The 144,179-nt window shown below is 43.2% G+C and overlaps 3 protein-coding genes across 21 annotated transcripts in view; 1 reads left to right on the top strand and 2 right to left on the bottom strand.

The window, feature by feature from the left end:
- Positions 1–23,676, top strand: part of LOC110537471 (autism susceptibility gene 2 protein) — a 488,828-nt gene extending 465,152 nt beyond the window's left edge. For 5 of the 18 annotated variants that reach the window (XM_021623532.3, XM_090192286.1, XM_090192289.1 and 2 more), the window contains 13 exons: positions 10,356–10,923; positions 12,433–12,731; positions 15,367–15,599; positions 16,961–17,005; positions 18,031–18,126; positions 18,322–18,393; positions 18,570–18,599; positions 18,719–18,790; positions 19,216–19,357; positions 19,823–19,903; positions 20,205–20,288; positions 20,488–20,728; positions 20,849–23,676. In XM_021623532.3, the coding sequence (XP_021479207.2) occupies positions 10,356–10,923; positions 12,433–12,731; positions 15,367–15,599; positions 16,961–17,005; positions 18,031–18,126; positions 18,322–18,393; positions 18,570–18,599; positions 18,719–18,790; positions 19,216–19,357; positions 19,823–19,903; positions 20,205–20,288; positions 20,488–20,728; positions 20,849–22,169 (3,284 nt within the window). In that variant the 3' untranslated portion in view covers positions 22,170–23,676. The remainder of the gene's footprint in view (positions 1–10,355; positions 10,924–12,432; positions 12,732–15,366; positions 15,600–16,960; positions 17,006–18,030; positions 18,127–18,321; positions 18,394–18,569; positions 18,600–18,718; positions 18,791–19,215; positions 19,358–19,822; positions 19,904–20,204; positions 20,289–20,487; positions 20,729–20,848) is intronic. The other 13 variants (XM_090192285.1, XM_090192288.1, XM_090192295.1 and 10 more) reach the window with 7 other exon arrangements.
- Positions 23,677–63,083: 39,407 nt separating this feature from the next.
- Positions 63,084–124,355, bottom strand: cxadr (CXADR Ig-like cell adhesion molecule). The gene is made up of 7 exons (XM_036937414.2): positions 124,175–124,355; positions 84,415–84,584; positions 76,320–76,524; positions 69,609–69,764; positions 68,878–69,000; positions 68,566–68,704; positions 63,084–66,927 (listed from the first exon to the last, which is right to left on the bottom strand). The coding sequence occupies exons 1-7, from the start codon at positions 124,224–124,226 to the stop codon at positions 66,642–66,644; spliced, it is 1,131 nt and encodes a 376-aa protein (XP_036793309.1). The 5' UTR covers positions 124,227–124,355; the 3' UTR covers positions 63,084–66,641.
- A 397-nt stretch (positions 124,356–124,752) lies between these two features.
- Positions 124,753–132,751, bottom strand: btg3 (B-cell translocation gene 3). Of its 2 annotated transcripts, none has more exons than XM_021622431.3 (5): positions 132,200–132,321; positions 131,855–132,064; positions 131,528–131,665; positions 125,583–125,766; positions 124,753–125,451 (listed from the first exon to the last, which is right to left on the bottom strand). In XM_021622431.3, exons 2-5 carry the CDS (start codon positions 132,028–132,030, stop codon positions 125,236–125,238), a joined length of 714 nt encoding a protein of 237 aa, XP_021478106.1. In that variant the 5' UTR covers positions 132,031–132,064; positions 132,200–132,321; the 3' UTR covers positions 124,753–125,235.
- Between the last annotated feature and the right edge of the window lie 11,428 nt (positions 132,752–144,179).

The following is a 144,179-nucleotide window of genomic DNA, read 5'->3' as shown; positions in this document are numbered from 1 at the left end:
ACACTCTACTCAGCAAATTGGATGCAGTTTATCACAGTGTCATCCGTTTTGTCACCAAAGCCCCTTATACCACCCACCACTGCGACCTGTATGCTCTAGTCGGCTGGCTCTCACTACATATTTGTCGCCCGACCCACTGGGTCCAGGTCATCTATAAGTCTATGCTAGGTAAAGCTCTGCCTTATCTCAGCGCACTGGTCACGATAACAACACCCACCCACAGCATGCGCTCCATGGTCATCCCCAAAGCCAACACCACCTTTGGCCGCCTTTGCTTCCAGTTCTCTGTTGCCAATATCTGGAACGATTTGCAAAAATCAATTCAAGTTTTCTGTCAATGACGTTTGGCTTCTGATGTGATGTGATTGGTATGAAGCCAAATCTAAACTGGCTTTTTTTTTGGGTGCGCCAGGACCATTCACAACTGAGCTCACTCAGTTTAGCTTAATGCTGATTGGCTATTATTTTGTTCTTTTTTTATCAAGGGAGGCCAAATGCTCACTGGCTTCCCTTGCATTCAACGCTGTGGGTGGCAACAATGTCATACTCTTTTTGACCAGACAGCATCAGATAGATGGGCTACACATACTGAGACGGGCGCTGTTTCGTCCGTTCAGATTCTTTCTCCAGGTGAGATACAGTCAGCCTATTGCAAATTTTAGGACATTTCTGAAATACAGAGAGATAAAAAATATATAATTTAAAAAATAGTATTATTATTATTTTTTGGGGGGGGAAGCCTGGCTTCCTTTGGCAACCATGAATACATGTCACTGATACCAACTACTGAGAAGTGCGTAGGAAAGGCATTTCATAAGTCTTATAGAATAGTGTTTCTGAAGTAGAATAAATGATTCAGAGTGCAAATGAAAACACAGCGTAGTTTGAGTTCTCCCCAGACCCCTCGGCATGGGGTCTCTGATTATAATTCATGTTTACACAGAAGACAAATGCAAAATGTAATTTTCTCTTCGAGGAGGGCCGGGCTGTAGTCAGTGGTATTCAGCTCTGTATGTACTTTAATTGATTTGAAACAGCTTTCCTGGATTTATTTGTCTGTTTTTGGAGGGAGGAAGCAGGGATCGGCGGGGCAGAGGAGTGGTTGGAAATGGAAGGTGTCGGGGGGGGGGGGGGAGCGGCAGTCTCTCGAAACAACACAACCATTGTTTAAGTGCATAATTATTGGACCGGCTGGAAGGCGAGAAATGGAGAGAGAAAACGCCCACGATCTTGTCTAGACCACATTAATCTGTTTCTTATGATTGTGACTGATCCCTGAAGTGCATTGCAGTCCTTGCGGAACACTTTAGTTGGTTGGCTGCAACTCTAAGCAGGATGCAGAGTGATGTGTTAACCCTGAAGCAATGTTACTGACTGACTGAGTGAGTGGGGCAGAATCTGCTAATGATGCCAAGAGAAAGAAAAAGGAAAAGACATACGGAGAGAAAGGGACAGAGAGAGGAGATAGATATAGGGAATCGACAGAGAGACAGAGAGAGGAGATAGATATAGGGGATCGACAGAGAGAGGAGATAGATATAGGGAATCGACAGAGAGAGGAGATAGATATAGGGAATCGACAGAGAGAGGAGATAGATATAGGGGATCGACAGAGAGAGGAGATAGATATAGGGGATCGACAGAGAGAGGAGATAGATATAGGGAATCGACAGAGAGAGGAGATAGATATAGGGGATCGACAGAGAGAGGAGATAGATATAGGGGATCGACAGAGAGAGGAGATAGATATAGGGAATCGACAGAGAGAGGAGATAGATATAGGGAATCGACAGAGAGAGGAGATAGATATAGGGGATCGACAGAGAGAGGAGATAGATATAGGGAATCGACAGAGAGAGGAGATAGATATAGGGAATCGACAGAGAGAGGAGATAGATATAGGGAATCGACAGAGAGAGGAGATAGATATAGGGAATCGACAGAGAGAGGAGATAGATATAGGGAATCGACAGAGAGAGGAGATAGATATAGGGGATCGACAGAGAGAGGAGATAGATATAGGGAATCGACAGAGAGAGGAGATAGATATAGGGAATCGACAGAGAGAGGAGATAGATATAGGGAATCGACAGAGAGAGGAGATAGATATAGGGATTTGACAGAGAGAGGAGATAGATATAGGGAATCGACAGAGAGAGGAGATAGATATAAAAATATTAATTTTTGTTGTTTTTCACTTTATATATTCACTTTGTATGTCGTCTACCTCACTTGCTTTGGCAATGTTAACACATGTTTCCCATGCCAATAAAGCCCTTGAATTGAAATTGAATTTAATTATAGGGGATCGATAGAGAGAGGAGATAGATATAGGGGATCGACAGAGAGAGGAGATAGATATAGGGAATCGACAGAGAGACAGAGAGAGGAGATAGATATAGGGAATCGAAAGAGAGACAGGGAGAGGAGATAGATATAGGGAATCGACAGAGAGACAGAGAGAGGAGATAGATATAGGGAATCGACAGAGAGACAGAGAGAGGACATAGATATAGGGAATCGAAAGAGAGAAGAGATAGATATAGGGAATCGAATGAGAGACAGAGAGAGGAGATAGATATAGGGAATCAAATGAGACAGAGAGAGGAGATAGATATAGGGAATCGAATGAGAGACAGAGAGAGGAGATAGATATAGGGGATCAAATGAGAGACAGAGAGAGGAGATAGATATAGGGAATCGAATGAGAGACAGAGAGAGGAGATAGATATAGGGAATCGAATGAGAGACAGAGAGAGGAGATAGATATAGGGGATCGACAGAGAGAGGAGATAGATATAGGGGATCGACAGAGAGAGGAGATAGATATAGGGGATCGACAGAGAGAGGAGATAGATATAGGGAATCGACAGAGAGAGGAGATAAATATAGGGAATCGACAGAGAGAGGAGATAGATATAGGGGATCGACAGAGAGAGGAGATAGATATAGGGAATCGACAGAGAGAGGAGATAGATATAGGGAATCGACAGAGAGAGGAGATAGATATAGGGAATCGACAGAGAGAGGAGATAGATATAGGGAATCGACAGAGAGAGGAGATAGATATAGGGAATCGACAGAGAGAGGAGATAGATATAGGGGATCGACAGAGAGAGGAGATAGATATAGGGAATCGACAGAGAGAGGAGATAGATATAGGGAATCGACAGAGAGAGGAGATAGATATAGGGAATCGACAGAGAGAGGAGATAGATATAGGGAATCGACAGAGAGAGGAGATAGATATAAAAATATTAATTTTTGTTGTTTTTCACTTTATATATTCACTTTGTATGTCGTCTACCTCACTTGCTTTGGCAATGTTAACACATGTTTCCCATGCCAATAAAGCCCTTGAATTGAAATTGAATTGAATTATAGGGGATCGACAGAGAGAGGAGATAGATATAGGGGATCGACAGAGAGAGGAGATAGATATAGGGAATCGACAGAGAGAGGAGATAGATATAGGGAATCGACAGAGAGACAGAGAGAGGAGATAGATATAGGGAATCGACAGAGAGACAGGGAGAGGAGATAGATATAGGGAATCGACAGAGTGACAGAGAGAGGAGATAGATATAGGGAATCGACAGAGAGAGGAGATAGATATAGGGAATCGACAGAGAGAGGAGATAGATATAGGGAATCGACAGAGAGACAGAGAGAGGAGATAGATATAGGGAATCGAAAGAGAGAAGAGATAGATATAGGGAATCGAATGAGAGACAGAGAGAGGAGATAGATATAGGGAATCAAATGAGACAGAGAGAGGAGATAGATATAGGGAATCGAATGAGAGACAGAGAGAGGAGATAGATATAGGGGATCAAATGAGAGACAGAGAGAGGAGATAGATATAGGGAATCGAATGAGAGACAGAGAGAGGAGATAGATATAGGGAATCGAATGAGAGACAGAGAGAGGAGATAGATATAGGGGATCGAATGAGACACAGAGAGAGGAGATAGATATAGGGGATCGAATGAGAGACAGAGAGAGGAGATAGATATAGGGAATCGAAAGAGAGACAGAGAGGAGATAGATATAGGGAATCGAATGAGAGACAGAGAGAGGAGATAGATATAGGGCATCGAATGAGAGACATAGAGAGGAGATAGATATAGGGGTTCGAATGAGAGACAGAGAGAGAAGATAGATATAGGGAATCGAATGAGAGACAGAGAGAGGAGATAGATATAGGGAATTGAAAGAGAGACAGAGAGAGGAGATAGATATAGGGGTTCGAAAGAGAGAGAGAGAGGAGATAGATATATGGAATCGAAAGAGAGACAGAGAGGGAGGGGGGGAGAAATGAAGAAAGAGAGAAGGGGGGAGGGAGTGGGGGGTGAGTCCAGGCCTTTGAAGGTCTCTGTCTGCTGTGACAGACAGCTGGGATGATGGTTGTCAGCGGTTCTCCCAAGGTGGGCTGTTTTTACCATCCCCCTGAAACATGGCCACAGTCTTTTAGGTTCCTCTTCCCCCAACAGACAGAGAGGGAAGAAGGAGCAGGTGTGTTGCAATATGGTGCAGCAGGTTACCTGCTGTTGCATCGCCTTCTGCACTCTCTCTCCTCTTTGTCTCTCTCTCGCTCTCTCTCTCTCTCTCTCTCTCTCTCTCTCAATTCAATTCAATTCAAGGGCTTTATTGGCATGGGAAACATGTGTTAACATTGCCAAAGCAAGTGAGGTAGATAATATATAAAGTGAATATATAAAGTGAAATAAACAATAAAAATTAACAGTAAACATTACACATACAGAAGTTTCCAAACAATAAAGACAATCCAAATGTCATATTATATATATACAGTGTTTTAACAATGTACAAATGGTTAAAGGACACAAGATAAAATAAATAAGCATAAATATGGGTTGTTTTTACAATGGTGTTTGTTCTTCACTGGTTGCCCTTTTCTCGTGGCAACAGGTCACAAATCTTGCTGCTGTGATGGCACACTGTGGAATTTCACCCAGTAGATATGGGTGTTTATCAAAATTGGATTTATTTTCAAATTCTTTGTGGATCTGTGTAATCTGAGGGAAATATGTCTCTCTAATATGGTCGGTCGGTCATACATTGGGCAGGAGGTTAGGAAGTGCAGCTGTTTCCACCTCATTTTGTGGGCAGTGAGCACACACGTCTTCTCTTGAGAGCCATGTCTGCCTACGGCGGCCTTTCTCAATAGCAAGGCTATGCTCACTGAGTCTGTACATAGTCAAAGCTTTCCTTAATTTTGGGTCAGTCACAGTGGTCAGGTATTCTGCCGCTGTGTACTCTCTGTTTAGGGCCAAATAGCATTCTAGTTTGCTCAGTTTTTTTGTTAATTCTTTCCAATGTGTCAAGTAATTATCTTTTTGTTTTCTCATGATTTGGTTGGGTCTAATTGTGCTGCTGTCCTGGGGCTCTGTAGGGTGTGTTTGTGTTTGTGAACAGAGCCCCAGGACCACCTTGCTTAGGGGACTCTTCTCCAGGTTCATCTCTCTGTAGGTGATGGCTTTGTTATGGAAGGTTTGGGAATCGCTTCCTTTTAGGTGGTTATAGAATTTAACGGCTCTTTTCTGGATTTTGATAATTAGTGGGTATCGGCCTAATTCTGCTCTGCATGCATTATTTGGTGTTCTACGTTGTACACAGAGGATATTTTTGCAGAATTCTGCGTGCAGAGTCTCAATTTGGTGTTTGTCCCATTTCGTGAAGTCTTGGTTGGTGAGCGGACCCCAGACCTCACAACCATAAAGGGCAATGGGCTCTATGACTGATTCAAGTATTTTTAGCCAAATCCTAATTGGTATGTTGAAATGTATGTTCCTTTTGATGGCATAGAGACCTTGCCTTGTCTTGTCTCTCAGATCGTTTACAGCTTTGTGGGAGTTACCTGTGGCGCTGATGTTTAGGCCAAGGTATGTATAGTTTTTTGTGTGCTCTAGGGCAACAGTGTCTAGATGGAATTTGTATTTGTGGTCCTGGTGACTGGACCTTTTTTGGAACACCATTATTTTGGTCTTACTGAGATTTACTGTCAGGGCCCAGGTCTGACAGAATCTGTGCATACGATCTAGGTGCTGCTGTAGGCCCTCCTTGGTTGGTGACAGAAGCACCAGATCATCAGCAAACAGCAGACATTTGACTTCGGATTCTAGTAGGGTGAGGTCGGGTGCTGCAGACTTTTCTAGTGCCCTCGCCAATTTGTTGATATATATGTTGAAGAGGGTGGGGCTTAAGCTGCATCCCTGTCTCACCCCACGACCCTGTGTGAAGAAATGTGTGTGTTTTTTGCCAATTTTACGCGCACACTTGTTGTTTGTGTACATGGATTTTATACTGTCGTATGTTTTACCCCCAACACCACTTTCCATCAGTTTGTATAGCCGACCCTCATGCCAAATTGAGTTGAAGGCTTTTTTTTAAAAATCAACAAAGCATGAGAAGGCTTTGCCTTTGTTTTGGTTTGTTTGGTTGTCAATTAGGGTGTGCAGGGTGAATACATGGTCTGTTGTACGGTAATTTGGTAAAAAGCCAATTTGACATTTGCTCAGTACATTGTTTTCATTGAGGAAATATACGAGTCTGCTGTTAATGATAATGCCGAGGATTTTCCCAAGGTTACTGTTGACGCATATTCCACGGTAGTTATTGGGGTCAAATTTGTCTCCACTTTTGTGGATATCAGTCCTTGGTTCCAAATATTGGGGAAGATGCCAGAGCTCTCTCTCTCTCTCTCTCTCCAACTCTCTCTCTCCAACTCTCTCTCTCTCTCTCTCTCTACTCCACCCCCAACTCTCTCTCTCTCACTCACTCACTCACTCACTCACACACTCACACACTCACACACACACACACACACACACACACACACACACACACACACACACACACACACACACACACACACACACACACACACACACACACACACACACACACACAGACAAAGCAGGGTTAACCAGAGTTGGCTCAGTTTTCCCCCACATTTCCTGGCAGCGTGTTTCCTTTCAGTAGCACCTGTTTCCTTCCACATCTCAACAGGTGCACAGATGTCAGCACAGCACTCTCTAGTTACTCTATCCAAACGAGCTCTTGGCTTGATGGATGGTTAAATGAACGGTTAAATGAAAATTAGCACCTTCCCTCTAGCTTGCTATCTCTGGTCTTTGAACCCTAAGTGTTGTAGAGTTATGTTTGTTCAATGAGAATGTTTTGTGTCCTCTGAACCACGAGGGTCATACTCAGTAGGCCTCAGCATCACTGGAGCAGACCGGCTGCTGGATGCTGGGAGTTCGACACTGAGCAGGCTGGACAGTTTGGTGTCCTCTGAGGCGCCTGTCTCTTGCATCATGGAGTTTGGATAAGGATATATAGCCTCTTAGCTCTCATCATTGTCTTCCCTCACTGTGTGTCTCAGACCACAATCTATCCCTAGGCTAGCTGACGACCGATCTGTTTGTACTGTCTTGTCAACTCCTATGATCATTGTCGCACATTAGGAGTTGGAGTTGGTAAGGCCGCACAAACAGATCTGGGACTAGGCTATCCCCGGGCCAACAGAGAGACAGACTTAGTGAAGATGTCCATCCGGACATTTGGAGCTGATAGCTCATAGCTAGGCTGTTTGCTGCAATGGTTTTGTGTGATTGAAGCGATGTAACCTCTGACTCCATTGGATCCTGTGGGTGAAGGGATGGCGTGTGGGTTAAGAATGTGTGATGGGGCTATTTAGGGGAGGAATGGGACAGAGAGACAGGGAGAAGGGGACAGGGACTGAGTGTTGGGATGCCCCAGAGGTCTGTACCCCCAGAGGTCTGTACCCCTATAAATCTGTCAGGACAGTCTCCAGCTACACAACAGAGAGGGAGGGTGCGTTTTGTCGCAATCAGAGCTAAAATAAATGCTGAAATGCTAGTCCCCTCACTCACCCCTTTTCCTAGTATTGCATTCTCTATTTTGTTTATTGAACATCCATACCCCCCTCGTCTAATGTAGTCCCAGTGGCAGCAGTGGGGGTGTAGTTAATGTTCTGTAAGTGGTTAGAGGGGGTTACAGGGGGCTCACCCCTGGATAATGAGCGGCGCTCTTAAACCCCTCGCCTCTGTCCCCAGACACCCATCTTAATGAATGGCTGTTCTGCTTTTCTCTGCTCGCCCACCACCCCACTCTAAGCCCCTCAGTTCCTCTGAGCCTTAAATCCAGCCCTTGGCATCACCACCACCTCAAACCGTAAGAAATGAACAAATAACCTCCAACAGGCCTCATTCATTTCTTCCCCATTCTAATGTGATATAAACCAGCACATTCATGGGCCCACTTCCCCACTACTACTTAAAAACACAACATGTTGGGATAGGAAAACAGCAGGGCTGGTTCTTGTAAGGAACCAACAGGGGGGGGGGGGGGGTGTATTTGTTTCCAGGGATCAAGGAGACTGACAAATCACCTCTCATGGGAAGAGCTGTACACATCTCCTCTGCTCCTATCCTCCTCCTGGCCCAGGAGTCTTCATTACGAGGAGAAGAGACACCTTCTTTTCAACGTTTCCTATTAGCACATTCTCGAAACAAGCCCAGCGACCTCAGGGGGAAAGAAAGGGGGGATGGAGAATTAGGAGGCTCGCCCTCCATCTGTCCATCTGTTACTCCAGGCATGTTTTCTACCTAGAAGGAGCCTCTGTAGAAGTTGGTGGCGTGGGCGAGCGGGGCAGATTGGTGTGGCCTATGGCATGGATCTGGTCTGAATATAGGCAGACACTGACTGGTGTTAGTGTGCGTTAGAGCCAGCCTGAGTGGTGCGAGTCAGTACCATATTAGACTACAGAAAACAGACATTGTGCACATTTTATTGTGGCCTGGTTGACGTTTTACAATCAAACATTTTGCAGAGGATTTTTCTGCTGATGGACCTTATCGTTGTATTTAATAGGTTTTATAAAGCACAGGATCATCAACTAGATTCACCCGCTGGGCGTTTTGTTTCTTGAGCGGATGGTCTGGGGACCAGAACATAATTACAAATCATTACTAGACTGGAACGCCAAACAGATCATATATTTGACTAAAGCACAATATTTTCAAACCTTGCTTACATTTGTATACGATCTCATACAGTGTGATACATCTCATCACTCTAATATGCGTGGGAATACTTCTGAACAGATTTCCAAAATGAAAATCACTTGAAGCGGATTCCCTGGTGTTTTTACAGTCTTTTATGTAAAAACAAAACAGAAAAATGAACTTGTTTATGTTGTTGCTCAGAACACTTGGGGGACCGAATAAAATCTGCCAATTGGTGAACCCTGATATAGGCTATGTTGAAATGTCATAATGATCTGACAAAGTGTGCCAGTTCAGAAGGATACACTTTATCTGCAGAGTGTGTGTGTGTTTTGTGTTCTCCCGCTGACAGATGTCTTGCACTGTCTCATCTCTCCGGGGAGAAGTGGTGGTCAATAGCTGTTACAGCAGATAATAGATATTGATCCCTTGGTCTATCTGCTGCTGGCCAGGCATTTTCTGGCCTGACCCCTAATGATGGTGTCACATGTGCCTTGGTGCTTTAATCCTTGTTTAACATTCTACTGGTAATGGTTGGCTTTGTATGGAGCCCGGGAGAGAGAGAGAGAGAGAGAGAGAGAGAGAGAGAGAGAGAGAGAGAGAGAGAGAGAGAGAGAGAGAGAGAGAGAGAGAGAGGGGCAGGCGGAGAGACAGGTGACCAGGCGTGGTCTGCTCTCTGTCTGTAAGCTGTCTCTCTGTCATATTACTGATAGGCCGGTCCCTGGGTCCCTTGGGTCTTCCTCTATGAGGCCAGGGGCCCCTGGGACCAGCCTAACAACAATACTACAGAGAGAGCCACCTCAGAGGCTTTCTGCTATAGTGGAGCACCAGAGGGCTGCCTGCCTCACTGCCACGGCCCTGCGGTACTGGCCCAATCATCAGCTCTGCAGAGATTTAGCCAGTGTGTGCGTGCATGCGTGCCCCCAGAAGCCCAGAGAGAAACATTAATTACTGGTTGTGTATGCACTGTCATCCTCCATTAGTCTTCCTGCTCCAGCTCATACACCATGCAGGGAGCTGACTGTTGATGCTTCAGCACAGTGTCTGTCTGAGTAGGACCTACCTGCCATGTACAAGCACTGTAGAGGGGCTCTGTTGAGGTCTTGCATCCTGTATATCATACTATTAATGGACTTTATCAATGGGCTGTTTAGAAATGAGCAGAGTTTGTCTAGTGTTTGGAAGCTCTTGTGGAGTTCTTATTTGTTGGAGTGAGCAGTCTGTGTGATTCAAAATGAACCGTGTCTGTGACTGAAGTACTGACCAGTCTCTCTTTTTGTGTTTCCCTCTCTCTGTCCACAGTTCCAGATTTCAGCATCAATGCAGTCTCCACCAATGACAGCCAGGAGCGTGGCGGCCTGGGCCTCCCCAAGGTGTCAGGCCTAGAGCGCAGCCAGGAGAAGAGCCTGGAAAGCTGCAGGGACGCCCTCGTGCCTCCCCCCGCACCCAGTGCTCCCAAGCAGCCCCTACCCCCTCAGCCCTGTGCGGCTGCCCGCCCCCTGCCTCTGTCCCTACCCTCCTCCCAGGCCCAGCCCTTTCCCCCCAGCTCCCGTCTGGCCCAGGTACCTGTCCACCAGCCCCCACGCTCAGAGGCTTCCCTCAGGCCTCAGATCCCTGAAGTCCTGCCTCTTGCTCAGGGCCAAGAGCCCTCGCAGCCCCCCCAACCCAGGCCCCAGCACCAGCCTCAGACCCTGCCCCACCCGCGGCCTCCGCCCACCGCCAGCCTGCACACACACCTTCCGTCTACCGCCCTACCGGCCCACCCCCCCAGCCAGAGCCCGGCCGGGCTTCATCGCCCTCCCTCACGCTGTGGGCCACACCCTCGCCCCCTGTCTGCCTACAGCAATAGCCTTAGCTTCAACGGCCTCAGGTTAGTCCCAAACTCTTATCTTATGTCAGCATGTAAATGATTGGCAAGATCAAACCTTGAGTTAGTAATGTGCTGAAACCCTCCAGCCAAATAACATCGCTGACTCTCACCAGGGTAGTTAAACCACCGCCTCTCCAGCTGAGCGATAAGTGCTTGGATTTAGTTACCACCCACATTGTCATCCGCTGATAGTAGCCTTCAGCTCTCTACCTACCAGTCACAGCTCTTTACCGATCTCTATGGATCAGCTAGCTGTTCCACCACCCATTATCAAGCAGCATACTGTGCTTTAATTCAGCGCTCCAGGATAGAGCCCCACTCAGCCCCAGTCCCAGCGAAAGCTCTCCGTCTCAGGGAGGAGCTGGCTCTGTGACTGGAACCCTCTGCCAGTGTGCCAACGGGTCTGGCAGCCTCTGTGAATAATCACATGGTGGTTATGGAGACAGGCGGCAGCTGCTAATAAGCTTTTGGGCTTAGCTTGTTAAGATACTGCTACATGAGTCTCAGAGGGAGAAACCCACACACACAACAACAGGCTCTCTGCCTGGTCTCTTCCTCTCTCTTGCTCTCTCCTTTTTTATGCATGTACCTCTGGAGCTGCTTAAAGGGATCATTTGGGATTTTGGCACTGATGTTCTTTATCTACTTCCCCAGAGTCAGATTAACTTGTGGATACCATGTTTATGTCTCTGTGTCCAGTATGACGGAAGTTAGTGGTAGTTTGATAATGATAATCAGTGTTAGCTCAATGACTGGAAGGCTATGGGTATCTACTAGCATGCGAGCAGATACCCATAGACTCCCAGTCTTCATTGCACTAAAGCTAGTAGGACTGGCTCATGAAACGACCGCTAACTTCCTTCATACTGGACACAGAGACATACAAATGGTATCCACAAGTTCATCTGACTCAGGGGAAGTTGATAAAGAAAATCAGTGCCAAAATCCCGAAGTGTCCCTTCAACTAGAGAAACGTTCAAACACAGATGCTGTTCTATAATGTTTGCCAGTGGTGGTTATTTTAGCAATAAGGCCCGAGGGGGTGTGGTATATGGCCAATATACCACAGCTAAGGGCTGATCTTAGGCACGACGCAACGCGGAGGTTTGAAAATTGGCCATATACCACAAACCCCAGAGGTGCCTTGTTGCTATTACAAACTGGTTACCAATGTAATTAGAGCAGTAAAAATAAATGTTTTGTCATTCCCGTGATATACGGTCTCATATACCACAGCTGTCAGGCAATCAGCATTCAGGGCTCAAACCACCCAGTTTATAATTGCACTTATAAACTGGGTGGTTTGAGCCCTGAATGCTGATTGGCTGACAGTCGTAGGTATATCAGACCATATACCACGGGTATGACAAAACATTTAATGGGATGTGAAACCTTTCTGTCTATTAGAGCTTCATATCTACTATAAATAGGGGGAAGAGTTGACATGTGGAAGTGGTATCATTTTTATTTTTCTCTCTCCCCTTCTCTGTCCTTCTCTCTCTCTAACAGCAGTCGGAGCAGTACCCCGGGCGGTACCAAGCCCCACGGCCCCGCTGGCCCGTCCCCACACCTACCCCACCTCCCGCCATCCGGCTCAGTCGCTGCAGCAGCAGCCACCGCCTTCCCCCTGTCCATCCCAGCCAATCAGATTGCTCCCCACGGCTTCCCCCCCGCCCTGCAGTCCTCGCCACACCCCCATCACCCCAATATGTTTGCGCCTCCAGCAGTCTTGCCCCCACCTCCGCCACTGACGTCTAGCACCCTGCCGGTCCCCGGAGGACACCCCGCCGCTGGGACACCCTACTCAGGTAGGCACATGTACCAGGCTGCCCCCCACGTGGTCTGGCAGGAGAACTGCACCACAACAACAAAGTGCAAATCTGTAAATTCTCATGGCTGTTGTGGCAGAAACCAGGTCATTTGTAGCATGATAGGTGCGTGTGGAGCACAAGACATGTCAAACTGTGACAGGGAGCGAGAGAGACGGACATAAGGTTACCTAGGTGCTAATTTATAGGAGACAGAGACTGACGACTCAGGATTGTGTTAGCTGCACTCTGCCGTCTGTGTTTGTCTATAGTAGTGCAGTAGGTGCTGACAGGCATCCTGTCCTTTCCTCTGTCTATATTCTGTTGGGTTTGATTAATTGATTGATTGACACACACTATCTTTCCAATCAGGCCATGTGATGAAAGTGCTTATGCCCTCTCCTGTCGTGCCAAACTGTGATCAAATGTGATCATGATTTAGCAACGGTATCGCTCTGAGCAATTCTCACTTTCACAAGGAAATGTGTTCATCTCACCGAAAATCAAAACAGTCAATACAGAATCATTTTTTCTGAAAAGCATGTCAAATGCATTTGTCTATTTCTCCTCGACCTGTTGTGAGCCGGTCAGTTAATGAACAGCTCTGGTCTAAAATGGGGTTAGAGGTTTTCATATACAGTGCCTTGCGAAAGTATTCGGCCCCCTTAAACTTTGCAAACTTTTGCCACATTTCAGGCTTCAAACATAAAGATATAAAACTGTATTTTTTTGTGAAGAATCAACAACAAGTGGGACACAATCATGAAGTGGAACGACATTTATTGGATATTTCAAACTTTTTTAACAAATCAAAAACTGAAAAATTGGGCGTGCAAAATTATTCAGCCCCTTTACTTTCAGTGCAGCAAACTCTCTCCAGAAGTTCAGTGAGGATCTCTGAATGATCCAATGTTGACCTAAATGACTAATGATGATAAATACAATCCACCTGTGTGTAATCAAGTCTCCGTATAAATGCACCTGCACTGTGATAGTCTCAGAGGTCCGTTAAAAGCGCAGAGAGCATCATGAAGAACAAGGAACACACCAGGCAGGTCCGAGATACTGTTGTGAATAAGTTTTGGATACAAAAATATTTCCCAAGCTTTAAACATCCCAAGGAGCACCGTGCAAGCGATAATATTGAAATGGAAGGAGTATCAGACCACTGCAAATCTACCAAGACCTGGTCGTCCCTCTAAACTTTCAGCTCATACAAGGAGAAGACTGATCAGAGATGCAGCCAAGAGGCCCATGATCACTCTGGATGAACTGCAGAGGTCTACAGCTGAGGTGGGAGACTCTGTCCATAGGACAACAATCAGTCGTATATTGCACAAATCTGGCCTTTATGGAAGAGTGGCAAGAAGAAAGCCATTTCTTAAAGATATCCATAAAAAGTGTTGTTTAAAGTTTGCCACAAGCCACCTGGGAGACACACCAAACATGTGGAAGAAGGTGCTCTGGTCAGATGAAACCAAAATTGAACTTTTTGGCAACAATGCAAAACGTTATGTTTGGCGTAAAAGCAACACAGCTCATCACCCTGAACACACCATCCCCACTGTCAAACATGGTGGTGGCAGCATCATGGTTTGGGCCTGCTTTTCTTCAGCAGGGACAGGGAAGATGGTTAAAATTGATGGGAAGATGGATGGAGCCAAATACAGGACCATTCTGGAAGAAAACCTGATGGAGTCTGCAAAAGACCTGAGACTGGGACGGAGATTTGTCTTCCAACAAGACAATGATCCAAAACATAAAGCAAAATCTACAATGGAATGGTTCAAAAATAAACATATCCAGGTGTTAGAATGGCCAAGTCAAAGTCCAGACCTGAATCCAATCGAGAATCTGTGGAAAGAACTGAAAACTGCTGTTCACAAATGCTCTCCATCCAACCTCACTGAGCTCGAGCTGTTTTGCAAGGAGGAATGGGAAAAAATTTCAGTCTCTCGATGTGCAAAACTGATAGAGACATACCCCAAGCGACCTACAGCTGTAATCGCAGCAAAAGGTGGCGCTACAAAGTATTAACTTAAGGGGGCTGAATAATTTTGCACGCCCAATTTTTCAGTTTTTGATTTGTTAAAAAAGTTTGAAATATCCAATAAATGTCGTTCCACTTCATGATTGTGTTCCACTTGTTGTTGATTCTTCACAAAAAAATACAGTTTTATATCTTTATGTTTGAAGCCTGAAATGTGGCAAAAGGTCGCAAAGTTCAAGGGGGCCGAATACTTTCGCAAGGCACTGTAATTGCAGTAACGTTGCTGACTCTTCAAGCAGCATGCTCCGTTCAGGAATGTCCTGTGTGACTCCCATAGTGAAGATGATACAAGGACGTTGTCATCCGGATCATCCTGATTCTCTATCTTGGTTTTAATGTGACATGTGACTAACACCATAGATCCTCTGTAATGGTTGTAATGCACCATCATGGATATTGTTACTCTCACTTAAAACAGATCTGAAACAGACACTTTCGCTATCATGGGTATTCTTCCTCGTCTTCTCCGTAGCTGTTATAGAACCGATCTGGCAGAGACAAACACACACAGGCCCTGACCATGAGTCTTCTTCTTTCCTCCTCCTCTTCCTCCTCTTCTCCCCCTCTCCTTTCTCTCTCCTCCAGAACAAGACCTGCTGCGCCAGGAGCTCAACAACCGTTTCCTCGCCTCGCAGAGCGCCGACCGCGGGGCCTCCCTGGGCCCTCCCCCCTACCTGCGCACCGAGCTCCACCAGCACCAGCACCAGCACCAACACCAACACACGCACCAGCACACCCACCAGCACACCTTCACTCCCTTCTCCCACGCCATCATGCCAACCCCTGCACCCCCCATGGTGCGTACCCCAGCCAGAAATGTGAGGATAAGTAGAACACCACTCCGGGGAGGGCTGAGAGGGTTGTGGGTTTTGGGGAGGAGGGGCGGTGGACTGGGGGGTGAGGTGGGGGTGTAATGATAGCAATGTTTGATGATGTCTTATTTTATTAAGCTTTTACAGCAAAAACCTCAAAGTGCTTGGTGTATATGCATTAACAATGGGGTGGAAAGGGTAGTGTTTTTGAACACGGCTGTTTTAATACAGTATTGGTACTATAAGGTAGTCCTAGTCTCGCTGGAGGAAAACAGTTTTTTTGTGGCGTGCCTTCTAATAGTAACCATGTGTTCCTCCATTCTTTACCACAATGATGCCTTTCTTCTCCCATAAACTCTTTCTAGTGTTTTCTCTGGAATATTTTGGGCACCCCAAACTTGAATCCAGCTTTTGCTAAATTGGCAATAACTGCCCCCGAGGCGGAGTTGTTTAATTCTGTGCCAGCTTTGAGAACATAATACCAGTCTAATCATTCTGTCTTAAATGACATCATGTACTGTAGTTAGTTGAGTTTTCATTATAGGAGAATGCTTTGGGTTTGGAGCCCCGCTGTTTATCTGGGGCCACAGGCACTGTGTGGCTGTCCTGCTGATTACAGGCCTTCTCACCAGCCCTCTCTCTAACACACACACACACACACACACCCCATGGTCCCAGACAACGGACACACACACACTTGTTTTTCTATCCTTGTGAGGACCTGAAATGTATTTCCATTCAAAATCCTATTTTCCCTAAACCTTACCCTAACCTTAACCCCTAAGCCTAAAATAGCCGTTGTCCTCGTGGGAACGTAGGAAATGTCCCCACGAGGATAGAAGAATAAGACCACACACACACACACACACACACACACACACACACACACACACACACACACACACACACACACACACACACACACACACACACACACACACACACACACACACACACACACACACACACACACACAGAGTATCTTACATTGCTCTGAAGATATTCCTCAAAGGCAGATTGGCTAGCACTCTGGCAGCTAATGAGGACATGAAAGTGTTTTAAGGCCGCAGTGTTTATACTTGACTGGGGAAAATGTATTCCCTAGGTCCACATTAAACCACTAAAACCTCCCCAAATGAGACACAGGGATACACAGAGCTGCATAGTTTATGAGCTCTTCAGACGCTCACGAAATGGGAGCGCGAGAGGCAGGGAATGGGCTGAGGATAACGATGTGGTCAAATGGCTCCTCTCTGTTCTTGATTCACTAAACAGCCCAGGCTGACATGTAGATCATTAAGCTTCTCTTTAGCTGCTGGAATATTCTTTCCCTGTTCTTAGTTCTGTTTATTTCCTTCCTTCTACAGTTTGAAAAATTCCCAACAAAAGTTGACCCCTTCTACAGACACAGCGTGAGTTTCTCTGTGTTTGTGGGGTAGTTTGTACACTCAGTACATGCCTCTCCACCCATCTATCCATGCTAGTTCATGTTGTAGTTCTGTGTGTATTTACACAGTAGCTCCCATGCCTCCACCTCTGCTTCTGCTCTGAGAGATTACAGCATCCTGTCTGTCTGCTAACACGACTGCCTGCTTGCTCATTCATTCACTACTGTACCATTCACACGCTGGAACCTGGCTGAATCATTGCAACCCCCTTCCTACTCAAGTGAATAGGACAAATTCTCAATTTAGTTCAATGGCTGTACCAAGTGTGTGCATGTGTGCGTGTGTGTGTGTGTGCGCGCGCCGCTAAATGCTTTTGTCTCCACCACACTTGACCTCTGCCTTCAATTACTGCTCTGCTATTCAGAGGCATTCAACTGTTGTGCATGTTGTGAATCAGAGTAGCAATTACATGTTAGTCAGAGTTTGGTCTTAATTCATCTCACTACTATCACCACCATTAGGCTGGATAACCCCTCTTTAAAATGTGTTCATTAATGTGGAAGTATATTATGTAAGCCTCAACAGACACCCGTTGTGATTGTATAGGAGGATTCTTTCTGGTGAGAGAGTTCAGTTTTACTCTCAACACTAGCTAAGACTAGCCAATAACTGTAGATTTGTTTTAGTGGCTAATAAGTAACTCATAGGTTATTACTGTGTCATTTCCATGTTAGTGCTGAGTAAATACCTGGTGATTTCAGTACCATTATAAAAGTGTAACTGTTTTAGTTTTGTGAAACACTTTGAGCCACTAAGGACAGTGACAGTTGTAGCTACCTGACTGGCGGCGGTCTGGATGTTGATCCCTAGTTGTGGTGGGTTTGTTGTGACATCATCATGTCTGCCATGTTATTACCCTCCCCCCCAGCCCCCCTGTACCCTGTCATGTCATCATGGCCCCTCCCTCCTTCATCTCAGTGTTCATCCAGCTCCTTCTCCTGTGTCGGAACAACACCACACCCATCCTCACTCCTCTCTTCTGTTCTCAGCTGTTCCACTCCTACCCCCCGGGCGTGTCCGGCATTCCTCCAGTGATCCCTCCGAACGGGCCATTCGGCTCGCTGCAGGGGGCCTTCCAGCCCAAGGTAGGGGCCACACACACAAGGAGTGAACATGACAAACACATCTTCATTGTAGAGGGTGCTCTGACGGCCAACACACAGCTTAACATACGTTATCAGAATAGGGAGTGGACTTGGGAAACGTGCATGTACACACTAACGACAGAGACGGTGCTCCCCATACCTCCTCTCACAATGAGCTCTCTCTGTGTTCTGTAGACTTCTAACCCACTGGATGTGGCCTCAAGACCTGGAGCAGTCCAACACACACTCTTACACAAGGACCCCAGGGTAAGCACCCTGTCTGGACACACTCACGCATTCAATAGTGAAGCCACGCATAGTTGCTAAATAAAAAACACCTGAGAGACATGAAAGTAACTGAGCCCCCCCTCTCTTCACCTCCATCCCCCACCCCCCCACATCTCTCTATCCCCTCTCTAACTCTCCCTCTTTCTCTCCTCTAGCTAACGGATCCATTTCGGCCCATTCTCAGGGTAGGAATGCTTTAGTTCTCTCTCCCCTAAAAGAAAACTAAAAATAAACGTCCCATAATGTGTCCTTGAGAATCCTGCCTTTGAGGTTAACCATATCTTCTTGTTTTGCGTTTGTCCAGAAACCAGGGAAGTGGTGTGCCATGCATGTCCATATGGCCTGGCAGATCTACCACCACCAACAGAAAGTCAAGGTGAGACCTCCCCTTTGCATTTCCTTCCACTCACAGACTGTAGAGAAACACTGTCTGTTGTGCTTCACTATAGTGTGGTTCTCTAAACCCCAATGTTTTATCATCTAAGCCCCAAGCCAGTTACATTGGTAGTATAATCCAGCTCCCCTCCTGGAGAGAGACAGTATTGAGAGAGAGTCTTATAAGAGGACTGCCATCTTGTGGTATCTTCAGTGGTGTACTGGAGGGAAAATGCAGTTTACACACATGTTTTATTTGCACAAGCGTTAACCCATCTTTTGCAGATATACAATGAAAGTATAGGAAATGTTACTTTACTCACATACGGCGATCAGCTTCATGCCTTAGCTCTCAGATAACCCTTCTGCTGCTGTGTAGGCGAAGGGTTTTTCATGTGCTGTTTCTCCCTGTCTGGCGTCTTCCAGCAGCAGATGCAGGTCGACCCACACAAGCTGGACTTTGGGCTCAAGCCGGAGTTCCTGAGTCGACCCCCCGGCCCCAGCCTCTTTGGCGCGATGCACCACCCCCACGACTTAGCGCGTCCCGCCACGCTCTTCTCAGCAGCAGGTGAGTGCGAGTTGGTTAGTGTCCTGGGTAAAGGTAGAATGACACCATAGAAATTGGATTACCAGAAGGGACAAAGCCCTTCAGACCAGAACAATTTGACTGGAACACTCATGGTTCATTGTATTTCTATGATTGACACAATATCTCCAGGACCTCCTCTCCCCACAGAGCTAGATCAATCCCACTGGCCACATGGTCTATTTTTAGCATGGCGTGTCAAGGCAAAGCACCGGTCTCCACATAGGTTACAGATTACATGTTGAGATCAATGCTCTTGCCTCTAAAAAGGGACGCATCCTGCTTATCTTTCCTACATTGCATCTCAGTTCAAAATCATTAGGGAAGCTATGATGCTACAATCAAATATTTGAGCTACATTACACATGACTAAGCTAAGGGAGATGAACATCTACTTTTTCTATCATGAAGATGTCTTACATCAACTCTTTCTCTTTCCCATGTCAGGTTCTACACACCCGTCAGCCGGCCCGTTCGGCCACCCGTCCCACCACCCTGGCAACTTCCTCACCCCTGCACCTCACTTAGGTAAGGCGCAGCCCACACAGTACACCTAGTTAAGTCAAACTTGATTTAAAGAGATAAAAACGTAGCATTTCAATTGATTTTGAGGGTGTATGGAGCATTGAGAAGTACAGTGTCTGTGTCAGAAGCTGGTTGACACTGTAAAGGAGCAATATAGAGAGGGTGCTGACTGTGTTTGCTCTCTCCTCCCTCCCGTGCTCATTCTCTTGCTCTTTCCCTCCCACTATCTCTCTTTCTGTCTGCCTGCCTCTCTCTCCCTCCCACTCTCTCTCTCTGTCTGCCTGTTTCTCTCTCCCTCCCTCAGAGCCATTCAGTAGGCCTCACTCATTTGGAGGACTCGCCTCTCTCAGCACAGCAGCCTTTGGTGGGCTTGGAAACCCAGCACTAAGTGAGTTTCATCTCCATGACAACAATGTATACGTGTATTTGACAACCAATCATTTGGATTTCCTGTCAGATTCTGAAAATGAAAAACAAACGTTGCTTGGGGTATTCATGGAATTCTAACGTTAGAGTTGACCGACCATCACACCAGGGAGATATGCCTTTTAACTTGTGTTTTGGTCTTTTCTTCTTTCCGTGTGTTGAATCCCTAACAGCGCCTAACTCTGTGTTTGGCCATAAAGACAGCCCCAATGCACAGCAGCACTTCAGCAACAATCACGAGCCGTGGAACCGGCTGCACCGCACACCGCCCTCCTTCCCCACCCCTCCACCCTGGCTCAAACCTGGCGACTCGGAGAGGAGCGCTTCAGTCAGCTCCCACGAGAGAGACCGAGACTCAGACAAGCGAGACACTTCCTCCGTCAACAAGGATGACAAGGAGAGGTGGGTGTTATGAAGAGACAACTCTGAATGTACATGAAAGCTATACCACTGACAAACAATGAACTAGTGATACAAATTGAAATATGACTTTAAAGCCCATTGTTGTGTGTGTCCATCCAGGGAAGCCATGGAGAAGCGTCACCAGACCCATCCGTCCCCAGTCCCCATCAACCCCATCAGCCTGTTGGGTCACAGCCGTCCCCCGGAGCCCCCAAGGAACCACCTGCCCCCCAGCGAACCCCCCAGGGATAAGGACAAGCCCAAAGACCGAGACAGGGACAGGGAGCACCCCGACTCCTGGAAGGACAACGGCACAGACGAGCACAAGCTCAAAGAAAATCACCACAGCGACAAGGACACAACGCCAATCATTCACGATGTGCGGGTGTCTGAGGACAAGGCCAATGGCAGAGGGACGACCTCACCCTACATCCGCCAGACCAGCCTGGACCGGCCCAACGGGGGCCTGGGGAGGGGGGAGAGGGAGGCCCTGATGGAGAAGAAGGGAGAGCTGCCCTCTCCATACGAGCACCACAAGAAGAACAACAACGAGGTGAAGGTAAAGGAGGAGAGGAAAGAGGAGCAGGAGAGCCCTACGGACAGGGACAGGCCCCCCTCTCACCCACACCCTCACATCCACCCACACCCGCCCCAGGTGCCCCCCACGCCCAGCTTCCACACCCACCCCGCCTCCTCCATGGCGATGCCCATGGGCATGGCGGGCGTCCACCCAATGAACAGCATCAGCGGCCTGGAGAGGACTCGAATGGTGGCCCCCTTCATGGGCATTAGCCCCATCCCAGGGGCAGAGAGGTTCCCCTACCCAGCCTTCCACTGGGACCCCATGAGGGACCCGTACAGGGGCCTGGACATCCACAGACGGGACCCTCTGACCAGGGAACTGCTGCTGAGAAATGACCCCCTGCACCGGCTGGCCGGGCAGCGCCTCTACGAGGCAGAACGCTCCTACAGGGACCGAGAAGCTCATGACTTTAACCGCGACCACCACCACCCTCTAGCCCTAGAGCAGCGCCGGGAGCAGGAGGCCCGGGCCCACCTGGAGGAGCGCGAGCGCCTGCACATGCTCAGAGAGGACTACGAGCACGGCCGCCTGCACGTCGCCATGCACCACCCGGCCCTGGAAGGCCACCTGCCACACCCCCACCCCGGCCTCATGGCCCCCGGATTACCCAGCATGCACTACTCCAGGGTAAGCCCCTCGGCCGCCGCTGCAGCGTATGCCGCCCACGCTGCCGCAGCCGCAGCCCACCAGAATGGTATCCTGAACAAAACCCCGCCCACAGCCTCCCTGAGCGCCCCGCCCCCCCTCATCCCCACGCTGGGTGCCAGGCCAGGATCCCCCAGACGGACTATGCCCCTCACCACAGACATCAGAGACAGACCGTCAGCCCACAACCACAAAGACATAGAGGCACGGTGAACGGAGCGGGGTGCAAACCCAGCTTCACCCTGGACTACAGGCAGATTCTGCCCCATACCCTGTGTCTGACAGAATTACTAACACTGAACTCACACCAAGCACTTAGCTTTGGGAAAACTAGACTGTACCATAGCTGTGAATAATATGTGGTTGAAAAACACCCACAGATGATGTTTTTGTTTTAAAAAAAAAAAGGGAAAAAAAGGGGGATGAAATTATGTAAACAAAAAATGAGATTTTACTAAACTCTTTTTTCCAGTTTGCTCCTGCTTTTTGTGTGTATTGTTCTCTTGTATAGAAAGCGGCCTGGAATACCCTGAAGGTGTGTAGGCTCATAGAAACGGCACCCTCACAAAGACATTTTGGAATGTACAGGTACTTCAATGCATTGACAGACAGCAAAGTGTGTAGATATGTGTACAGTCGACATGCTCACTCCTTAAGGAACAAATCAAGGTACAAATATGCAAAAGGGTGTTTTGAAAGCTTTACTTTGAACAAATGTAAATAGAGGACTATTATTAAGAAAGAGGAAGGGTAGAATGTGCTTTTTGCTGATTGGTTTTTGCTTGACACGGCAGAAAAAGCATTGTACCTGAGACCACCATACCCCCCATTCAACTATGCAACAAATGTCTGGGCTTACACTCTGAAAGCCAGCCTGGTCCCCACCCCAACTAACTCTGACAACACTGTATTCTCTCCACAACCAAGATCTCACAAAACCATAATAATGTATATATCACTGAAATGAAATAGTGCTCGTAGAAAAACACTATACCGTACAACGGTTGTGCAAACGTAAAATAATTTCTTAAAAATTATACAAAGTTGTGGTGACAATCCTTAAAATGTCTATTATAGAGCTATTTTTATTTTCAGAGGAATTCCAATGCCTGAAGTCGCCGAACAGACAGTTTAAAGTGAGAGAGATCCCTTACTTATCAGTTACCCCAACAACTCAACTCACACTACTCCCACTACTAGTCTTGTTTTGGAGAGAATACAGCACATTTACAAAAATACACCACATTATCCCTTCTAAAGGAGTGTACAGTATGTGTTTGGAAATAAGTTATGTTTATCTAACAGTGTATTAAAGTCCTAAGTTGTTGTATCTACAAACATTTTAAAAAAGACAAAAAAGACGGTCTAAACTATGGATAGTTTGTTTCTAATGAGCAGAGATCTATTTTAGTAGTCCACTGAAGGTTTAGTTGTGCGCTTCAAAACTCTGTGAGAGCCAGATGTTGTGCAGTGTTTTTTTAAAACCCCACATTAAAAATGTCCACTGGAGCTGTAGTGGTTAGTCAATGCGTATTGCAGAGAGATTGTTAACAAGAAAAACCTTTTTTGCTGTTAATCATGTACGTTAAAAAAAGTATTTCTAGAATCAAAAAAAAATTAAGACCAAAAAAAAAAGAAGCGACTGAATCTTCAGCATGCTCCTCATTTAAACTTGTGTTATGTAAATTGTGCCATGTTATTAAAAAATGTGAACTAAAAATGTCTACTGGCTTTTTTATGATCATGAGAGGTAAATAATTGCGGGTTGGCACTAGAAATGTAAACATAATGTCCGACCCGACATCAGTGGTGTAAAATAACTACACCGAACAAAAATATGAACGCAACATGTAAAGTGTTGGTCCCATGTTTCATGAGCTGAAATAAAAGATCCAACAAATGTTCCATACGCACAAAAAGCATTATTTTTTGCACAAATTTGTTTACAACCCTGTTAGTGACAAATATAATCCATCCACCTTACAGGTGTGGCATGTTAAGAAGCTGATTAAACAGTGTGATCATTACACACGCGCACTCTGTGCTGGGGACAATAAAAGGCTACCCTAAAAGTTTTGGGGAGCGTGCATTGGCATACTGACTGCAGGAATGTCCACCAGAGCTGTTGCCAGAGAATTGAATGTTAATTTCTCTACCATAAGCCGCCTCTGATGTCGTTTTAGAGAACGTTGGCATGTGGGCGAGCTGTTTGCTGATGACAATGTTGTGAACAGAGTGCCCCGTGGTGGCGGTGGGCATAAGCTATGGACAACGAACAAACACAATTGCATTTTATCAATGGTAATTTGAATGCAAGATACCTTGATAAGATCCTGAAACCCATTGTTGTGCCATTCACCCGCCACCATCACCTCATGTTGCAGCATGATAATGCACGTCCCCATGTCGCAAGGATCTGTACACAATTCCTGGAAGCTGAAAATGTCCCAGTTCTTCCATGGCCTGCATACTCTCCAGACATGTCACGATTGAGCATGTTTGGGATGCTCTGAATCGATGTGTACAATAGCGTGTTCCAGTTCCCGCTAATATCCAGAAACTTCGCACAGCCATTGAAGAGGAGTGGGACAACATTCCCAAGGCCACAATCAACCGCTTGATCAACTTTTTGCGAAGGAGATGTGTCGTGCTACAAATGGTGGAAACACCAGATACTGTTTTTCTGATACCCACCCCGACATGACTGTTTTCCCAGTCATGTGAAATCCATAGATTAGGGCCTAATGAATTTATTTTAATTGACTGATTTCCTTATATGAACTGTAACTCAGTAAAAAAAATGGATGCATGTTGCATTTATACAATTTTTCAGTATAAGTAAAACAACTTTGAAGTACTATTAATGTAGGTTTTTGGGGTATCTGTTGTGGAGAACACTTCAGTTGTTTTCCCTAATTATTCAGAGATCAATAGAGCTAGAGACACCAAATGTATTGACAAACAACTTATATACACTACAAGTATGTAGCCAAACACGTTGCTGACAGGTGTATAAAATCAAGCACACAGCCATGCAATCTCCAAAGACAAACATTAGCAGTATAATGGCCCTTACTGAAGATCTCAGTGTCTTTCAACGTGGCACCATCATAGGACGACAGCTTTCCAACAAGTCATTTAGTCAAATTCCTGCCCTGCTAGTGCTACCCCGGGTCAACTGTAAGTGCAGTTGACCGGGGCATGGAAACGTCTAGGAGCAACTAGGCTCAGCCACAAAGTGGTAGGCCACACAAGCTCACTGAACGGGACTGCCGAGTGCTGAAGCGCATAGTGGGCAAAAATCGTCTGTCCTTGGTTGCAACAATCAATACCGAGTTCCAAACTGCCTCTGGAAGCAATGTCAGCACAATAACTGTTCGTCGGGAGCTTCATGAAATGGGTTTCCATGGCCGAGCAGCCTAAGATCACCATGCGCAATGACAAGCGGCGGCGGGAGTGGTGTAAAGTTTGCCGCCATTGGACTCTGGAGCAGTGGAAACGCGTTCTCTGGAGGGATGAATCTGGGTTTGGCGGATGCCAGGAGAACACTCACTGCTCCAATGCATAGTGCCAACTTTAAAGTTTGGTGGAGGAGTAATAATGGTCTGGCCTGTTTTCCATGGTTTGGGCTAGGACCCTTAGTTCCAGTGAAGGGAAATCTTAATTCTACAGTATACAATGACATTCTAGACTATTCTGTGCTTCCAACTTTGTGGCAACAGTTTGGAGAAGGTCTGTTCCTATTTCAGCATGACAATGACCCTGTGCACAAAGCAAGGCCCATACAGAAATGGTTTGTTGAGATCAATGTGGAAGAACTTGACTGGCCTGCACAACCACATCAAACACCTTTGGAATGAATTGCAACGCCGACTGCATGCCAGGCCTAATCGCCCAACATCAGTGCCCAACCTCACTAATGCTCTTGTGGCTACATGGAAGCAAGTCCCCGCAGCAATGTTCCAACATATAGTGGAAAGCCTTCCCAGAAGAGTGGACGCTGTTATAGCAGCAAAGGGTTGACCAACTCAATATTAATGCTCGTGACTTTGGAATGAGATGTTGGAGGAGCGTGTGTCCACATACTTTTGGCCATGTAGTGTATGCCCTCTACCATTGGGAACTGTAATTTAATTCTAGGGAAAATCAGTTGAAATGAAATAAACCGAGAACAGAACTACCACAATGTTATTTTTGTACCTGCCCTGAGGGAAGGGAGTAAGACAGCCTTGGGACAGAAGTAACAGCTGGCGAGAAGTGCACAAAATCTTATCTCCATGTTTCTGGTTTGTAATGCTCATTGCTTTCAACAAATGTACTATCAGACATCATTTCATGTTTGTGACAATTTGAATAATTAATGCTATAGGTTCGAAATTTATAAAAATTAATGTTGCGCAACCACTATATTTTGCCATATTAAAATCAGACTATGATATTAACCATCATTTTCTCATCTCACTTTAATGGGAATGTAGTAGGATATGTTTTTCACCATTTGCAGTGACTATTCATGCTTAGCGCTACCAATCAGGTGCCCGCCAGCTGTCCTTTTCATGCGTGCTCCTCAGTTCTTGACAGAATAAACGTCTTTATTCTCTTCACAAACTGTAAACTCATCATGCTTATCACATTTCCATGGCTTGACATAAGGAAATTGACTCACAAAATCATTTTTTTTTTACCACTAACCTGCTGATTTTTTTTTATATACAGTGGGGCAAAAAAGTATTTAGTCAGCCACCACTTGTGCAAGTTCTCCCACTTAAAAATAGGAGAGAGGCCTGTAATTTTCATCATAGGTACACTTCAACTATGACAGACAAAATGAGGGGAAAAAATCCAGAAAATCACATTGTAGGATTTTTTATGAATTTATTTTCAAATTAGGTGGAAAATAAGTATTTGGTAACCTACAAACAAGCAAGATTTCTGGCTCTCACAGACCTGTAACTTCTTCTTTAAGAGGCTCCTCTGTCCTCCACTCGTTACCTGTATTAATGGCACCTGTTTGAACTTGTTATCAGTATAAAATACACCTGTCCACAACCTCAAACAGTCACACTCCAAACTCCACTATGGCCAAGACCAAAGAGCTGTCAAAGGACACCAGAAATAAAATTGTAGACCTGCACCAGGCTGGGAAGACTGAATCTGCAATAGGTAAGCAGCTTGGTTTGAAGAAATCAACTGTTGGAGAAATTATTAGGAAATGGAAGACATACAAGACCACTGATAATCTCCCTCGATCTGGGGCTCCACGCAAGATCTCACCCCGTGGGGTCAAAATGATCACAAGAACGGTGAGCAAAAATCCCAGAACCACACGGGGGGACCTAGTGAATGACCTGCAGAGAGCTGAGACCAAAGTAACAAAGCCTACCATCAGTAACACACTACGCCGCCAGCCAGGGACTCAAATCCTGCAGTGCCAGACGTGTCCCCCTGCTTAAGCCAGTACATGTCCAGGCCCGTCTGAAGTTAGCTAGAGAGCATTTGGATGATCCAGAAGAAGATTGGGAGAATGTCATATGGTCAGATGAAACCAAAATATAACTTTTTGGTAAAAACTCAACTCGTCGTGTTTGGAGGACAAAGAATGCTGAGTTGCATCCAAAGAACACCATACCTACTGTGAAGCATGGGGGTGGAAACATCATGCTTTGGGGCTGTTTTTCTGCAAAGGGACCAGGATGACTGATCCGTGTAAAGGAAAGAATGAATGGGGCCATGTATCGTGAGATTTTGAGTGAAAACCTCCTTCCATCAGCAAGGGCATTGAAGATGAAACGTGGCTGGGTCTTTCAGCATGACAATGATTCCAAACACACCGCCCGGGCAACGAAGGAGTGGCTTCGTAAGAAGCATTTCAAGGTCCTGGAGTGGCCTAGCCAGTCTCCAGATCTCAACCCCATAGAAAATCTTTGGAGGGAGTTGAAAGTCCGTGTTACCCAGCAACAGCCCCAAAACATCACTGCTCTAGAGGAGATCTGCATGGAGGAATGGGCCAAAATACCAGCAACAGTGTGTGAAAACCTTGTGAAGACTTACAGAAAACGTTTGACCTCTGTCATTGCCAACAAAGGGTATATAACAAAGTATTGAGAAACTTTTGTTATTGACCAAATACTTATTTTCCACCATAATTTGCAAATAAATTCATTAAAAATCCTACATTGTGATTTTCTGGATTCTTTTTCTCATTTTGTCGGTCATAGTTGAAGTGTACCTATGATGAAAATTACAGGCCTCTCTCATCTTTGTAAGTGGGAGAACTTGCACAATTGGTGGCTGACTAAATACGTTTTTTGCCCCACTGTAACTAGGCAAGTCAGTTAAGAACAAATTCTTATTTACAATGACGGCCTAGGAACTGCCTTGTTCAGGGGCAGAACGTCATATTTTTACCTTGTCAGCTCGGGGATTCGATTCAGCAACCTTTCGGTTACTGGCCCAACGCTCCTATCACTGCCGATAAAAGCTTATGTGAGAAGCTGATCCGTTAAGGCAATTGATCAAGGCATAATTCGAATGACGTCTTATATCATTTTGAAATATTTAGTCATTTGTTGATATTTTGCTAACATTATAAAATACATTTGAACTAGAGGAGACAATGGCTTGTGCTTAAACAATTGTATTTTTTTATTCCAGGTCATCAGTTTACGTTGTGTTACTTTCGTCCCACCCGTAACTTCTCCCAGGCTAACACCCAAGACTAGCTAGCATGATACTTAAAACCTATTCTGTCATTTAGTCACTAGATGGGTTACGAAAATGACATGTTTGGAACCTTAAACAACTAAACACAACACTACGACTGAAAAATACTCCTGTGTTCGTTTTTTTAACCTACATGGCTCAAAACAACTTTTTGTTGATAACTCTGTTTTTTTTTGTTGCAGGGAGCTCGTCTCCACATTAGGAACTTTCTGACTTCACTTCATCATTCCAGCTTCTGTGTTATCTGAGAAAATGGGCGTGTTACTTTCACCCCAGCTCTCTCCAACTTTCCTTTACTATTTATAGATTTGAGAACTTTTACTTTAACTCCACTACATTCCTAAAGTAAATATGTACTTTTTACTCCCATACATTTTCCTGCCACCCAAAAGTACTCCTTACATTTCGAATGCTTAGAAGGACAGTAAAATGGTCCATTTCACATACGAGAACAGGGGATCATTCCTACTGCCTCTAATCTGGCAGACACACTAAACACAAATGCTTTGTTTGTTTGTAAATGATGTCTGAGTGCTGGAGTGTGCCCCTGGCTATCTGTAAAAAAAATAATAATACAAATAAATTGTGCCATCTGGTTTGCTTAATATATGATTTATAGCATTTACTTTGGGCTCCCGAGTGACGCAGCGGTCTAAGGCACTGCACCTCAGTGCTAGAGGTTTTACTACAGATCCTGGTTCGATTACAGGCTGTATCACAACTGGTTGTGATTGGGAGTCCCATAGGGTGGCGCACAATTGGCCCAGCGTTGTCCGGGTTAGTTTTTGGCTGTCACTATAAATAAGAATTTGTTCTTAACTGACTTGCCTAGTTAAATAAAGGTTAAACAAAGAAAACAATACTTCTGATACTTAAGTACACCACCGTTCAAAAGTTTGGTGTCACTTAGAAATGTCCTTGTTTTTGAAAGAAAAGCTCATTTTTTTGGCCATGAAAATAACATCATATTTATCAGAAATACAGTGTAGACATTGTTAATGATGTAAAGGAGTATTGTATCTGAAAACTGCAGATTTTTTTATGGAATATCTACATAGGTGTACAGAGGCTCATTATCAACAACAATCACTCCTGTGTTCCTTTGGCATGTTGTGTTAGCTAATCCAAGTTGATCATTTTAAAAGGCTAATTGATCATTAGAAAACATTTTGCGATGTTAGCACAGCTGAAAACTGTTGTCTGATTAAAGAAGCAATAAAACGCCCTTCGTTAGACTAGTTGAGTATCTGGAGCGTCAGCATTTGTGGGTTCGATTACAGGCTAAAATTACAGGCTCTGAAACTCGTCAGTCTATTCTTGTTCTGAGAAATGAAGGCTATTCCATGCAAGAAAGTTGCCAAGAAACTGAAGATCTCGTACAACACTGTGTACTACAACCTTCACAGAACAGCGCAAATGTTCTCTGAACAGAATAGAAAGAGGAGTGGGAGGAGCACAACTGAGCAAGAGGACAAGTACATTAGTGTCTAGTTTGAGAAACAGATGCCTCACAAGTCCTCAACTGGCAGCTTCATTAAATAGTACCCAAAAAGCACCAGTCTCAATGTCAACAGTGTAGAGGCAACTCCGGGATGCTGGCCTAGGCAGAGTTCCTCTGTCCAGTGTCTGTGTTCTTTTGCCCATCTTAATCTTTTCTTTTTAATGGCCAATCTGAGATATGGCTTTTTATCTTTGCAACTCTGCCTAGAAGGCCAGCATCCCAAAGTTGCCTCTTCACTGTTGACATTGAGACTGGTGTTTTGCAGTTACTATTGGGGAGGTACTTGGGGAGGACACCTAAATCTACCTGTGCTAGGTGGATGTCGGGCTTAGGGGCATGATGCTTTGCATTATACCAAAGATGATCTATTATATTGACAAGATAGTTGAGTGACCGCTCTAACAAAGGAAATACATATCCCCAAAAACGGAAGGCAGGCGGGAGGAGGCAAGATCAGATGGGACCACCCTAGCCAATGATAGAGCAGATATGCATGTGAACAACAGGCATAATTCCAATATAACCATTTTATCAAAGTTGTGTAAATACTACTTGCGTCCACTATCAGTGCATTCAGAACAACCTAACCATTAGGAAACTTCTATTCGATCAAATAAGCCTCACGTAGCAAATTAGCAATGACATTTTTTGTCAACCAAATTCTACACTTTGTGGTCTTATTTTGGGCGGAGTAAACCCTCTCGCTTCGCCTATTCCTCTCTGATTATACAGGGGCAGGATTGGAGAGCCCTGAAAATCCATCAATATCTCTATCACTCTAAATCAGCTGTTACTCAGAGCACTGTATGGCGTTCACATTTCCTGAAGTGAATTACAACCTTATGATAGATATTTATAGCCAAGCACCTCATATTTATCAATATGGAGGTATTGTCCTGTGATGGTCAAGTAGTCTCCCAGGACAGACTTGTTGACTTCCACAACGTGGTCAGGTTTACAAGACTAATGCCCCAGATTTGGGAAATGAGCTTTGCATTTCTACACTGTTATCACCCTCAAGTGTGTTTTCTCATCAGAGGGTGCTATAATGCAACAGGACAAGACTGTGTTTTTCATCAAGGAGAAGTTTATACATTAGTGCTTATCCTGTAAACCGTTGTATACCTCAATTCAGGCTGGGATTCAATCAAATGTGCATTGTTGATAAGTAACCTTTAAATGTAATTTACATGGCCTGATTGGTCTTGAGGTAATGCTAAATGTTCCATTGTCATACTGGCTGACAACATTCTTATCCCTTTGCTTGCTAGCTAGCCAACTACAGCTAACTTACAGTCACATCAAACAGTGCAGACAGAATAACAGTAGCTGCATTTTCATTTGTTTAAACTGTTTTCTAGTGACATTTATTTGGATACATCCATAACAATGAGCTAATGAGGCGCAATTTCGCCTGGCATAGAAAATGTGCTCTCTCGTCAGGACACTGTTGTTCAGAAGATCTAGTCAACAACACAGCTAATACAATCACTTCAAACTGAAGCTGGAAAGACTGCACACTAGCTGCAATTCATTTCCCTGTACCTTTTTCAATTTACATTTCTTTGTATATATCCATAAAAATGATGCCAGCTGATTCATGATTCAAGACTGGCTGAGAGAAGCTGCCTGTCTGTCTGGTCCTGACTCCCAACACGTTCCTCACTATAGGACAGCTGGAGATCGAATTTTAATATTGAAACAATGTTGCAAATGTCGGAGAGACAGACAGCAAGTTTATTACAAATCTCCACTGTTGAAAACTAAATGAATATCTATAATAAATGTGAGATAATGTCTAGATGCTTTTTATAGTGGAGATAAAGTTTATAAATTGCCTGGCTGGGCTGATGAGACGGTGGATTGCGCAGTCAGATGGAACAGACCAAATAGGCATTTTAACATCATAGATTTAGCAGGTGGTGACTTGTGGAAATGACTTTTAACCAATCAGCAATGTATGCAATGCACTTTTTAAAGGCAATATTCCTGAGTTCATAGTAAACCCTGCATATGTCATCTTAAATTACCTTTAAATAGAGTGTTGTCCAAATCCGTAATGAGCACAGTGAGGTGGCAGTTATCACTCTGCAGTTTCTAGTGATTCATCTAAACAGAGTAGAGGCAGAGTTGCCAGAATGGCCCTGGAAGCATGAATGGCCCATGAAGTGTAGCCAGAATGGTCCAAGCGTAGCCGGAATCACTCCTGGAAGCATAGACAGTCTTATTTTTAGGATTCTTCCTCTTAATCACATGACTAAACCAGCCAATATATATATATTTGTTTGTATAATTTTGTTTTGTTTTAAACACCATGGCATTGATCTCTGAAAAGTTTAGTATGTATGGAGAACAGTTCATAAAATGGTTTCATTCAAAATGTGTGCTCTCCTGCTCAAACACTAGATGGAGACAAAGTCTTATAAAAATTATGTCAAAAGCGCAGACAGAGGGACAAAAAAGCAGAGAGCTCCCAGAATATAATTACTTGCAGTAGAGTTGTGCTCATGTCTTTCCACCTCATCTTCTTCATATAAATAGAAAGAACCAGTCTGGCAGGTATTTTGTTGAAGTGGAAATGTACACCACTGTCATCAGCAGCGATGTATGCTGTCAAACTGGAAGAGCAGGAGTATGGCAAACAGAGAAAGGCGGTGGGGGAGTGTTAACCTTACATTGACTTTGGTGAGAAGTAAACAGAGAACCTTGAGATAATACAAATACACACATAAAAGCATAAACACATGGACATACGTGCACACGCACATACAGCCAAGCCTTAACCCTTAACCCTAACCCTTGACTGGTAATACTAGGCCTACTATTTACAGCAGTAGAGCTAGCCATAACCCTAATCCTAACCGCAAACTAGTAATACATTGTATTTACAGAAGTAGAGCTAGCCATACCACTAACCATACTGGTAGGACTTACAGCAGTAGAGCTAGCCATACCACTAACCATACTGGTAGTACTTACAGCAGTAGAGCTAGCCATACCACTAACCATACTGGTAGTACTTACAGCAGTAGAGGTAGCCATACCACTAACCATACTGGTAGTACTTACAGCAGTAGAGGTAGTCATAACCCTAACCATACTGGTAGTACTTACAGCAGTAGAGGTAGTCATAACCCTAACCATACTGGTAGTACTTACAGCAGTAGAGGTAGTCATAACCCTAACCATACTGGTAGTACTGACAGCAGTAGAGGTAGTCATAACCCTAACCATACTGGTAGTACTTACAGCAGTAGAGGTAGTCATAACCCTAACCATACTGGTAGTACTTACAGCAGTAGAGGTAGTCATAACCCTAACCATACTGGTAGTACTTACAGCAGTAGAGGTAGTCATAACCCTAACCATACTGGTAGTACTGACAGCAGTAGAGGTAGTCATAACCCTAACCATACTGGTAGTACTGACAGCAGTAGAGGTAGCCAGGCATTTGTGTGGAGGCCATGTGATAAGCTTCACTAAGAGTTATTTTTCCCTCCTTCTTCATAGGTTGCGATTATAGTGGTTTCTGATTGTGATATTCTGTGGCAGGGGAAGGGCCCAGAATACCCCATAGGAACCTCAGAAGAGCCTAAAAACTTAAACATGTTTAAAATGTACTCCCTCAGATGCATAATCTGTAGCCGATTACTATCCTATGCACTGACTGCCCATTTCAGCCTAAATAAATCTATAGAAAAGACAATTAGGTGGGAATACACAGAATATTTCCCCTGACAACCATCCTAATCACATCCAAACGAACACGCTCCTTCCAACTCTCTTAAACATACTTCCCTGCTTATAAATGGTCAAATATCCCTGGCAGTCTCGTGGTAATGTTCCCCTGATGTTTGTTCACCCCTCAGAGAAACAGGCTATAAACAGAACGCTCTCATTAATCTGAGCTCTATTACGGCTGGTGCTCCAGCTATTAAAATGAAAGTGATGCTAGAAAGATATTTATTTTGTACAGTTCTTAAATCACTAGAGAGGAGAGGCATGTGGTAATGTGCACGGAAAATGTTATGCCTTTTGACTTCAATATGCATAACAGAGATTGTAAGACAGTATTCAATCAACATGCATTGCATTGTTCGCACAATAGCATTTAACATACTTTTTTTTCCATTAGGAACTGTAGTCAACCTACCTCTTTGCTATAGGTACTATACACTAGACCTCAATGCACACCAGACCTAAATGCACCCAGTTTTCAGAAATAAGACATGGCGTGTATCTGTGTAGTTGAGCAAACAAACACTGCATAAACATTGCTAAGGGAGGTTCAGTTGGAATCTGGCCCAAAGTTTAGAACAATAGAAATTCCTTTGTATTATTGCCTGCATATTTTGAGAAAGGATGGGCAGGACGGTGACAGTTGATGAGGAAAAATACAAGAGATATGGTATGTGGGAGATGCTGTACAACACTATGTTCATTGTGCAGTGGCAGGAAAGCTATACTGAAAATACAGTTTTACCAAGCTTTCAATCACTTTACACTGAAAGAAGTTAAGCTACCATTGAGAAAAATATAGTTTACTTAACTAAAGTTACTTTGAAAAAGTATTTCTGTACATCAAAATGATCATTTAAATCTGAAAATGTCATACACTACAAAGAGTAAGAAAAGGGAAAGGGGGATACCTAGTCAGTTGTACAACAATGCATTCAACTGAAAAGTGTATTCCGCATTTAACCCAACACCTCTGAATCAGAGAGGTGTGGAGGGCTGCCTTAATCGACATCCCCGTCTTCGGCGTCCGGGGAGAACAGATCACGTTGGGTTCATATGTTAACATGTGTCATTTAGCCTGTTAAATACAAAAATGATGTTTCAAGTGAGAGTTAGGCATGTCTGATGCCGAAAAAGAAAGGAAATTATTGCCTGCTGCCTACTTGCAAACATATAAAAAATACGGCCAGCTCTAGGAAAAGTCTTGATGGTTCTAAACTTCTTCCATTTAAGAATGATGGAGGCCACTGTGATCTTAGGGACCTTCAATGCTGCAGACATTTTTTGGTACCCTTCACCAGATTTGTTCCTCTGAGCTCTACAGACAATTCCTTTGACCTCATGGCTTGGTTTTTGCTATGACATGCACTGTCAACTATACAGCGTATACCGTGCTGAACGTCCACTATACAGATTAAATAGAACCAATGATCCTCCTTGAGATGTTTCTACAACTTGATTGAAGTCCACCTGTGGTAAATTCAATTGATTGGACATGATTTGGAAAGGCACACACCTGTCTATATAAGGTCCCACAGTTGACAGTGCATGTCAGAGCAAAAACCTATATGCCTGCTCCATCTGAAATTAACTTTTCATTTCTATCTCGATACAGATTGAATAGAGCCCTTAGTAGCGGAAGGGGTTTCTTGTTTGAACCTAAATCAGCCTGAGGTACCTGACATCCAGCTTATGGTCAAAATGTGCACACTGGCTGAGTATTTACATGCAGCCTCCCTTTGGGCAATCCTTTTACTCTGAAAACCTACAAGGTCATCAGACAGACTGCTACATTGTTATGTTCTACTGAAAGTCATTTTTGAAATAACACACACCACACAGGAGAGGAATAGCTCAACACGAATCTTCCAACATCAGTATGGTTTCTCTGTAAATGTTTAAGGTTTAAATCATTTCAATGCCAGTAGACCTACAACAACAGCATACTGTGGTAGACTAGCAAACACAGGTCTTGGAATTGGATTCCTGCTTGATGAATTAACTTAGCAGCAGTAGTTGGTCCTTATACAACTAGCCAATACTAAGCAGATAGACTCATTCCAGCCTTGACGAGACGAGGGGCTTTAATACATCAATTATTGATCGTCGCCAGGCACATTAATTTGCATGACATCGCTCCTCAGCCGTGCCAAGCAAACAATTCTTTATTCATGAAGTTGGAGAAAGCGGTCGTGTAAGAATAGGCAGAGGAGAGGGATAATGTGTGTAGTGTTCACAATGATTTAGCTTTTCTTACCTGTTATGAGTTCCTCATGAGATTCATGAATATCAGCTAGAGGAGCAGAGGAGATTTTCTACAAGGTGGAGCACTAGCTCTTGCATATTGTGAAAGCTTGCATGTTATCTGTGAGTGTGAATGTAATTTCAAACTAGGAATTATACTTCATCCGTGAAAACAATGTTTGAAGAGACTTCTTTTTCTACAGTTTCTAGCATGTAGGCTACAGGGGTCATTCCAGACCAGACAATAACCTTTTCACACGAAACCACGAGGATGGTGCATCATTAGGGTACTGGTTATTTGGTGCAGCTGCTAGATTCTGCAAAAATAGATAGGGGAGCTGACACGAATGCTTGTTATCATGCTTGTTACGAAGTTCAAGTTTACAAAAAAAATCATCAATTTTGTGTTTTGTTTCTTCTCAGATGCATTCACTTCAGTTACAACTGTCACAAGGTTATCTTTCATAGACAGATGTTCTGGATGTTCAAGATCACAACGTTTGGAGGCTCAATAGGCTCTAATTACCTACCTGGGAATTTACTCTTCAAAATTACCACTCAATGTTGGCCCTAGCACTATCCCCCAAAAGTGTACATTCTGGGTTAACTTGAAACAGATATACAGTGGGGCAAAAACGTATTTAGTCAGCCACCAATTGTGCAAGTTCTCCCACTTAAAAAGATGAGAGAGGTCTGTAATTTTCATCATAGGTACACTTCAACTATGACAGACAAAATGAGAAAAAAAATCCAGAAAATCACATTGCAGGATTTTTAATTAATTTATTTGCAAATTATGGTGCAAAATAAGTATTTGGTCAATAACAAAAGTTTCTCAATACTTTGTTATATACCCTTTGTTGGCAATGACAGAGGTCAAACGTTTTCCTTTCGTCTTCACAAGGTTTTCACACACTGTTGCTGGTATTTTGGCCCATTCCTCCATGCAGATCTCCTCTAGAGCAGTGATGTTTTGGGACTGTTGCTGGGCAACACAGACTTTCAACTCCCTCCAAAGATTTTCTATGGGGTTGGCCACTCCATGACCTTGAAATGCTTCTTACGAAGCCACTCCTTCGTTGCCCGGGCGGTGTGTTTGGGATCATTGTTATGCTGAAAGATCCAGCAATGTTTCATCTTCAATGCCCTTGCTGATGGAAGGAGGTTTTCACTCAAAATCTCACGATACATGGCCCCACGGATCAGTCATCCTGGTCCCTTTGCAGAAAACCAGCCCCAAAGCATGATGTTTCCACCCCCATGCTTCACAATAGGTATGGTGTTCTTTGGATGCAACTCAGCATTCTTTGTCCTCCAAACACGACGAGTTGAGTTTTTACCAAAAGGTTATATTTTGGTTTCATCTGACCATATGACATTCTCCCAATCTTCTTCTGGATCATCCAAATGCTCTCTAGCAAACTTCAGACGGGCCTGGACATGTACTGGCAGGGGGACACGTCTGGCACTGCAGGATTTGGTGGTAGGCTTTGTTACTTTGGTCCCAGCTCTCTGCAGGTCATTCACTAGGTCCCCCCCGTGTGGTTCTGGGATTTTTTTTCCCCATTCTTGTGATCATTTTGACCCCATGGGGTGAGATCTTGCGTGGAGCCTCAGATCGAGGGAGATTATCAGTGGTCTTGTATGTCTTCCATTTCCTAATAATTGCTCCCAAAGTTGATTTCTTCAAACCAAGCTGCTTATCTATTGCAGATTCAGTCTTCCCAGCCAGGTGCAGGTCTACAATTTTGTTTCTGGTGTCCTTTGACCGCTCTTTGGTCTTGGCCATAGTGGAGTTTGGAGTGTGACTGTTTGAGGTTGTGGACAGGTGTCTTTTATACTGATAACAAGTTCAAACAGGTGCCATCAATACAGGTAACGAATGGAGGAAAGAGGAGCCTCTTAAAGAAGAAGTTACAGGTCTGTGAGAGCCAGAAATCTTGCTTGTTTGTAGGTGACCAAATACCTATTTTCCACCATAATTTGTAAATAAATTCATAAAAAATCCTACAATGTGATTTTCTGGATTTTTTTTCTCATTTTGTCTGTCATAGTTTAAGTGTACCTATGATGAAAATTACAGGCCTCTCTCATATTTTTAAGTCGGAGAACTTGCACAATTGGTGGCTGACTAAATACTTTTTTGCCCCACTGTAGATGAGTTGGTTGTTTAGCAACAAAACCAATACGTGCGCAACTATGAGGCAAAACAGCCGGGCTTGGCTTGGATTGTTGATGTAAAACATAAAGTTGCACAATGAGCACTTGTCTCTCAAATACACTGTTATAGTTGTTGGTTAGCTAGCAAGCTAGCATTTATTTTTGCCATAAGCATATACGTGACAGTCAAAAACACCTCAAAACAAGACATGGTATCAAGAACAAGATCAAATGAGCTGAAACGAACCATTTTCGATTCACTACATGGCAGTTTCTAGTCATTGTTGCTAGCTATCTGGCCATCCAGAACCATAACAACACATTGCCTTCTGTCCCATAAAACGCACATAGATTTCTTGACATTGTCTCCTAACCCGTCTGTAGGTCAACCTCACTGACTGGGATCTGTCATCCCAGTGTCATCCCAAATTACAATTTGTTTTTACACTTTACCATTATGGCAACTTGTACCTCCTTGCCATCTAAGTGGGAGGATATACACACTAGTACACCATAGAGTACATGTACCATCTGCCTAAGTACAATGTTATTACTAGGTGTTACACTTCATTTTAACTAGCTAAATCCTGTGTATCTTGAGGGGTACTTACTTGTAATAATATGTATTTATATATTACATTTCCCATCCTAACAGCCTGGCCCTCATTTTAGAGCTTCTGGAAGCGCAATCCAAGTGGGATGATAATCACTAGTACAACACAGAGTACATGTAATATCTGCCTAAGTACAATGTAATTACTAGATGTTACACAGGCTGTAGCTAGTTAAAATGAAGTGTATCTTGAGGGGTATTTACTTGTAATTATTGTGTACCTATATAGTACGCTACCTGCATAGCCAAGCTCCCTGCCATCCAGGACCTCTGTACCAGGCGGTGTCAGAGGAAGGCCCTAAATTGTCAAAGACTCCAGCCACATAAGTCATAGACTGTTCTCTCTGCTACCGCACGGCAAGCGATACCGGAGCGCCAAGTCTGGGACCAAAAGGTTCCTGAACAGCTTCTACCCCCAAGTCAACAGACTACTGAACAGTTGATCAAATGGCTACCCTGACTATTTGCATTGACCCTCTTTTTATTTGCACTGACTCTTGCACCAGCTCTATGTATACTCACTGGACTCTACCCACACACTCCAACATACTACACTGACACTCCAACACACAGAGACTACATAACCTCACACACACACACACTGACCCCCACCCTCCCAATATGTTTATTATATTCTGATTGCCTAGTAATTTTTACCCCTACATAAATGTACCCAAGCACATTGACCTATGAGAAATTACCATGTACTTACTGTTGTAATGTACGCTGAGAGTCGGGAAGCAAGTTCAGGGAGTGAATACATTTCATTAATAAATAAACAAAACAAGAAACACAACAGCGCACCGACATGAAACAGGAACAATGACGACTGGGGAAGAAACCAAAAGGAGAGACATATAAAGGGCAGGTAATCAAGGAGGTGATGGAGTCCAGGTGAGTGTCAATATGCGCATAACGCTAGTGACAGGTGTGCACCCTAACGAGCAGCCTGGTGACCTAGAGGCCGGAGGGAGCAAACATGACAGTACCCCCTCCCCGATGTGCGGCCCCAGCCACAGGATGCCGACCAAGATGACAATCCGGAGGATCAGGAGCTGACCGGTCACCTCTGCTGAGGCGCGGGAACCTGTTGATCCGGCTGAGGTGCGGGAGCATGACGATCTAGAGCGCCGGAGAGAGAGCATATGTGACAGTATCCCCTCCCGGCGCGTTCGGCTCCAGCCGCAGGATGCCAACCAAAGGGACGATCACGGGGATCCGGAGCGGACCAGTCGCCTCAACCTGAGGAACCGGCTGTGGCATGAGAGCCTGATGAGCAGGCTGAGACCTCCCCGGTTGCCTCAGTTCACCAGCTAAGGCATGGGAGCCTATCGAGCCAGCTGAGGCATGGCAGCCTGTCGAGCCAGCTGAGGTATGGCAACCTGTCGAGCCAGCTGAGGCAGGGGAACCCGACAAACAGGCTGAGGCCTCTCAGGTAGCTCCGGTTCGACACTCGGAACCGGAATCACCTCCAAAACCAAAACAAACAAGAAAAAAACACTCCCTGATGTTTCCCTTTGTTGAGTCTTCATTCTGTAACGATGTACCCTGAGAGTCGGGAAGCAAGTTCAGGGAGTGAATACATTTAATTAATAAATGAACAAAACACGAACAGCGCACCAACATGAAACAGATACAGGAAACAATGACGACTGGGGAAGAAGCCAAAGGGAGTGACATATAAAGGGCAGGTAATCAAGGAGGTGATGGAGTCCAGGTGAGTGTCATTATGCTGGTGACAGCATAATCGCCATAACGAGCAGCCTGGTAACCGGAGAGGGAGCACACGTGATAACTGTTCTACTCATTACCAAGGGAAAACACCTACAAACAAAAGATGAGCTTCAACTTTACCCAACGTTTTTGCAACATGTAAAAATACCTTACATTTAATAAGGAGTGTAATTGTTGGATTAATTACTTGATGAATTAGATTAAACAAAGATATAGGCCTACTCAATAACATAAAATAACTATTTGGTGACAAATCTGAGGACTATAGTAAGTATGGTGAGTACCATAACTAGCAAACGTTAGCTAATTCAGAGAAAACGGGATTGTCTTTCCTCCCCTTTTTAACATTACAAGGAACAATGGAAATCGACAACGTCTGTCTTCATAATTGTTTTTCTTGTAAGAATTTTCCCATCCTGGAGTCAGACCTTGTGGGAATCTGTGGTAGAGAAGAAGAATGTATGACAATTTACCAAAGCCACTCTACAATTAGCCTACTAGCTAGATATCTAGCTATCATCAGAGACGGTATTAGAAGCCTTCCTCCGATATCTCTGCTAGTCATCATCATTATCATGATATCGATCATTTAGGGTTTAGGCTTATACAGTAGCTCGGCCTAGCTACCTAGTTGTTGTGTTATCCAGTTAGCTAGATAGCACTTACCTTCTCTCTCCTGTGTGGATGTTTTTTTTGTCTCGTCTACAACACTTTGTTTCTTTAGTGCCAATGTCTGGATTTTGCACAAAACCTTGTTTTTCAGTTGGCTAACACATGTAACATGGTTTGTGCAGGCTGAAAAATTGTGCATTCAGATGCCATCGGAAATGTGAGCATTTGTAAGTGTGGTGAAAAGCATTCGTTGTTTCACCTCTGTAATTACAGACTGCAATTACCACCAGTTTGTTGTTAGTACAGTGTAACAATTAATTATTATAATTAATTACAATACTTGTTAGTGTAATTACATATTAAAATTAAGTGTTAAAGATTTGCTGTATACAGTGCAGATTCCTGCAGAGTAACTCTTCCTTTCCTTGATCCCTCCACCCAATCAAATTCTCTGTCTGTCAGATCTAATGGTCTAATGCCCCACAGTCTCATCTTCCCTCTGATCACGTCTGCTCTCTTACCCCTCTCTGTACCCTGGAACCACTGGGTCCTACAGTACATGAAAACAATTTATACAATCTTTCTCCTGAGGGCAGCAAAATCACCTTGCGATCCTCCAACCCCCATCACCCTTTGAATCGTGTCCGATCGAGCCCTGATGGGTAAGCTTGAGGGGACCAGGGAGGTCTCAATCTGTGATGCTGGACAGCAGTACGTGTGCAGCATGGAGAAGGAAGGAAGGACAGGGCACTCTAATTTCCTGGTTGGAAAAAGCCTGGGGTGGGCTGCTCTCATCTCCAGGGGGGCATGGAGGGAGAGGGATGGCCCTATATGACTAAATCACCACCCTGACCTACGACCCATACTGTGGTGACTTAGGGTGATGGTACTGCACAGTGTATGGACACACACAGACAAGCACGCAAACACACATAAACACACAGATACATCATTGACATCACCATGGTAATAACAGAGATGACCCCAATCAAGACGAGGAAAAAGGAAACACATCACATTCCGTCACCAAGTCTACATTTTATTCCCTTTGCCATTGTACCCTCCTGATTACATGGCATTGGAGGTTGATCACTTGTAATTGAGTCCAGCAGAGGTGCAGATTAATAGCACAAATCACTGTGTAAAAGACTGTCATGGGGAGGGCACTGTCAGGGTTCAGGGAACCTGGTTACAAATAGGATTGGTTTTCTTTCAATTACTTTATCTGAGCTTGATTGACCTTGCTTGGGCACAATGGAACCAATGAAATAAACCCAAAAAGAACAAACCCAGCCCGGCCAGACAGGCTCAATCAATTAAAATGTCAAAGAAACTGAAAGAAAACCAATACTATTTGAACCAGCAGGTCTGGTCTAATGTCTGGGTCTGTGATCTCCAGGGTGAGTAGCGAGCCAGGGCTAATTTGAGTTTCCAATCTGTGATTTACTAGGGAGGAAATTCAGACCTGAGTTAAGCATGTGTAAATGTAACTTTATTCCTTTTTTGCACTTTTCTCTTTAACAGTATTCTAACCTAGAATTTAAGCATGGGGAAATGATCAGTGCCAGCAAGATGCACGTTTGGTGTGGAGATCAAAGAAATGGAGGCGTGTGAAGGTGTGTCTACAGACCACGAAAAAGGTTGAGCGAACCTACCATTTCCAAGTGGAAAAAGCATCTTTCTTTTATCCGATAGAAACAACAGCATTCTCCATGCACTGTAATTTATAAATTGATAAAAGCGAATGATAAGAGCTAGGTAAATGAGCAATCCGTTTGAAGAAGGGGATTGTAAGGCTGACGTTTTATGTGTCCCCATCTTTGGAGAATAAAATAGATGACCTACGTGGAAGATTAAACTACCAACTGGACATTCAAAACTGTAATATCTTATGCTTCACGGAGTCATGGCTGAACAATGACACTATCAACATACAGCTGGCTGGTTATACGCTGTACCTGCAGGACTATGTATTTCTGTAAGTAACAGCTGGTGCACAATATCTAAGGAAGTCTCGAGCTATTGCTCGCCTGAGGTAGAGTATATCATGATAAGCTGTAGACCACACTATCTACCTAGAGTTTTCAACTGTATTTATCATAGCTGTTAACATACCACCACAGACTGAGGCTAGCACGAAGACTAGAGGTCGACCGATTATGATTTTTCAACGCCGATACCGATTATTGGAGGGCCAAAAAAATCTGATACCGATTAATCGGCCGATTTTTATATATTTATTTGTAATAATGACAATAACAACAATACTGAATGAACAATGAACACTTTTATTTGAACTTAATATAATACATCAACAAAATCAATTTAGTCTCAAATAAATAATGAAACATGTTCAATTTGGTTTAAATAATGCAAAAACACAGTATTGGAGAAGAAAGTAGTAAAGTAAAGGTGCAATATGTGCCACGTTAAAAAGCTAACGTTTAAGTTCCTTGCTCAGAACATGAGAACATATGAAAGCTGGTGGTTCCTTTTAAAATGAGTCTTCAATATTTCCAGGTAAGAAGTTTTAGGTTGGAGTTATTATAGGACTATATCTCTCTATACCATTTGTATTTCATGTACCTTTGACTATTGGTTGTTCTAATAGGTACTTTAGTTTTGCCAGCCTAATCTCGGGAGTTGATAGGCTTGAAGTCCTAAACAGTGCAATGCTTGAAGCACAGCGAAGAGCTGCTGGCAAATGCAGGAAAGTGCTGTTTGAATGAATGCTTACGAGCCTGCTGCTGCCTACCACCGCTCAGTCAGACTGCTCTATCAAATCTTAGACTTAATTATAATATAATCACACACAGAAATACGAGCCTTACACAGAACCCAAACCGGCTGCGTGAGTGTGCCATTGTGCATACATTTATTTTATCCCCCTACACCAAACGTGATCACGACACGCAGGTTAAAATATCAAAACTAACTCTGAACCAATGACATTAATTTGGGGACAGGTCGAAAAGCATTAAACATTTATTGCAATTTAGCTTGCACTTGCTGGCTAATTTGTCCTATTTAGCTAGCTTGCTGTTGCTAGCTAATTTGTCCTGGGATATAAACATAAGGTTGTTATTTTACCTGAAATGCACAAGGTCCTCTACTCCGACAATTAATCCACACATAAAAACGGTCAAACGAATCATTTCTAGTCATCTCTCCTCCTTCCAGGCCTTTTCATTGTTTAACTTATATGGTAATTGGCATCTAAACTTTCATAGTATTACCACGAAAACCAGCAAACAGTTCTCTTTCAATCACCCCCGTGGGTATAAGCTTCTATAAACCAATGAGAAGATGGGAGACGCAGGCCTTGCAGTGCGATCTGCGTCAGAAATAGGAATGACTCCTATTTTAGCCCTTGGCAACGCAGACACTCGTTGGCGTGTGCGAGCAGTGTGGGTGCAATAAAAAGCAATAACATACATTCCTACATATTCCTACAGACGCGAGCAGTGTGGTCAAGGTATAAGGTCATTAATATGGTCAAATCCAGAAACTATCATTTCGAAAACAAAACGTTTATTCTTTCAGTGAAATAAGGAACAGATTTTATCTAACGGATGGCATAAACTTCTGTGTATTGATTTTAAGAAAGGCATTGATATTTTCCAAATGTGCTTTTGTTAAATCAACCCTCATTTGGTGAAGTTGGCTGTCTTTGTTAGGAAGAAATGGTCTTCACACATTTCGCAACGAGCCAGACGGCCCAAACTGTTGCATATACCCTGACTCTGTTGCACAGAACACAATGGAAGTGACACAATTTTCCAAGTTAAAAGAAATTCATGTTTGCAGACAACATTAACAAAATATGCAGGTTTAAAAATATATACTTGTGAATTGATTTTAGGAAAGGTGTTGATGGTTATGGTTACGTACACATTGGTGCAACGACAGTGCTCTTTTCGCGAATGCGCTTGTTAAATCACCCGTTTGGCGAAGTAGGCTGTGATTAAATGATAAATGAACAGGCACCACATCAATTATATGCAACGCAGGACAAGCTAGATAAACTAGTAATATCATCAACCATGTGTAGTTAACTAGTGATTATGTTAAGATTGATTGTTTTTTATAAGATAAGTTTAATGCTAGCTAGCACCTTACCTTTCCTTCATGCTGCACTCGCATAACAGGTAGTCAGCCTGCCACGCAGTCTCCTCGTGGAGTGCAATGTAATCGGCCATAATCGGTGTCCAAAAATGCTGATTACCGATTGTTATGAAAACTTGAAATCAGCCCTAATTAATCGACCATTCAGATTAATCGGTCGACCGCTAAGACAGCAGTGAATGAGTTGTATTCCGCCATAAGCAAATAAGAAAACGCTCACCCAGAGGCGGCGCTCCTAGTAGCCGGGGACTTTAATGCAGGGAAACTTAAATCCGTTTAGCTCAATAAAAAGTGGTCAGATGAAGCAGATGCTAAGCTACAGGACTGTTTTGCTAGCGCAGACTGGAATATGTTCCGAGATTCCTCGAATGGCATTGAGGACTACACCACATCAGTCATTGGCGTCATCAATAAGTGCATCGATGACATCGTTCCAACAAAATTATGGATTACAGGCAACATCCACACTGAGCTAAAGGCTAGAGCTGACACTTTCAAGGAACGAGACTCTAACCCGGAAGCATATAAGAAATGCCGCTATGCCCTCCGACGAACCATCAAACAGGCAAAGCGTCAATATAGGACTAAGATCGAATCGTACTACACTTGCTCTGATGCTTGGCAGATGTGGCAGGGCTTGCAAACCATTACAGACTACAAAGGTAAGCACAGCCGAGAGTTGCCCAGTGACACAAGCCTACCAGACAAGCTAAAACAACTTCTATGCTCGCTTCGAAGCAAATAACACTGAAACAATTATAAGAGCACCAGCTGTTCCGGAAGACTGTGTGACCGCGTTCTCCGCAGCCAATGTGAGTAAGACCTTTAAAAAGGTCAACATGCACAAGGCCGTGGGGCCAGACGGATTACCAGGACGTGTAGTATGAGCATGCGCTAACCAATTGGTAAGTGTCACTGGAGCTCCCCAGGGGTGCATGCTCAGTCCCCTCCTTTACTTCCTGTTCACCCACGACTGCATGGCCAGGCACGACTCCAACACCATCATTAAGTTTGCTGACGACACAACATTGGTAGGCCTGATCACCGACAACGATGAGACAGCCTATAGGGAGGAGGTCAGAGACCTGGCCGGGTGGTGCCAGAATAACAACCTATCCCTCAATGTAACCAAGACTACGGAGATGATTGTGGACTACAGGAAAAGGAGCACCGAGCACGTCCCCATACTCATCGACAGGGCTGTAGTGGAGCAGGTTGAGAGCTACAAATTCCTTGGTGTCCACATCAACAACAAACTAGATTGGTTCAAACACACCAAGACAGTCGTGAAGAGGGCACGACAAAGCCTATAGGTAACCAATGGTTACCCGGACTATTTGCATTGTGCCCCCCCTCTTTTTAGGAAACTAAAAAGATTTGGCATGGGTCCTGAGATCTCAAAGGTTCTACAGCTGCAACATCAAGAGCATCCTTTTTTTTTTTTTTACCCCTTTTTCTCCCCAATTTCGTGGTATCCAATTGTTGTAGTAGCTACTATCTTGTCTCATTGCTACAACTCCCGTACGGGCTCGGGAGAGACGAAGGCTGAATGTCATGCGTCCTCCGATACACAACACAACCAGCCGTACTGCTTCTTAACACAGCGCGCATCCAACCCGGAAGCCAGCCGCACCAATGTGTCGGAGGCTACACCGTGCACCTGGCAACCTTGGCTAGCGCGCACTGCGCCCGGCCCGCCACAGGAGTCGCTGGTGCGCGATGAGACAAGGAGATCCCTACCGACCAAACCTAACCCGGACGATGCTAGGCCAATTCGCCCCACGGGCTTCCCGGTCGCGGCCGGTTACGACAGAGCCTGGGCGCGAACCCAGGGACTCTGATGGCACAGCTGGCACTGCAGTACAGCGCCCTTAACCACTGCGCCACCCGGGAGGCCCATCGAGAGCATCCTGACCGGTTGCATCACTGCCTGGTACAGCAATTGCTCGGCCTCCGACCGCAAGGCACTTCAGAGGGTAGTGCGTACGGCCCAGTACATCACTGGGGCAAAGCTGCCTGCCATCCAGGACCTCTACACCAGGCAGTGTCAGAGGAAGGCCTTAAATTGTCAAAGACCCCAGCGACCTCAGTCATAGACTGTTCTCTCTATTACCGCATGGCAAGCGGTACCGGAGTGCCAAGTCTAGGACAAAAAGGCTGCTCAACAATTTTTACCCCCAAGCCATAAGACTCCTGAACAGGTAACCAATGGTTACCCGGACTATTTGCATTGTGCCCCCCCTCCCCCCAGCCCCTCTTTTACGCTGCTGCTACTCTCTGTTTATCTTATATGCATAGTCACTTCAACTATACATTCATGTACATACTACCTCAATTGGCCCGACCAACCAGTGCTCTCGCACATTGGCTAACCGGGCTGACTGCATTGTGTCCCACCACCCGCCAACCCCTCTTTTTACGCTTCTGCTACTCTCTGTTCAACATATATGCACAGTCACTTTAACGATACCTATATGTACATACTACCTCAATAACCCTGACTAACAGGTGTATGTATAAAGCCTTGCTACTCTTTTTTCAAATGTCTTTCTACTGTTTTATTTCTTTACTTACCCAAACACACACACACACACACACACACACACACACACACACACACACACACCTCTTTTTGGCACCATTGGTTAGAGCCTGTAAGTAAGCATTTCACTGTTAGGTTTACACTTGTTGTATTCGGCGCATGTGACAAATACACTTTGATTTGATTTGATTAACTGACATTTTCAACCTCTCCCTGTCCGAGTCTGTAATACCAATGTGCTTTAAGCAGACCACCATAGTCCCTGTGCCCAAGAACACTAAGGTAACCTGCCTAAATAACTTCCGACCCGTAGCACTCACGTCTGTAGCCACGAAGTGCTTTTAAAGGCTTGCATTGGCTCACATTAACACCATTATCCCAGAAACCCTAGACCCACTCCAATTTGCATACCACCCCAACAGATCCTCAGATGATGCAATCTCTATTGCACTCCACACTGCCCTTTCCCAACTGGACAAAAGGAACACCTATGTGAGAATGCTATTCAGCTCAGTGTTCAACACCATAGGGCCTCAAAGCTCATCAATAAGCTAAGTCCCCTCCTGTACTCTCTGTTCACTCATGACTGCACGGCCAGGCACAACTCCAACACCATCATTAAGTTTGCAGATGACACAACAGTGGTAGGCTTGATCACGACAACTACGATACAGCCTACAGGGAGGAGGTCAGAGACCTGGCCATGTGGTGCCAGGACAACAACCTCTCCCTCAACGTAATCAAGACAAAGGAGATGATTGTGGACTACAGATAAAAGAGGCCCGAGCACGCCCCCATTCTCAGTGACGGGGCTGCAGTGGAGCAGGTTGAGAGCTTCAAATTCCTTGGTGTCCACATCACCAACAAACTAACATGGTCCAAACACACCAAGATAGTCGTGAAAGGGGGCATGACAAAACCCATTCTCCCTCAGGAGACTAAAATGATTTGGCATGGGTCCTCAGATCCTTAAAATGTTCTACAGCTGCACCATTGAGAGCATCCTGTTGCATCACTGCCTGGTATGGCAACTCCTCGGCCTTCGACCGCAAGGCACTACAGAGCTCCCTGCCATCCAGGACCTCTGTACCAGGCGGTGTCAGAGGAAGGCTCTAAAAATTGTCAAAGGCTCCAGTCACTCTAGTCAGACTGTTCTCTCTGCTACCGCATGGCAAGCGATACCGGAGCGCCAAGTCTAGGTTCAAGAGGCTTCCAAACAGCTTCTACCCCCAAGCCATAAGACTCCTGAACATCTAATCAAATAGCTACCCAGACTATTTGCATTGCCCCTCCTTTTACACCGCTGCTACTCTCTGTTGTTATCATCTATGCATAGTCACTTTAACAACTCTACCTACATGTACATATTACCTCAACTAACCGGTGCCCCCGCATACCTGTACCGGTACCCCCCTGTATATGGTCTCCCTATTGTTATTTTACTGCAGCTCTTTAATTACTTGTTACTTTTATTTCTTATTCTTATCCGTATTTTTTAAAACTGCATTGTTGGTTAGGGGCTTGTAAATAAGCATTTCACTGTTGTATTCGGCGCATGTGCCTAATACAGTTTGATTTGATTTTAGAGGATTTTTCCTTATGATCCCTGGAGACCACTGTGAATGTCACAGCCTACTAGGAGTGGTGGGTTGGAATCAGGCGCAGAGAGCAGGGTTCAAAAAACGAAACTAATAAGACAAAACCAACAGACAAACGAAAAAGGGTTCGGTAGCGGCTAGTAGGACGGTGACGATGACCGCCGAGCACCGACCGAACAGGCAGGGGAGCCAACTTCGGCGGAAGTCCGTGACAGTGAAACCAGTCATATGGCAGCAAACTGAATGTCATATCAACATGATATTGTATTGCGGCCCTTTTTCCACAGTGAAGTAGGCTATAAATAGCTGTGCCTATATTCAGTGTTTTAATTGTATGCCCTCATAATTTGTTAGGAGGAAATTTGGAGACCCAAGCTGTAGGCTTCTGTTGATTTATTGCTTTAAAATATTGGCCGGGTCAATGGCCGACCGGGATGGGTTAAAGACAAGTGAAGTCTGGGTCGAAGCCTTATGAGGCTGGCTCAAAGGCCGGGACAAAGACTAGTGGGGCCGAGTCGGGGCAGAGCGCTGGGGGAAGTGAGTGAGTGACTTACAGGAGCAATTAGGGTTAAGTGCCTTGCTCAAGGTTCCATCAACCTATTTTTCACCTAGTCATCTCTGGGATTCAAACCAGTGTCCTTTCAGTTTCTCGTCCAGCGATCTTAATTGCTAGGCTACCTATGGGAGAGCACTCTTGAGAATGGGCCGCAGACACGCGGAGGTGAATAATGTCTTCAAACCTGACCTGGCTGGTTTGGCGGGAAGGAATTGTCAGGAAGGCAGGTAGCTTGCTAGTCCTTGATGTGAGTGTTGTGTTCCACACTGATTGTCTAGTATAGCATCCATGATTCGTATAATGGATTGGATAGTCTATTTTGTTGATGTGTTTTTGTCAGAAATTACTAGGTGATGTGGGGGTTCTATTTCCGTTGTATTTTGAGATGCTACTTGTTGAGATAAACGTCAGCCTTAACTAAGAACAAGTGTTGTTTTTTACATATCAGATTAGTTGCAACAGCGAGAAACAAAAGTTAGAGGTTTAGTGAACAAGACCTGATGGGAGTGGGTGCGAAATGCAACAAAATATTACAATAACAGGAACTGGGTAGGGTGAGTGTATATACAGGCATTGATTGGTGATGGGAGGAGTAGTAAACTGATTGATTAGTGGGAGGGGAGGAGTTGTAAATGTTTCAGGTGTGGTCTTTCCCTCCAAACTTTAGCTAAGTTACACATAACACCATGAAGCTGAGCTGCTGCTGTGGGATGTAGATGTACAGATAGCAGCTCTGTCTCACTGACAGGAGATCAGAGTGTTTGCGATCTCTCCCTGCATGCCTGCTGTGATTCACACCACTGACAGGATATTAAACCAGCTCACCCACCGGCACTTCCCAGTCTGTCTGCCGCTGACCTGATCTCCTCCTCTCCTCTCCAGATTCTTAAACATAATTTTCTCCTTCACCACCATATGGAACAGAAGTGAAGAGCAGCTCTCTGATTTAAATAATTCCCCTCGCGCAGTGCATTCTCCATTCCTGTGGTGTGGCTGGCCTAATGATGTCCTTGGTAGTAATTATAATGTCATACTGATCCATTGACCACCATCGTCCTCTAGTCTACACCCCAAGCACTGTTTTATTTTTTATTTTTTTATTTCACCTTTATTTAACCAGGTAGGCTAGTTGAGAACAAGTTCTCATTTACAACTGCGACCTGGCCAGGATAAAGCAAAGCAGTGCGACACAAACAACAACACAGAGTTACACATGGAATAAACAAACATACAGACAATAACACAATAGAAAAAAGTCTATATACAGTGTGTGCAAATGAGGTAAAATAAGGGAGTTAAGGCAATAAATAGGCCATAGTGGCGAAATAATTACAATTAAACACTGGAGTGATAGATGTGCAGAAGACGAATGTGCAAGTAGAGATACTGGGGTGCAAAGGAGCAACAAACAAAAAATAACAGTATGGGGATGAGGTAGTTGGATGGGCTATTTACAGGTGCAGTGATCTGTAAGCTGCTCTGACAGCTGGTGCTTAAAGTTAGTGAGGGAGATATGAGTCTCCAGCTTCAGTGATTTTTGCAATTCGTTCCAGTCATTGGCAGCAGAGAACTGGAAGGAAAGGCGGCCAAAGGAGGAAGTGGTGGGTAGTATATGGGACTTTGGTGACAAAGTGGATGGCACTGTGATAGACTGCATCCAATTTGCTGAGTAGAGTGTTGGAGGCTATTTTGTAAATGACATCGCCGAAGTCAAGGATCGGTAGTATAGTCAGTTTTACGAGGGTATGTTTGGCAGCATGAGTGAAGGATGCTTTGTTGCGAAATAGGAAGCCGATTCTAGATTTAATTTTGGATTGGAGATGCTGTCAGAGTCTATCTAGAGGATAGCGAAGGAGTCATGCGCAGGACACAGGTAAGAGTAAAACCACTGTATTTACTCCATCCGAGAACGGAACAAAAATCCAGTTATAAAACAAATACAAAACAGGATACGAACTCCAACACACGAAAGACAATCATGCACAAAACAGAAAGGGAAACCAGCGGGTTAAATAAGGAACATAATCATGAGATGGGAACCAGGTGTGTAAAACAGACAAAACAAAAGGAACAATTAAACATGGATCGGTGGCAGCTAGAAAGCCGGTGACGTCAACCGCCGAACACCGCGCAAACAAGGAGAGGGAACAACTTCGGTGGAAGTCGTGACAGATGCTTAATGTGAGTCTACAGTTTATAGTCTAATCAGACACCTACGTATTTGTAGATGTCCACATATTCTAAGTCAGAGCCGTCCAGAGTAGTGATGCTGGACTGGTGGGCAGGTGCTGGTAGGGTCAGAAGTATACCGAATAGTGTCGTCTGTGTAGAGGTGGATCAGAGAATCCCCAGCAGCAAGAGCGACATCATTGATGTATACAGATAAAAGAGTTGACCTAAGAATTGAACCCTGTGGCACCCCCATAGAGACTGCGAGAGGTCCAGACAACAGGCCCTCCGATTAGACACACTGAACTCTGTCTGAGAAGTAGTTGGTGAACCAGGCGAGGCAGTAATTTGAGAAACCAAGGCTGTGGAGTCTCCCGCTAAGAATGTGGTGATTGACAGAGTCGAAATCCTTGGCAAGGTCTATGAATACAGCTGCACAGTATTGTCTCTTATCGATAGAGGTTATGATATTGTTTAGGACCTTGAGCGTGGCTGAGGTGCGCCCATGACCAGCTCGGAAACCAGATTGCATAGCGGAGAAGGTATGGTGGGATTCTAAATGGTCGGTGATCTGTTTGTTAATCTTAGGGCTGAAATCCCGTTAACGGGATTGATATGACAACAGCCAGTGAAAGTACAGAGCTCCAAATTCAAACAACAGAAATCTCATAATTAAAATTCCTCAAACATACATGTACCGTATACCATTTTAAAGGTAATCTTGTTGTTAATCCCACCAATGTGTCTGATTTCAAATAGGCTTTACAGCAAAAGCACCACAAACGATTATGTTAGGTCACCGCCAAGTCACAGAAAAATTCAGCCATTTTTCCAGCCAAAGAGAGGAGTCACAAAAAGCACAAATAGAGATAAAATGAATCACTAACCTTTGATGATCTTCATCAGATGACACTCATAGGACTATGTTTTGTTCGATAAAGTGCATATTTATATAAAAAAATCTCAGTGTACATTGGCGCTTTATGTTCACTAGTTCCAAAAACATCCGGTGATATAGCAGAAGGCCACATCAGTTTACAGAAATACTCATGATAAATGTTGATGAAAATACAAGTGTTAGACATGGAAATATAGATCAACTTATCCTTAATGCAACTGCTGTGTCAGATTTCGGAAAAAGCAAACCATGCAATGATCTGAGAACGGTGCTCAGAAAACAAATAGATATATCCGCCATGTTGGAGTCAACAGAAATCAGAAATAACATTATAAATATTCACTTACCTTTGATGATCTTCATCAGAATGCACTTCCACATGAAATGTTTGGTTTGTTCGATAATGTCCATCATTTATGTCCAAATAGCAACTTTTGTTTGTGTGTTTGGTAAACAAATCCAAAGTCACAAAGAGCGTTCACTAGTTGCAGACGAAATGTCAAAAAGTTCCGTTACTGTCCGTAGAAACATGTCAAACGATGTATAGAATCAATCTTTAACATAAAACTTCAATCATTTTCCAACCGGAGAATTCCTTTGTCTTCAGAAAAGCAAAGGAGTGCGAGCTACCTCTCATGTGAAATGCGCGTGACCAGCGCGTAACTGCTGGCAGACCTCTGACTCAATCTTCTCTCATTCTCTCCCCCTTCACAGTAGAATCCTCAAACAAGTTTCTAAAGACGGTTGACATCTAGTAGAAGCCGTAGGAAGTGCAACATAACCAATATCCCACTGTGTATTCAATAGGGGCTGAGTTGAAAATCGACCAACCTCAGATTTCCCACTTCCTGTTTGGACTTCCTCTCAGGTTTTTGTCTGCCATATGAGTTCTGTTATACTCACAGACATCATTCAAACAGTTTTAGAAACTTCAGAGTGTTTTCTATCCAATACTAATAATGTAAAAAAATAAAATACATATATTAGCAACTGAGACTGAGGAGCAGGCAGTTTACTCTGGGCACCTTTTCATCCAAGATACTCAATACTGCCCCTGAAGCCATATGAAGTTAATTTGGCTTTCGAAGACCTTAGGACGACAGGGTAGAATAGAAATAGGTCTGTAGCAGTTTGGGTCTAGAGTGTCTCCCCCTTTAAAGAGGGGGATGACTGGGGCAGCTTTCCAATTTTTGGGAATCTCAGATGATACGAAAGAGAGGTTGAACAGGCTAGTAATAGGGATTGCAACAATTTCGGCTGATAATTTTAGAAAAAGAAGGTCCAGATTGTCTAGTTCTGCTGATTTGTAGGGGTCCAAATTGTGCAGCTCTTTCAGAACATCAGCTATCTGGATTTGGGTGAAGGAGAAATGGGGGAGGCTTGGGCAAGTTGCTGTGGGGGGTACAAGGTTTTTGACCAGGGTAGGGGTGGCCATGTGGAAAGCATGGCCAGATGTAGAAAAATGCTTATTTAAATTCTCAATTATCGTGGATTTATCAGTGGTGACAGTCTTTCCTAGCCCCAGTGCAGTGGGCAGCTGGGAGGAGGTGCCCTTATTCTCCATGGACTTTACAGTGTCACATAACTTTTTGGAGTTTGTTCTGCAGGATGCAATTTTCTGTTTGAAAAAGCTAGCCTTTGCTTTCCTAACAGCCTGTGTATATTGGTTCCTAACTTCCCTGTTCCTAACTTCACTGTAGTGCTCCATACAGTACAGTAATTACAGGAAACACTTGTAAAAGCAACCTGGATGTCATTCTTTAGAAGTTGCATATCGGTCACCAAAATGTCTAGTCACTAAGGGTTATGAGGTGACTTTAGTTAATGAGCTTCAGCTAAAAACACATGATCCTTGATCTAGCTAAGCTAGATGATACTAGTAGCCAAATGGTAGTGAGGCGATGTGCTCCCCCTCTGGGAATAGGAGATAAAACAGGAGGAATGGCTGGGAAGAGGGAGGATATGACTAATGAGTGTTCAGCAGCTGGGAAAATCACCACCATTCTAAATGCAATATGTTGGGAGTGGATGGTGGTGTAAACTCCCTCCCTCTACCACAGTGACCGTGACTATGATTCTGGTCTAAAAAGGGAGGATTTCTACACACATTACATAAGGTAGAATTGTTTCTCCCTCCAACATTACTGTTGCTAAAATCTGCACGGCTTTGCTGCGGCGGCAGCAGGTGAGGCAGTGACAAATTGGAGGAGAGTAAGTTTGATTAGACCAATGCTTTTAGAGGGTCCTTTTGTTAGCAGGGAGCAATTACGATTACAGGATAAATCATCCAGCTACGCAGCCGGCTTAGACTGTGTACAACCAGATAACGTTGCCAAGGAAACCCTCCTGGAGAACCAATAAGCACTCTCTCCCTCTCCCCCCTAAACCCCGATATGTGCTAACAATTAATACCTTGACTAGCAGGCAAAAGGGAGGGAGCAGGGGAGGTAGGTCGCACAAATCCCCAGGTGCTTAACAAATGCCAGTCTTTTCCCTCTCTCTCTTTGTATGAGGAGGTAGAATTAGTCACATATTGAAAATGGAATGAGAAAAGACATTTCAATCAAATATATTAAAGACAGAATGGGACTAGGGAATTAAATGAGAATGGAATGGTGCATACATTACCCCATAAATCCACTCCCACATGCAATATAGGCGACAGCTACTGAATGTCTTTTGAATGAATGTTGTGAATACACAGTTCTAAAAGTGTAATTATTATGCCAGTAGACAATCCATACGGACTATTATGATGATGGCTATGACTGATAATTCAAGGCCAGATAAACAAACCCATTGCATAGCCCAATGTGTGTGTGCGCGTGTGTGTACGTGTGTGTAATTAGAGAGCTATCGGGTCCAGTCATTAGGGTCCATGATTGATTTCAACACTCACCGCAGATCAGATCAATGGTCTTGGGTCCTATCCATTAACAAGCACCCAATTATAGTTATGGACGTTCTGCTTTAGTCAGTTTATTGGCCACCAGTGAAACACTCGGCCTGCCTACCCACACAGACACAACAGACCCTCAGAGCTATTGATCCAGCTACCAATATGTCAAAATCATGAGCAAGAGGGCAACATAAAAACAGATTTTAAAAATCTGGATGCACACACATCAAAGTCAAACTTTTACAATTCATAACATGCCTGATCCATCCAAATCATTAATCTTAGTTACTCCACTGTATCCAACTCAGTTGAGCTGCTATCGGAGCTCATTTGTACCACGCTGCTTATTAGCTGTGACTCGCCATGCCAATAATTAGCAACCACATTAACTAGGACAGGAAATTGTCTATAATTGAAAGTGGCTAAGTCAATTTTGACTTCTAGTGTTCCCTCAGTCCTTTCACCGAGTAGAGGAGTGATGACGTGTTGTGAGAGGGCAAAGTGCTACACTATAGCAGAGGAATAACAATGAGTCAGGAAGGGCTATAGGACAAGTCAGTGTGCGAAACACAGAGCAAAGACATTACTCCCCTGTTCCCTAAAGTCAAACCAGCCCTGGAGTAGGGGGAGACGGGGCAATTAAACATTTTTGGCCTTTTACTCTATTGCTGAGACCGCTTGAACTAGGCCAGTCATTTTTTATAGAAGAAATTTGCATCTGTCTCCTAATCATTCATACCATTTAAATCTCTGTACATAAAACGGTTGAATCACAATATTGATTTAAATCTGAATAGTCCAGACTTTACATTTGGCGCCATGCCAAACAGTAGTTGGGGTCAAATATAACACTTAAAAAATGTACTAAATAAACACACTTTTATTCAGTTTTGATTTTATCTTTATTTTATCAGGGAGTCATACTAATACCAAGGTATGTTTTACAGATAAGCCCTGAATTACAGTACCAGTCAAAAGTTTGGACATGCTTCCTCGTTCAAGGGTTTTTCTTTATTTTTTACATCAAAACTATGAAATAACACATATGGAATCATGTAGTAACTAAATAAGTGTTAAACAAATCAAAATATATTTTATATTTGAGGTTCTTCAAAGTAGTCACCCTTTGCCTTGATTACAGCTTTACACACTCTTGGCATTCTCTTAACCAGCTTCATGAGGTAGTCACCTGGAATGCATTTCAATTAACAGGTGTGCCTTGTTAAAAGTTAATTTGTGGAATTTCATTCCTTCTTAATGCATTTGAGCCAATCAGTTGTGTTGTGACAAGGTAGAGGTGGTATACAGAAGATAGCCCTATTTGGTAAAAAAACAAGTCCATATTATGGCAAGAATAAGCAAAGAGAAATTACAGTCCATCATTACTTTAAGACATGAAGGTCAGTCAATACGGAGCATTTCAAGAACTTTGTGCAGTCACAAAAACCATCAAGCGCTATAATGAAACTGGCTCTCATGAGGACCGCCACAGGAAAGGAAGACCCAGAGTTACCTCTGCTGCAGGGGATAAGTTCATTGGAGTTACCTGCCTCAGAAATGGGCAATTAACTGCACCTCAGAAATTGCAGCCCAAATAAATTCTTCACAGAGTTCAAGTAACAGACACATCTCAACATCAACTGTTCAGAGGAAACTGCGTGAATCAGGCCTTCATGGTCGAATTGCTGCAAAGTAACCACTACTAAAGGACACCAATAAGAAGAAGAGACTTGCTTCGGCAAAGAAACATGAGCAATGGACATTAGACTGGTGGAAAGATGTCCTTTGGTCTGATGAGTCCAAATTTGAGATTTTTGGTTCCAACCACCGTGTCTTTGTGAAACACAGATTAGGATGATCTCCGCATGTGTGGTTCCCACCGTGAAGCATGGAGGAGGAGGTGTAATGGTGCTTTGCTGGTGACATTGTCAGTGATTTATTTAGAAATCAAGGCACACTTAACCAGCATGGCTACCACAGCATTCTGCAGCGATACGCCATCCCATTTGGTTAGCGCTTAGTGGGACTATCATTTGTTTTTCAACAGGACAATGATCCAAAACACACCTCAGGCTGTGTGAGGGCTATTTGACCAAGAAGGAGAGCGATGGAGTGTTGCATCAGATGACCTGGCCTCCACAATCACCCGACCTCAACCCAATTGAGATGGTTTGGGATGAGTTGGACGGCAGAGTGAAGAAAAAGCAGCCAACAAGTGTGGGAACTCCTTGCCAAGAGTGTGCAAAGTGGTCATCAAGGCAAAGGGTGGCTACTTTGAAGTATCTCAAATATAAAATATATTTTGATTTCTAACACTTTTTTTGCTTACTACAGGACTCCATGTGTAATTTCATAGTTTTGATGTCTTCACTATTATTCTACAATGTAGAAAATAGTAAAAATAAAGACTTTTGACTAATACTATACATTAATTACAGAAAAAACACCAACATGAATACAAAATGCAAGCAGAAAGAAAAACAGTCTTTAAAAAACAAACACATTCATCATTAAAAAGGTCCTCAATCAGCTTTCTGATTTGCCCTAGAGGCACCAGAACATAACATTTTAAAGCTGATATACCTAACTCAGTAGAGACCAAAGTAATTCCCTGAGTTAACATCGCTGAGACTGAGTGTGTATGTTACAAGTTACCCCGGTCTCAGCGATGTTAACTCTGGAAATTCCTTTGGTCTCTTACTGAGTTAGGTATATCAGCTTCAAAATGTTCTTTAGCAATGACGTTAGGTACTTTTTATAAAAGGGCTTTATAATGAAAACAGCAATGTAATAACCTACGTGAAAATCAACCAACTTTCCAGTAGAGAATGCAGTGATGAGTGCAACAAGAGTTGCCTATCATAAAGCACAGTGCGCTATGATAACCTGCATCTAATTGCTTTTTATGAAGTGGCAGCTGCGTTCATATGAAGTCGCCATAGTCTAGGACCAATAGGACTGTTGACTGAATCATTTGCTTTCTATTTGGCGAGAGGCAGACATATTTTGATAGAAAAAGCCAATTTTTATCCTCAACTTCTCAATATGCTTTTTAAAATACACAAATATCTGTATAGATGTCAAGTAGGGACAAGATCAATATGGACATAATCCAAAGTACATATGCTTAAAATCAGTTATTTTTATGCATTTAATATTCACTTCAGATCAAAGTTTTTCTGTAATAGAATGAAGGCAGACAGTAGTTCAGATAGAGCCTGGTCAACTGTGGGGGCAATAGCATACACCACAGGATCATCGGCATACGTTTACAAGTTACAATTTTTCCCAATTAATATTGTTAACGTATACAGTAAAAGGTACAGGACCCAGAAACAACCCCTGTGGGACACCTTTTTGTAATGTCCAGAAAACCTGATTTAACAACATCAGTCAATACACATAGAGTTCGATCTGTCAAGTCATTTTTTTTAACAGTTACATGCAGCCTACTCCAGGCCGATTGAGGAAAGCCTCTGAATTAGCAGTGAGTGATGAAACGTATCAGGTCAAGGAAGAGGGTAGCACAATGTTGCCTTTTATCCATACAGTTAAACATCATTTATAACTAGGGATGCAGCAGAGATAGTACTATGACCTGGTATAAAAACTCAACTGATGTACATTTAGAAATACATTTCAAAGATAACAAAGATCTCAGCTGAGAAGGAATCAAGGATTCTAATATTTTATGGGCCACTTTCCAAATCTTGGGGATAGTACCAGATATAACCGTCAGGTTAAAAATATAGGTTAATGATTCAGCAATCAGGGGGGCAGAGAGCTGTAAATTGTTGAAATGAAAACAAAAATTCACTAGAAGTTGATGGGTTAACCGTCGAGTTAGCTAGAGGCTGGCAGATAATTGCTAGGCAGGAAAGAAGAGAAATTTGTACACTTTAGTGCACTTCCCTTAAAAAAAAAATTGTTTATGAATTATATCAGACAGAGTATGTAATGATTTTGTGAGAAATATGTATTTTTATGTACCTGACCAATATTTACAGTTATACCCATTTGTGCTTGGGCATTCAGTCTCAAAACAGTCTGATGGTTCTCAGTTCATATCTGTTTACAACTTCTTTGGCACTCTACAGGACACCAAGGCTATTTAAAGTTATTATTGGTATAATTCATATCTTAACCTGTTAGATCTCTAGGGGCGCTATTTCATTTTTGGATAAAAAACGTTCCCGTTTTAAGCGCGATATTTTGTCACGAAAAGATGCTCGACTATGCATATTCTTGACAGTTTTGGAAAGAAAACACTCTGAAGTTTCAGAATCTGCAAAGATTTTGTCTGTAAGTGCCCCAGAACTCATTCTACAGGCGAAACCAAGATGATGCATCAACCAGGAATTAGCAGAATTTCTGAAGCTCTGTTTTCCATTGTCTCCTTATATGGCTGTGATTGCGCAAGGAATGAGCCTACACTTTCTGTCTTTCGCCCAAGGTCTTAGCAGCATTGTGACGTATTTGTAGGCATATCATTGGAAGATTGACCATAAGAGACTACATTTTCCAAGTGTCCGCCTGGTGTCCTGCGTGGAATTCGGTGCGCAATTGCCAGCTGCTCGTACTTTTCCATTTGATATAGGGGAGAAACCATGTGTCCAAGAACGATGTATCAGTGAAGAGATATGTGAAAAACAACTTGATGATTGATTCTAAACAACGTTTGCCATGTTTTCAGTCGATATTATGGAGTTAATTTGGAAAAAAGTTCGCGTTTTGAGGACTGAATTTTCAGATTTTTTTTGGTAGCCAAATGTGATGTATAAAACGGAGCTATTTCTAATACACAAAGAATCTTTTTGGAAAAACTGAGCATCTGCTATCTAACTGAGAGTATCCTCATTGAAAACATCAGAAGTTCTTCAAAGGTAAATTATTTTATTTGAAGGCTTTTATGTTTTTGTTGAAATGTTGCGTGCTGGATGCTAACGGTAATGCTAACGCTAAATGCTAACGCAAAATGCTAACGCTAGCTAGCTACTTTTACACAAATGATTGTTTTCCTATGGTTGAGAAGCATATTTTGAAAATCTGAGATGACAGTGTTGTTTACAAAAGGCTAAGCTTGAGAGATGGCATATTTATTTCATTTCATTTGCGATTTTCATGAATAGTTAACGTTGTGTTATGCTAATGAGCTTGCTGATAGATTTACACAATCCTGGATACAGGGGTTTTTTCATAGCTAAACGTGACGCAGAAAACGGAGCGATTTGTCCTAAACAAATAATCTTTCAGGAAAAACTGAACATTTGCTATCTGAGAGTCTCCTCATTGAAAACATCTGAAGTTCTTCAAAGGTAAATGATTTTATTTGAATGCTTTTCTGTTTTTTTGTGTAAATGTTGCCAGCTGAATGCTAATGCTAAATGCTACGTTAGCCATCAATACTGTTACACAAATGCTTGTTTTGCAATGGTTGAGAAGCATATTTTGAAAATCTGAGATGACAGTGTTGTTAACAAAAGGCTAAGCTTGAGAGCTAGCATATTTATTTCATTTCATTTGCGATTTTCATGAATAGTTAACGTTGCGTTATGGTAATGAGCTTGAGTCTGTATTCACGATCCCGGATCCGGGATGGGGAGATCAGAAAGGTTAAAATGAAAATAGTTTTTTAACCTTTCTGATCTCCCCATCCCGGATCCGGGTTCGTGAATACAGACTCAAGCTTAGAATCAATCATCAAGGTGTTTTTCACATATCTCTTCATTGATACATCGTTCTTGGACACATGCTTTCTCCCCTGAATCAAATGGTAAAGTAGAAGCAGCTGGCAATTGCACACCGAATTCGACGCAGGACACCAGGCGGACACTTGGAAAATGTAGTCTCTTATGGTCAATCTTCCAATGATATGCCTACAAATACGTCACAATGCTGCTAAGACCTTGGGCGAACGACAGAAAGTGTAGGCTCATTCGTTGCGCAATCACAGCCATATAAGGAGAGAATGGAAAACAGAGCTTCAGAAATTCTGCTAATTCCTGGGTGATGCATCATCTTGGTTTCGCCTGTAGAATGAGTTCTGGGGCACTTACAGACAAAATCTTTGCAGATTCTGAAACTTCAGAGTGTTTTCTTTCCAAAACTGTCAAGAATATGCATAGTCGAGCATCTTTTCGTGACAAAATATCGCGCTTAAAACGGGAACGTTTTTTATCCAAAAATGAAATAGCGCCCCTAGAGCTCTAACAGGTTAAAATAATTTGGCTGCTTGGCTCAGGGCCATTTTAACACTCCGTTACAATTGCCCCCAACCTTAGCAGTCAAACTCAAGAGAGTTGTGACATTTAGCCAACATGGTGATGAACCTTATGCTAGTTTGAAATATTGGACAGTACAAAAAAAATATACAGCCGGTGGAAAAAACTAAGTTCACCCCTAAAAAGCAAATATTTGCTTATAAAACGAGCAAATTTATATATTTGGCAAAAACCTTTCTAGTAGGGAGAGACACCTAAACAGGTATGTACTGAGTGAGTTTCATTACTCTAGCTTATTTATGTTTGGAGAAATTCAAGTTGTTACAATTTCCACCGTTCTCCCCTACACAGTTTTGATTCAAGCGATATGCCCAAGACGAACCAGGCTGTGCTGGCTCTGATATTTTATTTTCACATGGTCCTTTCCAGCATGGCTCAAGCAACTCTGGTGGATGCGTACCCAGGCCAGTCCAGTACAGCTCGGCCCTATGGTGCGAATCAGGCTAATATACGTAATGCTCTAGTGCTGCCTGTTTCAATGGAGCTGCGGTTTCTGATCGTAGTGCCTCTGTGCTTCATTGATTAATTATAGTCATTAGAGGTTAGAAAGTCACCTCAACTGGCGTGAGGGGTGAAAATCACTGCTCGATTAAAATTAATCAGAGTGGAACCTTGCAGGAGGCCAGCCAGGGCTCCAGAGGATAAAGATAGGCTGGCTGCTGAGACCTGGTTAGAGAAAAGTACTATGATTTAAGACAAAGTCAACAGCTGCTGCTATGGAAAGGAAAGGACTCTTTTTTTCATTTTATGTCCTTTTATTATTTAAAAATACAGCACAAAAATGACACACAAAGAAAAATTAAAAACAGGTTTGATCACACAATGTGCAAACAAACAATATTAATACAATATTAGTACACTTCTTTTAAAAGCTACAGTAAATATCATGTTAGTAGTTCTTATCATTAATTTCCGGAGTTGAGAGGGACTGTACAATATGACTCTGTACAGTTTGTCAGCAGTTGAAGGTCTATTCTACTAAAATACTAATATATATATATATATATATATATATATATATATCTGGGCCCCCTCCAGACATTCAGACACATACACACTCAGTTCTGGGCTTGGAGAGAACTGACAGCTTTTCCACCTTGGGGTAGTGCATGGGGTGGGTTTTACTTCACATCCTGCCTCGGTGCAGCAGGAGGATGTGGCTGCTGTCCCATGGGTGTGAAGTTACACCTGCCACAATGAGGAGAGGCGCGGGACTATTGTACAATTCAGAAAGTGCTCTACACCCATCACCTCCACTTCATCCACCCCAAATCTACCACATTATATTCACACGCAGAACGGGCTCTGTTACAATAACCATGCTAGTATACTATTTAGAATCTGGACACACACACATCCATGTCAAACTTATACAATCCATAACATGGCTGATGCATCAAATAATCATTCATATTCATTCTAACTAAGATGCTAATGTGGATCCTGAAACAGAGCTATAGTGCCCAGCTGAATGAGCAGGCTTTCACCCTCTACTGTTATTGATAACACCCAGATCATGTTTTAGATACACATTAACCAAGCAAAGTACTGCAGAGCATCATTATACATACAGAGCACTAGAGTAAGTGTGGTGGGATAAGTTCTAGAGATCGTGTCACATTTACAGTACATTTACACGTACAACCAAAGCCTTCATACAAATAAAACAAAAAATTAAATAATGAATTAAAAAAGAAGCAACAACTGTATGAGTCAATGTTTGGGAAATGTTTTAAAACATTGCAACAGTTTAAATACAGAGCTAATGTAAACTGCGATGCAGTATTACACAGGATCTGGAACCATGTAAAGTGGACTGGTTATTATGCCCGATGTAGGCCTGGTACTACAGGTCCATTATAGCCAAACTATAAGTACTGAAGCCAACTCTTGTGCCAAGCACCATACATGGCAATGATAGTTGGCTACAAAACATACATGTATGGCACACATCAACAATAAAAGGCAAGCACACAACCAGGGAGGTGTCTGTGTCCACTGAGACATAGACATCTACTTAGGGGCCTGTGGCTACAACAGTATGTGTGTGTGATACAAGTCAGTACAGACAAGGCACAGTGATGTCAATCACAGAAACAAGTCATCTGGGCTGAGCAGAAGCACTGGGGCTGTGAGTAAGACTGGGACCAGCCTGTTGTGACTGACTGCGTGATAGAGCTAGGGTACAGCATGGGAACCCTAGAGAACAGTTACTGTACTGTAGGTGCAGCCTAAACCTGTGAACACCTGTGACTCAGTATTCTAATGTTTACTTCTTCCCCTTAACACTCACTTCCTTCCATATATCATGTAACATACTTACTAACATACTGTAACATACATGTACATCCTTCATTTATCCTTCACAAATGGTGGTGCATGAACGAACCACTAAACTTAATAATGACCATTGAAAGAGGTGGTTCATTGCGATATTGAATTCTAGGTATGCGGTTCCAAATCCAGAATGTTTTCTGGGAACGACTGTGGGGAGACCTTTTGGTTGTATGGTTAAACAACAGAGAGGGTTAATAATAGCAAACAGTGTAACCGCCGTCATCCTGCTAATACGAAATGTGTGTTGGGGGAGGGGTGTACTGGTGGGGTGAGAAGGGTTGGGGGCCTGAGCTGGTGGCAGTCAAACACAATCAAATATGATTGTTCAGTGAAGCCACACCCCCCTATTCTCCAACACACTGCCTGTTCTAGGAACTTGTAGAGAGGGGCGGGGAGAAAGGGAGAAGATGGGGTGTAAGCCTGGCAAAGAAACAACAATCCACCAATCACAAGATGGGGTGGCTTAACTCCCCCCTCCCCATGTGCCGTTGACCAACCCTGACCGTCCGTCCCTCCCAGCCCAAGCTGGACCATTCAAATGGTCAACTGCTCTCAGGGCTGGCAAACATGCCCATTACATCAGCCAGTCCAACCATGAACATCTTTATAAAGGTAACCACATGATAACAAACTAATTTGAAAAGCAGAAATCTTGAATCCCTTCGGCAATCCCTATTCTTAAAATAGATTAAACAAATGTGTGTGTGGAGGGGTTATTGTCAAATATGAAAAATATTTTAAAAAATGTTACTGAGAGATTTGATATAAACCTTTGTCTGATTATATTTTTGGCATTTCATCCAAAGACTGTGGAGTAGGACTGTACATTTCCTCCGCCCAGAAACACATCAATACAGCTGTCATACTTTCACCGTACAAACCCACCATAGGCCAATCAGAGACCTTGGTTTGCTCTGCACACATCTCTAGGGACCGGGCCAGCTAGATTAAAAAGCACCATGCATTCAACTATGTACAAAGCAACATTTCTGAATTGACCATTAAAATGTAGCTAGCCACCCTAGTATTTTTGTGTCTGCTTATCAGAAAGATCAGGAAGTAAAATTCATAAAAGGATCTGTTGTTTTTTGCCTTCAGTAAATAGTTCATAGTGGGCCTGATGTGATATGGTACAGTACTGCATCTCTTTTCTCCTCAGTACGGCACCACAGCTGATGATGAGTGGTGGAGGACATAAAATCAGTCAGCCCAGTCACCCCACCTCCTCTCTGGCTAGTGTCCCCCAGTCCCACCCCTCCATCTCTCCAATTGCCAGACCAGCCCCCCACTTCCTCTCTGGCTAGTGTCCCCCAGTCCCACCCCTCCATCTCTCCAATTGCCAGACCAGCCCCCCACTTCCTCTCTGGCTAGTGTCCCCCAGTCCCACCCCTCCCTCTCTCCAGTTACCAGACCAGCCCCCTACCTCCTCTCTGGCTAGTGTACCCCAGTCCCACCCCTCCCTCTCTCCAGTTACCAGACCAGCCCCCTACCTCCTCTCTGGCTAGTGTCCCCCAGTCCCACCCCTCCATCTCTCCAGTTACCAGACCAGCCCCCCACCTCCTCTCTGGCTAGTGTCCCCCAGTCCCACCCCTCCATCTCTCCAGTTACCAGACCAGCCCCCTACCTCCTCTCTGGCTAGTGTCCCCCAGTCCCACCCCTCCCTCTCTCCAGTTACCAGACCAGCCCCCCACCTCCTCTCTGGCTAGTGTCCCCCAGTCCCACCCCTCCCTCTCTCCAGTTACCAGACCAGCCCCCCACCTCCTCTCTGGCTAGTGTTCCCCTGTCCCACCCCTCCATATCTCCAGTTGCCAGACCAGCCCCCCCACCTCCTCTCTGGCTAGTGTCCCCCAGTCCCACCCCTCCATCTCTCCAGTTGCCAGACCAGCCCCCCCACCTCCTCTCTGGCTAGTGTCCCCCAGTCCCAAACCCTCCCTTTCTCCTTCGCTCTCTCTCCATTACACAATGGAGCCGTCCTTGTTTTGGGCGGGGATCATGACGGGGATGCCGCCCATGCGGCTGAGGTTACGGCCGGCTATCTTGCTGGCGACAGGCGGTGGCAGGGGTGTGTGGCTGGGGGGTCTCTCATACTCCTCCACAGAGGGGATCTTGTCATACTGGGGCTTGAGGGCGTACTCATGCAGGTTGGAGGGGGACATGGAGCCCAGGGAGGAACGCTGGCTGCCCACGCTGGTGAAAGAGCGAGCCGTCGACACGCGGCTCTTCGGAGGGGGAACGTCCTCTCTGAGAGAGGGGGGAAAAGAGTGAGATGGGCATGTAAACAAGACGAGACAAGCTTTTCCACTCCCCTTTCACATTCACTTGGGATTTCACCTAGTTGTCCAGCCAGACAGAGTCAGAGAGAGATCAACAATGATATAAGATTGATATAAGAGAAAGACAGAGAGACAGAATGGGGTGGGAGAGAGAGAAAGAGGGGGTGAAAGAGAGAAACAGGCAAACAGAGAGAGGAGACAGGCAGAAAAAGGGAGAGGACAGACTGACTGAAAGAGAGAGGGTGAGGCGAGTGAAAGAGACAGAGACAGAAAGAGGGAGAGAGACAGAAAGAGAGAGAAACAGAAAGAGAGGACGAGCAGAAAGAGGGAAGGGACAGACTAACTGAAAGAGAGGTTGAGGCGAGTGAAAGAGACAGACAGAGGGAGACAGAATGACAGAAAGTGTGGGAGAGAGAGAAAAACAGACGGAGAGAGTGAGAAGGGACAGACAGAGTGGGTGAAAGGTAGTGAAAAAGATTATAGCTAGTGACGATGGAATGTAGTTCTAGCTGTGCCAGCTCTGATCAGCCACAGTAATATTCTCAACAGTGGTAACTAAGCAACATTCATTCCCACCAACCCCTTTCTACTCCCAGAGCAACACAATTAACACATAATAACCTGCAATAATCCATTAAAGAGCTCAATCAAACAGCCTGAGGGGCCAGTGGCTTTGAATATGTTGGTAAATGTGTGTGCACAAGTGTTTGTGTATGCATTAATATCCCTATTATTAGTGTCTGTATACGTGCCGCCGTGTGTGTGTGTGTGCCAGGACTGACACAGTGCTCATTGGGCTAATTCTTATGGTGCTCCACTGTGCTGCCAGGCAGATAGACAGTGTCCAGGCTGATGCTAGCAGACCCAAAGACAGAGGGACAGAGAGAGAGACAGAGACAGAGACAGAGAGACAGAGAGAGAGAGAGAGAGAGAGAGAGAGAGAGGATGCTGTGTGGATGGAACACTGTGTCCAGGGGGGCTGGGCAGGACAGACACAGGAACCACAGAACAAATAAAAAACCCAAACTGATTAACAGACGTTTATTTGAAGAAGGGGAAAAAAGCTGATGGTGCGACAACCTTTTTTCCGTGTCCTTTGCTGTGTGCGTGACCGGATAGGGAGGAGCTGGGGCCAGAGAACGTGGCACGGTCACGCTTTCTTTGATTTATTGCAGGCTACAGCAGCCAAATTACCGAAATAAAAGACAACCTTTAGAGGAACCTATACACTCTTCCCACAATGCTATTAAGATAGTTGTAATGTACTGTATATGTGGTTATATGTGGAATCACGGACATTGAAAGTTAGTGTTGTGCAATGACATTATGTGCAATGCTCAGTGACCTGGACACCAAGGGGATGTGCAATATTGAGTATATGAGGGCGGGGGGTAGTTATGTTATGGGGAAGGGAGGGGTCAAGTCATTAAACTGTCATTTCTGTTGTTCTTCATTAATGTGTATGTTTACTATGTCTGGCTATTCTATCGCAGTTCATTTTTGTCAAGCAAATGTCTGTGAACATGACAAACACATCTAATCTAATAGCAGTTGGATGCAGTTAATGCCAGTGCTGTACAATGGTGTAATAATGCAGTGACCGTACCTGATCTCGTAAGAGATCTCCTTCTCGTACTTCTTCCTGTGGCGGGCGCGGCAGCAGCAGAAGAGGACGATGGCGATGATGATGAGGGCCAGCAGCACAGCGATGATGGCTCCAGCTATGATACCAGCAGTGTTGGGTGCTAGACCACAGATCATTAAAAAAAATATATACATGATACATGATAAAATTCCACAATTCCACCATACAGCAAATACAGGTCCAAGCACCAATCCACGCCAGATAAATTAAAACATTGACATTCTTCAATTAAAGAGCAGATAAAGGTGAATTAGGGGGTGGTGAGGGACTCACGGGGAGTGATGCCAAGCTGTAGAATACACTCCTCCATGCCCACGTGGTTCTTAGCAGTGCAGCGGTAGGTTCCTGAGGAGCTGATGGACGCGTTCCTTACATTCATGGTGCCTCCCACAGGGTCTACAGACATAGAGAGGGGGAGAGGTTACAGGGGCACATTCAGGAAGCCAAAAAGAAATTGGAAACATTTCTGTCCATTTACTTGAGTTGGCAGTGAATAGCCATTCTGTTTGAAATCATCTGCTCCATCTGAGGATGGTGAAAACTTGTGTAACCACATTGTGTTTTGTGAAAATCTTCAATAAATACAAAATATTAAGAACACCTCTTTCCATGACAGACTGACCAGGTGAATCCAGATGAAAGCTATGATCCCTTATTGACGTGACCTGTTAAGTCCACTTCAATCAGTGTAGATGAAGGGGAGGAGACAGGCTAAAGAAGGATTGTTACACCTAGAGACAATTGAGACATGGATTGTGTGCCATTCAGAAGACATAAAATGTAAGTGCCTTTGAACGGGGTATGGTAGTAGGTGCCCGGCGGTTTGTGTCAAATATTGCATTGCAATGCTTCTGGGTATTTCATGCCCAACAGTTTCCTGTGTGTATCAAGAATGGTCCATCACCCAAAGGACATCCAGCCAACTTGGGGAGTCAACTGAATATTTGGAAGGTGTTCCTAATGTTTGATATACTCGGTGTATAATTACATCCTGTGTGTGTTACCTAGCACAGCTGAGGCAGGCAGAATCTTGCTGTCACTGGTCTTCTCCCAGGTGTACTGCAGGGGCTTGGTCCCCTCACTGGACGTACACCTCAGGACCACGTCCTTACCCTCCTGGGTGGGGCCTTCAGTAGAGCATCTGGGCTTGGACGGCCTCACTGTCAGGGGAGAGGGAGAGGGCATAAGCTATTAGAGATGGAATACATGGCGAAAAACAGAAATTAGCTTGAAGCTACACAAACCCTTCCTGATTTTCCAATGCACACCCCCCTGGCAGGTTGCTGAGCTCTCTGTGTGTGTGTGTGTGTGTGTGTGTGTGTCCCCTTCATAGCAGCAGTCATCAGCATAATGAGAGCAGTAATCAGGGTAATTGATACAGCTGCTGTTATTACAGGTGCTGTCACTAAAGATGATGAAGATTGGAGAGTGACGTACACACACAAACACACACACACACACACACACGGGGTAGGGCCTCTCTGGGAAAGCCAAGTGTACGCAAACAATTTCCTCAGTCTGTTGGCAGGAGATGTGATGAGAATTCAAAAGCAAACAAAGCCCCAAATTGAAACCAGGCCGGATCCAGTGCAAGTCAAAGATGAACAGACCAACTGACAGACTGTCTGTCTGCTGGAGAGGGTGGGATGAGGTATGGGTACTAAGCCAGGGGTGGGAGGTGGAGGGGCATTCTAAATATTGTCGTCTTTAGGAAGCCTGATTGGCCGTGTGTGAATGTGTGTGTGCATCTGTGTGTATATCTCTCTGTCTCTCTCTGTGTGCATCTCTCGGATAGAGCTTTCTGCTAGAGCGCTGACATCATGGTTTGGTAATGGGCGCTGTAACAACAAAGCCCAGGGAAAGGGAGGGGAGAGAGAGGAGAGGGAGGGGAGATCAGGGACAGGGACTTATCAGGCAGAACCATGTGGATTAACACCAGACAGCCCGGTCCTGTGGGACACGGCAGCCAATAGATTAGTATGGGCTGTGCGCTGCACTAAAAGGCAGGGGGTCAGGATGGACAGAACGAGAGAGGGGAGGAGAAATGGAAGAGAAATTAAATGAGCGCTGATGGACCGGGGGGGGGTGATATGAACGAGAGGAGGTAAAAGTATAAAAATAATGTCTTGAGACAGATACTGTAGAGAGTGTGAGATCGGTTGTGGTGGACTATATGGATGTGGTGTAATATGAAGTGCTGAAGATAAGGAGATGTATTGGTTGTGGTGGACTATATGGATGTGGTGTAATATGAAGTGCTGAAGATAAAGAGATGTATTGGTTGTGGTGGACTATATGGATGTGGTGTATTATGAAGTGCTGAAGATAAGGAGATGTATTGGTTGTGGTGGACTATATGGATGTGGTGTAATATGAAGTGCTGAAGATAAGGAGATGTATTGGTTGTGGTGGACTATATGGATGTGGTGTATTATGAAGTGCTGAAGATAAGGAGATGTATTGGTTGTGGTGGACTATATGGATGTGGTGTAATATGAAGTGCTGAAGATAAGGAGATGTATTGGTTGTGGTGGACTATATGGATGTGGTGTAATATGAAGTGCTGAAGATAAAGAGATGTATTGGTTGTGGTGGACTATATGGATGTGGTGTAATATGAAGTGCTGAAGATAAGGAGATGTATTGGTTGTGGTGGACTATATGGATGTGGTGTAATATGAAGTGCTGAAGATAAGGAGATGTATTGGTTGTGGTGGACTATATGGATGTGGTGTATTATGAAGTGCTGAAGATAAGGAGATGTATTGGTTGTGGTGGACTATATGGATGTGGTGTAATATGAAGTGCTGAAGATAAAGAGATGTATTGGTTGTGGTGGACTATATGGATGTGGTGTAATATGAAGTGCTGAAAATAAGGAGATGTATTGGTTGTGGTGGACTATATGGATGTGGTGTATTATGAAGTGCTGAAGATAAGGAGATGTATTGGTTGTGGTGGACTATATGGATGTGGTGTAATATGAAGTGCTGAAGATAAAGAGATGTATTGGTTGTGGTGGACTATATGGATGTGGTGTAATATGAAGTGCTGAAGATAAAGAGATGTATTGGTTGTGGTGGACTATATGGATGTGGTGTATTATGAAGTGCTGAAGATAAGGAGATGTATTGGTTGTGGTGGACTATATGGATGTGGTGTAATATGAAGTGCTGAAGATAAGGAGATGTATTGGTTGTGGTGGACTATATGGATGTGGTGTAATATGAAGTGCTGAAGATAAGGAGATGTATTGGTTGTGGTGGACTATATGGATGTGGTGTATTATGAAGTGCTGAAGATAAGGAGATGTATTGGTTGTGGTGGACTATATGGATGTGGTGTAATATGAAGTGCTGAAGATAAAGAGATGTATTGGTTGTGGTGGACTATATGGATGTGGTGTAATATGAAGTGCTGAAGATAAGGAGATGTATTGGTTGTGGTGGACTATATGGATGTGGTGTATTATGAAGTGCTGAAGATAAGGAGATGTATTGGTTGTGGTGGACTATATGGATGTGGTGTAATATGAAGTGCTGAAGATAAGGAGATGTATTGGTTGTGGTGGACTATATGGATGTGGTGTATTATGAAGTGCTGAAGATAAGGAGATGTATTGGTTGTGGTGGACTATATGGATGTGGTGTAATATGAAGTGCTGAAGATAAAGAGATGTATTGGTTGTGGTGGACTATATGGATGTGGTGTATTATGAAGTGCTGAAGATAAGGAGATGTATTGGTTGTGGTGGACTATATGGATGTGGTGTAATATGAAGTGCTGAAGATAAAGAGATGTATTGGTTGTGGTGGACTATATGGATGTGGTGTATTATGAAGTGCTGAAGATAAGGAGATGTATTGGTTGTGGTGGACTATATGGATGTGGTGTAATATGAAGTGCTGAAGATAAGGAGATGTATTGGTTGTGGTGGACTATATGGATGTGGTGTAATATGAAGTGCTGAAGATAAGGAGATGTATTGGTTGTGGTGGACTATATGGATGTGGTGTAATATGAAGTGCTGAAGATAAAGAGATGTATTGGTTGTGGTGGACTATATGGATGTGGTGTAATATGAAGTGCTGAAGATAAGGAGATGTATTGGTTGTGGTGGACTATATGGATGTGGTGTAATATGAAGTGCTGAAGATAAGGAGATGTATTGGTTGTGGTGGACTATATGGATGTGGTGTAATATGAAGTGCTGAAGATAAGGAGATGTATTGGTTGTGGTGGACTATATGGATGTGGTGTAATATGAAGTGCTGAAGATAAGGATATGTATTGGTTGTGGTGGACTACATTGAGGAACTGATAGGACACAGTATAGATAGAGGGAGAGTGATACATTGTGGTAGACCACAGTAGGGTGGCAATAAAGACAATGAGGGATCGGTTGGGACTGAGGCCAGGGAGACAGAAAGATTGGCTTTAGAGAGGTCTAGGTATGGCTGATTGGTTGTTTGGACTCAGGTCAGAGAGCGATTGGCATGTTAAATACTGTAGTGGTGTATGAGTAATGAGATAGTGATTGGGACTAAGGTGAGGGAGAGAGGAATTGTGATTGGCTGCCGAAAACTGTAGTGAGGCAGCGGCAGACACTGATCAGTTGCGAGGGTTGCTGACATGCCTGTCCGGTGTGCTGTACTGACTGCAGGTGTGCCCTCTCCTTCTGTTACCTTCACTGTCGATCTTCATACAGGGAGACAACACGCACACAGCTCCTAACGTTACCTGCACTCAGGACAAATGCCCCTGTGTGTGTGTGTGTGTGTGTGTGTGTGTGTGTGTGTGTGTGTGTGTGTGTGTGTGTGTCTACTTCCTGAGAGAGTGTGACCGTGTCCGTCCCTGCCAATGCGCTCGGGAGCATTTACGTTCTGGTGACGATATTGACCTGAAGGTAAACTGCGGCGCAGGCAAGATGTCTTCCTGTCTCCTTGTCACACTGCTCTCCTCTAGAATAGGAATAGCTCTGCCCGAGGGGCCAATGCCTTTAAGCCTGTCAGACCCACTACCAGGCGGCGGCACTAAACTAGTAAAGACACTAGATGACCAGCTCTGTGGCCAAGAAATTCCTCTGCACAGCTCCCTAAGGACCATCACCATCTGCCTGCCTAGGTATTTGCTCTAGTCAGCTCAAGCCCATCTCTCCTTGGCTGGCTCAGGTACACTGAACAAATCTAACCTTCCTTCCTGTAGACCTGAGAGAGGCTTCGAGCCAGCCTTGCTGGCGTAAAGGAATGGCTAAAAAGACAGGTTGTTTTCGTATAGTTCCTGGTAAAGGAAGGTAAATATAACACCAACAGATTATGTCACAAAACCAGTTTCTCAGATGTGGTTAACCAGGAAAACAACTGTGTCCTAATCACATTTTATTCAGGCAAACACAGTGTTTATGAGAAATCCTTCATCAGTGCGGGGCTCTAATAACAGTTCATATGTTGTTTGACCACAGCCGTCAGCCCACACTGCTTTTCATATGTAAATATGCTGACTGACTTTCTGTATGTTCAGAGTAAAGTTGACTCACCGAGCAGCCATACACGGCAAGTCTGTTTGCGCAGACATCACTATGAATGTTCTGCCTATTCTATACCCACTGTCATGTATGATATGCAGTTAGCTAGCTGAGTCCGTATCACTTCATTTTACACTACTTTACTGTCACTTAGCAACAATGAAACAGCTGGCTGAGGCGACATTACATTATGTGTGATGCTCATCAATCACACCATCATTTAATTGCAAAGCAAAACACTTAGCATACATCATTTCAGAACAAGGCAGCATTAATGTACATTTGACAACACTTAACTACATTTAATAAGCTATTTTGATGTCATCTGATATTGACAGCCATTTCCCTACCGTATATGGATTGAATTGGCTTGCAATATCAAGGAAAATGCTAGATCAACACACACCACTAGGATTATTAAACATAACGCCATTCTAGAGGGGTATTGCATAAACACTTCTCTAGTGAGCCACATGCACCCTTTAAAAGGCATTATGCTTGGAGGTTTTACTGAACAGATACAGTTGAAGTCAGAAATTTACATACACTTAGGTTGGAGTCATTAAAACTTGTTTTTCAACCACTCCACACATTTCTTGTTAACAAATTATAGCTTTGGCAAGTCGGTTAAGACATCTACATTGAGCATGACAAGTCATTTTTCCAACAATTATTTACAGACAGATTACTTCACTTACAATTCACTGTATCACAATTCCAGTGGGTCAGAAGTTTACATACATTAAGTTGACTGTGCATTTAAACAGCTTGGAAAATTACAGAAAATGACATCATGGCTTTAGAAGCTTCTGATAGGCTAATTAACATAATTTGAGTCAATTGGCGGTGTACCTGTGGATGTATTTCAAGGCCTACCTTCAAACTCGGTGCCTATCTGCTTGACATCATGGGAAAATCTAAAGAAATCGGCCAAGACCTCAGAATTTATTTTGTAGACCTCCACAAGTCTGGTTCATCCTTGGGAGCAATTTCCAAATGCCTGAAGGTACCACTTTCATCTGTACAAACAATAGTATGCAAGTATAAACACCATGGCACCACGCAGCTGTCATACCGCTCAGGACAGAGACGCGTTCTGTCTCCTAGAGTTGAACGTACTTTGGTGCGAAAAGTGCAAATCAATCCCAGAACACAGCAAAGGACCTTGTGAAGATGCTGGAGGAAACAGGTACATAAGTATCTATATCCACAGTAAAACAAGTCCTACATCAACAAAACCTGAAAGGGCGCTCAGCAAGGAAGAAGCCACGGCTCCAAAATCGCCATAAAAAAGCCAGACCACGGTTTGCAACTGCACATGGGAACAAAGATCGTACTTTTTGGAGAAATGTCCTCTGGTCTGATGAAACAAAATAGAACTGTTTGGCCATAATGACCATCATTATGTTTGCAGGAAAAAGGGGGATGCTTGCAAGCCGAAGAACACCATCCCAACCGTGAAGCACGGGGGTGGCAGCATCATGTTGTGGGGGTGCTGTGCTGCAGGAGGGACTGGTGCACTTCACAAAATAGATGGCATCATGAGTGAAAATGATGTGGATATATTGAAGCAACATCTCAAGACATCAGTTAAAGCTTGGTCGCAAATGGGTCTTCCAAATGGACAATGATCCCAAGCATACTTCCAAAGTTGTGGCAAAATGGCTTAAGGACAACAAAGTTGAGGTATTGGAGTGGCCATCACAAAGCCCTGACCTCAATCCCATAGAGAATTTGTGGGCAGAACTGAAAAAAGCGTGTGCGAGCAGGCAGGCCTACAAACCTGACTCAGTTACACCAGCTCTGTCAAGTGGAATGGGCCATAATCCACCCAACCTATTGTGGAAAGTTTGTGGAAGGCTACCCTAAACATTTGACCCAAGTTAAACAATTTAAAGGCAATGCTACCAAATACTAATTGAGTGCATGTAATCTTCTGACCCACTGGGAATGTGATAAAATAAATAAAAGCTGAAATAAATCACTCTCTCTACTAATATTCTGACATTTCAAATTCTTAAAATAAAGTGATCCTAACTGACCTAACCAAGGAATTCTTACTAGGATTAAATGTCAGGGATTGTGAAAAGCTGAGTTTAAATATATTTGGCTAAGGTGTATGTAAACTTCCGACTTAGATAGATAGCAGAGTAGCGCCTGTTTAAAATGTAATCCATGGCAACCCACTCACCCATGACGGTCAGTAGCATCTTTCTGCTGCGGATGCCCGGGGCCTTCTTCACCTTGCATTGGTAGGTCCCCGTGTCTGAGGACTTCAGACCAGTCAGGTTGATGGAAGCGTCGCCATTCTTCGGGTCAGGTGAGTTGAAGTGGGCCCGCCCCTTCACTGCAGGGTAGTAGTCCTCATAGGCCCTGTCCCCAGAGTACAGGATCACCTGGGGGTGGAGGTAGGAAGAGAACATGATGGAGGGAAAGAGAGGGAATAGGCCGAGAATTAGAGGGAGATAGCTGGGTGTAATGGAGTTACAACTTTTCAGAAAAACAAGTCAAAGCTGGTTATTAAGAGTGAGTGCAAAGCCCACCCCCTGTCTCTGTTTACTAAAACAACAGACACTGAAATGAAGAGTCAGTGTATTGTTATCTCCCTAATGTCCTATGCCTGGCTCTGGCTTGTTTTTGACCTTTCTTTTCTGTGCTGCTGAGCTATGGCACGGAACAAACAAAGCCCTACTGTGGAGTCAAAGCAACACCTGCTGTGTCAACAGAGACATAAAGAGAGAGCGCTATGACCTGAGCTCAGCAGCAGCCCCCAGCCCTACCTTCATCTTCCCTACCCCCGTCTGTCTCTCCCCCTCCCCTCCGACACAGCGCTCAGAGGAGAAGCCAGAAGATGGAGTCAAGGTGGAGCCAACGGACAACAAGCCGCACACGAGCAGCACGGAGGCAAAGTAAACAAAACACCACAACCACGGCACGAAAGAGGGAGGGAGGGCTAAACAATTCTCTCACATCGCAGGCAGACAACACATACACAAATATATTCTACATTTTCCATGGAGCTTGTCAGAGACGGGTGCTTGTGTTGTGTGCAGTGATCACCATCATACACACGCACTGGAGGAGAGTAGAGGAAAAACAGGCCTCCTAATGAACACAGAGGTCCAAGGGAGAGCGGAAGGGAAGAGAAAACAAAGAAAGAGAGACGAACAGAACGGAAAGACGGTGGGCTGTGAGGGAGCGAGAGAAAAGAAAACAAAGAGAAAGAGAACCGGAGGGATGGTGGGCTGTGAGATGTCTAACAGCTCGGCTGGGGAGCCTTGTTGTTGACCCCACGGCAGGGCTGCCAAGCCAAGGCTGTGTAGGCTAAGCTACATCTTGTATCTATTAGCCACGTAAACCGTAATGCATTCCACCTGGATCCCAGGAGAGACATGGAGCCCTGAAACTAACTTCACTGGGATCAGAGCAAAGGCAGCAATAACAAAGCGATGAGAGAAGGTGGAGGAGAGGAAATTAAATTGCCTGAGGCACTGGGGTAAAGACAGGCAACAAGCACTCCCTCTGACACTGAGACACAATCTCAGACACACACAGACTACAATCTTGTACATACCACATGTAATAACGTGGCTCAATAAAACAAATCCTATATAAATCCTACGTACTGGAAAGCAAAGGGCAGACGTTAGTGAGAAGAGAAACAGACAAGCGGAGTTGAAAACAAGGACACGTTCATTCCGGAGTTCTGATTCAGAACAGGTAGACCAGTACTACAGTATCCATCTGGTGAGGACAGACTGAAAGTCTCTGAGGGCAAATATTGCACTAAGGGACCTCTTCTCATAATTATAATAGTACATTGTATTAGTTAGGGTGGCACCTTTGTGGACATTTAAAGTCACCTTAAATAGTAATGAACTAATAAAGAAAATAGTAAAAAATAAAAAAGGGAAACAACCTCTATTATACTGGTTGTAGCAGCACCAGGAGTGAGACAAGGGTTTGGTTACTTACATGGGGCCATATAAAGATGAGGTCATCGTCATGTGACTCCCCTGCACGGAGAGGGTGGGGCTAATTTGAGAAGCAAAACAGGGAGTGGCATCACCTGTGTACACTACACTCAATGTCCCGGTCTGTCTGACTCTGTCGACAGTGTTCTTGCGTCTTTGGTCAAGTCGGGCTTTTCTCCTGACTCAGCCGTGCCCCTATAGTCAGTTTCAGAAATGTACCTTGGCTCCAAATTGAATCTCAAGGTTTAACCTGAACCACTACACTTTCATGTCAGATTTTCTTCAGTAAACAAAGCTCTAGTGCTTTCCTCAAGGACACAAACCTTTATCAATCCACCAGGAATTTGAAGCAGCTAGCTACCGTTCCATTCTCCCAGCTAACCTTGAGAATATAGCGCTAAAGGCAACTATCATTAATGTATTTTCATGACTGTAGTTACCATTATCGTAGTTGAGAATACAATACTCAGGTCGCAACCTGCTTCCAGCCTATCTGTAATGTCCCCGCGATGAGCGCTAAATGCTAATTATCTCTGCATGGCATTTCAGACCAACAAAGAGGTGCATTAGCTATGGTTCACTTATTCCCTGAATTCGGATATGTAGGGACATACGAAATAAACAGACAACAACTCCAAAATGAATTATCTGATGCAAGCAGTGCATTGTTTTTTCCCTACTTTAGAAATACAAAAATGCCAGTTTGACTGTGCAAACTCAAAGTAGTCTGTCATAGGGAGTGTTACGTAAAGGGTCCGCCCCCTCCAGTCTACCTCTACACTCAATATCTTCTTCACGCCTCCCATTCCATCCTCTCCTCTCCTCTCTCCTCCACTCCCTCTCCTTTGCTACTTCCCCTTATCTCCCTTTGTCATATATCCCATCCTCTACTCTCCCTCCATCTCCTCCCCCCTTCCAGCAGAGTAGATCAGTACCACACATCCAGTAGTCTAGCCTGCCAGTACAGTGTATCTCCAGCATCACCCCTCCCCTTCTCGCTCTCTGGACGTCCAGTAGTCCATCCTGCCAGTACAGTGTATCTCCAGCATCACCCCTCCCCTTCTCGCTCTCTGGACGTCCAGTAGTCCATCCTGCCAGTACAGTGTATCTCCAGCATCACCCCTCCCCTTCTCGCTCTCTGGACATCCAGTAGTCCAGCCTGCCAGTACAATGTAGCCCTATCATCACCCCTCCCCTTCTCGCTCTCTGGACGTCCAGTAGTCCAGCCTGCCAGTACAATGTAGCCCCATCATCACCCCTCCCCTTCTCGCTCTCTGGACATCCAGTAGTCCAGCCTGCCAGTACAGTGTAGCCCCATCATCACCCCTCCCCTTCTCGCTCTCTCGACGTCCAGTAGTCCAGCCTGCCAGTACAATGTAGCCCCAGCATCACCCCTCCCCTTCTCGCTCTCTGGACGTCCAGTAGTCCAGCCTGCCAGTACAATGTAGCCCCATCATCACCCCTCCCCTTCTCGCTCTCTGGACGTCCAGTAGTCCAGCCTGCCAGTACAATGTAGCCCTATCATCACCCCTCCCCTTCTCGCTCTCTGGACATCCAGTAGTTCAGCCTGCCAGTACAGTGTAGCCCCAGCATCACCCCTCCCCCTTCTCGCTCTCTGGACGTCCAGTAGTCCAGCCTGCCAGTACAATGTAGCCCCAGCCCTATCATCACCCCTCCCCTTCTCGCTCTCTGGACGTCCAGTAGTCCAGCCTGCCAGTACAATGCAGCCCCAGCATCACCCCTCCCCCTTCTCGCTCTCTGGACGTCCAGTAGTCCAACCTGCCAGTACAGCGTAGCCCCAGCATCACCCCTCCCCCTTCTCGCTCTCTGGACATCCAGTAGTCCAGCCTGCCAGTAGCCCCAGCTCTGGGTTTCCAGCACTAATCCTACTGGGCACATACACCAATCCAGCCCTGTAGCCACTGAACTTAACAGGCCACTAATTACTGATAATAGACATGACATCACCCCACCAGGGCGCAAGTAGGTTGTGTGCGTGTGTTTGTCTGTCTATGCACTGAGTGTCCCTCTGATTGGACAATTAATATCTACCCGCTCAGAGGAAGATAGAAACTTGGCCGTTGTGAATGAAGAAATGGTCTGGTGAGATTGCGGCCCTTGTAAAAGATTGGAGACAGTTTGATGCGCAATGAACGTCAAAACTAAAATAATGAGCAGTGAAGCTAAACTCTGAGTATGGAACATTCAGAACATGTCTACAGCTGAGTACAACTAGAGAGGAGGTAGACCACAAACGGAAAACCACCCACAACTGGGTTCTACAGTTATATCCACATGAGCATTGTAGTCTTTACACAGAAATGCCAAACCTGGGGAGTACAATGACGGCTCTATAATAATAATAATAATAATAATAATAATAATAATAATAATAATAATGTTATTTTTTGGGAAATACGCCACTTCTTCCACCCCCACCCCTCCCAATTAATCATCAGTGGTTCCCATTCTAAATCAAATGAAGTAGGTCAAAAACAAATAGAGCTCTCCTGAGGCACTGCACCCCAATTTAAAAAAAAAAAGAATTTTGCAGAGACAATGGAGGGAGAGGAGAGAGCAGGGCTGGGCTGGAAGTAGGAGCCAGGGAGGAATGGTGAGAGGGACAGCTAATGAAGGGCTCCTACTGATCTTCTTCTAGCCCTGGACAACAACAAAAAAAACTCAGGCCATGGGGGACAAGGAGAGAGAGAGATAGAGAGAGGATGCAGAGGCATCAATAGAGGAGGAGTGGAACGGAGAGACACAGGAGAGACTCGCCCACCATTCAGAGGCCTGGAGTGAGGCCATCTATCCCTCTATAAGCTTCTAGCTACATGTCCTCAGGCAATGCATGGGCTATGTGGATCTGTCTATTCTCTCAGCAGCCTTGTAGTCCCTCCAGACTACAGAGGGATGACGCGGCATGTACACAGAGCTGCCGGGTTCTCACAGCACGGCTGGAAGGTGGCATTCCACTCAATAGAGGTACCATGCAGAGAGCAGGTGGGTGAGGTCAAAGAGCCAACTGACACACCCCCACAAACCCCTTCTCACGCACTAATGAGCATGCACAGTGCACGCTTGCACACACTGAAAGAGCGATGCCACACACTCAAACCCATGTGGGATATTTTATAACGCTTTAAAAACATGCACCAAGTAAAAGAGATGAACGGTTGTTTTTATTGTCATGGGGGTTGTGTGGGAGTTTTTCCTTACCACACATACAGTGGGGCAAAAAATTATTTAGTCAGCCACCAATTGTGCAAGTTATCCCACTTAAAAATATGAAGCCTGGAATTTTTATCAAAGGTACACTTCAACTATGACAGAAAAAATGAGGAAAAAAAATCCAGAAAATCACATTGTATGATTTTTAATGAATTTATTTGCTAATTATGGTGGAAAATAAGTATTTGGTCACCTACAAACAAGCAAGATTTCTGGCTCTCACAGACCTTTAAGAGGCTCCTCTGTCCTCCACTCGTTACCTATATTAATGGCACCTGTTTGAACTTGTTATCAGTATAAAAGACACCTGTCCACAACCTCAAACAGTCACACTCCAAACTCCACTATGGCCAAGACTAAAGAGCTGTCTACAAAATTGTAGACCTGCACCAGGCTGGGAAGACAATCTGCAATAGGTAAGCAGCTTGGCTTGAAGAAATCAACTTTGGGAGCAATTATTAGGAAATGGAAGACATACAAGACCACTGATAATCTCCCTTGATCTGGGGCTCCACGCAAGATCTCACCCCGTGGGGTCAAAATGATCACAAGAACGGTAAGTAAAAATCCCAGAACCACACGGGGGGACCTAGTGAATGACCTGCAGAGAGCTGGGACCAAAGTAACAAAGCCTACCATCAGTAACACACTACGCCGCCAGGGACTCAAATCCTGCAGTGCCAGACGTGTCCCCCTGCTTAAGCCAGTACATGTCCAGGCCCGTCTGAAGTTTGCTAGAGAGCATTTGGATGATCCAGAAGAAAATTGGGAGAATGTCATATGGTCAGATGAAACCAAAATAACTTTTTGGTAAAAACTCAACTCGTCGTGTTTGGAGGACAAATAATGCTGAGTTGCATCCAAAGAACACCATACCTACTGTGACGCATGGGGGTGGAAACATCATGCTTTGGGGCTGTTTTTCTGCAAAGGGACCAGGACGACTGATCCGTGTAAAGGAAAGAATGAATGGGGCCATGTATCGTGAGATTTTGAGTGAAAACCTCCTTCCATCAGCAAGGGCATTAAAGATGAAAAGTGGCTGGGTCTTTCAGCATGACAATGATCCCAAACACACCACCCGAGCAACGAAGGAGTGGCTTCGTAAGAAGCATTTCAAGGTCCTGGAGTGGCCTAGCCAGTCTCCAGATCAACCCCATAGAAAATCTTTTATATATCTGTTATAAAATCTGTTATATAAAATCTGTTATATACCCTTTGTTGGCAATGACAAAGTATTGAGAAACTTTTGTTATTGACAAAATACTTATTTTCCATTTTCCATTTGCAAATAAATTCATTAAAAATCTTACAATGTGATTTTCTGGATTTTATTTTCTAATTTTGTCTGTCATAGTTGAAGTGTACCTATGATGAAAATTACAGGCCTCTCATCTTTTTAAGTGGGAGAACTTGCACAATTGGTGGCTGACTAATAACTTTTTTGCCCCACTGTATGAAAACCTCCGACATCAACTGTATATATAAAAAACCCTCACTACCAAGTTCCAAACGAAGTCTGGAAGCAACGTCAGCACAATAAATGTTTGTTGGGAGCTTCATGAAATGGGTTTCCATGGCCGAGCAGCCGTGCACAAGCCTAAGATCACCATGCGCAATGCCAAACGTTGGATGGTTTGGTGTAAAGCTCAACACCATTGGACTCTGGAGCAGTGGAAACGCGTTCTCTGGAGTGATGAATCATGCTTCACCATCAGGCAGTCCGATGGATGAATCTGTGTTTGGCGGATACTAGGAGAACGCTACCTTCCCAAATGCATAGTGCGAACTGTAAAGTTTGGTGGAATAGGAATAATGGTATGGGGCTGTTTTTCATTGTTCGGGCTAGGCCCCTTAGTTCTAGTGAAGGGAAATCTTAATGCTACAGCATACAATGACAATCTAGACGATTCTGTGCTTCAAACTTTGTGGCAATAATTTGGGTAAGGCCCTTTCCTGTTTCAGCATGATAACGCCCAGTGGACAAAGCGAGGCCCATACAGAAATGCTTTGTCGAGATCGGTGTGGAAGAACTTGACAGGCCTGCACAGAGCCCTGATCTCAACCCCATCGAACACCTTTGGGATGAATTGAAACACCGACTATGAGCCAGGCCTAATCGCCTAACATCAGTGCCCAACCTCACTAATTCTCTTGTGGCTGAATGTAAGCAAGTCCCCGCAGCAATGTTCCAACATCTAGTGGAAAGCCTTTGAAGAAGAGTGGAGGTTGTTATAGCAGCAAAGGGTGAACAAACTCCATACTAATGCCCATGATTTTGGAATGAGATGTTCGACGAGCAGGTGGCCACATACTTTTGGTCATGTATTGTATTTCATCGAACATATCCAGGAAATGCATGCATTTTGAGGTCCTACCTGTCAAAATAGGATCCAGAATGATCAGATATATTTTTGTCTCTTCAGAGAATTTGCTGTCATCTTTGTGCATATTGGACTATAGGCTACATTACTCACCACCTGAGGAAGTGGGAATTCACAACACTTAGCTAGACGTTCCATTGCTAGGCTATATGATGTAGGCCTATTCGGTCCTTAGGCACATCAAAACCAGAGGTGAGAAATACATTATATATACAGACACTGACAGAAAGCTGCGACTCTCCTCTCTGTAAAAAGAACAGTATTTTTCCCTCAATAGCATTTTGTGCTTCTCAGAATGCATCTCGCCCTCCTCCGTGCACACAGTGGGGAGAGGGAGTGAGAGTCAGCAGCCGACAGTGAAAGAGGGACAGGCAGATGCATTCATAGCAGAATCAACATAATGCATAGACTATTACTGTTGACCAAATAATGGTTTTAGAATAATCTACAGGAACGTTTTGTGTAGCTAAATCAACTAAAATTACTGACGTACACACAATGCTTCGCTAAAAGGAAGCCAATGTCAGTCATTTTTGGTTTATGTCCCAGCTCTCACATAACACTTCCATTGAAACACTGGATAGTTCCAACACAATTAGATGAAATCTGACATACCAAAAGAAGGAATAACCCCCAAACCCTTGTTTCATGGATGAAAGAACAAACACCACTCGGTAGGACCCCATTAAACACACACCACTTTGTCCTCTTTCTGGTTGTCGGAGGCCAGCAGGCTCCATTCGATGTCCAGGGGGCCAGAGTCCACAGGGGCCAGAGAAAACTGACAATCCAGCTTGACACTCTCACTGCTGGCCTTCTCTATGGACGTGGGTCCCTGGGACGTGATCTCCAGGCCATGGGCTACACCTGGACACAGAGAGGGAGGGAGAGGAAGATCATTAGCCTAATAGCACACACTGATTGCATGGCATTCCCTTCATTAGCACATTGGGGCTAAAGATCGAATTAGAATGACTAAGTCTATGATGTTAGTTCTAAAACAAATCAGGATTCCATCTGAGTGCCTCGTTGTTCACACTTATGTTTCAGTTAAAAGTAACTGTCCAGTTTTAGCACATTTCTATCAAATATGATCTAAAATTAATTATAATACGAGTGAAATAGTTTTTTTCCTCAGCCCAGTCAAGCAGCTTTTCGTGTCACAATTGTGTGGGCGTATACCAGTCATAAAAATATTAAATACGAGTAGACCGCCGATTGGCAAGCTCATCCTGCTCACGAGGATGACATCATCCTATTTGAGGACACATTATTTGAGACACATTGTTTGAGATACACGTTTTATCATTTAGTTTTATATGTGCTCAAACTCTACTCCCCAACCACAGCACTCCGTTCTGCCACCCCTGGTCTCTTGGCCTTCCCACCTCCCTGATAATGGGTATCTTAAATGAATCCCACGGCACCCCCACAAAAAAAGAGAAACAAAAAGAGCACTGGCTTTGCTGTTAACTATTTTAGGGGGAAAATATACTTGCTACGACTGATATGTGTGTCTCACCCAGCCATCTTAACATGAATTAACTAATTGTAAGTCACTCTGGATAAGAGTGTCTACTATATGACTAAAATGTAGACGCAACTTTGAGGTAGGGCTAGGCGATACATAAAATTAATTAAAATGTATGTTCTCGCGATATTCCAAATGCCTGCATCTCAGAATCAAGATTTTTTGTATTTTTTGTTTTTATTAGTATTTATGTCCACTTCTTCTCATGTGGTCTTTTTGGTTGTCTCGATTGCTCCCCCTGTACTGTGCACCTTACCATTTACACCAGAGATCTGTATATAATGACGAGATGCTCATGTCTCCACCATAACAACAGGAGTTGTTGTCCCAAAAGGCAGGAAGGCAAGCGACAAGCTTATGTTCAAAATAAGCACATAGAAACGCATTGGGGTTATTTTGGACATATTTTGGTGAGAGAGAAACATCTCGCTTTGTCTTTTTCTCTATGGTTTACATACACCCCCAAAGCCCCTCCCTCTACCACTCACAACAACAAGATGAGAGATCACTTATTCTTCTCTGACAAGCGATTTCAAATGGCTATCTGCATTTGAGGTTCGGTCTAACAGAATCATTCACATGGACACCAAAACACATTGAGACATTATTTTCCTGTAATAGAGAAGTTAATCTTGCATCTCCTCAAATTTCAAGCAGAGCAGACACTACTAAAGCAGATGTACCAATAAACATTCATTCTGGAAAATGCATGCCCAGTTTGTCGTGCGCGCATTACGGTACCACGTACTGCTAGCAGCATTTTTGTCAAATAAATATTGTTATACCATTTGTTTATTCTGTTTTAAACGTGCAAAAGCATAAAATATAACAAATTGGCAGCTTGTTTTTATTCTGAGAAATAAGGTAGGCCACTTGATTTCAACATCTGAACTAAGTGGATAGGCTATCATGCTGATCAAACAGTTGGAGACGGAAAGGTGTGTTCATAACAATTCAACTGTTTTGCACTGATATCTAGCAAATAGATTAAAGTTGGCTAAACTTGAAATGTAAGTAAAGTATTAGCTGGCTACTCACTAGCATGAGGGATGGTGCTTGAGAGATTGTTTATGAGACCTGTGTTAATTTTCTATAATACCTGCTACATGATTAATGAATGTGCATTGTGCTTGGTTCTGGTTAAATTTGTAACAAAAAAGGGCATTTTTATAGACAGACCCGAAAGCCAGATCAGTGATTATTGCAAAAAAAGCAGGTAAAACTATTGAACCTAGTGGTTAAGAGCTTTGGGCCAGTAACCAAAGTGTCGCTGGTTCGAATCCCCGAGCCGACTAGGTAAAACAAATTAGAAGTCTCTCTGGATAAGAGCGTCTGCTAAATGACTGAAATGGAAATGTTTTACGGTTGTGGAAAGCATATATTCAGTCTAGGTATAATTTCACAAACCGTAAATTCATTAGATTATTGCTGACTGTTTTAAATGAGGTCTATTTGACCTTTAAATTGTACAACAAATCTTATTTAGAGAGAAAAATATGTATATTTAAACAAGCTATATATCGTGACGGTTTGAAAAAAATAGAGATTTGAGTTTTAGGCCGTATCGTCCAGTCCTACTTTGAGGTAGGGTTTTTCTCCAATTTATGGTTTGGACACAAATACGAGTATAGGATGAGTCAACAACATTATTTGAGTATGAGTTAACAGAATAATAACAACATTTAAAAGTCATATCTTCACTTGACAGTTACTTTAAGGTTTAAAATCAGTATTTTGGTTAACTGGATTATTTCAAATCTTTGAAATAGAGCCTTCATAAAATTGTTATTATGAGGTCAAGTGCTACTTCAATAAAGGCAAAACACATCTTTGTAAAATGTGAACTACACAGGGAAGAGGTTTATAATAAAGCAGACTGAATAGGTTATGTATCAAAATAAATAAAAGTGTAGCTCTGCTCATCACCCAAATGGAGCATCATGTTTCTCAAGGAGTTATTCTTAGAATGAATAAACATATTTTCCTGGTGACATCAACGGAGCTAAAGATTTTCTCCATTCAATTCAATAAGAGCTTTAAGCCCTCAGCATGGAACCACAGTCCATAGAGAATGGAGTTGTCACATGCTGCCGCCACATAGAAAAATCCTTTTGACAGTCAGTCGCCTTCCACTGTCAAAACTAAAATTGCAGCTTTTTTTAAACTAGTCTGCTAGGCTTTATCCCCTCGATGTGGCTCACAGATTACTAGTTGTGTATAATTCAATAGCATTGAAATGATAGTGTGTACAGAAAATACATTTTTACTACAACCTGGTGAAACAAATCTGAATTAGTGCACACACACAGGCGCGCACACACACACGCACACACACGCACACGAGACCAGAGCCTGGGTTGAAACTGCATTCTGTAATCTAAAAGTAAGCAGGGAGCTGGAGCAGGTTTTGGATGCGGGCCATGGGCAGTTCAGACCCCGAGTGAGTTTCATCAATCGTACGCCCCTGCTGCTTGTTCTGCCAGCCCAATGTTTTAAAGTAATCTGTGTGTCATTTGGTGGTAGGGCGATAAGGAGATGGCGCAGACAGACACGGCTGCTCTGCTTCTAGCTCCTAAGCAACTTTGCAGTATTTTGTGTGTTATTTCTTACATTATTAGCCCAGAATGTTTTTTGTGTTATTACATACAGCCGGAAATAACTTTGGGATATCAGAGCGGCGGTAAGTCACCAGCATTACAACTTTCCCCGAATTGGATTCTTTGTTCATACCCCCCAGGGCAATTGTGACTAACCACCTGGATTCGGCCTATGTAGCAAAATTTGAAATTGTGTTTTTTTTTTAACATTGGATAAAAGTAGAGACTCTACAAAATGGTATATCACACACTGCATTTGAGGAACAATGGGAAAGTAATTATACTTTGAAAGTTGATGAACGGGGCCTCCCGGGTGGCGCAGTGGTTAGGGTGTTAAGCTGTGCCATCAGAGTCCCTGGGTTCGCGCCCAGGCTCTGTCGTAACCGGCCACGACCGGGAGGTCCGTGGGGCGACGCACAACTGGCCTAGCGTCGCCCGGGTTAGGGGAGGGCTTGGTCGGCCACTCCTGTGGCGGGCTGGGCGATAACCAAGGTGGCCATGTGTCCTCCGACACATTGGTGCGGCTGGCTTCCGGGTTGGATGCGCGCTGTGTACCTTCAACCTTCGTCTCTCCCGAGCCCGTACGGGAGTTGTAGCGATGAGACAAGATAGTAGCTACTACAACAATTGGATACCACAAAAAGGGGTAAATAAAAATGTAAAAAAGTTGATGAACCTCACTTTTGAGAAAATGGCCTTTTAAGCTAGAGAGCATCTCGTTACGCTCTCGGGGCACACACTTCAAGCTGAAGATGATTTGTTTACCCATGGATAACATGAAAACAGCCTAACCAGCTCTGCTGGCAACAATTTCATTACGCTTTTTTGCAGACGTTTACTGACACCGGCCATATTCAACGGGTGTTGTACACACTGAAATGTTAGCTAACGAGCCAGCCAGCTAACGTTAGCTAGTTAAACTACAATGAACAGTGCCAACAATGCGGCAGCGAAGCCTAGTGGTTAGAGCGTTGGACTGGTAGCCGGAAGGTTGCAAGTTCAAACCCCCGAGCTGACAAGGTACAAATCTGTCGTTCTGCCCCTGAACAGGCAGTTCCACTGTTCCTAGGCCGTCATTGAAAATAAGAAAAAATCAGCTAGGGAGCCAGCCAGCTAACGTTAGCTACCTAGCTAACAGTACACTTTAGCTTAAGACATAGCTAGGTTCATTGTTTACCTAGCTAGCTTAAGTAAAAGTGTAAGTTCACACACGTCACGTTAGCTAACGAGCCAGCCAGCTAGAGCGTTAGCTAGTTAAACAACAAACACAGTGCCAACAATGCCACAGTGCTGGGAGCTAACAAACCACGTTCAATGTGCACTGGTGTTTTCTCCATCTCTTCAGCTAACATACTCTAATTCCACTGATTTCAAAACTTGATCCTCCAGAAAGTCGAGAGCAACACTTATGCAGCTCCACTACACAAGCCGCGTTCGACAGGATTACCAACAGACTGATGAGCTCAAATAGACAGAAGCCAAACACTGACGCTTACATGGACACCATAGTACCCTCCAAGCTCATCGTTAATCTCGGGGCCCTTGGACTGAACATCGCCCTGTGCAACTGGGTCCTGGACTTCCTGACGGGCTGCCCCCAGGTGGTGAAGTTAGGAAACACTTCCACTTTGCTGATCCTCAATACAGGGGCCCTTTACAGGGGCCCTTTACACCCAATCCCTTTACACCCATGACTGCGTGGCCATGCACGCCCCCAACAATGACGAGACAGACTACAGGGAGGAGGTGAAGGCACTGGCGGAGTGGTGCCAACATAAAAACGAAGGAGCTGATCGTGGACTTCAGGAAACAGCAGAGGGAGCACACCCCATCCGCGTCAACAGGACCGCAGTGGAGAGGTGGAATGCTTCAAGTTCCTCGGCGTACACATCATGGACAATCTGAAATGGTCCACCCACACAGACAGTGTGGTGAAGGAGACGCAATAGTGCCTCTTCAACTTCAGGAGGCTGAAGAAATTCGGCCTGGCCCAAGACCCTCACAAACGTTTACAGATGCACAATTGAGAGCATCCTGTTGGGCTGCATCACCGCCTGGTACAGCAACTGCACCACCCGCAATCGCAGGACTCTCCAGAGGGTGGTACGATCTGCCCAACGCATCACCGGGGGCACACTGCCTGCCCTCCACGACATCTACAGCACCTGTCGTCACAGGAAGGCCAAAAATGATCATCAACCACCTGAGCCACGGCCTGTTCACCCCGCTATCATCCAGAAGTCAGTACAGGTGTATCAAAGCTGGGACAGAGAGACTGAAAAACAGCTTCTATCTCAAGGCCACTGTTAAATAGCCATCACTAGTCGGCTACCACCCGGCTACTCAACCCTGCACCATAGAGGCTGCTGCCCTATATACATAGATGTGGAATCACAGGCCACTTTAATAATGTTTACATAGTGCTTTACTAATCTGATATGTATATACTGTATTGTACTGTATTTAGTCAATGACACTCCGACATGATCGTCCTAATATTTATAGATTTCTTAATTCCATTCTTTTAGATGTGTGTATTGTTGTGAATTGTTAGATACTACTGCACTGTTGGAGCTAGGATCACAAGAATTTTGCTGCACCCGCAATAACATCTGCTAAATATGTGTATGTAACCAATACATTTTGATTTGGTAGGAGCCTGTCGTGCTAGGGGGCACGCAGCATCCAAGAACCCCAACAGAAGACATAAGACACAGAATTTTCAGTCCTGCTTTATTTGAAGGGTATCTTCATAAAGCACTACATTGATGCTTCACAAATCAACCTATAACCATATCACGCTCTATAAAGTTTCATGTGGCATAACTGTGACAACCATCAATACATTTCACATTTATTCATCATTTATAGAGCATGAAATATGGTTACAGATGATTTGTGACCCATTTATGCAGTGCTTATGAAGCCTATATGAATGCTTTATGAAGCCTATATGCTGAAAGTCCGTTTTCTGTTCTCCCCTCGTTTGTCTGCAATGTGGAGGGATGTTGTGTGTTGCAGATGTTTCTCCACCCTAGACAGCCAAGGGATATCATAACACATATACAAAGCTCCCAAATTATAATTTCCATGGTGATGAGAAAACTACACACACACACACACACACACACCCTATACACACACACAGTATAGTCCCCATTACATAATGGTTCACAATTAACAGGAGGTTGAACAAGAATGAAAAGCACAATGCAAATAGGAGTGGAATTCCCTTAAATTACCCTTGGAACATCCCTTGTGTCATTCTTTGAACTGAAGGCACATTGTGTTTGTGGTGAGAGTGTTGTCAGCACAATGATGCTGCCAACCTCCTGGAGCCTGTTTGTCTAGTCCTGAAGGTTTGGCCTAGTTAGTGATACAGGTGCACCGCCCTCACTGCTCTCAAGACCCTCATCATCTCAATCTCCAACCCTGTCGCCTCACCTCCCTCTGGGGCATGACAGACTGGGATCACACCACACAGCCCAGTCTCAGTCACACCCGCTATTGTGGAGAGCGAGAAGGCCCTCTGAGCATTTTATATGGTCACAGAACACTAAGCTCTAACAGCCATGAACCCCACATTGCTGCGGTAGCTGATTCTGTTGTCCATTGGATCTGACAGACGTCCTTGTTCACAGCGACTCAGTCACAGCCCTGAGCAGCAGACAACAACGCCAGTGAAATGAGAGCAATAGAAACAAAGTGAGATGAATGTCTATCAAAGTCAACACAGAGAGCCTGACGTCTATGTGACAGAGCTATGTATGCATTTATCATCAGGCATCAGTGAATACCAGAGAAACAGCCTACATGAAAAAAACTGAAATGACATTTTCAAAACAAATTCCATTCACCTGGAACTGTTTATCAGGGAATTGTTTTCTTTGACGTTTTATCAGGGGGCACCAATGTAGTTGTTTTTTATCTAATTGATGAGTCTGGGACATCAATGACCTTGGGCTGCTTTTGTCTTTATTACAGTTGATACTCATGGACGTCTCTCCCCCTCTCAACCACCATACACACGCACACTAGGGGAAAAGTGATATTTCATGCCATCATCTGATCACATTTAAGCTTTCCAGTAAATCTGCCATGCATGTTATGAGGGTTCAGATGAAAACAGTGCAGTGAAATGTATGACCAACACTACCTCCCTATCCTAACGTAGCAGGCGTAAAAGAAAAAGCCTGAGCGGAGTTCCCACATCAGGTTTCCAACGGAAAAGGAAGCTAGATTGAATTAGCTGTATCCCTGAAAAGCGGATATATCCGGTTGTTGGCAATTCTGATAAGTATGCTACCTCCACTACCTCTCCCCTTCTCTTCTCCCCTCTCCCTTGGGTAATAGCCTACTCCCAGTGTTTGGAAACGTGCCTATACAGTACCCTCAAACTACAGAAGTAAAAAGGAAAGTAGTCAACTGACATTAAAAAAAATCTCGCCCCCTCTCCCTCTCCCTCAACCACCAGACAGACACTTTGAACTCCACTTGCAACCATTGGGCAGAAAGGCGGGGGACGTGTCTGATTTTTGATTAGCCAGTAATAGCCACATAAAAATGCAAGTGAAGCTAATGGGTTATGAGCCAATCTGTATTCTACACTGCTCAAGTCCCTTCGTAATTAATGTAGTGAAAAGACATTCAGGACATCTTTCACACTACATATAAAAACACCCAGATGGCTGTGGCTTTTCATAGACCATTCAAATTACTGTAATGGAGATTGGAGATATGAGCACACTAAACAATCATTTTAATAAACAAGCAATAGAATGGGAATTAACTGGCATCACATGGTGTAGCATGACAATGAGCTCTGACCAAAGATTATCTGCTAGATAAGCCGATGGGAAATCAATTCCTAGGAAGTAAATAACAATGAAACACGAAATGGGAAACAATATTTATTTACGGACAATGAAAGTAGTGGCGGATAGATTATGCTAGATCCTTTCACGTGGCAACTAGAGCCATAACAATGAAGGACAACAATTCTTACTAAGTAGGTGGAACCCAGCGCTGCCAGAGAGAACCGTTCTATGGTTCTATGACATGTGGATGTTCCAACAGCTGGAACATAATTTCAACATAATCACCTCGCTACAACACCCACTTACACCAGAGTAACAAAACAGCCTACCCTGCATAACACTGACACAGACAGACAAGGAGGTTGGTAGTTACTGATTAACACTGAACACACACAGGCAAGTGATTGGGAAATGGCCTTTATTCCACTGTGCTGTGACTGAGGCCCAGTGGGATAGGGCTCTGTGTGTGTGTGTGTGTGTGTGTGTGTGTGTGTGTGTGTGTGCGTAATCAATGGCTTATATTTAAGCAATAAGGCACGAGGGGTGTGGTATATGGCCAATATACCACGGCTAGCAGCTGTATCCAGGCACTCCGCAACACACACCCGCGGTGCCTTATTGCTATTGTAAACTGGTTACCAACATAATTAGAGCAGTAAAAATAAATGCTTTGTCATACGCATAGTATACGGGGTGATATACCACAACTGTCAGCCAATCAGCATTCAGGGCTTGAACCACCAAGTTTATAATATGGGATTTCCTTCTATCTTTATTCAGAGTAATGGCAGCCTGGCTCAGGGAAACGATTCTGGTCTCTAACGGCAAATAGAGGTTGATAAAAGAACCTATTACTACGGTCTCAAGAAAAGGACCACTATGAAGATGAACCTGCTGATAAATGTGGGTAAATGCACACACAATCCTTGCAAAATTGTGACCACATTAGTTGGGAACTGCCTGCCTCCTGTTGCGGTGTGTTGAGTGTGAGTCTAGAGGGGGAGGGAAGCAAACAGTGGGAACGGAGGTACACTGATTAGCTAATTAAAATGACTATTCATGCCTGCTTCCCTCCATGTGACTGGCTCCTCTCCCCCACAAATTGTGTCTGTCTGACACAGCATTTCCCAGCAGGATTACATGGCGACCAGCACTGGCTGATGGGAATTGTGTGTCATAGCCTCCCCAACCCCACCCTGTACACCCCCTCTACTCTTCCCTCTGTCCCCCCAGCAGTCCTCCCACCTACACCCCTGAATGTGGAGTGTAGGTCTCCAGGGCCCCAGATTCTCCCCAGTAGTGTTGATTGTAGACCCCCTTTATAACAGCACAATGTGGAGAGAATCCTGTCTCCTGGCAACTGATCCTACCGAGAATGCTGCTGCCGCTATGACACTTGAGAGAGAAGAGAGGGGGGAGGTGAAAGAAGAGAGAGAAAGGCTAAGCAGGGGGAGGAAGGAAGAATGGGGATTTGTAAAAGAATGACATGTTGCGCAGAGGTTTATTATCTTTGTGGTAAAGGAAGGAAGAATCATCAGCTGGAATCCAGCCAAGGGAAGGAGATGCCTTTATTAAAACTGAGATCTTAAACAGGGGCCTGGAGGATAGAGACCAATGAAAGCAACCACAAATTGAAGTGCCAGTGACAACAACTAAAACCATGTTGTTTTCAGTTCATGATGAAAATAATGTCAGTCAGCATATTACAGATTTTCTGTGCCTATGCACTCGACACAGCTAGCTACTATACTAAGAAAACAATTTTCTAGCACAGATAACATTCTCACACATTCTCAGTGCCTACACGCACGTACACAGATAAAATAGTGAGACAACGCGTGATATGACTGGAGCAGCATCATGTCCTCACAGTAGAACACATTCTATCAGTGGTGGAACGCTGTTGTGTTCTCTTATCCTCCTTATCGACTTACAATATTTCATAATGGCGTTGGCTGGCATCTGTAAGTCACTGAACCGGTTTGATCCTGAGAGGTCTTAGAGTAGGAAGTGAGTTTAAGCAGTGCAGCAGTGGGAGTAGCAGCAGCAACACTAGACCCAACAGACACTAATAAACCCTAGAGGGTAAAGCCCAACGACAGTCTCTCTATCTGCCCTGCTCTGGCTCTGCTAGCCAAGATAAAGACCTCTGATTAACCGCTGGCTACATAGTCTGGCTGAGGCCACCCAAAAGAGCCTCAGTGTGTGTATATGGGTCTTATAGACTGAGGCTATAGGTCTCTAGGACCAGGCTGTTTCAGGCTCCAGGGCTAACGATGCGGAAACAAGCATGTAGAGAACGAAAGCATGTCAGGCAGGGTGAGAGTGTGTTTGCTAGTGTGTGTTTACTTTTGTTGAGGTAGCCTTTGTATCTCTGCAAAAGTGTCTCGTGAAGAACATGTCTCCTCCGTCTGTTTGTGTAAAAACACCAAGTTAAAGCCGTATTACTTTGAGAGGTCTTGTTAGAAAAAATGTATAGCTACAATTCTTCTGTCAAGAAGAAAAGTGGGTGACTGACAACAAACAAGTGTGTGTGTTTGGAGGGGGAATATGTTTGTGGATCTGATAGGAAGACAACATCCTGCTCCTCACGCTGAGACAGCAAGATACCGTCATTTAAAAAAAACTAAAAACATTGAGATTTGGTCTTTGTTCTTATAAAGAAACATTTTCAAGAAAAGAGGAAGTTATTTTAGGGCCGCAATAGATAGGAGCTTCTTCCTTTCTTAGCTGAGGAGAGCCCTCAGTGACAGGACTTTTGAATAGCGAGCGTGGCTGGCGCCACATTATTTTTCCTGGGTGGGCTGAGTCTGTTCTGTCGCTGCTCTGCTGGGATTAAGCGCTCATGGCAGTCTGGGGCCCCTGTAGCGAATAAATTAAAGAGCTACTGATAACACTTCTTCCATTAACGCTCTGCTCACAGACCCTCTGTGACCGTGTTGAAGCCTGTCAACTCCTCCACCTGACCTATGCATAACGGACATGACTTCATGGCACTAGAACTGTTGAACATGAACGCTGCTCCACCAACCGCCAAACATCTCCCCAGCGAGTGAAGCCAATCCAATTTGTAGCATATCTGCATGTGTTCAGTGTTCTGTGGGTTGTGGTTTGTTTTGTGTTGGCTAATTGGTGATTCATACACAATGCGCTATAATGCAGGCTGAACGCTCAGCTAGCCAGGTACCCACATGGCAATGTCATCAATTCTCAGAACGAATGACCTGAAGGCTGTTTGGACATAATTGACAAATGACTTATGTTTTACTTCCCCACTACAGTACATTAAACAGAGCACTGAGGAACGCATGCCTATGGGAGTGTATGCATTTAGTCCCACTGGATTAAAGACATCCAGAAAATGTTTCCAGGGTTACATTACAGGGCTGACAATGAGACATCAGGAGGACATCATCATGACACTGACCTCAGCTGTGACAGCCTCAGCTGTGACAGCCTCAGCTGTGACAACCTGCCTTACCAAGGAGCCTGGAATTATTACTATTAACAGCCCGTCTCTGCTGCCCTGAGAAATAGGTGTGTGTGTGTGTGTTGCAGAAGGCCTAGTAGCAGTAGCTAATAAAGTAGTAGCAGGGCCACGGCCGTATGTAGCCTAATTCACTTAAGAATACATTTGCTGTTTTTCTTGTTAAGGGGTAATATGCTAATCAGACTTGGATAACGGCATATGCTGAGCAAATAAGTAGTGAAAAGTACAAGACGCCTCTAGCGCGCACACACACACACACACACACACACACCCTTAAATGGTCCAGTAATCAAAAGGCGAAAGACTGCTTACTCCATTGACTCCCTAAGACCATGTCCCTGGGAGGAATAGATGCTTATTTATAAGCTGCTCTGCATTATCATCTTACAATTTGGCTGGCTTTCAACAGCTGCTGCTTGTCTAACCCTCAGTCTCTGCTCTGGAGATAAAACACTACATTCTGCTGCTTTTGCAATAGCTAATGGGGAGTTCGCATCCTAAGTGGGGTAGGGGTCTAAGGCACTGCATCGCAGTGCTTGACGCATCACTAAAGACCTGGGTTTGATCCCAGCTGGCCGTGACCGGGAGACCCATGAGGCAGCGCAAGATTAGTGTCGTCTGGGTTAGTGGAGGGTTTGACCGGGATTTCCTTGTCCAATCGCACTCTAGTGACTCCTTGTGGCGGGCTGGGCGCCTGCAAGCTGACTTCTTTCCTCCAACACATTGGTGTGGCTGGCTTCTGGGGTTAAGCGAGCTTTGTGTCAAGGAGCAGTGCGGCTTGGCAGGGTCGTGTTTCGGAGGAGGCATAGCTCTCGACCTTCGCCTCTCCCGAGTCCATAGGGGAGTTGCAGCGATGGGACAAGACTGTAACTACCAATTGGATATCACAAAATGGGGAGGAAAAAGAAGGGAGTTAATTTATCTAAGCACCCTGGACAGTCAGATAACAGCGCCCCCTCTCATGTCCCTCCTCCCCACTCCCCTGTGCTCTCATTGAACACACAGACAGACACACCTTAGGGACAGTGTGTGCCGTGTGCTGGCGACAGGACAGGGGGAGGTAGACTCTGGAGACGGGCTGATAGGCAGCAGGCCAGGCCAGCCCAGGGAGCCCTGATAACACCTCCATGGGAACCACAAACACAGACAACAGCCAGTGGGGGACAGGATGAAAAGACAAAGGAGAGGAGTGGGTTTAATTATGAAATCATCCAGAGGTATCACTAGAGACTCCAGTATGTTACCTTGTTTAGAAAAAACAAGTCTTTGTAGATTTAGTTGGAGGCAGGGGGGGATGCAAACAAAACATACACACATTCAGTGTGTTTTCTCCAGAGCTAACTGCTGAAGTAATTACTAAATTGTGTCATCTTCATTCCTGTGAAAAATGTGAAAAACAGTTCCCTGTGACAGATTACTAAACACACAATGCCAACTGAGGATGAATTGAAAAGAATAGTAATGGAATGGAATGTGTCGAAGTAGTTCAAACTACAACAATGCTTTACGGTTCGGTACATTTCAAGCTGGTGGAAAGCAGGGCACAAATTACATTTAAAGGCAGAGGAGTGGTATAGATCCTTGAGTTAAAGTTGAACTAATAGTGTGGAACGGTGCAAGTTACAGTTTAAAAATAACTTTAGTTAGCAGGCTCCAGCACATTCCATAGTGGTCAACGTCACTGACAGTGACAAGGAGTGGTAAAATGGCAGTCGGTCAGGTGTCTTGGAAACTTGTTATCTCACATTCCCATTAGAAATAGCTGAGTGAATACGTCATAAGACTAGGAAGTTTAACAGTGTAAGAACGACAACGTGTCCTGTGGAGGCTGGGTCATTATGAGTTCGGTGCGATGGTGTCACGCACACATTTGTTTTACTATCCTTGTGGGGACCAAACAATTGATTCCCACTAAAAATCCTATTCCCCTAACCCCAACCCTTAACCACAAACCCCTAAGCCTAACCCTAAATACCCTTTGTTCTTGTGGGGACCAGAGAAATGTCCCCACAAGGATAGTAAAACCACATACACGCACAGACCCCAGATGGCTGTTTTATGAGGCTGTAAATCATCACATTCCCTCTGGGAGATTGCAGACGCTGAATGTATAAGGTCAGTAGACGCTGACCACTAGCCTGTGGCTTCACTGAATGTATAAGGTCAGTAGACACTGACCACTAGCCTGTGGCTTCACATCTGTCCACATTGTACTGTAGCCTATCTTCCCAAACATGCAAAGATGTAGATAAAGCAGCTTATTGCAATGATTCTTCTTAGAATTGGTGTTTTGATCTTTAAATATACACCGAACAAAAATATAAAACGCAACATGTAAGGTGTTGGCCTCCCGAGTGGCGCAGCGGTCTAAGGCACTGTGTCACAGTGCTGGAGGAGTCCCTACAGACCCGGGTTCGATCCCGGGCTGGGTTGCAGCCGACCGCGATCAAGAGACCCATGACTGGTGCACAAATGGCCCAGCTTCATACTGGGTTAGGGGAGGGTTTGGCCAGCCGGGATGTCCTTGTCCCATCGCGCACAAGCGACTCCTTGTGGCAGGGTTGTGTACAGCGTTTCCTCTGACACATTGGTGCGGCTGGCTTCCAGGTTAAGCGAGCAGCATGTCAAGAAGCAGTGTGGCTTGATAGGGTCGTGTTTGAGGACGCATGGCTCTCGACCTTCACCTCTCCCGAGTCGGTATGGGAGTTGCAGCGATGGGACAAGACTGAAACTACCAATTGGATATCACAAAATTGGGTAGAGAAAAGGGGTAAAAAAATACCCCCAAAAATACATGTTAAGTGTTGGTCCCGTGTTTCATGAGCTGAAATAAAAGATCCCAGAAATGGTCCGTATGCACAAAAAGTTTATTTCACTCAAATGTTGTGCACAAATTTGTTGACATCCCTGTTAGTGAGCAGTTCTATTTTACCAAGATAATCCATCCACCTGAAGAAGCTGATTAAACAGCATGATCATTACACAGGTGCACCCTTTGCTGGGGACAAAAAGGCCACTCTAAAATGTGCAGTTTGACACACAAACATGCCACAGATGTCCCAAGTTGAGGAAGCGTACAATTGGGCATGCTGACTGCAGGAACATTCACCAGAGCTGTTGTTAGATAATTTAATTTAAAATTTCTCTACCATAAGCCGCCTCAAATGTTGTTTTAGAGAATTTGGCAGTACGTCCAACAAGCCTCACAACCGCACCATGTGTATGGCGTCGTGTGGGCGAGCGGTTTGCTGATGTCAACGTTGTGAACAGAGTGCGGCATGGTGGTCGTTGGAGTTATGGTATGGGCAGGCATAAGCTACGGATAAAAAACACAATTGCATTTTATCGATGGCAATGTGAATGCAGAGATACCGTGATGAGATCCTGAGGCCCATTGTCATGCCATTCATCCGCCGCCATCACCTCATGTTTCAACATGATAATGCACGTCCCCATGTCGCAAGGATCTGTACACAATTCCTGGAAGCTGAAAATGCCTGCATACTCAGACATATCACCTATTGAGCATGTTTGGGATGCTCTGGATCGACGGAGTTCCAGTTACCGCCAATTCCAGCAACTTTGCACAGCCATTGAAGAGAAGTGGGACAACATTCCACAGGCCATAATCAAAAGCCCAATCAACTCTATGTAAAGGAGATGTGTCGCGCTGCATGAGCAAATGGTGGTCACACCAGATACGTACTTTCTTTTAAGGTATCTGTGACTAACAGATGCATATCTGTATTCCCTGTCATGTGAAATCCATAGATCAGGCCCTAATAAATAATTGACTGAGATCACACACACACACACACACACGAGAGTTGAAGTCGGAAGTTTACATACACTTAGGTTGGAGTCATTAAAACTTGTTTTTCAACCACTCAACAAATTTCTTGTTAACAAACTATAGTTTTGGCAAGTCGGTTAGGACATCTACTTTGTGCATGACACAAGTCATTTTTCCAACACTTGTTTACAGACAGATTATTTCACTGTATCACGATTATAGTGGGTCAGAAGTTTACATACACTAACAGGCTGACCACACCGCTCGCAAAATTAATTTAGGAATCTATGTTATTCAATTATTGCACCCACACTGCTCAGGGGAGTCTGCGTTGCCAAGGGCTAAAATATAAGAAATTTCTGACGCAGATCGCGCTGCAATTCCTGCTTCTCCCATCTCCTCATTGGTTTATAGAAGCAGGTGATTGAAAGACGAACTGTGTTGCCGGACGGTGTAGTAATACTATGAAAGTTTAGATGCCAATCACCATATAAGTTCAAAGATGAAAAAGACTGGAAGGAGGAGAGATGACTAGAAACTATTCGGTTGACCGTTTTATGTGTGGATTAATTGTCAGAGGACCTTGTGCATTTCAGGTAAGATAGCAACTCAATGTTTATATCCCAGGACAAATTAGCTAGCAACAGCAAGCTAGCTAATTAGGACGAATTAGCTAGCAAGTGCAAGCTAACTAGCTAAATTGCCATAAATGTTTTATGCTTTTCGACCTGTCCCCAAATTAATGTCATTGGTTCAGAGTTAGTTTTGATATTTTAACCTGCGTGTCGTGATCGCGTTTGGTGTAGGGGGACAAAATAAAATGTATGCACAATGGTGCACAGCCGGTTTGGCTTCAGTGTAAGTTGACTGAGCCTTTAAACAGCTTGGAAAATTCCAGAAAATGATGTCATGGCTTAGAAGCTTCTGATAGGCTAATTGACATAATTTGAGTCAATTGGAAGTGTACCTGTGGATGTATTTCAAGGTCTACCTTCAAACTCAGTGCCTCTGCTTGACATCATGGGAAAATCAAAAGAACTAATCCAAAAATATTGTAGACCTCCACAAGTCTGGTTCATCCTTGGAAGCAATTTCCAAACGCCTGAAGGTACCACGTTCATCTGTACAAACAATAGTACGCAAGTATAAACACCATGGAACCACGCAGCCGTCATACCGCTCAGGAAGGAGACGCGCTCTGTCTCCTAGAGATGAACGTGTGAAAAGTGGTTTGGTGTGAAAAGTGCAAATCAATCCCAGAACAGCAGCAAAGGATCGTGTGAAGTCCTATATCGACATAACCTGAAAGGCCGCTCAGCAAAGAACAAGCCACTGCTCCAAAACTGCCATAAAAAAAGTCAGACTACGGTTTGCAACTGCACATGGGGACAAAGGTCGTACTTTTTGGGGACATGTCCTCTGGTCTGATGAAACAAATATGAAACTGTTTGGCCATAATGATCATAGTTATGTTTTGAAGAAAAAGGGTGAGGCTTACAAGCCAAAGAACACCATCCCAACTGTAAAGCACGAGGGTGGCAGGTTTGCTGCAGGAAGAACTAGTGCACTTCACAAAATAGATGGCGTCATGAGGTAGGAAAATGATGTGGATATATTGAAGCAACATCTCAAGACATCAGTCAGGAAGTTAAAGCTTGGTCGCAAAGAGGTCTTCCAAATAGACAGCGACCCCAAGCATACTTCCAAAGTTGTGGCAAATTGGCTTAAGGACAACAAAGTCAAGGTATTGGAGTGGCCATCACAAAGCCCTGACCTCAATCCTATCGAAAATTTGTGGGCAGAACTGAAAAAGCATGTGAGCAAGGAGAACTACAAACCTGACTCAGTTACACCAGCTCTGTCAGGAGGAATGGGCCAAAACTCCCCCAACTTATTGTGGGAAGCTTGTGGAAGGCTACCCGAAACGTTTGACCCAAGTTAAACAATTTAAAGGCAATGCTACCAAATACTAATTGAGTGTATGTAAACTTCTGACCCACTGGGAATGTGATGAAAGAAATAAAAGCTGAAATAAATCATTCTGACATTTCACATTCTTAAAATGTGGTGATCCTAATTGACCTAAAACAGGGAATTTTTACTCTGATTAAAATATTTGGAACTGTGAAAAACTGAGTTTAAATTTATTTGGCTAAGGTTTATGTAAACTTCCGACTTCAACTGTGTGTGTGTGTGTGTGTGTGTGTGTGTGTGTGTGTGTGTGTGTGTGTGTGTGCGTGCGCGCGCCCACATTTCAGGCTTCAAACATAAAGATATAAAACTGTATTTTTTTGTGAAGAATCAACAACAAGTGGGACACAATCATGAAGTGGAACGACATTTATTGGATATTTCAAACTTTTTTAACAAATCAAAAACTGAAAAATTGGGTGTGCAAAATTATTCAGCCCCTTTACTTTCAGTGCAGCAAACTCTCTCCAGAAGTTCAGTGAGGATCTCTGAATGATCCAATATTGACCTAAATGACTAATGATGATAAATACAATCCACCCGTGTGTAATCAAGTCTCCGTATAAATGCACCTGCACTGTGATAGTCTCAGAGGTCCGTTAAAAGCGCAGAGAGCATCATGAAGAACAAGGAACACACCAGGCAGGTCCGAGATACTGTTGTGAAAAAGTTTAAAGCCGGATTTGGATACAAAAAGATTTCCCAAGCTTTAAACATCCCAAGAAGCACTGTGCAAGCGATAATATTGAAATGGAAGGAGTATCAGACCACTGCAAATCTACCAAGACCTGGCCGTCCCTCTAAACTTTCAGCTCATACAAGGAGAAGACTGATCAGAGATGCAGCCAAGAGGCCCATGATCACTCTGGATGAACTGCAGAGATCTACAGCTGAGGTGGGAGACTCTGTCCATAGGACAACAATCAGTCGTATATTGCACAAATCTAGCCTTTATGGAAGAGTGGCAAGAAGAAAGCCATTTCTTAAAGATATCCATAAAAAGTGTCGTTTAAAGTTTGCCACAAGCCACCTGGGAGACACACTAAACATGTGGAAGAAGGTGCTCTGGTCAGATGAAACCAAAATTGAACTTTTTGGCAACAATGCAAAACGTTATGTTTGGCGTAAAAGCAACACAGCTGAACACACCATCCCCACTGTCAAACATGGTGGTGGCAGCATCATGGTTTGGGCCTGCTTTTCTTCAGCAGGGACAGGGAAGATGGTTAAAATTGATGGGAAGATGGATGGAGCCAAATACAGGACCATTCTGGAAGAAAACCTGATGGAGTCTGCAAAAGACCAGAGACTGGGACGGAGATTTGTCTTCCAACAAGACAATGATCCAAAACATAAAGCAAAATCTACAATGGCATGGTTCAAAAATAAACATATCCAGGTGTTAGAATGGCCAAGTCAAAGTCCAGACCTGAATCCAATCGAGAATCTGTGGAAAGAACTGAAAACTGATGTTGGATGGAGAGCATTTGTGAACATCACTGAGCTCGAGCTGTTTTGCAAGGAGGAATGGGGAAAAATTTCAGTCTCTCGATGTGCAAAACCGATAGAGACATACCCCAAGCGACTTACAGCTGTAATCGCAGCAAAAGGTGGCGCTACAAAGTATTAACTTAAGGGGGCTGAATAATTTCACACACAATTTTTCAGTTTTTGATTTGTTAAAAAAGTTTTAAATATCCAATAAATGTCGTTCTACTTCATGATTGTGTCCCACTTGTTGTTGATTCTTCACAAAAAAATACAGTTTTATATCTTTATGTTTGAAGCCTGAAATGTGGCAAAAGGTCGCAAAGTTCAAGGGGGCCGAATACTTTCGCAAGGCACTGTACATGCATACATACACGCATACACACATACATACACGCATACATACATACATACATACATAGTTTAATCTTTGAAATTGTTGCGTTTATATTTTTGTTCAGTATAAGTTTGGTAAAGGATCACATATTTATTGGCGATTAAAAAAAACAAGAAAAAGAAAGGAGAGTGAAAGAGACAGTGAGCAAGAGAATTAGAATCCATGACTACCAACTTTGGGGAAGTGGAAGCAGGCAGAGAGAGAATTTCCAGGAGGTGAGGCACCTTCTGACTCATGCTTCAACAATTCCAACTAGAGCAGAAATGAGAGCCACGTGTTTTTGGCCTGTATCCCATAGCTCTCTCCAGACACAGGAAGAGCTATGGACAGGGGGTAAAATAGATCCCTCCTCTGCTCACCCTAGATTACCTCCCATCCCCCAAAACAAATAGTCCCTGATAGGGCCCAGGTCTGTCACTCTCTGCACCCCAGCACTATCCTTCAGCTCTATCCCCCAGCCTTTGTCCGGGCCTTAGGGCACAATGCCCTAAGCGTCACTGTTCAAACACAGAGCCATACTGCTGACCGCAGTCGCCTCATTCAGACAGAGGGCCAATGGAGTCACACAACATCGCGCTACATCAGAGAGGGAAACGCAGACAACAGACAGGGAGTTGAAAAAATAACAGGCAGTCGACAAAAGCCTTGTGCACATTGCAGGCCTTAATGCTCAAATCAGTTTTGGAATACTGACCGTCTAAACAGCATGTTACAAGTGACCAAATTGGATGTGTGTGTGTTCAGACAGCAGTCATATGGCTACGCTAGTTGTCATAGTCATGACGGGTAGTGTAGACTGATTGGTGGTGGTGCTCGTGGTTACTATCACTCAGATGTCACCTTAGCTTGCTACATAACAACGATGCCTGTCATAGACGTTTCCCAGTTGCTCTGAATGTTCAAAATCATAGTGTAAGAATAATTAGCCTCAAAAAGACAATATGATCAGGCTAGCTAGCTGTTTAGCTCATTCACTAATTTGCTTGTAAACAATGAAACTAGTTAGTTTGACAAGAATGTGGTAGTTGTCAACAGAGCAGCTAGCAAGCAACAAAATAAAATGTCAAATAACAGTCTTAAGGGGAAATAAATCAGCTTTGACCATTCAGCCACAAGTCATATGGTCAGGAATCAGATTTGTATCTGACTTCAAGCCACCTACAAAGGTGGCTTGAAATGTGGCTTGAAATATCCGATTCCATGTGCTTTTTGTGATTGTGTCTCAATACAATCAAGATATGATATTATACTATTTGAAATCTATTTTTGGGATTACTTGTGGTCAATTTGTAGTGTACAGATGATTAAAAATGTATTCCGGAACCCCTTTAGAGGAATAGGGAAATTGGACCTTGTGTTTCTATTAAAACTTTGTGTGCCATCTGTGGGTTCATTTGAAAATGGAATGCTGTGAAAAATGTTTCTCAAGACAGTCCCTAATGGATGTTGGAGGAGGGGGCAGAAGAGACGTAACCAACTTAGACTGACGAAGTGTGAATATCATACCAGAACATTCATCCTTGCAATGCAGGGCTCAGTTAAGGATTAAGAGTCCTCGCTAGCACCCATAACAAGCCTGGTTCTCAAACGTATTAATAACAGAAGTTTAGGAAAAGGGGGACAGACCGACGGGCTGGCTGGCCTGAAAAGGGGTCTCGGCTTAACCTCAGACATCTCCGCAGCTCAACAGACACAGGTCAGCCATGTCTGAAATGTGTCAAACTCTTTTACTCATCCCCACGGTATCTACTCTGATAGAACAAGCAGCAAAAAGGCAATTGGTCAGGTTATAGCAGGGCAGGTCAGTTTTTGAGATTAGTTTTTTCCTTTACGTGATATGATAGAAACTGAGGCATGCCGGCAGTGTTTGCTAGATGAAGCATACTTACAGACAGGGCTTTCAGGTTACACGTGTCCACTAAGACCCTACAGTTTGACTTAAAAGGGATACTTCTGAATTTTCTAGCATTAGCGCAATGACTGGAAGTCTATGGGTATCTGCATGCTGACTTCAAGTCATTGTGTTAACGCTAGTTAACATTGGTTCGCGAAACTACCTCTAACTTCCTTCATACTGGACACAGGCATAAAAATGGTATCCACAAGTTCATCTGACTCTGGGGAAGTGGATAAAGGGTCTCATTGCCAAAACCCCGAAGTATCCCTTTAAGCCCAATTATGAGGAAGTCAACACACACAAACAAAGGGAGGGGTAAAGACAGTGGTGGTTGGTTGCCAAACACAAAGGATGGGAGGCCTAGGCTATGTGAAGAGTGCAGTACAGAGGTATGCAAAGACTTGATGTACTAAGCACAACTGGTTCCATCCAAATACTACTAGGGAACTAGGATACTCCCAAAGGGAAGAGGAATCTTCAACTAGAGACAACTACGGCAGGATCTCTTCTATCTTTTTTAAAGAACACATACTTTTTTTTACATCAAATTTTATTTGCACATGCTTAGTAAAACTAAAAGTGAAATGCTTACTTACAGGTCATTTTTCAACAATGCAGAGTTGAAGATAAAAAAAAATGATCTATAAAAGTTTGGACACACCTACTCATTCCAGGGTTTTTCTGTATATTTACTACGTTCTACATTGTAGAATAGTGAAGATATCACAACTATTAAATAACACATATGGAATCATGTAGTAACCAAAAAAAAGTGTTAAACACATTCTTTAAAGTAGCCACCCTTTGCCTTGATGACAGCATTGCATACTCTTGGCATTCGCTCAACCAGCTTCATGAGGTAGTCACCTGGAATGCATTTCAATTAACATGTGTGCGTTGTTAAAAGTTAATTTGTGGCATTTCTTTCCTTCTTAATGTGTTTGATCAATCAGATGTGTTGAGACAAGGTAGAGGTGGTATACCGAAGAAAGCCCTATTTAGAAAAAAACAAGTCCATATTATGGCAAGAAAAGCTCAAATAAGCAAAGAGAAATGAGAGTCCATTACATTAAGACATGAAGGTCGGTCAATCCGGAAAATTTAAAGAACCGCCACAGGAAAGGAAGACCCCTCTGCTGCACAGGATAATTTCACTCGAGTTAACTTAATCTCAGATTGCAGCCCAAATAAATGCTTCACAGAGTTCAAGTAAAAGACACATCTCAACATCAACTGTTCAGAGGAGACTGCATGAATTACAGCTAAGAAACCACTACTAAAGAATGCCAAAAAGAAGAAGAGACATGCTTGTGGCCCATGTTCATTAGTGATGCCAACACCGAGGAACTTGGAGCTCTCAACACGCTTCACTACTGCCCCATCAATGTCTTTGGGGGCGTGCTCACCCCTCCATTTTCTGTAGTCCACGATAATCTCCTTTGTCTTGCTGATGTTGAGGGAGTGGTTGTTGTCCTGGCACCACACCGCCAGGTCTCTGACCTTCTCCCTATAGGCTGCCTCATCGTCATCTGTGATCAGTCCTACCACCGTCGTGTTATCAGCAAACTTGATGATGGTGTTGCGAGTCATGCGCAGCCACGCAGTCGTGGGTGAACAGGGAGTACAGGAGGGACTAAGCACACACCCCTGAGGGGCCCCAGTGTTGGTCAGCATGGTGGATGTGTTGTTGCTTACCCTCACCGCCTGGGTGCTACGTGTCAGGACATAGGCCGTGTGGAGTGCAACAGAGCCATCTGTGGATCTGCTTGTAGCAGTTTACAAATTGGAGAGGGTCCAGGGTGTCTAACTAAATTGATTTAATTTAATATAATATTTAGGGCAACAGAAATCTTATGTGTTTCATGTTGTTAAAACACATTATTATGCATATTATTTCATGCAGATTAAGCTATTAACATCTATTCTATGCATATTTTACACAGTAACCTATTTTTACACCGCAGAGGAGCATCCATTACTGTCAGCCGGTTTGGTTAGGAGCAGTCAATGATGAGTCCGTCTTCCTCATGCTTCCCCCTCCCAGATTCTGGTCTAAATATAGGTCCACACCCCAGGTTGTTGCATGATGGTCCTCTGGACATAATCAGACAAAATACACACAACATCATGAATGTGTGTGTCCATGTGACGTAGGCTAGGTAGGTAGTCTACGACTAGTATTGGCAACATATAGCTTAGGGCAATTCCACGGTAAACACATTTACTGAAACAACTGCGCAAAAGTTTGGAATTAAGGTAAAATCTCCATCAGTTTTTTAGGCGACCACGTTTTCCAAAAACTCTTAAATATCCGCTCCGAATTAAGAATCAAAATATGTCTGCAGAAAGAATGGGGTGGGGTGTCAGCTATGACGACACATTGACCTACAGTAGGTGAAGTGGATTTACATCTGGCAATGGAATTACGATTTGACTTGACATCATGGGCCCCTGACTTGTACTATACAGAAATGCATAAATATGGATATGAATAACCTTCTCTTCATGGTGAATATGTATACACAAAGGCAGAAATATGCAATATCCTTCTTTTGCGTATTTGGGCATTATCCTACACATTATTATTGTAATGTGCAATGACCCCAAACAAGATCACATTTGGTTGGTCCGGATCAGACAACATCATAGTCATCTGTTTCCCAAGTTTGGACATCACAGCACATATGTTCAGTACACTACACTACACTGTCCACTACACTGTCCAATGTGTTCTACTGTACTCTCCAAACTTGTGAAATATATATGATTGGTTCAGAGCTCATCCGACAAGGGCGGACTGACCAAATTTCTACGTCCATGGATGTCCGGTGCTCAGGGGGTGAGGATGCTTGTTAGAGAGAGAGCAAGAGAGCGAGTGTGTGTGAGAGAGAGAGGAAGGAGTTTTCCCGACTGAAAAACAGTCCCGCTTTGAACACCAGATGACAATTCAACTGCAGTAATTCTGTTACAGATACTTCTAATTCCATTACCGAGTTTGTAAAATAATTATGAGTTTAAATAAAACGAACTAATTGGTAGGTGTACCTACTTTTAAGATGACGGTTATTGGTAACAGAATTACAAGGCACAAGGCAATGTTTCTTAAACTTACAGAAGGCAAATAATTTATCCAAAACCAAATATGGATCTTTACTTACATTATTATGCTTTGATCTATTTCTAATACCTTTTAAATAGTTTTTCTGGTAGATGTTGTCTAAGACCCCGTTTCCATCTGTTTAACCAAAAATCAAAGCCTTATTCATAATTTTTTGGATGGAAAATGGTAGAAAAATTAAAATATGCCTTAATTTCTCAAAAATATAAACTCTGCTATCATTTGACATGCTCTAATTTACTTCACTTGTTGGTTCTCATGGGTCTTTTTAGATGGAAATGGATCCTACACAATTCAATTAAAAAAATGTATTTCCAATGATGGGGCTTTGGCAAATGGTGTATTGATAAAGTACCTAGTAAGCACAAAAGATCAATATCACCTCAAAATGGATGTGCAGCATCCCTCCCTCTCAAAGCCCACTCATCCAGTCTCTTCCAGACTCTCTCTAACCAGGGTGAATGCATGCTCTGGGACCTGGACTAAAAAAAAATACAACAGGACATCAAGATAAGCTCTGTCAAAAGATAACAGGCCCGCTTTAAGCTGTCCTGATAATCATTATGACTACAGCAGTATCCCTTTCCTCTCTCTTCACAGTTAGGGAAACTCAAGCTCCCGTTACGCTATTGAGTACCGTAGTATCCCCACTCTGTGGACTCCAAGGCATCAGCCAGCCAGCCAGGTGGACTAAACTAAACACACCCCAGTGTTCAGGCCCATTACGTAGAGCCACAGAGTCTGTCAGCTGCCATTATAGCTGAGCCCACTGGGTATATTCATCCCTCCTCCAGCTCTCATTGTCAGCCTGAACATGACGAGAAGGCCTGAATGTACCAACCCCCACCCCCTTGCCTGGCTTATTCAGTGAGTGAGTGACAAGAAGCAAGAAAAACAATCTTTAATTAAGCTTTAATTAAGCAATCTTGCACAAAGCGATATTGCAAAAATATTTTTCCCACTGTCCGCTCCCCCCTCCCTCTGTGATTCTGTCATGACATCTAGTCTTTGATGTATTTATTCTTGATGTTGCGTTGTATTGCAGCGTGTGTGAGATGAGGCTTGTCAGACTGATATAAAGAGGAGACGGGAGAATCTGGACGGCAGAGATAAACGCACTAAGACCCTTAAAGCCGCAGAGCTCAGAGCTTGAAGGGAGCACAAAGGTCCAGGATATGACCGGTGAATCGGTTATAGGTTGTGGTTTTGATCCCAGTCTTGACAAACGTTATAGGACGGGCTGACCCTATCTCAGTGGCTCGCTGTGGAAACCCTGTAAAAGGCTGGCAATTACCCTTTAGCCGCAGGGGGCAACATGTTCCATGACAAATACACAGAAAGTAATATACATTGACATTCAGTAGCCATTTCAAATGGACTCCAGAGCATGAAATTTTCTTAGAATTGCCTCTGAAATTAGGAGCTGTAGAAATGCCATTTTATTATCTAGCAAAGCAGAACTGACACTAGTCTACTGGATAAAGGAAGGAGGAAAAGGTGATGTACCCAAGCCTACAAATCAAATACATTTGGAAGTGAAACACTTTCTGGTCTCTGTAGAATATACACTACCATTTAAAAGTTTGTGGTCACTTAGAAATGTCCTTGTTTATGAAAGAAAAGCACATTTTTTGTCCATTAAAGTCAAATTTATTATGTGAGAAATGTCAGTGGAAACGCCTTTATGCGCAAATATTTGTATTCAGTGTATTCAAAAGTATTCAGACGCCTTTTCCACATTGTTAAGTTACAGCCTTATTCTAAAATGTATTCATTGTTTTTCCCCCTCATTGATCTGCACACCATACCCCACAATGACAAAGCAAAACAGGTTTAGAATTGATAAAAAATGTAAACTGAAATACCACATTTACATACAAATTCAGACGCTTTACTCAGTTTTTTGTTGAAGCACCTTTGGCAGCGATTACAGCCTTGAGTCTTCTCTGGCATGACGCTACAAGCTTGGCACACCTGTATTTTGGGAGTTTCTCCCATTCTTCTTTGCAGAACCTCTCAAGCTCTGTCAGGTTGGATCGGGAGCGTCGCTGCACAGCTATTTTCAGGTCTCTCCAAAGATGTTTGATCGGGTTCAAGTCCGGGCTCTGGCTGGGCCACTCAAGGACATACAGAGACTTGTCCTGAAGCCATTCCTGCATTGTCTTGGCTGTGTGCTTAGGGTCATTGTCCTGTTAGAAGGTGAACTATCGCTCGGGTCTAAGATCCTGAGTGCGCTGGAGCAGGTTCTCATCAAGGATGTCTCTGTACTTTGCGCTGTTCATCTTTCCCTCAATCCTGACTAGTCTCCCAGTCTCTGCTAGTGAAAAACATCCCCACATCATAATGCTGCCACCACCATGCTTCACCGTAGGGATGGTGCCAGATTTCCTTCAGACGTGACACTTGGCATTCAGGCCAAAGAGTTCAATCTTGGTTTCATCAGACCAGAGAATCTTGTTTCTTATGGTCAGAGTCATTTAGGTGCCTTTTGGCAAACTTCAAGCGGGCTGTCATGTGCCTTTTACTGAGGAGTGGCTTCCATCTGGCCACTCTACCATAAAGGCCTGACTGGTGGAGTGCTACAGAAATGGTTGTCCTTCTGGAAGGTTCTCCCATCACCACAGAGGAACTCAGGAGCTCTGTCAGAGTGACAATCGGGTTCTTGGTCACCTCCCTGACCAAGGCCTTTCTCCCCTGATTGCTCAGTTTGAATAGTCTTGGTAGTTCCAAACTTCTTCCATTTAAGAATGATGGAGGCCAATGTTTTCTTGGGGACCTTTAATGCTGCAGAGATTTAGTACCCTTCCCCAGACCTGTGCCTCGACAATTCCTTCGACCTCATGGCTTGGTTTTTGGTCTGACATGCACTGTCAATTGTGAGATCTTGTGCCATTCCAAATCATGTCCAATCAATTGAATGTGCCAATCAAGTTGTAGAAACATCAAGGACGATCAATGGAAACAGGATGGACCTGAGCTCAAGTCTCATAGCAATGGGTCTGAATACTTATGTAAATAAGGTATCTGGGTTTTTTTCTCACTTTGTCATTATGGGGTATTGTGTGTAGATTAATGAAGATTTGTTTTTATTTAATACATTTTAGAATAAGGCTGTAACCTAACAAGATGTGGGAAAAGTCTGGTAACTTTCCGAATGCACTGTATAATTACCATCCTATTGAAGTAAACTTGGTGTATGGTCCTCCAACTACAACACGGGAAACCATGCAGTTTATTAGGCTACAGATGAAATAAGTTATGAACTTCACAGGGTGGTGAAAGTGCATAGTGATTTTGATGCTCCTTTACAATGAATATCGAGGGTCTTATTCTAGTGACATGATGAGCGATGCTTGGCTGCCGTTTGACCATAATAATGTCATCAAGTAGGCTATACTCACACTGTATCTGCAAGCGGTTGCTAGAGCGCACGTGCCAAGACCAGAGTAGGTATATTTGCCATTTAACGCAACAATTTGTGACAAAGCCATTGGTAGAGTTAAAAATGCGATGGAAACATCCTGACATTTTTATTCGGCATATGAAAACTTAAGAGAAAACGTACATTGTGTGCACTACGTCATCACACACTGATTTTTATCAGCAACAAGACTGAAAAACAAATTGATCTTTCACAGCCTCACAGTGAAGCATTACTCACTAAAAATACACCCGCCATGACCTGAATTACTACTAGCCAAATGTTGTCAAACACCCCAGGGAACACCCACCGAGATAGCCGTTGTTGTCCAACACAATTTAACAATGTTAGCCTCCCACTCATCAATCAAGGCAAAAAACCTCCATTGTATGAAATACCTATGCTTGGACAGCAACAACAGAAACAAAATTCACAAGGTCAGTGCAGCTAACCTACCAACCTTGAAGTTTTATGCCTCAATCTGAAACTATATTAATTGATAGAAAAAAATCTAGCAGCCAGGTATGAGTGCTTTGCTTTAACATTGGGTGCACACAGCTCAACACTCCCAGACAATCTGGTAACTCTCCAGGTCTAATGACATCTAAAAGAGCTGAGCCGTGAGTGGTCCAGACAGACAACACTACACTGATTATAGAGCACCCTGGGTCAGTCTGGTAAGTTAGTCATCAGGTAGGAAAGGAGCATAAACATACTATACAACTGTATGAGGAGCGCATGTAGCAGTGCCTTCAGAAAGTATTCATACCCCTTGACATATTCCACATTTTGTTGTGTGATAGCCTGAACTCAAAATTGATTAAATTGATTCTTTCCTCACCCATCTACACACAATAACCCATAAAGACTATGTGAAAACATGTTTAGAAAATTTTGCAAATGTATTCAAAATGAAATACAGAAATCTCATTCACATAAGTATTCACACCCCCAAGTCAATACATGTTAGAATCACCGTTAGCAGCGATTACAGCTGTGAGTCTTTTTGGGTAAGTCTGTAAAGGCTTTGCACAAATTTTTCAAGCTCAGTCAAGTTGGTTGTAGATCATTGCTTGACAGCCATTTTCAAGTCTTGCCATAGATTTTCAAGCCAATTTAAGTCAAAACTGTAACTAGGCCACTCAGGGACATTCAATGTCGTCTTGTTTAGCAACTGCAGTGTATATCTGGCCTTGTGTTTTAGGTTATTGTACAGCTGAAAGGTGAATTTGTTATTTTGAAACCACACAGCCTCTGGAATCCGAAGGTTAGCAATGCTATAAAGTACATGTAAAATCCCATAGAGAATGCTAACGAGCGCATTGCAGAGATTACACAGTTCTGACCTAAAGTACTTGCAAGACCGACATCCCAGCTCAAAGTTATACAAGTAATTAAAAAATGCTACTCACAGTTTGCTGTACACACAAAACAAATATTAGACAGCAAGGCTCGACCCAGGGGGGGATTCTCTGCTGTTACCAAAATAAACTTGATTTTGTATTTGTTAATTAACTTTTTGTAAGAAGCTAACCACTTAGCTAGATCGCTAAATAGCTACTAAATTAGCAAACCAAATGCACAACTGCAGAGCATTTAGCACATTTTAGACCGTTACTTATTACTTATAAAATATCTAGCTGGCAAACATTTAGTTGTGAATTCCGTAATTCAATAAGATCACCTGGAGAGTGCTGCACAACAGTGAGCGACTCACAAGTCTCCGTCCGGTCTCTCGATGTTGTCTGCTTGTAAACAAACACCACATGACTGGGGACTATGGGTAAGCTTCATAATGAAACATTGTGTGATGGGAAATGAAGAACGCAAATATTCTTTAGGTCTATCTTGTGTTTTGATCCATCAGCTTCAAAACAGCTGTAAAAACAATATTTTGCATTACTGAAAATATATTTCACAGCAATGTAGATGGTACAATGATTACTTACACTATTCAGTGTTTGTTTCCTTACATAAACTGAAATGGAAAAAGCGTCAAATTTCTGCAAAATATCAATAGGCGAATATCGCAGCCAATCACTTCACTGGCAGATAAGTAATACTGTGAAACACTGTTACTATCAGCATATACTATGGATATTTTCTGAAATTACAGTGCAAAAAGTGTGTAGCACCTTTAAACTCTAACAGTTTTAAAATCACTAATTGGCCTTGGTGAAATCCCAAGGGGTTTCCATCCTCTCTGGCAACTGAGTTAGGAAGGACACCAGTATCTTTGTAGTGACTCTGTGTATTGATACATCATCCAAAGTGTAATTAAAAACTTCACCATGCTCAAAGGGATATTCAATATCAGCTTCTTTTTTTTACCCATCGATGCGAGGCATTGGAAAACCTCCCTGGTCTTTGTGGTTGAATCTGTGTATTAATTTCACTGCTTGACTAAGGGACCTTACAGATACAGTAATTGTGTGTTGGGTACAGACAGGAGTTAGTCATTCAAGAACGATTTTAACACTATTATTGTACACCGAGTGAGTCCAGAGAACTTATGTGGACTTGTTTTGCGCATTTTTACTCCTGAACTTATTTCCGCTTGCCATAACAAAGGGATTGAATACTTGACTCAATGTAATTAATTTTTTATAAATTATCAAAAATGTCTAAAAACATAATTCCACTTTGACATTATGTGGTATTGTGTGACAATCATAATTGAATCAATTTTACATTCAGGCTGTAACAACAAAATGTGGAAAAAGTAAAGGGATGTGAATACTTTCTGAAAGCACTGAAGCTACCGAATGTAGCAAACATGAATAGTTTTATGAATGTTTTGTAAACTATGTAACATTACCCTGGACAATCTAAAGAAATGGAACGTACGTGTAACACGTGTGATGTTTGTGTAACACATGTAATCAGCTATTGTGTTGTTGACCTTGGCTATTTTTCCCCACTTATAAATACATGGGCAAAACGTTCTAAAATAATGGGTCTCTACCCATTTCAGAAGTGATACACTGAGTTTACTTACAGAAATATTTGTCAAATACTCCTTGTTCATTGTTTGGCATTTGACCGTAATAAACAGTGTTCCATGTTGCGATAGCAACTCCCTGAATTCCAAGAACAATAAAATGTTATCATTTTTGTTTTGATGCGAGTGAACATTTGGTCCCCAGCTAACTGGAATATACCAAATTCTGTTCTGACCTAAACTCCAGTAAATAATTCCATAGGCTAAGTCACACATTATGTTTTCCACCCAGTCACCTCTTTGTGCCTTCATATTACATTGTGGCTAAATTGGTAAGAGTGTGGCACTACCAACGCCAAGCTCTTATTTCCATAGTGATCACATACTCACTGTACAGTTAGTCGTGTTCGACAAGTGTCTGCAATAAAATATATTACTATTATGTTACAAAACCAGAGAACATGCAAGTGATTAAGGTCATAGAGTACTAATATATTCGAATGAAACTTGTTTAAAATGCACTGAAAACCCATTAAGAGGTGAAATTAAACATTTATACCAGGGCTTTGTACTCCACACTCACTCTGCCACTCTAAAGCTAACCTCCCTTGAATTCAAGAAATCAGAAATTGAAATGTAATGCTCTTTGATGACAGTACATGAAAGCTCTGCCTGATTTATTTATACTCCCAAGTCAGAACAGATTAGAGCTCTTAACAAAAGGTTATACTGTAAAATGTCATGATACAGTTACTTTGTGGAATCACAGCTAAAGAGTGAACGCAATCACACTCGTGGAGAGTAATCAGAATAAAAAGGACAAAAAAGGAAATGTGAGCATATTAAAAGTCATCTGGGGGAAACAAATCACTTTGGCATGAAAACAGGGGTCATTTACAGATACATACACGTAATAATAATCATTTGCATCGATTTAACACTAAACAAGGAATGACTTGAAAACCAATGCCAGAGGGTAGGAGTAGAGGGGGAGCTTTGAGTCTAGGAAGAAGCTTTTAACCTAGTCTGTGCATATTTGCCTTTCTCCCCCGTGTGCTGCCAGTCAACAATGCATAATGTTTCTCAATGAGATACAGGCGCTAAAAATGGCTCCTCCAACAGCTGCTTCAACTCCCCCTTCCACTCTTTAATCCAGCCCCACCTGCCTGCGCTGCTTATTTTCTGAGCCATATTTTAAGATTAGACTTGCAATTAGCTGTTCTTAGTGGGAGAGGGGCTTACCGCTGGAAGAGATAGTATTATGATATTATATATAATAGCCTACGCTGTGTAAAAGACAATGTGTGGACATGTTAACAATATTACACACACCTTAAAAGGCTGCTCAATGACTGCATGGCTAGGATTCCTGCTTTGAATATGCCAGGGAATAGATAGAGGTAGTCTTCTGTGGAACCCATTTTATTATATTTTTATTTTTCCGGGTTAGTCTTTTTTTGTGCAGGAGAGACCTGGTCAGGATCTAGCTGGCAGGTAGGGAGGGAGCAGCTGACTGCTCACAAACACCTGCAGATGCAGAACCCTGGGGCAAGGCCTGTCGCATTGTGTACCATCACACTGTGGTGGTCCAACATGCACAGCGAAGGAAGAGACCTGTATTAACCTAGAATACTAGAATCATGTACATGAATGTCCTTAATAAGCCGAACAACCTGAGTTAAACCAAGCGGATCGGGAGGGGCTGTCCTTAGCCTTTGGGCTGAAGTTATGTTTAGAAATCAACCCTGTTCAAAGCAGTGAGTCCTGTTCCTTTTACTCATCTGAAGACACTTCATTTGGACTGATGAACATCATCTTCAGAAAAGCAACATTCCCTGAGAGGATTAAACAAACACAAAGAGCCTTAATATGACAGCCAGCTTGGGACATTACGGATCTGTTTGCTTCTGAAAGCACTCCTCAAAAATAATGTACAGGTAAATGCCGAAATAAAGGAAACACTAACATAAAGTATCTTAATAGGGTGTTGGGCCACCACAAGCCAGAACAGCTTCAATGCAACTTGTCTATGGCTTAGTGTATGGAACTCTATTGGAGGGATGAGACACCCTTCTTCCACACAAAAAAAAATCCATCATTTGGTGTTTTGTTGGTGGAAACGCAGTCTCAGGAGCCGCTCCAGAATCTCTCATAAGTCTTCAATTGGGCTAAGATCTAGTGACTGAGATGGCCATGGTATATGGCTTACATCGTTTTCATGCTTACCAAACCATTCAATGACCATTCATGCCCTGTGGATGGGGGCATTGTCATCTCTTGCCAAAATATTGGCCTACACACCATTTTTATACATGACCCTAAGCATGATGGGATGTTAATTACTTACTAACTCAGGAACTAGACCTGTGTGGAAGCACCTGCATTCAATACATGTTGTATCCCTCATTTACTCAAGTGTTTCCATTATGTTGGCAGTTACCTGTACATTGTGTGTTGACTTGAGGTTTGCCATCTTCTCAGACTAAACACAAACAATCTAGAAAGGCTTATGTTTGTCTCACTCCACAAGCTATTAACAGCATCTTTTAAGTTTCAGATCCATTGTGTAGGCCTACCTTTAAGTGATAATGCCCGAGAAGCCAGTGTTTGGAGGATATAGTAGCACAGGTGTTGTTAGGCCAGAGAAAGTCGATATATCCTCCAAACACCGGCTTCTCGGGCATTATCACTTTTAAACAACGGGTTACCAACATATGACTGACATATTTTCATTTTCAAAATGTTATTTTGATGAATTTATTCATCCTATTTCATCCTTCCACAATAAATAGTCCCGACAAAAATCTAGGGTTGCTACACAAGCCGGCTGGTCGTTCGTTCTATTGGTTCGCAACTGCCTCTGCAACGCAATGCTGCAAGGCAAACGCAGCGTTTTATTGGAAATCAATGTAATTCTGGTGTACCAAAATGCAATGACGTTGTCGGTGTGATCGAAGTGTTAGTCACATCAAAACAGTGCAGACAGAATAACAACAGTAGCTGCATTTGTTTAAGCTGTTTTCTGGAGGCATTCATTTGGATACATCCATAACAATGAGCTAAAGAGGCACGATTTCACCTGGCATAGAAAATGTGTTCTCTCGTTAGGACACAATAACTTCAACAACTGTAGCTGGAAAGACTGCAAGCTAGCTGCACTTTGTTTCGTTTGACCTTTTTTTCAATTGACATTTCTTTGTATATATCCATAAATATTATGCCAGCTGAATCATGATTTCGACTGGCTGAGAAGCGCTGCCTGCCTCTCGTCCCGACCCCTACACGTTCATTACTATGGGACAGTTGGAGATCGAATTGAAACAATGTTGCAAATTTCCTAGCGACACAAAGGTTTATACAAATCTCTGCTGTTGAAAAATGAGATGTTAGTCGAAAAGAAATGTGAGATAATGTCTAGATGTTTTTTTATAGTGGAGATTAAGTTTATAACTTCCCTGCCTGGGCTGATGAGACAGCGGATTGCGCAGTCAGATGGAACAGAGTAAATAGGCATTTTAACTTCATAGATTTAGCCGGTGGTAATTTGTGGAATAGACACCCGCTGGAATGCACTTTTAACCAATCAGCATTAGACCCACTCGTTGTATAATCTACCAGAAATTCTATCGAGGAATAAAAGGAAAAGAGGCAGATTTATTTAAGGTTTTTAGAGACCTGCACACTTGACCTCAGGATTCTGCCATTGACAGTAAATCCATGCGCCATCTTTAAATAAAGGAGAAGTGGATAACAAAAGATGGCCCAAATATGGCAAAGAAGTTCTGCAAGATAAAGCTCCATGGGTCCTTTAGCTGATTCATTCAACTACAGTAGGGCAGTTGGTGTGATAAATATCAAGAGATTTATTTGAAAAATCCCATTTCCGTCACAGTTAGCCATTTATCCGTCAGGGTGACCATTATTCCTCATTAGGGGATGAGGGCGTTGAGGGGCTGTGCATATGTGAATATCGAGTGGCCCAGTCATGTGGCGGGGTGTTTATCGTCTTAACAGACCGACGGCCTAATGATGACTGATGGGAGTGGAGAGAGCCAGCAGCACCGTGGCCTTGTTTTTATTTATGGGAGGGGGAGAGAGCAGAAAAATTCTTGCCTCCTGGTCCGTTCATAAGTGCACGTCCACCAACTTGGCACATCTGGATTGTGATCATTAGGGAAGCAATAAACAAAAATAAAAGGAGTGTTTATTTTAGTCCAGGTAGTCCCTCCCTGTTTCAGTACGTTTTATCAAATTAAATTGTATTTGTCACATGCGCTGAATACAACAGGACCTTACCACAACATTTTTGGGGCCTTCCTCTGACACCGCCTAGTATAATAGGTCCTGAATGGCAGGAAGCTTGGTTCCAGTGATGTACTGGGCCGTACACACTACCCTCTGCAGCGCCTTGCGGTCGGATGCCGAGCATTTTCCATACCGGGCAGTGATGCATCCGGTCAGGATTCTCCCAATGGTGCAGCTGTAGAACTTTTTGAGGATCTGGGGACCCATGCCAACTATTTTCCGTCTCTTGAGGGGGAAAAGGCATTGTCGTGCCCTCTTCATGGCTTTCGTGGTGTGTTTGGACCATGATAGTTTGTTGGCGATGTGAACAGCAAGAAACTCTCGACCCGCTCCACTACAGCCCTGTCGATGTGAATGGGGACGTGTTCAGCCCTACTTTTCCTGTAGTCCACGATCGTTTCCTTTGTCTTGCTCACGTTGAGGTTGTTGTCCTGGCACGACCCCATTCCAATCTCACCTTCTCTCTTACCAATCACATCTTAGTGACACATCACTTTATGCCCTCATTAAAACATTGATGGTCAAGATGACCAACTCTTCAATAATTGGCCAGAAGTTCAAACAAGTTTGGTATGACTACTAACACCATCTGTTAATACAAAAATGACCAGGAGGGTTCAAGTGAAGGGCTACCAACATCTCTCCGTGTAGTGCTTTGGATGCCGGCCCAGTGGCAGGCAGAATTGTTGCTCCCAGTGAATAACTCTGAAAACATTGGCCTCACCACCAGCCTTTAAAAACAGGGCTTGAAAACATGAGCTACTATTAAATCATTATCATTGTCCGTAATGGAATGCAATCGGCATGCCTTAAAATGGTCCACTTGCTTTCTAAATCGAAAATGTATTTTATTTTAAAGGAACCGGGTTTGCTCGGGTTAAGGGATCAGCATCGTTTCGCACTCCCAAGCAGACGAGGGAACAAGAGTCGTCACTCGACAAGGAGCCTGCGCGACTCGGCATGTTAAAATATTTAGGGTCCGCCTGGGTCTCTGAATATTCATGTGCTTTCATTCTCATCATTCGATTGTGGAGAACACAGCAGCGGTGTCCCTGGAGTGCAATCTGACTCTACGTGTTCTTGCTTTATTTTCTAATAAAGAAAGGAGCTTCGGGCAGAGTGAATGGGACCGGGCGGGCAGATTTTGGTTTGGAGGGGAAGCTGGCTGCTACCAGAGCGTATTTGAAGTGAGAGGAGGGATGGGTCTGTTTCAGCCATGACACAAGAACTGAATGTGAAATCATGACCTCAAGCCAAAGCTGCTCGTCTACATTGTGTCCATGCATAGCGCAGGTTGAACAGTACAGAAATGCCTTCTCTTATCGCTCTTGCCATGTCACTTTCTAGATTTTTCCAAGGGCCAGACTTTCCAAACCATCAAATATAAAATGATATGTTCTTGAACAATATGTTCTGAACAAATATATCTCAATTTCTTTCAGACAGCAGAACTGAAAACTAGGCTGGCTGGATGCCTGAAACCCCATAATACTTTTTGAGATAAACAAGCATATCATAATGTAGTGAGTCGAAATCGGAAAGGGTGAGTTTAAGTTAGGTCAAAAGAACCTCACCCTGGCCATGATCAGCGAACAATAGACTAAGTGAACATTAAAAAATGCATTTGTGTCAAAGAATTTTGTTTTGATGAGTGACTCAAAAGGAATCCCTTCAGACCCACCAATATAAACAGACACCCCCAGGATCTACTGAACAGGTAATCAAATGGCTACCCAGACTATTAGTACTGACAGGTTTATTTCATTTTTTGCATTGACTCTTGCACACTCACTGGGTTCTACCCACACACATTACACTGACACTTCAACACACACACGCAATCACAAGAATACAAACCCCACACAAACACACTCTTCACATATGTTGCTGCTACTTTGTTAATCATCTATCCTGATTGCCTTGTCACTTTTACCTCTACCTTGTACTCCTGCACATTGACTCGGTGTCGGTAATCCTTGTATATAGCCTCATTATTGTTATTTTATTGTGTTACTATTTTATTTAGCAAATTTGTCTTACTTTTTAACTCATTACTAACTGCATTGTTGGGAAAGGGCCCGTAAGTAGGCATTTCACTGTAAAGTTGACACCTATAGTACTCGGCCCACAAATTATAATTGATTTGCATGTTTAGAAAAGGTATCCTAGCAATGAGCTCCCAGCGGGGAGTGGAGTGCAGCAAGCTTATCAGGTAACAACAACATCCTTGGTCTTCTGCACTCTGAGTCTCTCTGAATTTACCTTATCCTAGGTCCCAAGCTTCACTCAACAATGACCAGTCCACAGCCAGGGATGAAGGGGAGCAGAGTAGGCCAGGGGTGAAGGGGGGGGAGACCAGAGCTGGCCAGAGCCGGCTCTACAGGAGACCTCCTCAGGTTTCAGAGAAAATAACAATCCAGGCCCCACAACTTAAACAAACATCAAAGTGCTGACTGGCTGGAGGATGTCTACTGGCATCTGCTTAATTCAGCCAGGACTAGACAGGGCTGTCAGGGACTATGGAGAAGATATAGAGAATGTGTCTCTGACATGACAAACACAGAAGTGCCTTGGACACTGTCTTGACACAAGCCTCAAAAAGAGAATCACCTTTGACATTGAGCTCCCTGTAAAAACGTATTTGTTTCAGTAGGCAAAGCTAGTCTATATGAAGGGTTTTAAGAAACCGTTACATCACATCTCCGGAAACTAACTATACCCTGCTAGACATCCTTTGCTTTATATAGTATGATATTTGCTTGTAAATGTTTTTGGTGAAGCATTTAGGTCGACCTAATAAAATAATGAAAGCTTCATGAAGTTTAACATATAAGCTAGAAATGTCCTAGTTGCATTGAATCACCATTTGGAAGAGGATGAGCACCCCAAATGATGAGCCCATGAAGACATTATTATGGTAATGAGCCTCTACTCATGTACAAAAATGTATTGCATTACAGAACAATGCACTGGTGGGCAAGTATAACGACACCCCTAACCAGACCTTTAAACATTACCCACACTGTGCCAGGGCTTTAACACAGCAGAAAGAGTTGTGCCTGCCTGTGTAAACGAAGCACTTCATTATTGCAGGGGTTTATCAGTAACCAGTGGTGCGGGATATCATTGCCCTATAACCATGGCTCCATCCACAGTGGCAGCTCCACTTTAAAAGTGCAGGGAACCTTTGAGCTACAGAACACAGGCTGATACTAATAGTAACACAATCCATCTACAGTACCATAGTTTCACTTTGTGGTGAGAGAGGGAGGGGCTGGTTTCAGTCGAAATTCCAGGACAGCAACAAGCTACAAGTGACACACAAATAATAATAGGAGTGCTGAATTCCCCTGTAGCAGTGAGCTCCCCACTCTCAATAATACACACTGTCTAAAGTGCATCCCAGTTGACAAACGTTTTAGCTGTATTGTTTAGTTTTATAGGTAATCAATGTTAACAACCCATCTGAATCGCCTGACCTGCTGATAAGAGGGTGATTTCCATCCCAACTAGATGATGTGAGAGCCAAAACCCATTTCAACAGTTTTATGATACCAATGCATCTAACACGCCTCAATCAGAGCCACCTACATGAGTCGATGGCCCCAATCTTTTTTCATCACTGATTCATATAAGCAGGACATTGTGTGTTGTAGTGGCATATTACTTTGGGAAGGAATAGTGACAGAAGTGTGGGATATTATTAGCAGTCAGGAGAAAATGGACCTCAACAAATAACTGGTGAAGGATTGTGAATTAAAACGAATTAGGCCCTCTGTTTTCCATCCATGAGACTAAAGAAAACTAATACCAAATGGGCTACACTTACTGTTGGCCTAATCGTAGAAAGTTCCCACTCACATACAGTAAGAATATACTTCAGGGACATAAATCTGGTCGATACTCAGCGACCAACATGTGATTAAAATGCATTTCTGTCTGGGTTTAGAAAGCACCTAAAAGTCATTTAAAGACCTTCAGACTCCTGCCTAGCGCGGGAGGGGGGGAAATACAGTTTAAATTGTCTTGGCAGATGGCAGACAGAAAACGCAGCACTTTGAAGCCCTTTACAGGTTTTAAGGCGGATCAGGCTATTGTGTGTGTTAACTACCAGTTGCAAAACAAAAACAACTAGGTAGCGTTAAAAAATGCTTTGCAGCTTGTAGGGAAAACAAATCTCACCACGATGCAACCAATATCAATTTAGCAAATATGTTTACTGTAAAAAATAAATACTGTTCTAGCATATTATCCATAATATGTGAGTTCAATAAACCATGTGTTGAAGCATATACATGTTATTCAAGTCAAACGCATTTCCAGTAATTTCAATAATAAATATCTACGTTACTTTATGCACAGTGCGTCTACATTTGGGATTCCAGAATTCAAGGATATAATGTGTTATCACATTTTGACAAGTGTTATTTAGTTAGCTGACGTTATTCAAAATTGTATCAAACTTCCTATGCTAAACTAGCTAGACATTTTCGATATAAGTAAAAACAGGCGTAAGCAAATTAGTATAAAGTAATTATTTGACATATTAAATAGAACAGACAACCAGATCGTTATTTTATTCGCAAATATGTAACTTTTTAGCATGGTGCTCCTAGCCAGCACTCCATTTTCGCTCGCGCTTATGAAAATGTAAGATTTTTTTTTAAGTAGCCGGTGGACGCCAAACTTACCTGCGATAAGACTAATCAATACACAGCAGAGGTGGGGTATCGTGAAATCCATTCCTTTCGGTCTATTCCAATAATTTTCTTTCAAAACACAGGTGAAAAATAAACTTATGCGGTGCTTTCGACTGTCAGAGCACTCTCCCGAAGCATCAAAACTATCCGATCCCTCTACGCCTCAGCAGGTGCATTATAGGAGAGCTGGAGTCCAGACACGTGATTTCCGGAGGGTACCAAAGTCGTGTTTTCGAAGGCACTTTCACGCCCCCTGCCGTATTACATGCGTTCACAACACTGGACAGCTTTCTAATCAATGGTTATAGAAATAGTACATTTACTGAACTTTGAAACACAGAACAAGACAAGTTAAAGTTATAAAATATAGTTGTGAAAAGCTTTACAATGTAGGTCTATAATGACAGTGCACACATTTGATCAGAACGTCAATTCAACAGGTGTAATACAAATATGTACATTATTTGTCTGCCATAGACAATCATTGTATTTGCATATAATATGGTATTTACTGTAAGCCTATGGGATGAAGGCAACAAGCATTCAAATATATAAAAACAGCAACAGAGTATGATTTGAAAATTTGTTTAATGTCTCATAATTTAAGAGGTTGGCACAATTCATGAGTGAACTGAATAAATAAGTTTTCAGAACATAACTGATGGACAGTACAGTAGGTAACATACAATTATCCATCAAATATAAATACAGTACATATATCTTCATAGCTATAAAATACATGAAAATACAAATTCCAATATTCCTTCTCCATTACAACTGTAGATTCCTTTACTCACACGATTACAAATGATCTAAAGTGCAAAGAGTTAATGTTCTTATCACAAAAAGAATTAAACAAATTCAAGAGTTTCCAGAGTGACTATTAAACTACTAAAATAGTTTTTAAAAATGTGGTCAGTCATGTTAGTGAATTTTAGTTTGCCCTCTCATTCTCCTCTAACAAGAACTATATTGCTTGCTCTAGTGGACACCCTTTCACAGCTCAGGGAACCTGGAACAGGCTAACACTAACAGCAACACTTGCGTGGTCCCTAACAGTGAGCCAGGCCTGGAGTGCCACCCCAGTATCCGTGCCACCTTCTGTGGCCAGGTGGGGCCCAGTCGTTGTGTCTGAAGGGCTGGGTGGGTCTACCTTGAGTTCTGAAGTCATAGTGAGGAGGACGTGGAGGTCCATTATATCCTTTACCCGGCCACATCTTCTGCTTGGGCACTGGAGGACGCCACAAAGGAGTAGCTGGGTAGATCACCTTTGAACAATAAAACATTGGTCAATTTCAATTATATTTCCCCCATTGTCAGAGCCAACCAAGGAGGTTTTCAGACAAGACTGTATGGAACACAAAATTGTTGCAACCTCTATATTCGTTACTGGTTGTACCTGGTATTTATGGCGATTTTGAGGGAAGGTAGGGGGAGGACGGGTTTCCCTGAGGCCACTATCCTCGTCTGAGGAGGAACAGGAGTGGTAGTCAGATGTCACCCTCTCGACAGCGCTGGTCACATCCTCTTTGTCATCACCAGAGAAACTGGCAACAGTGAAAGCAAGGTTTCTCTCTCCATATCTGCACGAGGAAAAGAAGCCAACAAGACAATTCTTTGTCACTGAATGTATATCAACAATTTAGTGCCTCGACTGGTGACCCAGAGGGATTGAACATGAATGGTGTAGTTAAAGAGGTAAACAATGGAACAAAGGCTTCAAAAATGACTCGGGATTGTACAGACAGTGGCAAGTCAAATTCAAGGGCTTAAGTACTTTTTGAAGCACTAATATTAATTTAAGGACCATAAATTTGTAGTAGTTCCTATTACGCAGTTGTTTCTAGGTCGTGGAAAAAGTGGTGGAAAAGTACTCAATTGTCATACTGGAGTAAAAGTTAAGATACCTTAATATAAAATGACTCGTAAAAGTGATATTACTTGTGTAAAAGCCTTAAGTATACTTAAAACCAAATACTTAAGTATCAAAAGTAAATAGATTTGATAAAATGTACTTAAGCATCAAAAGTAAAAGTATAATCCATTTCAAATTCCTTATATTAAAACAAACCAGAGGGCACAAATATATATTTTTTAATTTGATGAATAGCCAGGGGCACACGCCAACACTCAGACATAAATTTACAAACAAAGCATGTGTTTAGTGAGTCCGCCAGACCAGAGGCAGTAGGGATGACCAGGGATGTTCTCCTGATAAGTACGTGAATTGGACCATTTCTGTCAAAACGGGTGTCAAAAATGTATGGAGTAAAAAGTACATTCTTTTATTTAGGAATGTAGTAAAGTAAAAGTTGGCAGAAATAAACAGTAAAGTACAGATACTCCCCAAAACTACATTAAAGTATTTTTACTTAAGAAATTTACACCACTGATGCCATGTAACATTGTTTAATTGATATCACAATATGTGAATCATTTTATTTATAAACTGTAGCAGCAATAATTTGAAGCGACAAATTATTGAAGAGGTGAGAGGTGTCGGGTTTGTGCCAGACAGTGTTTTCCTTGATTGCCAAAAAGATCAAATTTTAGTCACGTCTGACCAGAGTACCGGGACTCTCCCACATGGCTTCTGGCGAACACCAAGCATGTTTACTTATTTTTTCCCCTGACCACTCTTCTGTAAAGCCCAGCTCTATGGAGTGTACGGTTTAAAGTGGTCCTATGGATAGATACTCCAATCTCAGCTGTGGAGCTTTGCAGCTCCTTCAAGCTTATCTTTGGTCTCATTGTTGGCTCTCTGATTAATGCCCTCCTTGCCTGGTCTGTGAGTTTTGGTGGGCGGCCCCCTCTTGGCTTGTTTGTTGTGGTCCCATATTTCATTTTTATAAAAACTGAGCTCCGTGGGATGTTCAAAGTTTCATTTTTTTTTTTTTTTTTTTTTTTTTTTTTTTTTTTTTTTAATCTAACTCAACCCTGATCTGTACTTCTCCACAACTTTGTCCCTGACCTGTTTGGAGAGCTCCCTGGTCTTCATGGTGCCCCTTGCTTGTTGGTGTTTCTGACTCTGGTACGTTTCAGAACATACATGCACGCACACACACACACACACACACACATATACATACAGAGATCATGTGACACTTAAAGGGGGGGGGGGGGGGCTAACATTTTTTTTCCTCTCTCACAAGATTAGGATTATTTTGTATGTCCATTACATGAAATCCAAATAAATATCCATTTAAATTACAGGTTGTAATGCAAGAAAATAGGAAAAACACCAAGGGGGATGAATACTGTAACTGTATTCCAGTATTTGAATTCCAGAGTGCCAAATTCAAGTACTTTAAGCACCTTGTGCGAACCCTGTAGGATAAGTGTCTGCTATCACTTCCTTTACAGCATGTCGGTGTTCTGCAGGATTTTCTGCTTTCGACTGCTTGTACAAATGTTATTAGGTTTGGCAAAACCTCTAGTTGAAACCTGTTTTCTACCCAACGATGTCCACACAACTTTAGGGAAAAATGAGAAGCCTGTGATTTGTCACAAAATAATCCCGTCTTGCAGGGACATCATTCATCAGTCAAATGCATTTCAAAACGCTTTGTGGACACCGCAAGGAACATGGCCCAATATGTCCTTGCAGATGTGAATTCTCTGTAAAAACCTTAACATTTGGTCCATCCATCGAAATGTTAGGGGGTGAGACATGTTACGTTTATCTGTCTGCTCTGGAGAGACAGTCCTTAGTTGTGCCATGTCCCTTGAAGGATGAGTCCAGGTAGTGTGGTAACCTTGTTGGTCGTGCAGGGTCTAAATACCTTACGTGGACATCTTTCAGCTAAACTGTTTTTTTTCTTCAACAATTCGTCAAAAAGCAGCACATAACCATCGTTTTTCAGCAACTTGTCCAGGAGGTGGTGCCGAAAGTAAGGCGCAAGACCATGATTGATCACGTAGGCAGTTCTCCTCCGTACAGGCATATGAATTGGCATTAGCACTGTCAGGAAACATCCAGGGGAAAATTGTGGCATTGTCCTCTGCACTTTTGCAGGAGTAGTGGGCGACACTTCATTGACCATAGGATCTCTGCGCATCATGAATCATTGTTTCAGACCCGTGAAGAGAGCTTTGAACTCAGGTGGAGGATTCCGAAAGCAATACAATTCTACTCATGTTAGGTTGTATTTGTAATGGAATATCCCTTTACTTGACATTCATACTGAGTGCACAAAACATTAAGGCCACCTGTTTCCATGACATAGATGACCAGATGATTCCAAGTGAAAGCTATGATCCCTTATTGATGGAACTTGTTAAATCCACTTCAAAATCAGTGTAGATGAATGGGAAGAGACATACTAAAATGATTTTTACACCCTGAAACAATTGAGACATGGAGTGCATATGTGTCCCTTTCAGAGTATGAACAGGCAAGAGAAATTATGTACAATTGAAGTCGGAAGTTTACATACACTTAGGTTGGAGTCATTAAAACAAATTTTTCAACCACTCCACATATTTCTTGTTAACAAACTATAGCATTGGCAAGTCGGTTAGAACATCTACTTTTTGCATGACAAGTCATTTTTCTAATAATGGTTTACAGATTATTTCACTGTATCACAATTCCAGCAGGTCAGAAGTCTACATACACTAAGTTGACAGTGCCTTTAAACAGCTTGGAAAATTCCAGAAAATGATGTCATGGCTTTAGAAGCTTCTGATAGGCTAATTGACATCATTTGAGGTGTGCCTGTGGATGTATTTCAAGGTCTACCTACAAATTCAGTTCCTCTTTGCTTGGCATCATGGGAAAATCAAAAGGAATCAGCCAAGACTTCAGAATGAAAAAACATGTTTTAAACGGTAGACCTCCACAAGTCTGGTTCATCCTTGGGAGCAATTTACAAACGCCTGAAGGTACCACGTTCATTTGTACAAACAATAGTATACAAGCATAAACACCATGGGAGGACACAGTCGTCATAGGGCTCAGGAAGGAGATGCGCTCTGTCTCCTGGAAACGAACCCACTTTGATGCGAAAAAGCAAATCAATCCCAGAACAGCAGCAAAAGACCTTGTGAAGATGCTGGAGGAAACAGGTACAAAAGTATCTCTATCCACAGTCAAACGAGTGCTATATTGACATAACCTGAAAGGCTGCATAACCTGAAAGAAGCCACTGCTCCAAAACCGCCATAAAAAAGCCAGACCAGTTTGCAACTGCACATGGGGACAAAGATTGTACTTTTTGGAGAAATGTCCTCTGGTCTGATGAAACAAAAATAGAACTGTTTGGCGATAATGATCGGCGTTATGTTTGGAGGAAAATTGGGGAGGCTTGCAAGCCGAAGAACACCATCCCAACCATGAAGCACGGGGATGGCAGCATCATGTTGTGGGGGTGCTTTGCCGCAGGAGGGACTGTTGCACTTCACAAAAATAGATGGCATCATGAGGTAGGAAAATTATGTGGATATATTGAAGCAACATCTCAACACAGTCAGGAAGTTAAAGCTTGGTCGCAAAGGGGTCTTCCAAATGGACAATGATCCCAAGCATACTTCCAAAGTTGTGGCAAAATGGCTTAAGGACAACAAAGTCAAGGTATTGGAGTGGCCGTCACAAAGCCCCGACCTCAATCCTATAGAACATGCATGGTAGAACTGAAAAAGTGTGTGCGAGCAAGGAGGCCTACAAACCTTACTCAGTTACACCAGCTCTGTCAGGAGGAATGGGCCAAAATTCACTCAACTTATTGTGGGAAGCTTGTGGAAGGCTACCCGAAACATTTGACCCAAGTTAAACAATTTAAAGGCAATGCTACTAAATACTAATTGAGTGTGTAAATTTCTGACCCACTGGGAATGTGATGAAAGAAATAAAAGCTGAAATAAATCACTATTATTATTCTGACATTTCACATTTTTAAAATAAAACAAGGAATTTTTACTAGGATTAAATGTCAGGAACTGTGAAAAACTGAGTTTAAATGTATTTGGCTAAGGTGTATGTAAACTTGGTAGTGCAACTCAATATTAGGAAGATCCCCTTAATGTTTTGTACGCTCAGTGTATATCCAACTACCTCTTACATTTAATCTTCAACCCTTAAACACAGCCTATGCTACATACATTTTAAATGTCCCCTTCAAACCAATGCCTGTAGCTATATTACCTTAGAACAGACATTAAACAAACAAATAGAACAATGGTAATTAAAACCACTTATCTTTAAACAATGTATTAAATGTCTAACGTTATAGCTTGCAATTAGGTGCAGCTGTGGAAACTACTTTCAGAAACAATGCTGCTGAATCATGGTGCTAGTTCATTAGTCAGCAGATCTTGGCTGGCTTTGATGGAAAAAATGTACTGTTCTGTATCCAGAAATTCACAGTGGTAGAGTTTGCAAGCTAACTAGCTAGCCAAATGTTTGCAAACAGACTACTCAATGCTAGTTAGCTCACTATTTTAGCCAAGTTGGCTAACATCAGTGTGCACAAAAATCATTCAACACTCAATATCCCAGATCAACAGCATTGAACGAGGCATAGATAAAGTGCTATAGTTACCTAGAAATGTAGTAATACTACAGCTTCAGTTCACATAGTTTTATTAGCTAACTAGCTAGCTGGTAAACTCTAGCCTGCTAACGTTAGCTAGTAGGCTAGCTAGCTCTTTCCATTATTCAAATGTAGCTAACAGAAGTCATTCACATTTGAAACGTTTCTTTGCCGGTTAGTCTGGTTGTGCTGTTGCTGCTGAAGCTCTGGAGGTTGTTGCAAAGAAAAAGTCTCAATGTAGAACTGATGCCAGCCCGGGCTGCAGCTTTAAGTCTTTCCCCCTTCATGTAACTCTTCGGGGCAGATTCACCCATGCTCACAATGTCAACATCTTTGATGCATTTTTTTACACCTTGCATGATGTGGGTTGGTTGGGTCTGGCAAAACCCATTCATAAAACATCAATATCCTGCCAAGCAGGATTTAATCTACATTTGTCCGGCATTTTAGCTGTCGATGTGACGTTTTGGCGGCGCCTCATCAGTCAGTTCTGTACCTGCCTGGTTGAGTGGCAGTGTGAGTGGTATGAGCACTCACTCACCTGGCAACCTGAGCACAAATCACGTGAGCTAAAAAAAAAAATATTTAACTTCTGGAAATTAATTCTTAAGACCAATACATGTAATATTATTTATATTAACATATTTTAAGATTTCCTGCTCATTTTTATTCAAGTACCAACTTGAGAAAATGTCTGATTTTCAAGGTATTCCAGTCCTTGAATTTCAGAGTACTTCGAGCACCTTGTGCGAACCCTGAGACTGCCAATCTCCCAAAGTGTACACTCCCTCCAGCCAATGCTTTTAAGACTGACCTGCAGCACACCTCCCCTGGATCCACCCACAGGGTGAGTTCTCTGGGCAGGCCAAGGTCCTTGTACTGAACCCCACTCTCCTGGCAGGCCCGCAGCAGCTCTGGATCCTCCCTCTGCAACCTGTTCACCCGAATACACCTGCAAAGTAGTAGAGTATGCAATAGACCTTCAATAACTCCAATCATACATATCGCTGCATATCCAAAATATACCCTAATTCTTCATAGGGCATGATGCCCTAGACTATAGGTTGATAAAGCTACTGATATGGTAATCAAGATAGGGGGAGCAAGGCCACAGACCGGCATCTGATTCATAGTCAGTTACCTGAAGGCCTGTCCTTTGCTGGGGTTGTCAGGATACCAATGCCCCCTGAACTTCTCCTGCAGGGCAACAGTCAACCGCTCCACAAACAAGTCCACTTTCTGGGTATCCAACCTTTCCACCTTCTTGATCAGTCTTTTCAGGAAAAACACCACTGCTGCAATCTCTTTCTTCATCATGTTTCACTGATGTGCTGTAACGATGGTCGAACTTCTGGAAATATGAGGAATAGTAGCACAAATTGACTAGAAACAGTAAACTCACAAACAAGTTAAAAGCCTAGAAACAGCAGTTTCATCCATCAATTAATCTCCAAAATACATGAACTATGTAGCAAGCAAAGCCTACCTAGCAACGCAAAACAAGCCGACAAGAATTCGTTGAATAGTAAATATTCAGCTAATTTAGTGGGTTAACCATTGTTGAATCCAAACGACATTCCAGTCTGGCGGGACATTTTCCAGAAAGGCGCGCTGTGATGCATTATTTCCGTTTAGCCATGTGACTGCCAATCAATCATTCATAGCTGGCTAACTCAGTGTTCGCCAACAACAAAACCCAGACAAAAACGTAAAAACTATATACATAACCGATGTTTATATTAATTGCAGATGTTTGTGACAAAACTTTTCAAGTGAAGTATCCTTAACGTCATCCCAGCTAGCTACTGTAGCTCAAGAGAAACAGTTTTTAAAAAAACATGCTATTAATAATACATTCTTCGGGCAACTAGCTAAGTAAACTTTGTAAACTACACATCAAAACATGTTATTTGATTATCCAAAATAACAATTAAAAGGCCATCATATTACCGTAATTGCTGTTCATCACCATATGGAAAACTGTTGCCAGTTTAGCTCATGAAAGTCTGAACCTCCGCATGAGAGCATAACCTGCCCCAGGAAGCGGTGCGCGCGTTTTCTGGACTAGCCCTTACGTCACGGTCGTCACTAGTTATTACAGTCACAGAGTCATAATTGTGGCTAAACCCCGCCTATTTCTACAATGTCTCTTTTTATTATGATTTACAAACCAGACTGCAACCAAACTGATAACATTATGCCTAACCTTGACCTTAAATTAAGACAAAAAAGCACGTTTTTGTTTTAATGAATTGTTACGATATAGCCTATTTTGTGGTAACTAGTGACGGTTTGACGTCATCCCCATTGAGCAACGGGACTAAAATGGCTGACTTGAAATCATCCTTCAGCTACAAAATAAAGTTAAAGAATGTAAATGGGGATGTAATAATGTTGTTTGAAACTATGAAAAAGCGTACTATATTTTAACTGCTCCAAAATTACACTGCGCTTCCTTATTAGTACACGTCCTATACGAAGCAAAATACAACTGCAAAGGTGAAATACATTTTTTTTTAAAATATCCACAGGGGGGTGGTCAACCTTCATCTAAATCGGCCTGTATGTATCAAATCAGAGTGGGTAGAACCCTTGTAGAAGACTGTACTTAGTTTGGATTATGAGTTATCAAAAAAGGTTTAGAGGGCTCCAGGTCCTCGAGACCATATATTGAGTGTCTCGGTTTCGGACACATTTGTACTCGGGCTTGACTCGATCTCGGGACATTCAGGACTCGTAATTTCTTCCCAAGACCAGCCGAGTAAAAAACTCATAATTAATTCAGTTCAATTCAAGGGGCTTTATTGGCATGGGAAACATGTGTTAACATTGCCAAAGCAAGTGAGGTAGATAATATACAAAAGTGAAATAAACAATCAAAATTCACGGTAAACATTACACATACAGAAGTTTCCAAACAATAAAGACAATCCAAATGTCATATTATATATATACAGTGTTTTAACAATGTACAAATGGTTAAAGTACACAAGGGAAAATAAATAAGCATAAATATGGGTTGTATTTACAATGGTGTTTGTTCTTCACTGGTTGCCCTTTTCTTGTGGCAACAGGTCACAAATATTGCTGCTGTGATGGCACACTGTGGAATTTCACCCAGTAGATATGGAAGTTTATCAAAATTGGATTTGTTTTTGAATTCTTTGTGAATCTGTGTTATCTGAGGGAAATATGTCTCTCTAATATGGTCATACATTGGGCAGGAGGTTAGGAAGTGCAGCTCAGTTTCCACCTCATTTTGTGGGCAGTGAGCACATCTTCTCTTGAGAGCCATGTCTGCCTAAGGCGACCTTTCTCAATAGCAAGGCTATGCTCACTGAGTCTGTACATAGTCAAAGCTTTCCTTAAGTTTGGGTCAGTCACAGTGGTCAGGTATTCTGCCACTGTGTACTCTCTGTTTAAGGCCAAATAGCATTCTAGTTTGCTCTGTTTTTTTGTTAATTCTTTCCAATATGTCAAGTAATTCTCTTTTTCTTTTCTCATGATTTGGTTGGGTCTAATTGTGCTGTTGTCCTGGGGCTCTGTGGGGTGTGTTTGTGTTTGTGAACAGAGCCCTAGGACCAGCTTGCTTAGGGGACTCTTCTCCAGGTTCATCTCTCTGTAGGTGATGGCTTTGTTATGGAAGGTTTGGGAATCGTTTCCTTTTAGGTGGTTATAGAATTTAACGGCTCTTTTCTGGATTTTGATAATTAGTGGGTATCGGCCTAATTCTGCTCTGCATGCATTATTTGGTGTTCTACGTTGTACACGGAGGATATTTTTGCAGAATTCTGCATGCAGAGTCTCAATTTGGTGTCTTGGTTGGTGAGCGGACTCCAGACCTCAAAACCATAAAGGGCAATGGGCTCTATGACTGATTCAAGTATTTTTAGCCAGATCCTAATTGGTATGTTGAAATTTATGTTCCTTTTGGTGGCATAGAATGTCGTTCTTGCCTTGTCTCTCAGATCGTTCACAGCTTTGTGGAAGTTACCTGTGGCGCTGATGTTTAGGCCAAGGTATGTATAGTTTTTTGTGTGCTCTAGGGCAACAGTGTCTAGATGGAATTTGTATTTGTGGTCCTGGCGACTGGACCTTTTTTGGAACACCATTATTTTGGTCTTACTGAGATTTACTGTCAGGGCCCAGGTCTGTGCAGAAGATGTGCAGAAGATCTAGGTGCTGCTGTAGGCCCTCCTTGGTTGGTGACAGAAGCACGAGATCATCAGCAAACAGTAGGCATCCCTGTCTCACCCCACGACCCTGTGTGAAGAAATATGTGTGTTTTTTGCCAGTTTTAACCGCACACTTGTTGTTTGTGTACATGGATTTTATAATGTCATGTGTTTTACCCCCAACACCACTTTCCATCAATTTGTATAGCAGACCCTCATGCCAAATTGAGTCGAAGGCTTTTTTGAAATCAACAAAGCATGAGAAGACTTTGCCTTTGTTTTGGTTTGTTTGGTTGTCAATTGCAGTGTGTAGGGTGAATACATGGTCTGTTGTACGGTAATTTGGTAAAAAGCCAATTTGACATTCGCTCAGTACATTGTTTTCATTGAGGAAATGTACGAGTCTGCTGTTAATGATAATGCAGAGGATTTTCCCAAGGTTACTGTTGATGCATATTCCACGGTAGTTATTGGGGTCAAATTTGTCTCCACTTTTGTGGATTGGGGTGATCAGTCCTTGGTTCCAAATATTGGGGAAGATGCCAGAGCTAAGGATGATTTTAAAGAGTTTTAGAATAGCCAATTGGAATTTGTTGTCTGTATATTTGATCATTTCATTAAGGATACCATCAACACCACAGGCCTTTTGGGGTTGGAGGATTTTTATTTTGTCCTGTAACTCATTCAAGGTCATTGTAGAATCCAGTGAGTTCTGGTAGTCTTTAATAGTTGATTCTAAGATTTGTATTTGATCGTGTATATGTTTTTGCTCTTTATTCTTTGTTATAGAGCCAAAAAGATTGGAGAAGTGGTTTACCCATACATCTCCATTTTGGAAAGATAATTTTTCGTGTTGTTGTTTGTTTAGAGTTTTCCAATTTTCCCAGAAGTGGTTAGAGTCTATGGATTCTTCAATTACATTGAGTTGATTTCTGACGTGCTGTTCCTTCTTTTTCCGTAGTGTACTTCTGTATTGTTTCAGTGATTCACCATAGTGAACGCGTAGACTCAGCTTTTCCGGGTCTCTATGTTTTTGGTTGGACAGGTTTCTCAATTTCTTTCTTAGATTTTTGCATTCTTCATCAAACCATTTGTCATTGATGTTCATTTTCTTCGGTTTTCTATTTGAGCTTTTTAGATTTGATAGGGAAGCTAATTATCAGTCTCCATTCAGTTAGCGTATGAAACCTCTTCGCCAGACCGTATATGCACTCCTTTCTTAAAATATAATTTTAATATCCATTGGGCAGTTGCAGCGATGAGGCAAAATCGAAATTGGGGAGGAAAAAAATAAACATTATCTTATCAGCCGTTATATATTTTGTAGACATGTTTGCGCAGTGGCGAACCTATAGGCCTTCAGTGTGTGACAGGTTCGTGATTCTGAAAGGACAGCAACCGTAATACCAGCGCACTCATGTAGGAGAGCACTTTTTTCTAAACACGAAGGGTGTAATGTAGGGTTTACGCAGGTATAAACCGTATACCCACTTTTGTTTTAGTGGCCATTGCATTTAGTCCATTCTTATTCCCTATTGATGCGTATCAAAGTATGTCGTGGAGGTATACGATTTATCAATTATGTAGTTCAACAGAGAAATCATGCACAAAGTAGCCTACACAATTGCAAAGCACGTGAAATATATTCACTTGCGCGCCGCACACATAGCCTAGTATGCAAACCAGGTATTGGAAATGTTAAGTCCGAAGTGTTGGTTAGTAAGCTATTAGTGATGAGCAATTTTCGTCATGTGCTGTTTGCATCAGTGGCATAGAAATGGTTGGATATGACAAGTCCACCCAGTCAGATTAAAATCAAATCAAACTTTATTTGTCACATGCGCCGAATACAAGAAGTGTAGACCTTACCGTGAAAAATGCTTACTTACAAGCCCTTAACCAACAGTGCAGTTAAAGAAGAGTTAAGAAAATATTTACCAAATAAGCTCAAGTAAGAAAACAAAAAAATTAAAAGTAATACAATAATGAGGCTACGTACAGGGGGTACAGGGTGGGGTGAAGTGACTATGCATAGAAAAACAGTGAGTAGCAGCAGTGTACAAAACAAAAGCCTAAAAGGCCAGCATCCTAGAGTCGCCTCTTCACTGTTGACGTTGAGACTGGTGTTTTGTGGGTACTATTTAATGAAGCTGCCAGCTGAGGACTTGCGAGTTGTCTGTTTCTCAAACGAGACACTCTAATGTACTAGCCCTCTTGCTCAGTTGTGCACTGGGGCCTCCCACTCCTCTTTCTAGTCTGTGAAGCGAGTAGTACACAACGTTGTACGAGATCTTCAGTTTCTTGGAAATGTCTCGCATGGAATAGCCTTCATTTCTCAGAACAAGAGTAGACTGACAAGTTTCAGAAGAAAGTTCTTTGTTTCTGGACATTTTGAGCCTGTAATTGAACGAACAAATGCTGAAGCTTCAGATACTCAACTAGTCTAAAGAAGGCCAGTTTTATTGCTTATTTAAAATCAGCACAGTACAACAGTTTTCAGCTGTGCTAACATACTTCAAAGGGGTTTCTAATGATCAAGCCTTTTAAAATGATAAACTTAGATTAGCTAACACAACATGCCATTGGAACACAGGAGTGATGGTTGCTGATAATGGGCTTCTGTACGCCTATGTAGATATTCCATTAAAAGAATCAGCCGTTTCCAGCTACAATAGTAATTAACAACATTAATAAAGTCTACACTGCATTTCTGATCAATTTGATGTGATTTTAATGGCCAAAAATGTGCTTTTCTTTCAAAAACACAGACATTTCTAAGTGCCCCCTAACATGTGAATGGTGGTGATGTGGTTTAAGCATTGTTGTGGATTTAGACCATCCATTTTTTGCTCTCAAAATAAAATTAACTAAAATAAAATGTATTTATAAAGTCCTTCTAGATCAGCTGATATCTCTAAGTGCTGTACAGAAACCCAGCCTAAAACCCCAAACAGTAAGCAATGCAGGTGTAGAAGCTCAGTGGCTAGGAAAAACTCCCTAGAAAGGCCAGAACCTAGAAAAAAACCTAGAGAAGAACCAGGCTATGAGGGGTGGCCAGTCCTCTTCTGGCTGTGCCGGGTGGAGATTATAACAGAACATGGCCAAGATGTTAAAATGTTCATAGATGACCAGCAGGGTCAAATAATAATAATCACAGTGGTTGTCGAGGGTGCAACAGGTCAGCACCTCAGGGGTAAATGTCAGTTGGCTTTTCATAGCCGATCATTCAGAGTATCTCTACCACTCCTGCTGTCTCTAGAGAGTTGAAAACCGCAGTTCTGGAACAGGTAGCACGTCCGGTAAACAGGTCAGCAGCACGGCCAGGTGGACTGGGGACAGCAAGGAGTCATTAGGCCAGGTAGTCCTGAGGCATGGTCCTAGGGCTCAGGTCCTCAGAGAGAGAAAGAGAGAAAGAAAGAAAATGAAGAATTAGAGAGAGCATACTTAAATTCACACAGGACATCGGATAAGACAGGAGAAATACAGACGGACCCTAGCCCCCCGACACAAGCTACTGCAGCATAAAAGCTGAGACAGGAGGGGTCGGGAGACCAACTTACCATCCTGAGACAAGGCTGAGTGTAGCCCACAAAGATCTCTTCCACGGCCCAACCCAAGGAGAGGCGCCAATCCAGACAGGAAGATCACATCAGTGACTCAACCCACTCAATTGACGCACCCCTCCGAGGGGGGCATGGAAGAGCACCAGTAAGCCAGTGACTCAGCCCCTGTAATAGGATTAGAGGCAGAGAAACCCAGTGGAGAGAGGGGAACCGGCCAGGCAGAGACAGCAAGGGTGGTTCATTGCTCCAGTGCCTTTCCGTTCACCTTCACACTCCTGGGCCAGACTACACTCAATCATAGGACCTACTGAAGAGATGAGTCTTCAGTAAAGACTTAAAGGTTGAGACCGAGTCTGAGTCTCTCACATTGGTAGGCAGACCATTCCATACAAATAGAGCTCTATAAGAGAAAGCCCTGCCTCCAGCTGTTTGCTTATAAATTCTAGGGACAGTTAGGAGGCCTGCGTCTTGTAGCTTACGTGTAGGTATGTACGGCAGGACCAAATCGGAAAGATAGGTAGGAGCAAGCCCATGTAATGTTTTGTAGGTTAGCAGTAAAACCTTGAAATCAGCCCATGCCTTAACAGGAAGCCAGTGTAGAGAGGCTAGCACTGGAGTAATATGATCAGATATTTTGGTTCTAGTCAAGATTCTAGTGCTTTATCCGGGTAGCCGGAAAGTTGAGCATTGTAGTAGTCTAACCTAGAAGTGACAAAAGCATGGATACATTTTTCTGCATCATTTTTGGACAGAAAGTTTATGATTTTTGCAATGTTACGTAGGTGGAAAAAAGCTGTCCTTGAAACAGTCTTGATATGTTCGTCAAAAGAGAGATCAGGATCCAGAGTAACGCTGAGGTCCTTCAGTTTTATTTGAGACGACTGTACAACCATCAAGATTAATTGTCAGATTCAACAGAAGATCTCTTTGTTTCTTGGGACCTAGAACAAGCATCTCTGTTTTGTCCGAGTTTAAAAGTAGAACATTTGCAGCCATCCACTTCCTTATGTCTGAAACACAGGCTTCCAGCGAGGGCAATTTTGGGGCTTCACCATGTTTCATCGAAATGTACAGCTGTGTGTCATTCGCATAGCAGTGAAAGTTATCATTATGTTTCCGAATGACATCACCAAGAGATAAAATATATAATGAAAACAACAGAGGACAAACCATCCACAGAGACAAACTAATAACTTTCCAGATCTAAACCAGGCCAGAACTTGTCCGTGTAGACCAATTTGGGTTTCCAATCTCTCCAAAAGAATGTGGTGATCGATGGTATCAAAAGCAGCACGAGGACAGATGCAGAGCTATCTAATTGAAAGTCATACAGATTAATACAAATAGTGGAATCATGCCATAATGGAATAATAGATCATGCTACAAGTTTGGAATGTTCTTATATAAATGCACCAAAAGACAATAATTTGTTCATTTGATAAAAATCAGACTTTAGAATTGCATTGGGGGCATACTTATTTCACTGTACATCCTTACCTATGGATTGTGGATCAATGACATGGGGTATCAGTCTACTCAGTGACACCTAGAGAACATTAGCGTCATAGCTCGTATTGTGGGACTCTGAAACCACTGTGAATTGAGCCACATGTATTATACCAGTCAACCTACTAAGTGTATTGAACACGATTCCAGAGGAAAAACAATACAACCTGGATGTTTTGGAGCCTGATAACTCTGAGGATGACTTTGGGAAAAAAGCACTTTGGTACTGAGTAGACTGATATCCCATTTCATTGATCCCCAATCCTTAGGTAAGGCTGTACAGTGCAAAATCAATGTCAATACGCACAATAGGCTGACTGGGGAGGTGATTTCCCACAGTCAAAAATCAAATCAAAATCAAATGTTATGTCACATACACATGGTTAACAGATGTTATTGCGAGTATAGCCAAATGCTTGTGCTTCTAGTTCTGACAGTGTAGCAATATCTAACAAGTAATCTAACAATTTCACAGCAACTACCTAATTCACACAAATCTAAGTAAAGGGATGGTATAACAATATATACATATAAATATATGGATGAGCAATGACTGAGCGGCATAGGCAAGATGCAATAGATGGTATAAAATACAGTATATACATATGGGATGAGTAATGCAAGATATGTAAACACTATTAAAGTGGCATTATTAAAGTGACTAGTGATCCATTTATTAAAGTGACCAATGATTTCAAGTCTGTATGTAGGCAGCAGCCTCTCTGTGTTAGTGATAACTGTTTAACAGTCGGACTTGAGACTGAAAAATAGCTTCTGTCTCTCTGTCCCAGCTTTGATGTACGTGTACTGACCTCACCTTCTGGATGGTAGCAGGGTGAACAGGCAGTGCCTCGGGTGGTTTTTGTCCTTGATGATCTTTTTGGCCTTCCTGTGACATCGGGTGCTATAGGTGTCCTGGAGGTCAGGTACTTTGCCCCCGGTGATACGTTGTGCAGACCGCACCACCCTCTGGAGAGCCCTGCGGTTGTGGGCGGTGCAGTTGCCGTACCAGGCGGTGATACAGCCCGACAGGATGCTCTCAATAGTGCATCAGTAAAAGTTTGTGAGGGTTTTAGGTGACAAGCCAAATATCTTCAGCTTCCTGAGGTTGAAGAGGCGCTGTTGCGCCTTCTTCACCACACTGTCTGTGTGGGTGGACTATTTCAGTTTGTCCGTGATGTGTACGCAGAGGAACTTAAAACGTTCCACCTTCTTCACTGCTGTCCCATTGATGTGGATACGGGGGTGCTCCCTCTGCTGTTTCCTGAAGTCTACAATCATCTCCTTTGTTTTGTTGACATTGAGTGAGAGGTTGTTTTCCTGACACCACACTCCAAGTGCCCTCACCTACTCTCTATAGGCTGTCTCGTTGTTGTTGGTGATCAAGCCTACTACTGTTGTGTCGTCTGCAAACTTGATTATTGAGTTGGAGGCGTGCATGGCCACGCAGTCATGGGTGAACAGGGAGTACAGGAGGGGGCTGAGCACACACCCTTGTGGGTCAAAGTCCCTCAATAAGAGCTACTACGATGCTAATATTTGCGTAAACTCTTCACAGTTGTGTTCTGTGGGTGTCACCGAGTAGACTCATATTCCATTTTAATACTCCACATTCCAACACTCCAACCTTGTTTAAGATTATCTAGTCTAAATATGACATTAATCACTTTAAAATATAAACTTTTATTTTGAAGGCAAAATGCAAATTCCACTATTGTGGCTAATCCTTATTGTGGCTAGCTTCACAACACATAACCCGGTCCTGTAAAGCCATACTAGCCTGATTAAGCTAGCTGTCTGTTTATAACGTTCGTTTTGGGCAACAGAGTTAAGTAGCTGGCTAGCTAGTTATTTTAATTGGAGAACAACAAGTGGCCCCCTAGCTAATACTTAGTCACATAGATTCCTAAACCATTGCTAAGAATATTTAAAATGACTGCAGTTTCAGGCTGGTTGCATTGGTGATTGCTAGGTAGCACGCTAAAGCTAGCTAGCTACCCTAGAAGTTGATAATAACATCTGTATCAAAGATATTAGCCAAAATGTTTAATCCTGCTCGTTTGAAACTGATCTAATTTCAAATGCTCACACAGACGTTTTCGAGTTCGGTAGAACAAATAATGCCATATTACCAACGCAGTATTGTACAGCTTTGACAGTGATCGTAATGGTGGCGCTTGGCTTGCACATGCAAATTCAGCACACACAACATTCTACGATATAGTTGTGTTATTTGACTTGTCAAATTAAAATATTATTTGACTGTGAAATGGTGCTATTTTGATGGGTATCTTTTTTGACATGCAAAGACATGCAAAGAGCATTAGTGAGTTCGGGCACTGATGTTTGGCGATTAGGCTTGGCTCTCAGTCAGCGTTCCATTTCATCCCAAAGATATTCGCTGGGGTTGAGGTCAGAACTCTGTGCAGGCCAGTCAAGTTCTTCCACACTGATCTCGACAAACCATTTCTGTATGGACCTCATTTTGTGTATGGTAGCATTGTCATGCTAAAACAGGATAGGACCTTCCCCAAACTGTTGCCACAAAGTTGGAAGCACAGAATCGTCTAGAATGTCATTGTGTGCTGTAGAGTTAAGATTTACCTTCACTGGTACTAAGGGGCCTAGTCCGAACCATGGAAAAACAGCGCCAGAACATTATTCCTCCTCTACCAAACTTTACAGTTGGCACTGCATACGGACAGGTAGCGTTCTTCTGGCATCTGCCAAACCCAGATTTGACCGTCGGACTGACAGATGGTGAAGTGTGATTCATCACTCCAGAGAACACATTGCCACTGCTCCAGAATCCAATGGCGGCGAGCTTTATACCAGTCCAGCAGACACTTGGCATTGCGCATGGTGATCTTAGGCTTGTGTTGCGGCTACTCTGCCATGGAAACCCATTTCATTAAGATCCTGACGAACAGTTCTTGTGCTGATGTTGCTTCCAGAGGCAGTTTGGAACTCGGTAGTAAGTGTTGCAACTGACCATAGACGATTTTTACGCGCTTCAGCACTCGGCGGTCCATTTCTGTGAGCTGCTATGGCCGTTGTTGCTGCTAGACATTTTCACTTCACAATAACAGCACTTACAGTTGACCAGGGCAGCTTTAGCAGGGCAGTAATCTGACTAACTGACTTGTTGGAAAGGTGGCATCCTATGACGGTGTCACGTTGAAAGTCACTGAGCTCTTCAGTACGGGCCATTCTACTGCCAATGTTTGTCTATGGAGATTGCATGGCGGTGTGCTCAATTTTATACACCTGTCAGCAACGGGTGTGGCTGAAATAGCCAAATCCCTTAATTTGAAGGGGTGTCCACATACTGCTAGGAGGATGTCATGTCATTCCATTAGAGGAGTGGGTGAGTGACTAACTTTTTTTGTTTATCAGTGCATTTTGACGGCCAACTAGATGAAAAGGTTTGAGAGGGTTTATCTAATCTTCCTTCGTTTAGATTTGAACTCATCTTACTCTGGCTAGCATTAGTTGTTGATCTTGTTGTTGTTGATGTGCATAACTGAGGGAGAGAGAGTCTACCTTTTCATGGTTGTTTGATCCATAGGACTGTAAAGTTCCAATGTGTAAGTTGTTTACATATTTGCATTAAATCCATTCAGGTGTATTTTGTGGCTTTTGGTGAATGTGTTCTAATGATCTAAAGTCGCGCTATTGCAACTGCCTGTAAACACACAGTATGGTTCAAAGTGAATGATGTCAGGCCCGTGAGGCAAATTACTTGTTTGAATAAAGGCCTACGGTAGCTCAGATTGGCTATAGCGCACTGGTCTGTATAGACTCTGGTCCTGACAAGACAGATGTTTTTATTCGGTTTTATTTACTGCAGTGTCTATTAACTGTCGAAATGTAGTATACACAATTCCCAAACATTCTAATTTATTAAAATTACCATATCTAAGTGGTCGCTTGTCAGATTTTCTGTTTTAAGTGTCATTCTTCTCTGGGGTGTATATGAACATTTTTAAATAAGATTTCATGTTGCTAAAATGGTCAGTTCCACATTAAATGCAACAATGTTTCACACACAAGTTATTTTCAAAGAGATGGCTAACAGCATGCACTGTTATTCTTGAAAAGGGAAAAGCTAACAAACTAGCAACAACATCTTCTTTGACAACACCTGCTGCAGCCGCTGCAAACTAGCCGACAACAAAAGCTAGCTAGACTGTGGGAAACTACTGCTCACTATTGCGCAGTG

Source organism: Oncorhynchus mykiss, chromosome 12 (genome assembly GCF_057628025.1).
Source record: "Oncorhynchus mykiss isolate SJ-2025 chromosome 12, ASM5762802v1, whole genome shotgun sequence".
NCBI lineage: Eukaryota > Metazoa > Chordata > Actinopteri > Salmoniformes > Salmonidae > Oncorhynchus > Oncorhynchus mykiss.
This window is presented reverse-complemented; position numbering and strand designations above follow the sequence as displayed.

What these genes read in the sequence shown, in the direction of transcription:
- cxadr (XM_036937414.2), bottom strand. Translation starts at nt 124,226, where the DNA reads ATGGATTTCACGATACCCCACCTCTGCTGTGTATTGATTAGTCTTATC. An exon ending in ATTGATTAGTCTTATCGCAG is followed by an intron (nt 84,585 to 124,174) that starts GTAAGTTTGGCG and finishes CTCTGTGTCCAG; the next exon opens with GTGTAGCCCATGGCCTGGAG. An exon ending in GCCTGCCTCAGCTGTGCTAG is followed by an intron (nt 69,001 to 69,608) that starts GTAACACACACA and finishes CTATGTCTGTAG; the next exon opens with ACCCTGTGGGAGGCACCATG.
- btg3 (XM_021622431.3), bottom strand. Translation starts at nt 132,030, where the DNA reads ATGATGAAGAAAGAGATTGCAGCAGTGGTGTTTTTCCTGAAAAGACTG. An exon ending in AGCAAAGGACAGGCCTTCAG is followed by an intron (nt 131,666 to 131,854) that starts GTAACTGACTAT and finishes ACTACTTTGCAG; the next exon opens with GTGTATTCGGGTGAACAGGT. An exon ending in CCAGGGGAGGTGTGCTGCAG is followed by an intron (nt 125,767 to 131,527) that starts GTCAGTCTTAAA and finishes TTCCTCGTGCAG; the next exon opens with ATATGGAGAGAGAAACCTTG.